This window comes from Larus michahellis, chromosome 8 (genome assembly GCF_964199755.1).
Source record: "Larus michahellis chromosome 8, bLarMic1.1, whole genome shotgun sequence".
Taxonomy (NCBI): domain Eukaryota; kingdom Metazoa; phylum Chordata; class Aves; order Charadriiformes; family Laridae; genus Larus; species Larus michahellis.
Window position 1 is genome coordinate 47,047,031 of NC_133903.1, and position 138,782 is coordinate 47,185,812.

Consider the following 138,782-nt stretch of genomic DNA (forward strand, 5'->3'; position numbering starts at 1 on the left):
ACATGGCACTCGTGGCTGACGCAATGGGGCCAATGGCAACTGTGGAAGTAGACCTGATTTCCATCCTTACGAATACAAAATACTGAATCACCCCTGATCCCTGCAAATATACTTCAAAACGGATTAGAAGAAACTGTGCATATTCGAGTTTCAACATTCCCCCCCCCATTTAACACTGTGCAAAAGTTATTTATTTAACTCTACATATATATTTAATACAATATGGGTCAATGAGATCAGTACTCCTCTAACCGCAGTCTGCTAACAGACAGCTGCTACAACAGTGAGACTATTTCCCCCTTTCCTTCCGACTTTTCGACTCTTAAAAGGAAAACCTTCTCACATCATACTGTTTTAACAGAACTTGAGTTCCTTTGTTTTGCCTTTATGTTCACATTTCCTGTATTTGTTCTAGGCTTAACAGCTGCTTTTCACACCAGGGTGTAATCCCGCACCTCGCGGGCCCATTTCTGATTTCTCAGCCATGCAAGTGTAGCACAGCTCCTGGAAGCCGTGGGTTTTTCTCACAGGTCTAACACTACTGAGCAAATAGAATTAGGCCAAGCACAATGAGGACCAAGCCCTTGCCCCACGGATCACACCAGCCACATGTGTCAGTCGGTTTTATACCCATTTTCATTTGCCCTATGAGTGCAAAACGAATCTGTGCAATGGCACATGAGAGTCAATTGTAGCAGCTGGGACCTCAGGTGCCCAAACCAAATACAGCGGCAAAACACAGTCTCCGCGAGACTGCTGAGGGTAACGGAGCCAAATACAAGGGACATAGGTTTTGTCTGCCCTGATCTGAAGGTCTGGGCAAAACAAAATTTCAAAGAATGCTTCAAGATGGCTTATTGACTCCAAGCGCATCATTCGCAGCAAATACATCACCTGTGATCAGCAAAGAGATCTCAGAGAGTGAGGGGCCAGAATCCCAACTCACTCACACCACTATAAAGCCAAGCTACCTTCACAGACGCCAATGGAACTACACTCTATTTACCTTGGCAGAGCCGGGGCCGGAGCCTGGACCAAGACCTCACAGGATCAGTCAGATTCCACTATGGGGAAACTTCAGACAGTCCCGCTTTGCTATCCCGCTGCTGTCAGTACTGCGAGGGTGTGCCAGGATTTATGAGCCTGAAAGTAGATCTATGCTTGTTTAAACCAGAACCGAGCCCTATCTAAAAAACAGGTCAGATGTGAAACACTTCAGCCAGGTTGTCCCTGTCACAGAAACAGAGATCAGAAATGCCACATCAGCCTCAAACATTGTAAGAGGAGAGCCCAGCGAGATCACAAAGGCAGAGGAAACAATCAGAGACTCTTCTCGCACAGGTTTTTCCACAGGCATGAGGCATCTGCCTATCGTTTGTACCTTTGAACTGATTTGCCTCATCGGGCATTTGGACTCAGCCCAGCACCAGGGGAAAGCTAGATGCACAAGGGGTGTGAGAATGACAGCTTTACAGCTACCAGATTAGAACTGCAAATTATCCCAAGAGGTAGGGCAAGTTTCTTTAAAAAGAAAAATTTCCATGTCCATATACCACTGAGGAATCCATTCCAGATTTTCACTAAGAGCAAAGGCTACGTCTTATTTTTCCTTTAACCTGGGGAAGTGGGAGAGAAGGGATACATGAGCAGATGTGGGTCACTTTGACATAGCAACTTGCATTAATTTTCTTCTCCTCTCACCCAATTTTGGTTTAAGTTTTGTAGTGTTTAATTTAATTGGAAAAGTGGCATCTAAAGAATTCTTTTCCTGAAGATTGCACTCTGGCTGATTAGAAAGTGCCTAGGATGTATCAGGGTCATTAGTGCAAAATAAGACATCTCACAGGCATGCCAGGCAACCAGACTACCCTTCCTGCGATGGCTGTCAGTGCTCCAGCCTTGTCATTTCTCTGCTTGCAAATTCATGACATTCAGAGAAATAATACTTCTAGTGTAAACATTAAACATCAACAAGCCTGGCACTACTGCCCAGGCTTTAGAGAAAAAAAAACACAACCCACTGGAACAGGAAATAAGCCCCAGGGTCAGAAACGGGTCTAGAGCATTCTCAGACCTGCATGACTGTCTGCTTCCTGTCCTGCACAATGGGTGCATTGCAAGGGAACCGCTTCCAGTAACAGGAACAAAAGTAACTTTCAAGGTTGCACACTGAACAATTACTTTGCCAATTGTTCTTTGATGCCAAGTGGTTCAGTTTGCCAAATTCAGCTCTTTTTCATTTTAGAAGCTTAAGGAATGGAAATAAGCTGCTTTGTATACTTTCCAGGGAGGGGATTTATTGGATGACTGCTACACTTGACGAAGCCCAGGACTACCCACTCCAGTATTTGACAGCAACCCTTGCCAAAGGATGGTACCAGACATCCAACAACTGAGATGTACAGCTCTCCTCCCTTCCTGTGTTTTGCATCATGTCCAAAATAACTACAAGGGAATTTAGATTATACCCATGTAAAATCTTGCTTGGCTGCAGCGGTGCGAGAGTTCAGAGCCTAGCTTGCAAAGAACAAATCAGAGATCTATAATTAGCATGCTCACTTCTATACAACTGGAAATGACTACACCTCATGAAAGAATTTGGTACAATAAGCCATCCAGAAGCATTCCATTGCACCTACCTCTTCTATCCCAAAATCAAGCATTACAAGAGTCTGTCATTGTTCAGCGAGAGAACTGCAACAGGTGAGTGCAAGCTTCATTCTAGTTTACATTCTGAAGCACAGGATCATTAAAAACTGAAAACAGAATTCGAGGCTGAGGAATGGGAGGAAAGGGGGGATGCAGAAAGAGGAGAGTGAGCAATTACATCAGATCAGACAAATTTAGTGTTTTGAAGCCACACTATGTTTAGCTTTTTCCTTTTATTTGTTTCAAGTTTTGGTGTAGAAAGTATGTGCGAATGCTAATGCAACCTTCCCCATAAGTGCTTGATCTAGCAACGAACAAAGTTTTGGTGCGTTCAATTTGGTTATAAATGTTTCCTTTAAGTGAAGACCTGTAGTGCCATTGAAACCAAAACTTTGTTACTGTTGGCAAAAAAATAAAGCAACTTTTCTTTACAAGCATTTTTCCATTTAAATAAAAACCTGAAGCTTTCCCATAATTCCTTTGGTCTTCTCTCACCAAATTCCATGCTACCTCAAGACAAGCCCTCTTTTGGAAGTTCGGCTGAATCGCAGTGAAGCTGCTAAAATTAACAGAGAAGAATTGCTGTGGTAGAGCTTCCCCCCTAGTTTCTTGGGAGTTTAAGACTGAAAGACATTACTGATGCCTCAAACAGAGGCTTCAAATTGTCTCTACATGAACAAGAGAAAACAAAATCCAATTAGAAGTTCCACTGAAGGTGCCTGGCAAAAAATTATCTCCAGAAAACGATGTTTTGCTTCCAGTATTTTTGTATGCATTGTGTTGAGTTTATTCCCCTCATAAGGAAACAAAAGTATCAGTGTAAAAGCACAGCTGAGCTTTTAAAGTAGCACCAGGACACCTACACCCAAGTTGTCGTCTTGTTGCTGCTAGGCCTCTTTTTGATTCACATTCACAGAATCACTTCTTGTGCAAAACAAGCAGTCTAAGGAGAAAGAATGCCCTCCAAGTTCTAATAAAAATTGTAGAAAAGAATCCAAGATAGCCAACACTTTCCTCCTCCCCAAAATTTATCTGCAGAGAGAGGGGGGCATCTGTGCGTAGACAGGATAGGCAAGCCTGACATTTAGGGAATCGTTGTGTTGGACAAGGGATGTCTGCTGGTAATGAAGAACCAAATCCTTAAGTGTGCTGTACAGGTTATATGGTTCTGCAAACCCGTAACCTCTTGGAGTGCTGTAGATCACACAGTGTTTCACTTCTCCATCAGCTCTGCAGGGAAAGAAACCAGGAGAGTTTAACATCAAAGGACAAACCCAAAGTGACAGTCTATTAACAATTAACTAATGCAGCAACCCTGCCAGTCACTAAATTACATAATGGAGGACCCAGCAGATGCAAGTTGAGGAGATTAATACAGCCTGTGAAGAAACAGTGCTTCAGGGCATGTGATTAAACACTCTTGCATAATAATCCACATAAGAGGCCTCTTCTATCCCAGCAGTACAATTCCCTCCTGCATTGTTCTCCAAGTGTTTCTTGGAGAAAAAAAAAAAAAGTCAAGAGCTTAACCAAGAAGATAAGCACCTGAAGTTAGCTTTGACTTTGCACTCAACTTATCCATCAAGCAAAGAAGCCAAAAACCAGAAATTCTTAGGACTTACAGAGTATTTCATGAAATGCAGCACTAACCTTCAGTGTGCATTTTTTAATGTTAAGCATGGCATTGGTTCAAGTTGGTTCATTATCTGAAGTCATAGCGACTGAGTCTCTAACTTGGCAAAGCAGTTAGTGCAACACAGTACTTCCACAGCTGCTAGAAAAACTTATCTGCCAGAAAGATCAAGTAATCCTTATTACAATCCAAGTCACATGTAGGAACAGGTTACGTGATGCCACCCCTTTGCTATCTTGTAGTATGATACCAACCAAGCAAAGTATCTGATAAACCCATCACTTCTGTAACTGTGACAAACAGGATCCTGAATATAGCAGATACTACAATCTTCGGTTACCTCAAGGTGATATACCTTCACATATTAATTTCTCGGACTTGCTTTCAGAAGCAATTAACTTCATGTGAAATAAATCACTGAAAGCCATTCTACACTCCCAAACAGGCTTGAAGGGTTTTTAGATAATGGAATGAAAGTATTTCTGACCTCCATTACACCAGCATAAAGCAAAGTGAAACACAAGAAATCAATGCAAGGCTGTGTGAATGTCATAAAAACTACTGCTCACAAATAATGTCTCCTCTGAAGCATCGCCATTATCTTAATCATACCAGAGAAAGCATGTAGAGTCGGCCATGTTTGAAAATGAGAATGGAAGGTGTTACAGCTTTCCAGCCCTGTTTTTCTTCTTCCCATGTGTTCCTTGGCAGGGAAGAATATGGGAGGAATTTGGCCTTAATTTACCTAGGACTGTAGACCTTCAAGTTGGGATACTTCAGAATTTTGTACTAGCTACTGCGGTGACTAAAGAGACTGCTGGGACTACAGTTATTATGTATTCAAAGCACATTTTTGCAACAAAGCTTTTACCATGTTAGTCCTCCTGCAAACATGCAACATGTTCCGATGGGTAGGCCTAGGCTAGGCCTCATTTTTGTTCTCCAAAATAGAGAGCTGTGGTAGAGATTTATGAATTGAGTAGTTAGAACAAAAAGGAAAATAGACTTACACCACAGAACAAGCATAGCATCCTTTCTTGCTACTCTCTCGAATTAAAAACGCTCCATCAGGTTTCCCACAGAGCAAGTCTTCTGCTTGGGTACGGTTGAGATCCCCAACAAACCAAGTTTTCTCATCATGATGTGGCAGGTTTTCATCTTCTTCATTCACAAAGTATGTGCTGAAAGAGAGGATAAACTTAGCTTAACCAGTCAGCGGTCAGTAAAGGAGTTAATAAGCAGAGTGATTTATTTTTGCCAAAATCATTCAAAGAAATACCAGAACACACCCAAACTAGGAGGTCAGGCTCCTAATGGATAGATATTAAAGACTTCAACTTAGAACTTAGTCGTTCCAACTCTGTTTAATCCTACATGTTTCAGCAGAGTTGCTGCCTCACATGACATAGAGCCCTCCTAGAGAATTTCTCCCTTTTTCTGCAGTCCTTCCTTTTTCTACAGTCCTTTACTGAGAAACTAGTATTTCACATTACCAACCCCCACAAGAGAAAACACTTATTAATGGCACACTTCTTAGTAAAATCATATGCATAATGACACTTACTCATCAATATTGTCATTTTTGATCCCCAGCCAGTCATTTATTCGCTTCTGTCTCACCCCTTTGTGATTGAGCCATCTGCCAAAAGAAGAGAGCATTAATACATTACTTCAGAGTACATGTACGGGTTTTACTTACGGAGCAAGCTGAAGCTCAGACAAAAGGTCCCACAAAGAAACAGTCTGGAGCTTAGTTTGCCCTCCAGTAGCAAAAGCCATAGATTCCATAAGAGCACTTCCTTGCATCATCTTCTGAGATGCCCCCTTTACTGGCCAACAGCAAATAGAAGCCATGAAGAAATCTCTTAAATGGAAAAAGAAGAGGGTACAGCTGAGGCAGAGGTACTGCCTCTGCACTGTGAAGGCCAGAAAGGAAACAGAATACAAATCGTCACAGCTGCCTGTGTCTTTTGGGACAACAAAACAGGTATTGCCACTAGCTTCTTCTAACCTCCTAACATCACCTTCTGAGACAGAACGTTTCCCTGTCTTCTGCCAAGTGCACTGAGCACAGCGCACGGACATTAGGATTTGGGTAACAGGGGTGTCAGTGAAATCAAGGGTGGGTATGAGCAACATCTGCTGCACCCACCACAGAGAGTACTAACCTCTGTTGTATCAGCAGGTACAGGTTTTGTTTACAACTCATTTATCTTAAATGTTGTATTTACAGGAGTTGCAGAATGTGCGCCTAGTTGTGGCAGGCTCTTTTAAGTCTGACAACAGTGTAATGAAGGAATGAAGACAGGAAAAGGCCAACCACTTACTCAGACATTCCATGCCAGAAACCTTAGCACTCACAGAACTTTGGTTATGAAAAGAAAATTAAATTCCCATTATCCAGATAGAAACAGCCATTAATCAGGTTCATCAGAGACACTACTCTGAGGTACAGGTCAGGCTTACTTACACAAGATACTGATCTCTGATTTTGCGGAGCTGAATTAGGTCAGGCTTGATACTATTCATTTTCTTATCAGTCTCCCTGTTGTCCAGAGCTTGTTTCTTCAAATCTTGTTCCAGGCGCATTTTACTATCATGGATCTCACCCAGGCGTGATTTTAATTTTTCATAGTTCATCATTATCCTGCAAACAAGCGTAATATTTGAGAGGTGAGGTCAAACCAGTCTAGAAGGACTGAACCTTACAGTAGCACTTTTATATAAGAGTATCACAAGAACTGCTGTAACAGCAGCTCCTCCCCTCCACTGCCTCATCTTAGCATGAAAATTACTGTAAGAGTGCCAGAAAAGACCTCTTGCCAAAAGACCTACCACCCTTTTGCATTGTTTGAACTTTCAGTTTACCTTAATATATTTCCTTCTGGCAGAGACGCAGGAACAAATTATCTCTAGGAGAGTAAGCTAGAACAGATTCCTTTTTGGTGTATCAATTATGCAATCCCACCATAGGTACCAGTACTAGCAAGATTTCAAATGCAGACTTCAATTACTGATCAAGAGCTATCAAGAAGTAATACTGCTTGTCTCTTCATTCAATATTCGTTTGCAGGTGTGGTACAATTCAGGAAAATAACATGTTTCCCCTGTTAATTGATCTTCAGTCAAAATGAAGCATCACAATCACAGTGCAATATTGTCACAGGTTAACTATTTTCAGTCTAAAAATCTCCTGGAGGTTACCCTACCAAGATTCATAAAACACTGTGCCAAGTTAGGTATTATACTTGACATTTCTTCAAAGGCCCAGATACAACTATTTCTGCTAGTATGTTCACAGAAGGGTAATTTCAAATGAGGCCCTTACCGAATTTCGGTTAGATGGCCACTATCCACTACCAAGAAGTGGCAATTAAATACTCATCTTCTTTGAAAGTGACTAAAACTGACTATGGACTATGAGATTTACCAGATCTATGCCCATTTTGCAGTTTACAAGTAAAGATTTTTCTGAATTATATTCTAAGCAAATGTAAATAGAAGTGGGATATAATTCCCGATTCTCACAACAGTATCTTGATTTACTAAAGTTAAGAGAGAGAATTAATCCAGAGATCTCCCACCTCTTCTGTCTACAATGCAATTCCCTGACAGAAGAGGGCTTTACCGACAGTTCCGACACCTTGAGGAAAGGTGTCAGAGTAATTACTGAGTTTACAAAGCGTTTCATAGGATGTAATATTATATAAAAAACATTTCACAGGAGTTTCAATGTGGACATCAGTTCTTCCTTGTAAGCAAAAATAACTTCAGAGCCTACCGTTCAATTTCTTTGTCATTCCCCTCCCTGCGAAATCGCTCAATGTATTCTTTGCTGTATCTTTCTTGCGAGTGGCACTGTTCCTCAAATATCTTAATAGTTTCATTAAATGCTTCGATTGCTGTCCTCTTCATCTGAATTTCCTATGTGAGGAAAGAGTCCTTCATAACTTGTTCATGATACAGATGACAATGCAAGACTCTACTATGTTCCCTAAATTGACTGAGAAGATGAACTTTTCTCCCCCCACAAGACAAAATGTGATTAATCAGTTTTAAATTTAGTCAAGCGTCTGAGTAGAGTCAGGGAAATCCAGGGAAGACTTAACTCCCTGTAAGTCTACCCTCCTCCCCACATGATGCTCTCTGTAGGCTGCAAACCCCTCAAATATTTTAGTCATATTTTCCATCTTAGTTTGCAGGAAGACTGCCAGTAAACCTCCTCCCCATATATAACTATTTTATTTTACAAGAAGCAGTCCAAATACTGTATTCACACTTCCTTAATGCATAATATCTGGTATCTGATTTGAACATGACATCATAAAAAACCTGGACAAACCCCTCTACAATTCTCACTGCAGCATACAGCAGCTGGAAATACTCAGCAGCCAAGAAAGAAGTCTGCAGTGCAAAGCTTGTAGGTGATGGCATTCTCCACTGCTCTACTGTATACTAGGAAGCTCAGCTCCTCTTTCTTCCTTGCCCCAGTCCGTATCTCTAGGACTATTAGCAACAAGTGACATTCAATGTTTCCATCAGCTTTGAAACCACCTTGCTCTATTCCACAATTTACTAAGCTTTTGCCTTGTATTTTCTGACCTTGGACTGCCTTTATTAGCCATAACAGGTTAAAATAATTTCTTTATTTTTTAAACAAGAAGGAACAGACTCTACAGACCGCTAAAGTAGAACCAACCTGTGATGTTCTGGTATATTCTTCATACAATTTGTCGTACTCTTTACTCTTTTCTTGATACTGAGCATGGTATTCTTGAAGCTTTTTTCCTACTGCATCTATATTATCTTCTTTCACCAACTGATCCTGTACATACAAAAAGCTATTAAGTCTTCAAGCAAAGCAGCTTTTCCTTAAGAGTATTCGTTCGTCCACTTATGCACATTTGCATTTTACAGCTATTAGCATCATTTTTATAATCAGGTTTCTACAGAACACAGACACTGTATCTAAATCCCCCTTCCTCCATGCAACAAGTTCCACAGCTTACAGACAGTAGGAACTGGAACTATGAGACACAAAGAACTATGCCAAAATACAGAGCTTCCAAAAAAACACACTACAGTTTACGTCTAGGATTGCTATCGTCTATTGGAGAAAGGAGGAAGTGAATTATTTGGAATCTGAAGTTAAAGATATGAGTATTTTTTTTTCCCCAAAAAAAGCTCTACAGTTCTTTTTCCCTAATGCAGGACAATGCATTGGGCGACTGAATAAAATTTTAAAAAATATTCTTGAAAAATTTAGATGGCAATGCACAGAGTGAGCAGCTGCAGTGCTCATATGCGCTTCAAGGGCAACACTGTCTAGAACAGTGCCCTGCGAGTCCACAGGAAAAAAAAAAAAAGGCTTCTCAGGCTCAAGTCTGCTGCATGTCAGGGTTTCACTTCTCTATTGGACTGCTCAGATGGAGACTGGAAACTTGATAAAATGAAGCAGGTTAAATGGCTAGATAATTTGGAAGCAAAGTGAGGTCAAATGTGAAAACTCACCTCTTTTTTTTTTTTAGTTTAAAAAAAAAAATAATCAGGCTTCACATAGAGAAAACAAAGTCATATACACATTTGCAATTTTTTTCTTGTCTGCACTAACATCTATTGGGGTCCGATGAGGATCTTACCTGCTGATACCGGGACACTGGATACATCAACTTCACATCAAGCTTGGGGTTATACTGAGCAAGAGACTCATTGCGGTAGTGGTTAATCAGTTCCACAACTGAATTAAATGTCAGTGGATCAGAAAAGCCATATTTTCCATCCCGATGATAGATCTTTATCAGTTTATTGTTGCCACCCTTCCTGTAAAGCAGTACAGGCATTTAGAAATTTTACCATTTACCTTCTATCCCTCTTCAACACTAAGGCTGTTAATAAAGACACCAGTGAAACTCCTGGGCAAGTGGCTTTGCCACTGTACACCTCCATAGTGATTCTTTACATACTAGCAGATATTGGTAGTTTAAGAGTCAACACACAGAGAATTACCGGCAGATATTATTTGAACAGGAGCAAAACCCAAAGTAAATCTCTTCTTATGTGTTCATTCTGGAGCCCACTTATGGTATATAAGACCTAGCTTTGCCAGAAGTTTTGCAAGGGAAAAGGAGGATGCTGAAGGCTGAATAAGGGAGCCATATGAAAACCCAAACCCACAATTTCCTGCAATTTGGGGTCACTAATAGTATACAACTGTATACATTTACACAGTGATTAAAAAGTCTGTTGAGTTATGGATGCTAATACAGGCTACACGAACCTAAACAAAACCCTTTGAGGATTACAAGATGGTTGTAAGTTTAGGACGCTACATTATCCAGATTTATACATTCTAGCGGTTTCCGCATACAGTGCTTATTGCTTCCTTTTTTTCCACCGACTGACTGTTTAGACAATATCCTGTCCTTCCTGCACTCTCCATTTTGGTTCCGAAAGACATCTGCATTCAGCAAAATTACCAAATCATGCCAAACTTTAGTGCACAAGCTGTGAACTTCAAGGCAGAAATCAAAGCAGAATTTAAACTATACCCTTGGGGTCAAACCTGCCATTAAGACAATGGAATTTCACGGCAAGATCAAATATCTACCATATCACAGAAACTCCCAAAGGTGTGCTACAGAGGCAGTGGCTTATCCACCTCGCCTGTTTGCCTCGAACAACCAATCTTGGGAGCCTGGCAGAGGCAAGCGGCTGGACAGGCTGGGCAAGGCACCAGCAGCTAGTCACATGAGGTCTGCTGCCTAACTGCAGTAGACGGGGCTGGGGCAGCTCTGGGAAGTCTGCCACTTGCAGACAATTTTAATGAAGAAAGGAACATGGCTCCAATTCAATATTTCCTAAACTTCAGATCAGAAAGCACAAGATACACTTTTTACAAAGACACCGTGTTCAATTCTCCAGAGCTGCACACTGACGAGATATTCAACACGCTCCCATTAATCAAAGCCCTAGTTTATAAATACCTTTTACCTTAGCAGTTCTGAAACTATGAAGCACTACGTCTCTCCTCCCCAAGTCCCATCTAATCTACACGGAGATCCTTAGAGCAGTGTTTAGTGAGGGACAGGATTCAATGCACAGAACAGAAACAACTATCAGACCTGGGTATTTATTTGCTCATTCTGTGATCTCCAGTACCTTTGGGAACATCTTTCAATTTAAGCCACATCAGCTTTACACAGCCACTGCTGTCACTGGTATAGCAAGTAGCAGCTCAGGGTTTTACAACTCCTCAATGCTTACCGTAATGTCAGAGTGTAGTCTCCCTGCATCTTGGTTGATGCATCACGCACCAGGAATGTTCCATCTGGCATGTCTCGTAATTTGTCATTTACTTCTTCCCTGAAGAATGCAAAGGAAGGCAAAATTAGAAGCATTAAGAACATGATCATCTTTGCCACAGGCATCAATACTGGAACCAGTAACACCAGCATGCATAAGGAGCATAATCTTCAAAATATAAGGCAATCTTCTTTCACACTCAGGCTGTCCAGTCTTTTAGGCCGTCTAAAGCAAGTCCGAACTTGTGCAGTTATACTAAAAAGTAGCAGCTGCAGTCAACTGCCACTTAGGAAGAAGTCTCTGTTTAAGCAACAGTAGTGTCTGTGTCTCAGAGTTCACAACCTTTCCCTGTAATCTGCTCAGGTTTTGAAGTCCACACTGGAAACAGGTGCCCTTTGAGAAGCCAGTCCTGACCTCTTAAGAAATGGTCTCTAGCATCATAGCTCAAAGGTGTCTAGAGTTTAGCACAGTTTTAGTCTCGAGAGACTCATTATTGGCTTAACTCTGATCTTATTTACAGCAGTTTTAAACCACCACAGCCTCACCAGCTTCAGTGCAACTTTTCCTTATTTACAACTGAAGCAAACGGATACTCAGTCCAGAGCTTTAAGTTAAATCAAGAAATCTTTTAGTGAAAGTGAGTACCTGTAAGCATTAAGAAAATTATTTCATCTAAAGAGTTAAGTGTCTTGCCAGGTTTGACCATTTCACCCAGATTCCATATCTTGCTTTGTAACAGCTCCCATACAGGTTCTTAGAAACACTAAGCAGTTTTTAATACAATCATTTGGAAACTAAAGTTTATCAGGTAGCCTCAACATTAGCTAAGTGTGGTAGGAAGCCTACTTGAATCTTACAGAGAAAAAAATCCACAGCAGCTTTTTTGTTCCAATACTAAGGAACAAAAGTATTCTTACAAAATAGCCTTAGTTTTGATTTAGCTGCCAGAAAGCCATTCTGTTAGTAAAACTGACTCCTATTAAGTATCATACGCATATCTACTTACTCCTCTCAGAACATTTTACAGATTGGACCCAGTTAACTCCAGTGGCCACCTCCTTTTTTAAATGGATAGGTATGATCTAAGGGCTTGGGTTTATGCCTGTAAATTGCACCCTGGAGCTCATGACAAAATTTTCAGCACAAATTCTTGACTGAAGAACATGGCTCCTGCCCTGACAGCCCAATGCAGTCTGTACCTGCTGCCTGTCAAATTAGAGTCATAAACAATTCCATCTCTACATGCGTGTATAGATCACATTTTAACCTAATAAAGCCACTCCAATGTAATTTGTACTGCATTAGCTCATGCCATCACGTGCACTGTTAATTGAGGAACAAATCCACAGTCAATAAACTGATACCAATATCGAGCAGTTTTAAACAAACCCTGCCTAGTGAGTTTTGTGATTGTGTTTTGCCACTCTGCTTCGATTTAGAATTAACAGAAAAATATCACTGCTGAGGCCCTTCAAAAGCAAGATCTGTGCGGGTTTGCTTTATAAAGATAAGGGTGGTACAATAAAGATATGAAAACGTTATTTCCCTTCTCAGAACTTCAATGAACTACTGTGGCAAACACACTCTTCTTTCCTCTATCTGACAAAGTGTTTCAAAGTTTTATGTGCACAAGTTTGAGCAATTCCTGATCACGCTCCCAGCATGCTCATGTTTCCCCTTACAGTTACAAATTCTAGACTCTTCAGAAGTGCCTTAAGAGGGAAAGATGACTGGACACTTCAGTTCTTTTATGCAATCAAGTATATAAAAACTGGCACTTAATTTTCTGAACCTAACCCAAGCCATCTATTTTCTCAAGCACATAGAAAAGGGTTTCCTTAAGAGGTAAAACTTAATTTATTTAGTATGTGTCTGTATCATTTGCTCAGCGTAGCTGGTGATGGTTAGCATTTGTAAGAGCTATTTTTATACCACCATGTAATAGAAATTAATACAGACGCAATTTTAACCAAACGTTAAAGAAACCAGAAATAAGAATGCAACTTCTTTTATTCTGAGCAAGGCTTGTACTGAAAGTTTGCTGAACAGCATGCATCCCAGCATTCTATGCTTACAAAACCTTTTTAGCTAGCATATTCAAAAGCACTTTTCTTTTGAACGAAATAATTTTCTCTTTTTTAAAGACTTTGTGTATCTGGAGAAATTTAGAAACCCAAAATAACTGTCACGAAAACCGGCAATATCTGCACCAGAACAATAACAACTTAAGCACAGGTCCTGAATCCAGTCAAATACTTTCATTTAGGTGCTTTGCCAACTATAGCCCTGAAGCGTTCCCCTCCTGTAAAATGCTGCCTGAAATAGGTGTGTTCTTTTTCTCTTGAATTTTAACAGGCTTATTCTATTCTATTTTTAACAACATTATTAATATATTCTAATTAAGGTATTTTAGTAATATTGCTTACCTTGAGATGTCCCCCCAGTACCACTCTGCTTCCTGCAGAGAGAAACTGGAATTGTCCTTTATTCCATTTGTATTGACTGGAGTCATTGGTTTGGGGGGCTTTGGAGGAAGAGCTGAAAACGAAGAACAGATTAGAGAAAGGTAAACAAGAGAAAATAATCACTGAACTGTTAATGAAATATGATATGAAAGAACAAGAGAAAGTGTGCATCTTGAACTTGGATTTCAAGCTCTCTCAAAATAAATGGAATTTGTAACTTAAAGAATTAAGTCAACAGCTGCACTATGATTCCAGATTTCCTAGTACTCAAACCAGACATGTTCGTGAGGGAGGGGAAAGGGAAAGAGGATGAGGAAACAAGAGCTTTTGTTAAAAGGAAGACTGGCTGAGGCATGACTACAAGGGCAATCGCTGCCTAAACCTCCAAACAAGTCACAAAGGTATATTGTGTTTGAAAGCCACAACCTGGAGAGCACTGAGAACCACTATGGAAACACTCCAGTTGCTCAGGTGTCACCAGTCCTTATGCCAACCCTTATGCCAAGAGCAAACGGATGGACTCTTCTTCAGAGGGAAAAACACTGTTAGTGAGAGAAGTGGTGGCTGGGCAATGGTATATCCATCATAGACGCAAGACGCATACTAAATTCGTCATTTAGGTTCCTGTTAGGAACAAAAGCTATGACACACTGAATACTACAGGACATGATATGGTAGAGGAAGGGGATGAAGGAAGGTGAAAGGGGACATTAGGTCATTATTGGTGTGCCTGCACCACTTTATATAGCCGAAGCGTTCGCCACAGTAAAGGGGATGCTTCAAGTCCCCAAATGACAAGCAGAACTGCACTCGTAATGACAAAATGACAAGCAGAACGTAGGCCTCATGCACATCTGCCCAGAATTCACCTATTCTGAATTCAAGACAAATGGGCTTTCACTTCTGTTTTCAAAATAAGTTACACAATGTAAGGGCATACAACGCACTGAAGCTCTTTATTTGATCAGTTTTTGCTCAAACGACTTTATCATGGTCTTGAATTTAAGTCCTGTATCAGGAGTAATTCAGCAGCCACAAGTCTGCTCATGTATTGGTAGAGACTTGCCTGTCAGCAGAACTGCATTACACTTTTTTTTTTTTTTTGGAGAAAGATGTCTTGAGTGCTCTCCCTTGCTTTGCAGAGGCTGAACGCTTCATCAAGAACACTACCACTGAAACTGAGCATTTTTCAGGCATTTCATGAGACAGAGTGTTTTACAGGGGCAGGTAACATTTGAATTCAGAGTAAGAAAGCAGCTACATGCATTGATTTGCTACTAGCACATTTTTAAGTGCGATCCAGAACATTTGTGCTCCCAGCCCTATGCCCTAGCCATCAGATTACACAAGCATCAGCAAGCAGACCTGACACACACTGACAACAGCCATCTTTCAGACGCACCCAATCCTGGTGTACAAGCAGAAATACAAATAAAGGGAGCAGAAAGAAGATTTGGATCTCTAGCTCCAGTGCAGAATGGTTTAACGCTGAGAGGTGTGCTACTTGGCACATCCAGCTGCTCACCTCCGAGCCACACCTCCCACATTAAAGAAGAGAAAACAGTGTTCCAACTGCAGTTCCAAATACCATTTCATGTTGAATATCCGACACAGTAACTTCACTGTTCTCAGACAAACCAGTAGAATCTTTAATCGAGCCAATCTAAACTAAATCTGAACCTTGACCCAGACGTTTGCACCCTGGGGTTGCTGACCAAACACCTGATTCAGATAGCAGCATTCATTCTGCGGGACTGAGCATTAAACCATAGCATACAGGTTCTATTTATGGGGTAAGCTGGGAACTTTCAGGTGCACACATATCTAGTGAGGCAATAACAGGTCTTGTTATAAAAGGAAGGTGAAAACCTTTGGATTCAGTGAAGTAGTTTCCTGGTTAGGAGGCTTCAGTTACTCCTAGCTCAACTACTACAGTTGTTTGCATAGCACCTAAGTATTTGTACAAAGCACCATTGAGAGTAAGACACAGTTCTAACCCTACTTTGCTTCAAGCTCCCAGCCCTATCCTACTTCTGCAGGGTCACAGGAGCATATATCCAGGCTACGTCTGTAGAATCAACGATAGTGACTGTGCCCTATGCTGTTACATCTCCACCATTCAAAGTTCCTGAATTAGAAAGTGTCTTCAGGTCTTCCCTCCTTCCCACCTCACATCTGGGCTGCGCTACCCTACACCCTCTAAGCCAGCGACAGGACAGACACAGCGGTTCTGAGTCGCATCAGTGTCTGCACATGGCAGTAAATCTGAGTTCAGAAAACCCATAGATGTTCTGATCTATTCTAGATTCTTTTGTAGCTTCTGTGTCACCAACAAGTGCATGAAGATTCATCTAAAAAAACCCCACACACTAGTGTCGAGCATTCTTAGAAAACTATACCAGCATCAGCAATTATTTCACTGGGTCTTGCAAGTTAAGGCTTGGACATATCAGAAACTTCAAGGTATTTTACAGTATAAAAGCCTGTTTTACACTGGTAACAGGGGCTTTCCAGAAGAGGCTTTCAAGTATTCTCTAGAGTACTTGAATACTTCTCTAGTCCTCCTTGAAAGATTAAGTCTTGCTCCTTTATATACTGTGGAATTATATAGCAGCTTTGTTAGGGCTCACTCCAAAGCACTGGGCACAGAGAAGCAAACTAACAAAGAGCAGAAAGGTACAGAACAGGAGTTTGCCATATGGACACAGAGCACTAGACATTACACCAAGTGTCCTTACTACAGGTGGGTTTTTTTCCTTCTCTCCCTTAATAGGTAGGTATCAGTTCTCACTATCAGGGGGTTGTCTGCACAACTTCATTCTGCATGAGAAAATTGGGAGGAAATTCTTCCAGGGAGAAGAATAAGGCTTGGACCAGTTCCTGTAAAACCTGACTCATGGAAGTGAGTCCGTTTCACAATAGACTTTTGAAAATGCTTTTTAATAGCTTGCACATTTTAAAAATACAAAAGTATTTTTAAGGGTGGATCCTGCTTCCAGAGAGCTACGGATCTAATTCTTTACTTTCAATACTTTGAACTCTGAGTCATAATAGATTTTCCCCTGTCTTGGATACAGAACCAGGCCCTCGCCATTGCTTTACCCAGTAGACTAACATGGCCATCCATTTCAGTGTTTCTTGGCTGCCGTCTCAACCTGATACGGCTGTAGTTAGTGCAAATGCAGAACTGAGCACAGAGGTAGTTTAAATGCCACAGCCCAGAACCTGTGATGGCACAAGAGGAACATTTTCTAATAGCATGGCAAGTCTACTATAACAGAGCAGCATCCACCTTACTGCTGTTCTCGTAACACTGACCCAATGGGTTACATCCTAAAAATAGTTTTTACTAGTACCTAGACAGTACTAACCACCCTGCTAAGCTACAAAGAGCCTTAAAGAGTCAACAGATTTGGATTTAATTTCAAAAAAATTCCAGTTTTGTATTCCTTACTTGATGAACATTAGAGAGCTAAAATCCTATAGTAAAGTAAAATAAGGCTGGCTTGAAGTTAACGAAAATGCTTTCAAGAGCAGCAGTTTCTTTCCATGTCACTGGGTCCAGTTCTGATCTAGCCCCAGGCACAATCTTACTTTATCTCAAAACAAGCTGTGATTGGAGTGAACGATCCTGATGGTTTCTTGCCTCCTTTTTCCTGGTAGAGAAAGAACATTGATCTCAAGTGATTAACAGCACAATGGATCTATCTGTTCTAATAAAGAACTTGCTGTTAGCATCAGATACACAAGCATCCTTCCCTTACCACATCTCTAGGACAGCTATACAGCACAGATCTTTCCAAAACCCAAAAGGCAACAGCTCAGCTGGACCCTTCCAGTCCCACATAATCACATTCCCAAGACCAGATTCAGCCTGGCACGGAGCAATGAGAGCGGACTGTCTCTCTCTCATGCACTCGCAGGCATCACTGTTTTTTCTTTCTTTAGCAACTCTAGTCCCCTCTCCCTAGCTTCCTCAAGCAGCCTAGGTTGTGCTAAATCCCAATCCCAGATCGGTGTCACTTAGAAGGGGGGAAATAAAAATGAGCTGGCGATGGAGCGCAGGCGGCAGCAGCCAATGCTGGCCGGGCCCGGGATCGGATGTTGCTGACGTCAGGGCACGAAGGCTGCCGTGCCGGCTCCAGCAGGTAGCTTCAGCTGAGCCGCTCGGCAGAGCCACAGCGCAGGTCCTTCGAGAGAAAAGCCTATTGATTGGGCTCTGCCAACGTAATGTTTTTGATGCTTTCTTGAATGCGTAGAATTGCTTTTTAAAATGGCTACTCAAGATTTTACCAACTTGATTCCCTGAAATTCAAACTACCTCCAACACCAAGACAACCAAGAAAGCTGGCAAGTGTCTGAAGTTTAGCACCATTGTATTTTTCTTTTTAAATTAAAGTCTCTTGTAGAAAACAGTAGACGATATTACTCCTGAATTTAATTTCAGCAAAGCACACCATGACTTCCATGAGATATGCACTTTTCCTAGTCAAGTTTTGAATCAAAAACTTCACAAGTTTACATGATCCACCAAGCTCTATGTGTGAGGATTTTCAATGGCAGTAATTCAGGAGGTGTGAAAAAAGAAGAATGTCTCCAAGTGCTACATCCCACATGACATCCAGTCGAGCAGCCCATTTCTTCTCTGGCTGCAGTATTTGCATACAAGATAAACCTACCAGTTAATTAAACTCTAATTTGCAGTTTCAAGGCAGATGCCACTTAGTCTAAGAATGGCTCCATAACTTATTTTTTCCAGCGTTTTCCAAGAGCTGCAGGCCAGATACTTGAAAGTACAGCAGGTTTAAATGCAGTATTAATTCTATCTTACTGTTACAAATAACCACAACTACCAAGTACTCTGATAGTCAATTTTAAGTCACTCGGCACTTCCATGAACTTGTTTACTAGCCTTCTTTCTGATACTCTCAATCTACTCTCCCTCCACATTGTGACAAGCAGAAAACAGATCAGAGGATTTCCGAGATAGTTACCCAGCTTCAAAAAAGCTGCCGTACAGCAGATACCCTACAAACTGTAATATAAAGCTCTAGGAAGTGTCATTACTATGGAAACATGCAAGTAATCCACTGTTAGGCCAGCTAACATTTTAATGACATAGTCCTTAAGGACAGAAGGGTTTTCTCTTTGGAGACATAGATGAATGAAAATGTAGGCTAGCTTTTTTAAAAAAATAGAAACTAAATAGAAAACTAAAAAACCTTCCCAATTTTTAACTGCTCTCTGTAGTCTTACTCAATTTCTCAAACACTTTTCTCAATTTCTTTAACACTTTTAAGGTAAAACCTCAAAATCTTTCCCTCCTTCAATAGTCCTGTCCTCAACTTGTCCCTGCTGCATGAGATCCCCTCAAGACACCCGGTAAAAAAAGCATATGCTGAATAAAAGTGCTTTTTGCACTCCATTTCCATGAAATTGCGTATGTGTGCAAGCCAGAGCAGTAAGGCACCATCCTTTTGCAGAGATTTTCCAGCTGACAAAGTGGAGGGTCATGCGCACCTGCTGACAGCAGTTCATTCCCCAACCCTGGCAGGTAAGTTATCTTGGCAGCTCCACATCTCAGCTCCTCAGTTCTCTTGCCAAGACCCCTTTCGCGAAGTACTGAGCACCGATGCCCTTCCTCAAAGGGCAGCTAACACGCACTGAGAACTCCTCAAGGGACAGAGAAGGAAGCTACTCGATCACATTATTGCTGGCCACAGAACCTCAGGCATGCTCACATTTTTGCTCTCCTCCCCCAAAGCAGGCGAGATGCCAAAGAGTAAGACATATTCAAAGAATTGAAGTCTTTCAATATCTCATTACAGAAAACAGCAGACAAGTTGGCAGAAAGCCAGGCAGGCTTCCAATGAAAACACTCCCATTATAGCTTTGCTTGTGTTTCTATGAACTTTCATAAAACCCAACACCTTTAAGAAATATTTCAGTTTTGATTAATTGGCTTTTTTGATAAAGATCTGTTTTGTTTGAAAACTCCCCATCTATTCAGTCCTCTCCCACACCTCCCAACCACTGTTTCACCTCCTACAGCCTGCCAGACTTCTGCTGCACTCTGTTCTTCACGGGCATCCATAGCTACTGCACAGGTTAAAAGATTATCTGCTCTGGGACACCTGCAGAATGGTGGACAACAGTGTGTGAAAAGGCTGGCTCAAATCCAGAATTCTTTTGGGCATTTCACAAGCACCCCTCACTACTTTGCAAGGCTTGTTATTGCATGAGCTGAAAAGGAAGATGCTCACTGTCAGATAAATGACACTGGGATCTTTGACTTCTGTATATAAAAATAACACAGCATCTCCTCTTCATTCCAGCCGTCGCATGAAGTTGCAAAGCCAAAACACCCCCAATTTATTTTCACTGCTCGGTGAAAAACAGTTTTACTTTCAGCACAGACCATAGTGTAACAGCTGCAAAGCTACAGCAGTGTCAGAGGTTCCACGATGAACAGGGGTGAGATGACTGTCCCAAAGTTAACATGAGGAGAAGAAAAAGGATAAGCCCTCTTATTATCTACTGAGCATAATTAGACACTGTGAATAAGCTTGATACATTGTAGAACTTTTGCCATGTTTCATCACTCACAAGATTGTCACTAGCCAACATCACATGCTCAGCTCACTTCAGGAAGGAATAGCTTTATCTCCCAGCCAGTAGGCCCAGGCTTTTACCAACTCTTTGGATGAAAGTCCATGGCAGGCATTTTATTGTTATGAAAATCTGAAATATTCAGTAAGAACAATTGTACTTTATAGTATCCAATGTCAGGTCTAGAAGACTATACAATAAAAGTAAATATATAATGCAAGGAGATTCTCCTTTTTGCTTATTAACTAAAGCAGTTCCTCATCTGCCTTCACAGAAGAAATACCACAGCACGTATTCTAACCCTCCACAGGTAGAGTCTTCAAACAGCTGTTAAAAAAACCCACTTTAGTCAATATATGGAAATAGAGTTTTGGATAAGAGCAAGGAAAACACAAAATTTAGCATAAGCACAGAGCTACAGTCATCAAGAACGAAGAACTAGCTTTTCATTGTGGAAGAGAGAGGATGAAGTCAGGCCTGAGCAGTGACACACTAAGGCTAGGAGACCTACCAAAGCAAAAAAAAGAGAGGCCATTTTAAATAAAAACAGCCCAGGGCTGTTTTCCCCAGATATTTCAAAGACTAACCATCCATTCAGGCATCAGGTACAAACCTCGTAGGAGAACCAACTCACAGAAATAATCAGCGCTACTGAGAAGTTTGCTGCACAAAAGCCTACTTAATAATAATACAGCTGTAAATACATGTGACTTGCTGCTCTAAGCAGCATTTTATTCCAGCTTACCACTGGCTCACATCTTTTGGAGCAGTATGTAAAATTGTTCCTCATACAGTACGTATCCTTGCGCGATCTCAAACTATTTTCTAGTTACCAAAGGAGAAATATTTCAACACCACCTAAATTGCAAACAGAGAGCCATCTAAATCAAGATCAAAAGGTGCATTTCAAATGAACACTCCAGAAGAAATTTGAAGGTAAAAAAGTATGCAGAGGAAAACTGTTGTGTCACGCATCATCTTCTCTAAGAAACTTGAACTTAAAGGAAGTTTCACTGAGGCAGAAGTCCCAACCCCTGCAGTCCTACGCAGTGCCCTCATCAGAAGCTGAGATTCAGAGCAGGCGTGGAGCAGTCTAGCCAGGCTCAGACTGAACGGCCATTGCTCATGCTGAGATCTCAAGGTGTAACAAAAGAAATGGATTCAAACTTCTCACTCAAGTACACTGTGATCTTCAAAATATTTTAATGAAATCCATTTCACAGCAGCAGTTTGACTTCTTTCACTGTCCCAAAACTTATCAGTGAGACTGTACTGTACCCTCAAATTGGAAAGGATCTTAAACATTGACCTCATTGATTCAAGCTTCCTTGTATCCCTCAAGAGACTACTTTTGAAGATAGGCAATGAATCAGAGTAAAGATGCCACAACCAGCAAAGACTTCTAACTTGACACTTGGTAGCAGTTCCTCGGAGTGCCAACAATCTAGATTCTTATAATGTCCCCAAGATGACTATACAGGGCAGTGTGGCATGAGTACTGACAGACCAGGAAATTTAATTGCAATGTACAAATTTGGGTTGTAACAGACAACAGAATTTACATACACAATATTGCCAGTGAACTTCTCACCCATCTCACCTCTAAAACATTTTCTGGGGGCAGAGGTTGAACTGTAAGCCCTACCGCCCACACTCAAAGAAAAACACACCCAAACAGTGGGCTGTGTTCCCTCATTGCGCCTTTTTTCTCTAGCTCCATCACAGCAGCTTTGGTTTTGGGATTTTTGAGGGAAGGGATGCAAGGAAGGAAATAAGGCCTCCAAATGAAAAGATGATCATGTGCAGCATCAGATTTTAGGGACTACACAAGCTGAAATTTAATATAAGGCTACAGAAAGCAAAAACCCTGAAAAACAGCTCCTGTGGATTTTTTTATCTCAGGAAAGTAACAGAGAGCAAGTAGTAGCTAATAGAAGGAAATAGGAAGTTTATATTTGGAAGCAGAAAACTGACCTGAAGTACAAGAGTCCCAAAGTGACACCAAACCAAAACTCAAGTTATCCTGTAGTGAAAGACAAACAAGATGAAGGGGACACAGGCTGGTTTTTTTTTTTTTATTTATTTGTCCAAACTCACACGTTTTTGTGCTGAGAAACTTGGAAGTTTTTCAAGCCTTTCCTAAATAACCATGCACCAGCTTCAGGGATATCTGATTTTAGAATAAGTAACATTCCTATGAACTATCATTAAAATAACATTTTTCCAGTTCACAAAAACTGGTAGAGAGTCTGAGTGAATGCTGGAAGCAGTCATAGGTTGAAGCAGTTGAAGTGTTTCATCTCCTTTTTCAAAGAGCACTGGATGGAAGGTAGCCATCTCGAGTGTGCCGCTGGACTCAAAGCCAGAGAAGAACCTGGATCCTGTTCAGCCACAGGAAAGCTTCAGAGCGCATTGTGCTTCGGCATCAGGATTCACCAGGCAACTGGTCGGTGTCCAGCAGGGCAGCTGGAGTCCTTTTTGGAAAGGACGACAACAGGCATCACTTGCACTTTGCTTCTTTTGAACTGTATGAATTCTTATAAAACTCCCTATACACTTTTCTTCAGAAAAACTAGAAGAACTTAAGGTACTGGAATATATTAATTGAAACATTGCAAAAACTTTGTCTATTGAGTGGAAGGCACAGCAAAGGTGAAGGACAATGAAAATATCTTCTAAAGAGGTAACATCCACTCACATTGTATGGGTACCCAGCACCAGCTCATATGCTGTAGTTTAGATTATGTGGAGAAGTGAATTCTTGCTTACTTAGCTATTGTGCAGATTTTTTTTAACCTGTCAGAATAAATGAGATAAAAAGCAGAAGAAAAAGAGAAAATCTGACTCATTTCCATAGGGGCATTTAGTACATGAGCAGAGACTCTTCTTTAAGCATTACTCAGCAACCTACTTTATGAAAACGAGTTTCCAAAAATCCAACTAGAACACACCTATTGCTTTAATGGGGCCAAAGTTTTACAGCAACCTGTTTCAACACAGTTAACAGTCTTTTTGACAATAAGAAAGCCTAAGCTTTAAAACATACAGGGAATGCTGATAAAAGTGTTCTTTATGCTGCTGTTTCCAGTGTTCTCTAGTTCTCTGCCCAAAAAGTGACTCACTAAACAACCAACATGAGATGATGTAAGGCACCCAACTGCTTTTAGTACTGGGCGCAGATGTGTATGACCAGCTATGCCTCTCTGTTCTCCCAAGCTGTAGAGCAAAGATAAGCCCGAATAGCTTCTTTCTGGAATAAGATACCACACAGGCAATGGCAAAGAGAGAAGTCAACTCTGCTGCTTAGGAAAACAATATTCCCCAAAGGAAAGTCCAAGAAGAGGCTTCTCCTTTTAAACAGGTGAAGTTGAAGGAAGCAACACAGTGATTAACTCCTGTCAGGTACAGGCATCACGCAATACACAAAACTGTTCAGAAATAACAATTGCAGAAATAACATTTGCTGCAGATTTTGCCTTCAAACACGTGGTAAAGAGCTTGGTTTCTTCTCAGAACTCCCATGGTTTGCATAAACCTACAGCTTTACGAAACACAGAGCTGAACAACTCCCTTCAGCAAGCTTTCCCTCCCCAACTATTTCTACATCATCTGAAAGCCTACTGATAAACAAAAATGTCAGCCTTTTAAAGCAGGCTCTCCCATCTCAAGCAAAACATCATTTCACTTCATATTAATGATGGTATTTTTTGTGTTCATGTATTTAATTGAAAGCTGATGAGTGATATTCTTTAACAGTTAGAGCCATCAAAATGAAAACTCAATGCAAGGAATGCAAAAGCAAGCCTGAAAATGCAATCAGAAATAAAAAATGGTTACAGCAATCATTGAATGAAAAGGCCAGTCGAGAAATCATGGTGAAACAGAAACAGAACCCGAGCATTTCATAGCACTGTCCTCACAGGAGCTGAGACTCCAATTCAAACAATTTTCCAGGATATGCAGAACACAAGTGACTGAGCCTTATTTATTCCCTGCTCTATCCCAAAACGGTCTGCACAAACTTCCCTTCTGTAATAAGGAAACTCTCAACCCCCAACATCCGCTTTTTTTGACTGTCAGCAAGACTTAAATTTGCAATGAAGACAGTTGCTGCTACAGTGCTGCTCTCTTTATTACATGCACTAGTAAAACTACTTTTTTTTTTTTTTTTTTTTTTTTTTTTTAAGATGTGTGAGAGCAGAACTTTTCTTTGATAAGCTTCTGGAGTCAGCTCAGATAAGCTGAAGGACAATACTGACGATGCTATTAAAATTTACATCTGTTCTCCCACTGGAAAACTAGTCAGGCATAGACATGCAGTGTTCACCTACATCTGGCTACTGCATACCACAAACCCCATTTGAGAAGCCACATTCAGTTTCCACTATAACATTGATAATGATACAGCACAACTGGTATCCGAGTAAACACTGACCTTGAGACCAGAACCCTATGTTTTCCAAATTACAATTATAGTATCACTCCCCAAAAACAAGGGTTGTCAAATTATATATGAGGAGAAAATAGAAACTATAATGAATAAATACGCTTTTCTCCTTGAATACTTGTCTCACTCATACAATGGCAGTGCTGCTTTTACAAAGTAGACTAAACTAAGCAGCCTATAGATTATTGCTGTCCCCCCCCTTCATTATTAAAAGATTTTGTAACAACAGCGTTGTTACAGCCAGTCTCAGCACACGAGGCAAGAAGAGTAATATTCTTGAAAAAGTTGGTTGGATCAAGTTATAAGTGTGGCTGGTCATATCTGGGTCTAACAAGCTTCAAAAAGGTAGCTTTCATATAGCTTTAGGACAGACACTTACTCTATTACCTGCTCATAAGCAGACAAAGCCCATTCTGCATTAGTAAGGCTACTTTATACTTGTGGTTTTCTTCGTAACCCACACAAATGAAACTAACCTCTAATTTGTAGTTGAGCCAAATATCTTTGCTGACATCTGTGTCTGAAATCCCAACGGAACATTCTTACTGATTTTCATCCAACTGTGACAAAATGTATTCAGTGATTACACATTTTATCATCAACACAACTGATAATATATCCCAGATCTACAGAGGGAAAGACATTACTTAGTCCTACTTACTAGAAGCAAGGTAATACATAGGTAGTTATGCTTTAGGTACTCTGGTAACTTTTGCAGTCAATTAAACATCCTCTGTTCAAAAACATAATTTACAGCAGTAACAACTTTTTGCAGACCTGAACAGATGTCGCTAAATAAAAACTAAATTCAATCCAGTAACCTATTTCCTTTTCTTTTCAGACAGCAAGAACAAACATGCGACTGAACTCCTAACAGCCAGTTTCCTAATGCCAGAACCAGCACATGATGCTGCTGTGGCCATAATACTCTAAATTAATCCTGATTAAAAAGTTTAGAAGCCACTATGTTAGCTATATGCAACTGATGGTTCCAGTTTTGTCTTTAGACACTGAAAGTTATTTAGTTGCACCTATCTATTTGCCACATATAGATCCAACCTCACCCCAGTGATACATTTTATTATGCCAAAAGTCATGCAAGCAGAAGGAAAAAGCATTAGGTAACAGCAGTCACCCTGCTGGGTGTCACCACTACTGCTCCTGTATTAGTTGTACTGCTGTAAGGCATGCCTTGCAAGGCTGGCAGAACTGAATCCCTAGTTCCACTGTTCTATTTAGGAAAACCGTCCCACTCCTATGTTTAGGATGGATTAAAAGCTAGCAGAAAGCTAGCAATCTCTTGTTGCCTGACCCTGCCTCTGATGGAGGTGGGAAAAAACCTCCTGTGTTGAGAGAGGCATCAACTTCATTATTATTTTTGAACTTTGGAGCAAGCCTTCTAGCAGAGAGGCTTCATGACCCGCTCTGAGCATCCATTTACACCTACAACCCTGGACAGAAAACACGAGCACGCTGATAAGCTGGTGCAGGTGCACTGAGGCCTGACAGAAGCTACGGCTGCGCTGCAGGCTGCCTGCCATCACAGGATTTTATTTTCTGCATTATTATTGGGCAACGCTAAGGTGGGTATTAAGACAGCCTGCCAAGATAAATTAAAGGTCTACTGGCCCTTAACAAGGAACAGTATCCCCACCCTTGACTTAGAGGTTACGGGTGACACTGCACATTATGTTCACCTTGCCTTTGTCTTCTGCCTGAAGTTTAGACGCACTAAAATGTAATCACGAGCAGTCATGCATGATTTGAGGCACTTGGCTCCCAGTATCGGTAGATGCCCGGTCCTGGAGCATAAAGACCAAACAGGGATCTCTTCACACAAGTTCTGTGAACAAAAGACCGTGCTGCCTCCTTTGGCAGCCGGGACACTTGCTGCATATTGTTAGTTTGTGCGCTGCTGAGAAAACATATTGCCACCATTCAGCGGCTCAGGAACTCCAGCCATCACGCGGGGGAATGCTATACTGAAAACCTTCACAAATTTTTGTTGGAAGCAGGCCAAATGGAGTTGTGGTTGTTACCGGGTGCAAATGCCGTGACTTTATCCCAAGGCATGCCGAGTGTTTAAGTCTTCCAAATAAATTCCTCCACACTCCCCTTAGGGATGACCTATCATCCCAGACCAGAAAATGCTTTCCCACCCCACCTCGGGAAGAGGGAAGAGCAGACCACCTCCACCACGCTCACTCTCCCTCCTTCCTCCTACAATTTAAAAGTTATAGTTCTATGAAATCAGGACATACACATGTGGATCATCCCATGCATCGTTTCCAGTTCTGGCTTTTCCAATTTAAAAATATGAAAGATAAATTTACTGAACACTTAAGAGATCAGCATCTAACATTAAGTCCTTTTGCTAACTGGTGTTTGGACCATGCAGAGCCTTGATCCCTGACAATAGGGCTTCAATGATGGAAATACTGGCATTATTAATGACAGAAGTGCTGCTTCTTAATGTAAACTTTGTAAAGCTGCATGGCTGAATTCCTGCAGAAATATTGCAAAGTTGTTTTCTGACCAGTTCAGTCAGGCCAGCCCCTTTTAGTAGCCTCCCCGCACTAAGCCATTCAAGGGGCTTTTATTTTTTTAAAATAAAAAAACCCCACACCAATTGTTTTAAGTCACCTGCAATGGAACTCGGGTTTTTGTTTGCTTGATACAAGCAAATACAAATACTAACCTCATGAACAGTTAATATCAAAAGCATTTACAAGAAAGATACCCTCTGAAATTCACAGAAGTGAGCAGATTTGACTGAACTTTATGCTTTCAGGAGTAACATCTAAAAATAGGTAGTGTCAGCTATGCAAGAATTTAATGAGTAGTGGCCAGTATTGTGCGTCTGAGAGATCTGTCCAATTTTTAAAGCATCAGAGTTACCACAGGAAATGAGTACAGGTCCTTGAGATCCAAAAATCTCAGGATGATCACCTCCTCCTCTTTTAATTAAAGTGCCACATACCTAAGGAGAGAAAAAAAGAGCTCACTGTGCTGAAACAAAGAGACTAAACCACACTTGGAGATGCAAGCCACGACTCAAGCAGAGATTGAAAAGCACATTTCGAAAGTCTAACAGTACGTGCCACACAGAAGATACTGCTTAGAAGCACTTATTTGCTATCAATTTCTGTGCAGACTAAGATTTTTGATGCATATTTTACTGTACCTTCTGGCTGTACAGATCAGAGACCTGAGAACATAAAGGCCCTTCAATTACCTCACTGCGCTCAGCCTCTTAAGACTCTTACAGGTATAGATACGGTTTCACCAGTACTCATTTATGCTTACTTTAATTCATTACCAAAGAAAGACTCAGCCTCTTCTCCCTGTAAGCCTTCCCTCACTCTTCAGGCACAAAAGAAAGTTTCTGTCCCATCTAAAAACTTCAGACAAGCAAAGGGACAACACATTTCTTCATTTTCAGCACCGGCATTCCATGGGAGGGAGAAAAAAGTTGCATCAAACCCTTTTGAACAAGATTATTAAGCGTTATCAAAGTAACAGTGCCTCCAGGGATGGGTTCCAGCCTGTTCCCAAGTATTATCCCCCAGCACCGAAATCCAGCGACAACACACACCTCGTCTGTCAATGCTGGAAAAGAGCTGGCGAAGAAAAGGATCTCGGAGACTGTAAAAGCGATTAAACTGGAACTGAATGGAGGTAGGTAAATCACTACCATCAAAGTGTTACAGGCACATAAAGGCATACAGGTGAAGAGGCTAATAAAAACGCTCCTCTAGAAGTGAATACAGACAAAATATATGGTTTTCAATAAAGGCTTAAAAAAAAAAAAGGAGACTCAGGAGAGGGGCTGTGCGCAGCTCTCCTCTTCCTGCCTCCTTCCACCCCCCAAAAAGGCACCATAAATTGCAGTTATCCTCCCAGCCCCCCAAAACACAGTATTAAAATACTTTTGCCCAAGAGACAGCAGGTTCAAGTCCCTGGAAAGTTTACTTAAAGCAAAGTTTAACTACAGATATTATTATTCCCCCCCCCCCCCAATTCCCCTCTGCAGATTCCTCCTCCTTTTTTTCAAACGGGGGAAAAAGTCTGCGAGGAGGGAGGGAGGACAGGCAAGGGGGGGAGAAGGCAGGAATGGAAGGCGGAGGGGTGCGCAGGCAGGCAGGCTTCGGGCTCCCTACCTGGAGGGTCCATTTCAATGTAAAATATCAGCTCAGTGGAATAGGGCATCATCACTTCCCTCCAGTCCGTGTCATCGCGGTCCATATCCCACACCGTGTTGTACATCGCGACAGAGGCAAAGTCCCGGCAGGTTTATAAATAAGAAATTGGCTTTCCCGGCTTTTAACGGCAGGGGGTGAGGAAAAAAGGGGGAGCGGGAGGAGGGGAAAAAAAGCCGAGAAGAATCCACCCCGCTCTAAAATAACAGTTCTAGCAAAAAAAGAAAAAAAAATTTAAAAAAATCGCAAAATTCAACTCAATTAAAAAAAATACGCACCACACGAGCCACCTCAGCAGCTGCCCTGCAGGAACTAAGATAGGTAGTTATATATATATATACACAATATATATATAGTGCTTCTTTTTGTTTAAAAAGACACCTTTCCACAGAAAAGCCAGTTTCCTGAATTCTCTCTAAAAATCGCCATTTTCGGGGTATTTTTAAAAACGCCGGGCTGAAAGCAAAACAAAACCCCACACACAAAAAAGCGGGGAGGTGGGAAGAAAGCGGATACAAAGAAGCGGGAGGGGGGAAGATTTCGGTCTCTGGATGAAATTCTTTCCGCCGGCGGAGGAGGAGAAAGGAGGAGGGGGGCGGCGGGCAACAATAACGGCGGGCGCGGAGCCCGAGCGGGGCGGGCAGCGCTGAGGGGGCCGGCTCGGCCCGCGGTCCCCCGCCGGTTCGGCTCGGTCGGGTTGGGCTCAGCGCTGGGCGGGCAACCCGCGGCGGCCTCGCCCGCCCTGCCCGGCTGTCAACCCCGCACGGCCAGTGTCGGCTCCGGCCGGTGTCAGCCCCGGGCTCTCTGCGGCGCCGCCGGCCCCGCTCGGTTTCATTTTAAGAGGCTCTGAGGGGCCTAACCGTCGCCAACCGCCTCTTGCCCGCGACGAGGCCACGCCCCCCCGGCGGGGCGGGGCTTCGCGCCGGCTTTTTAACCCCTTCCAGGAGGACGGCGTGGGGGGGAAGGGGGGGGGGGGGAGTGCGAGCGGGCGCTTCCACAAGGCAGAGGAGGGGGGTGAGCAAAAGAAAGAGAAGGGGGAAGCGCCCCTCTTCTTTCCAGAAGGAAAGCCTGGCACAAAATAAGATTTTATTTCCCGGCTTTGCTAACTTTTTCCTGTCTTCCTTTCGCCGCTTCGGCCGCTTGTCCCGACGGCTTTTCTCAGCGATCTCTTTCCTCCCCCCCTCCCCCCCCCCCCCGTTCTGAGGGGCGCAGGGGAGGTGGTAGGTCCCTCGGCTGGCCTGTCGCCAAGGGGCCGCTGCCGCTGAGCACGCGCAGGGGGGCGGGGGGCGCTGAGCCCCGTTGCCAGAGCTGCTGCCTTTGTCTGAGGGAGCAGCGACGGCCGGGATTGGCAGAGGGCTCCGGACGGCCCACCCAATCAGCTGGCGGCGAAGCCGGCCGGCTCGATGGCGATTGGCTGGGAGCCCCAGTTACCAAGCGGGACAAAGAAAGGCGAGCGCTGAGGCGGAGAGGGGGGACGGGGCTGAGGGGGATGGCGGGTACCCCTCGGCCCCGCACCCGGCCGGGGCAGCCCCCGGGCCGGGCCCAGCGCCCCACCCAAACGCTAGCGGTGGGGTGAACGGCGCCTGGCCGCACCAACGTAGGGTACACTCCATCCCGGGTCGGTGCCCCGCAGCGCCGGGCCTACCTGCTACCCTCCAGGCAGGGCCGGCACCCACTTTGGGGATGGGGTCTGTGGGAGAGGGCCGCGGACCAGGCCGTGGAGGCCATTTGCAGGTAGAGACGCTGTCCCCGTCCCCGGTTGGGGCCTGGGCTGGCTGACCCCACCGCACCACCCCCAGCTGCCTGCTCTGGTGCTGCTGCTGCTGCTAGAAACATGGACTCTCCTCCCCTGCCTTACTTCTGCAGGACCCTGGCAGCAGTCTGCTGTGTATCCCAAGTAATAACCTGAGCATTGTAACTGTCCACTAACTAGAGTGTGACCTCTGGGGAAGCCCAACACTCTAGCGACATAACCAGGGGAAAAAAGGTGAGGAAAAGGCACCAAACCAGATAGCTGCCTCCCACAAGCTTTGGGATAAATGGGCGCTGCAAATGCAGCCAAAACTGAACCTCAGCCTGCCTGCCAGCCACATCCCGATGGCCAGACCCTGCGTCCGCAGCCCACAAGCACCAGTGGGTGGCAGAAATGCAGCCAGCTCGGCAGTCAGCCTCTATCTTAGTGCAGCGAAGCATCCTTAAAGAAAGGCAAAATGACAGCTGTTGAGAAATTAAGGAAAAGTGCTTTCTGGAGACTTCTAACTAGTGTCACAGACACAAGGACAGACGAGCACCTTGATCCGCTGTGGAGATGTCAGGGAACGTTATAAAACCCAGCACTGAAGTCCGCTTTATTTGCACTTTAAAGTGCATGGAAGAATAAGTTATGAATAATTTCTCCTGCTCTAGCACTAGGTAGAAAGCTCCTGAAAACATACTCCTGGCTTAGGTGAACCGGAGGGTGGCTGCAACATTGAATAACTGAACGCCTGTACGCAGTGTAAGAGTATGTGGGAAGAGCTGGGCACAGAGGATCTGAAGTTTGCTGATGTATGACAACTTCCACAGCAAGCAGTTGAGAGCAGCGCTGCTCCAGTAACAGAGCTCCTTGAGGGACGGACAGCTGCGGAGGAGCACAGGGCTTTGATTCAAATAACTCAATGTAGATAAATTAATTTTATATCCCCATCCACAAACTCTGATTAATCCATGATAACCAGATAGGATTCCTTTTTCTAATTTTTAAATTAAATTTCTTGGGCTGATACTATATATCAGCTCGAGCTTGCTCAAAGTGAAATGCCTTCCTTGGAAGCACACCCATCTCCCCCAGTGAAATTGAAGTTGGTACCGTGGGTACAGACCATTGCTGCCCACTGACAGGGCAGAGGGCAGGGCTGCAGAGCAGCCCCACAAGCGTCGGGTGGTGGGTGCAGGTGGAGATGCGGATGCTGCTTTGCAGACCCCACGGAGCTGGGAAATGGGGCTGCTGTCCCTACTGCAGCCGCCAAACTTAGATTAGCAGCTCTGGCGGTGGGGGGAGGAGGAGGCAGGCTCGGGTTGAAATTCATTTTCCCCCTTCCTGCACCTCATTATAAGTTCCACCCACATAAGACCTAATTACTTGGCTTTTATGCTGGCAAAGTGGATTTCATCCTTGCTGTTTCCCATGGTGGTTGCCTTCATTTTCATGGCGGCACTGATGGTTACAGCTTATTGATGTTTTCACTTTAGTGATTTAAAGCAGAATACATTTTGTTATTAGCACTGGTTTCTCTCATTGCTGCTTTAATCAAAGATGCAATTTAAGGCAAAGGATTGTGCGTAATGGTAAACAGTAGGATAACGCCTTGAGAGAACAGAATATTAATGTGTTTTTATTTCTCAAAACTGTGCTTATGATATATCCAGGATTACTTGGCTCCCAACCTGCACGCATGGGGCGCTCCCTTTCCTACCACACTCCCTGTCTTGCAATAGGGGTGAGCGGTTGTGTGCATGTGCGTGCTGGGGGGCAGAAGGAGGCACATGTGCTGCCTTACACGCTGCAAAATACCCTCTGCCTGTGTGTCTCTCCTCCATGGGCACAAAGTCTGAGTGACAGTGTCACGGCAGTGCCCTTGCAGAAGAGAAACAAAACTGTGAGTGTGCCGAGTGCTCAGGGATGCTCAAGGTCTTGCTGAGCACTAGATCACCTCAAGTCAGGAAAAGCTACGTTCAAACGCTGAAATAAAATAACAATGATAATGACAATGCTTGACCAGGGGGCACAGTGCTTGAGAAAGGGTCCTGGTGCCCCACACTAAGCAGGAGAGGGACAGCCTCTGCTGTGAAGGGAGGCTGAAAAGCAAGGTGCGAGCACCGCGTCTGCTGCCTTCCCGATGTCCCTGCATCGACGACCGCGTGTTTGCTCGCTTTCGTTTCCTTGGATCTGACAATTTGCATTTCAAGGCAAGATTAAATATTGAAGTTTTGAGCGCTTCCATGTGCTTCAGGAGGAGCCGAACGGACCCGTGCTGGAACAGACTGAACACAGAAAAGCCATTTGTGCCAAACTGCTTGGTTTCCTCTTTGCCGAGCCATGATAATGTGATATCCGACAGCTGAATGTAGGCCACAACAGGCTTTTATAGTTGGAGGGGTGGAGGAGGGAGGGGGGCCGAATCCACAGTGCTGCCAGCCAAGTGCACTAAAATGATGAGAGATTTTTGGGGCAGGCTGGAGACTCCTGGCCACTCCTGTGATCCAAATATTAGCTTCACTGTTAGCACAAGCTCAGGGCCTGCTGGAGGGGAGCTTGTGGAAGGCAGAGCTGTGTTCACGTCAGAAAGGATGACTCCCTGGCCAGCAGTAAATGCTACATGAAATTACTGGCCTTGCGCTGCATGGACACTGGGATTTGTGGAATATCTGCCATAATTGGTGGCCAGCTTCCCATGGGGGTGGCTGCATCTTGCAAGTAACAGCACGAGAACAACCAGTCACAGCAGTTTGGTTTAGTTAACGAATTGTTCCTGCCTATTTCTCACCTCTTGGTGATGAGGAGACGAGGGAAGGCGGGAGGGTTAGTTGTCTTTGGCTCAGATGCTGCCTCTGGGGTCTCAGCGCTGCTCAGCACGCTGCAAGCTAAACCTGGGGCTTGCCGGCAGGAGAAGAGGTGGTGGGAAAGGCAGAGGTTCATCCTGTCTTCCTGAACCAGCGTGGTGCTGGCAGAACGGGGATGGTGCAAGCACCATCTCTCCCTTGAATTGTACGATCTGAGACCAGAAAATACTCCAGGACCATAAAGCATTTGCCACCAGATTAAGAGTGTTAACCCCTGCGAGGGTGAAATAGCAGCAGTTTCCCTCCGTGCATCCTCCTGCACCTTCATGTGAAATGTAATGGGTGCTTTTAACAAGGACTGTGCTGCCTCCTCTGTGCTTCAGAGTCATTTTATGTCCTAATAGGCTGCAAAACAGTCGCCTCGCTCCACCCCAGATGCAGCCGCATTTCTGTGGTGAAGAAAAACTCTGGCAAGTGTGCCGAAGTCGGGTGCTTTGGTTTGAAAATTATACATTGTGTTAAAAACCTGTATTAAAGAATAATATGCGGTCTGCAAAAACATTCAAATGAAACACTTGAATGTTAGGAAGCGTCTTATTTACAGCTGTCGGAGCAGCTTGTGCCCTCTTCCCTCCCGTGTCCACACAACAAGGAAAGAGGTCGAAATAGGGGCTCACGTACGTAAAGGTTATAGCACAATGCATGCACACAGAGTTGAGTTTGCGAGGAATCATACATTAGGCATTTCCTAACTTAAAAGCACTTGGCTTTGCATTGTAAACAACATTCTTTTAGCATAGGAAATAACATTTAAAAGAAAAAAAAAAAAGAATAAGATCTTTTAAATAAATGTCTACAGCGTAGGTTATTGCAGCTGGTTCTAACGTATTCCTCAGCAAGGTTTGGACTGGACTTTCCTCACTGCTCCAGAGGTTTCTGCCCCCAAAATCACCGGAGTAACGGTCGGGGTTGGAAGTGGAAAGCTGCTCTCCTGTGAGAGGTGTGTGCGGCTTTTGCAGCTGGGCAGCAAATGCCAACCCCATGCTCTGCCCACGGGTGTCCGGGGTGGACACCTCTGCACCAAAGGGTGCCTGGGGACGAGTGTGCGAGGGGCTGGGCACAGGGGGGGTGAGTGAAAGGACAAACTGCGCCGAGCTGTGCTGAATTGCTGCTTTGGCAGACAGCACCGGGCCAGCTCTTTAGAAAGTTCACGTTCAGTTATTGTTTTGACAGGCTGCCAAAATTTTCCTGAGGAATGCAGGCAGCAGAAGGGAAATGGCGATTTTCAAACTTTTTTTTTTTTTTTTTTTTTCTAATAACTCAGCCAAACCAGAATGGAATTTCATGGGAAAAGCGAAAGGTACATCTCTAGCCTTGGGGCATCGTCACTGCCAAATTTCAGAGGCTGGCTGCGAACAATGGAGGTGCCGGAGCATCCCCAAAGCAGTGCGCACTTGCACGCACTTGCGTGTGCGCTCACGCACGCTCACTCACACACACACTGGAAGCATCTTCTTTAACGGTGAGTGCTCCCACCCTACACCCAATGCCCCCAGAAGACTGACATTAAAAAAAAACAAACCAAAAAAAAAGAAGTATCCGTGATGTAAAAGCAGAAGGTGATGAAAGATTCGCAACTTGGCCTTGGGGGAACGCTTAGGTGCTCTCCCCACCCCAATCCCAGCTGTGCACGGTGCTTCCGAGACCCCCACAGCTTTGGGGGAGACCCCTTCTCCCCACACACTCTTCACCGTGTCAGTCCCAGAGCCACAGGGTATTTTTGCAGGTCTTCCTACCCCTCGGAAAGGCAGGAGGTTGCAAGCTCCCCTCCTCTTCCTCCTCCTCCATGGAGGCGGAGGAGCAGCCGGTGAGCTGGGCTCCCGCGCTGGGGCACCCCGGGGTCTGTGGGGCCGTGCACCAGGCTGGGGAGCTGCCAGTTACCTTATATTTTCCAGTACACTAATTTCTCTTGTCATCTTGCCAGTGACAAACAGAGAGAGTTAAACAGAGCAATCCATTAAAGAAGCAGCCTGACAGAGCGATTGTTAAGGGTTTCAGCGATCCCCATTTACACTGGCTTGAAAAAAAATTTCGCCTCGGGCAGCTCCAATTACAGAATTATCGGACCACACTCCAGTCCCTTTGTGCACTTCGCATCTCTGTCATCGTTCCAGGCCTCTCTCTGTTTAGTTGCTTGGAAATGGTGAGCAAAATGGAAGGAGACTTGTAACAAGTTCAGAGAGATTAGAGGGGAAAAATGAGAGAGAAGAAAGCTGCCTCCCTCCCTCCCCAATTCTAATGTCCTAAACCAGGACATTTTGGATATGTAACACTGTATAGGAATTTAAAATATTTTTCACTTCCTCTATTCGTTGCTTTAATGCACTGGAACCGCTTGCTCAGATATATACTTTTTTTTCCCAAGGAATGTACAATAACCACTCTGTAAATTCCTCAGGTCTGATTTTAAGAGGAACTGTAGAACTTTATTCATGGAGGAAAGGAATAATCCCAGTACCTTCCTGCAATAACTCTTTCTTTTTAATAAACGTGGCAGTGAATGTTTTGATCACAGCCAGTGATGCAAGCAGCAGGAAGAGGAAATCAACGGCACGTCTAGGAAAAACGAGGTCTTGTCCCTGCTCTGCTGCCGTCCCACTTGGTGACCTTCAGGCTGAATTGTCAGCACCGGTTTGAAGGTGGCACCATTCCCGGTAGGAGCAATTCTGGAGAAGCCCACATGAGTGGTCACTTTTGCAAATGCATAGCTTGAACTGTGTAGATTTGTTGTTAGGAAAAGAAAACCCCAACACAATAGTTTTCCTGCCCTAGGATGCAAAGCTGAAGGGTTCCCTAACCCTCCACCCGTGGCTGAGCCAGGCACTGTCACCCATGATGTAGCAACTACGTGATGTGGACGTCATTCCCCCAACCAAACGTGACCTCATCTATTTATCTTCCACCAAACTCGCCCATTCCTCACTACAAGAAAGACACTGAGGTCCTGGAGCGTGTCCAGAGAAGGGCAATGAAGCTGTTGAGGGGTCTGGAGAACAAGTCTTATGAGGAATGGCTGAGAGGGCTGGGGTTGTTCATCCTGGAGAAAAGGAGGCTTGAGGGGAGACCTTCTCGCTCTCTACAACTGCCTGAAAGGAGGGTGTAGAGAGGTGGGGGTCGGTCTCTTCTCCCAAGTAACAGGCAATAGGACAAGAGGAAATGGCCTCAAGTTGTGCCAGGGGAGGTTTAGATTGGATATTAGGAAAAATTTTTACACTGAGAAGGTTATCGAGCATTGGAATAGGCTGCCCAGGGAAGTGGTGGAGTCGTCATCCCTGGAGGTACTTAAAAGACGGGTAGACGTAGTGCTTAGCGATATGGTTTAGTGATGGGTTTTGTCAGTGTGAGGTTGATGGTTGGACTCGATGATCTGAAAGCTCCCTTCCAACCTAGACAGTTCTATCATTCTATGATTCCTGGCTTCCCGAACGATTTTATGGTCCCACAGCTAGTGTTATCCTAGTAGTAGTACCCTTGTATATCCATAGCACATTACCCCATGGTAAGAAAACACCCCCTTTTTATTGCGGCGGCGATTATCTACTTTCACAGGGAGGATGAGTGAGCAAAGCCATCCCTGTGAACTGCTGGGGCGAGGCTGAGATCAAGCTTCAGTGCTAACGCACAAGCGAATGCTGACTTCACTCTGTCCCTAAATGGAAGGAAGTTTCTTATGGCTGAGTCCCCGTTCATGCCACGGGACTCCTTTGTCCCCATCCCTTTCCCTGGCATGCGGTGGAGCTGATCCATCATCGCTCTTCTTGCTGCAACGCATCCGTACTCCAAACTCTGCCCAGCCGCAGTAACGGAGACTCCCACCCAAGGTTTTGGGTGGAGATCGAAAGCGGGAGAAAAAAACCCTCATAACAACCCAGGCAGCTCTCGAGGGTATTGGAAAGTCATCTCATTTCTTATTAATGGCTTAGGCCAAGAATTCAAACATCGGCAGCGTGTTGGCCAGGGTTGTTTTCCTTGCAGTTATCCACATGCAATTCATGCCTTGGAAAATGACCCATTTACCATCATGCATTGTTGCTTAGCTACACGCGCTTTCCCTCTAAGTTTTCCCAAATGGAAACATGGCTCTGTTTGCTTTGGAGATCATTTTCCCTGGCTTTCTTTGCTTTACAGTAAATAAGCGCAAGAAGAACGGCCTCTGAACGCTAAGTGGGGAAATAAAACAAACAGCGCTGTGTAGGGTAATCATTTAAAAACCAGCACGTGAAGCTGATGCCTTCCTCGTCCGGCCAAGGTGGTGGGCAGGGAGGGCTTGAGCGAAGGCAGCTGCAGATCAGCTTCTTTAAGACCTTTTTTTGTCTGTTCTTTGCATTAAGGTTCTTTCCCTGCTGAAGATTTCCAAACGCGAAGGGGGAATTCAGTTGAATAATGCTGGGTTCCCAACAGAAGAATATTAATTTCCTGGAGGACAGGTGGGACTTTAGGGCACCGAGAACTCACTCCATGTCTCTGCTGCCACTCATGTCCTGTGGAGTCCCAGGCATTCTCTAGAAACAGGCAGGAAACCACCTCCCTCGTCCCTGCAAACCACCGCATCGCTTTGCACCACCAGGTGGGACTTTATCACTGTCAAACCCCAAAATTTCACAGATTCACTAAGTCATGGCTGCAGTGGCACAGCTATCACAGAATCACAGAACTGTAGGGACTGGAAGGAACCTTTGGAGATCATCTAGTCCAACCCCCTGCCAAAGCAGGGTCACCTAGAGCAGGCTGAACAGGAACGCATCCAGGCGGGTTTTGAATGTCTCCAGAGAAGGAGACTCCATAACCTCCCTGGGCAGCCTGTTCCAGTGCTCTGGTGTCCTCAAAGTAAAGTTTTTCCTCATGTTGAGATGGAATTTCCTGTGTTCCAGCTTGTGCCTGTTGCCCCTTGTCCTGTTGCTGGGCACATGCTGGTAGATTAGCCGCCGCAGCATGAAGTCCAGCTTCCCAACACACCAGGCAAATCCTTTGGCTGTTTGCTGGAAGCCTGAGCCCATCAGTGCCTGCACAGCACAGATGTCCTCTAAACGTGCGACAAATCCCAAGCATTTGGAAGGCATCAGCCTTACTGCCCGTGCATAGAGGGACTGCGCAGCACGTGTGCGGCTGGTCCCCTGCCTCCCGGGAGCCTTGGTCTTGCAAAGCATGTGCCTTGGGGCTGAGCTGTGCCGGCATGGTGCTTGCGTCCAGGATTTCCAGATGTCCAGCGGTTCTTCTGTTCCTTGATGGTCAAACAAAACTTGCAACGTCTTCAGATTTTACTGGGGACAAAGCTTTCGGGTAAAAAAGCGGACGTAGAGACCAAAGTGGAAAAAATGTAGTTTCTTGGTGCCATGAATGCACATGGGACGCCAGCTCTTTGCAGAGCGTAGGGAGCACTGGGTGCCTGCAGCTTCCAGGAGGAGTGGCATGCCCTGAAGGCTGAGCTCTTGCCCTGCCTTCTGCTGACAAAGCATAAAATACGTATTGTCTCCGAAAAGAAAAGGGAGAGACAAAGTAAATAGTGTGATACTGATTATTGGGCCAACATACTGGTCTGAGGCTTAATACCACAGTTTCTAGGCCAAGAACCTGCCAGAAAGTGAAGAGGGGTATTGTACCTATGCAAAACCTGTCCCGTGGGTTAACACATCCCAAACACTGCGCGCTCTGTGAGAGCTGCCAGCACCTGAAGAAGCCGCCTTTACTGCCCCGCCGCTGGGAAGCTCTTATCTTGCTTTGACCAACCTTACACAATACAACTTTGTTGTAGGCAATACCTCCCAGATGAGTGGCCTCTTAAAAGTGCTTTGAGGAGTTAAATGAGAGAAAAGAGTAGGAAGGGGAGAGGCAAAGTTGTTGGATACCAAAACCACTAAATAGAGAGGTAGGAGCAATGTCAGACTGGAAGAAACAAATAGATGACCGGGCTACCTGCCACCAGAGGTTCCCTGAGACAGTGTCTCAGTCCCAAAGTGAGTACCCACTTCACTATCCCTTGTGTCCCTGCAGCAAGGATGGGGATGCTGTCGCCTGGGGATGCTGTACAGGTCTGTGGTGCTCCAGCTAACCTGCCCCCACCTCCACACACACCGAGCTCAGACACATCATCCTCATCCTCACAGCACGGCCCCATGGCCCTGGCTCCCCACAGTGTGTGGGTTTCAGCACAGGCATTTTGGGGAGCCTGGTGGGTGATGGGATCAGCCTTGTCTTTTCCTTCCCCTTTCCGTTGTGTTCTTGCAACTGAGGCCAAATTCTGCTTCTTGCGCTCCCTCTGGTCTCTGTGGTTGATGGGGAGATGCCAGGTCTCTCTTGCCCTGGGCAAAGGGGTGGAGACCTGCTCGTAGGAAGAGTCTCCCAGCCAGAGCCGCAGGCTCCTGCTGGGGCAGTGGCGGGGAACTGGGCATGGCTGGTGCAGAAGGCAACGGGAGGACCAGCACAGCCATGCTTGTGGGACCACCGAGCTGAGTGCCACCGTGCTGTCAGAGGGAAGGCAGCACAGATGTCCGAGAGCTGAATCTGTCACCCCAACTTATTGCAGGGTGAGCACCCGCCTTCCATCCTGGAGCTGAATCAGGCCAAGGGCAGTTATCATGAATGGAAATCCCTCTGGTTTTGTTGTCTTCAAAAGCCTGGAAGCACCTGCCTGTTGCTCGGAGAAGCGGAGGCAGGATAAGGGTCTGGCAGCACCTCTCCTTTGCCCCGCGTCCTTCCTGGGCACCCTTTGGGGCCCAGCCCCATCAGCACCCTGTGCCCCCCATGGTTGGTTTGGAGTTGGCCCTGTGAAAATCAAACATCAAAAAGGCTCTTTCAGATGGGGCTATTTCCACATCAAATGCCTACCTCCAGTCCTGAGCCATCGGGGAGAGAGCTCTTCATAAAAGGAGAGAGAAGATTAATGTTATTTGTCAAAAGTATAATGGGAGGTTTCCACTCCCCGAGCACTTCAGAGTTGGTTTTTGCACAAAGCCAGAATAATTCCGACCCCAAAGGAGATAGAAAACACATTAGATGGGGTTAAAAATGCCTGAAAAAATGGCTGGTCTGAATAGAAACGTTCATGTCGCCATCACTTTGGGGGCTGGAGGACACTGCTGCTGGGAAAGCCTGACTTTCCCATGGGGATGCGTATCCTCCATCCTCCCTTGGAGCAGCAGGGTTTTTCTGGACGCCTGCTCGAGCACAGGGAGCACAGGCAGGTGGGAAGAGCCAGAGATGGGCTTGTTGGGGTTGCAAACTGGTGGGAGGGGGAAGGAGAGGCCAAGGGTTCGAGAAGATGCTGGGAGCACCTTCTTGGGCAAGTGGGACAGGGGAAAGCCTGCTGCCAGGTACAACCCCCCTGTGGTTCCATGGAGAGAAAGGTGGCACGAATCTGGCCCAGTGACTAGCCAGCAGTGTGCCTGGACCACGGCATGGCTCTGCCTTGGAAAGGCACCTGCAACCTCAACATCTTCCTCTTAAAAACATGCCCCAGCATCACAGGGGAATCACATCCCAGCAGCCGTGACAGCAAGTTTCTGCTCCCTGAGCATGAGCCGCTGGGCCAGACGGGTGTATCAACAAATATTTGATCACTTCCACTGCAGGAACCAACTTGAAAAATACCTCCGATTCACAAGCTTGCAGCCTGCTTCTGAAAAAAACAGACCAGGAGCAAGCTGCCACCCTGGAAAATCCCTTGCCTGTGTCTGCCGTGCATCCTTTCCCGTGCCGGCAAGTGTTGGGCCAAATGGAGAAGACACCGTGGGGCTGACAGAGCTGCTCTGGGGCAACGTCCCAAAGCTGCCGGCTCCGGGGTGGCAGGGTCAGCGCCTGGGAGGTGATCTGTCCTTGGGCAACTTAGTGCCTTGCTTGTTTCCTGCTTCTTGGTTATTCAACACATGGGGCTGAATCTCTCACCAGTGTCTACCTTGCCTTCCTCTGGACTTGGGGTGCGAACGTGAAGTGAGGTGTGGGACAGTCCTTGCAGCCCCAACCCTCACAGGCACCAGTGACATGAGACCCTCAGTGGTTTTCGCTTAACAAGTGGGTAAGGGAGAGAAAAATGCAAAACATGATCCTGAGGACTTGGAGAAACTCTTCTGGTTGAGCCAAATCTTGCCTTTTCCCAATGGTTGGAGTTGCCCATCCATGAAGAGATGCTGGAGCGGGCATCTTCACCCCGTAAATCCCACTTAAGCCCTTAAAGAAATACTCGAGCGGTGCTTCAGGTTCATCTGCTGGGGCAAAGATTTCACGTTCACCCAAGAAAGCAGAAAAATCTGCTGGAGGTTGCAGCTGGAGGGCAGTGATGGGAGAAAGGCGCAGCAAGAGGGTGGCCAGGCAGCGGTTTGTGGGACCGTGCTGGCAACCACCGAGTGCCCCGGCATCCTTCCTCGATGGCTTTCCTGTGCACTCGGAGCCAAAGCAAGGCGGGGTGATGGCAGACACGGCTCCTCTCCCCGAGACATCGGCTGCCTCTGGGAAGTTGGGGGAAGCCCTGGGAAAGCGGCTTCATGCCGATGACGGAGGCTGACGTGCGGCGGGTCGGTGCTGGGAAAGCAAAGGGAGCTGGAAACGGGAGACGTCTGCGGCAGATGATTGTGCCAGTCGGATATGGCCGGTTTGCTGCCTGCGGGACTTCAAATGCGCTGCCCAAAACAACTTACTCAGATTTACTGTAAGCGGCAGCTGGGCCATCTATAGCTTGTGGTGAACATACCAGCCCTGCCTGCAGAAAGGGAGCCAAGCTGGCGCCCTGCCTGGCAGGCTGGAGGAGGGGAGCCGGGGAAGGGGTGTGCGTGCTCTGCGTCCCTGCCCACCTGCCCTGGCCCCCAGGAAAAGCGTTTCCCAGAGGTTGCTGCTGCTTTTTAGGGTGAAGGCATTGAAATTCGGTGGACTGCTTGCCAGGGAGGCAGGGGGTGAGGAATACGAGTGGCGAATGATGGGGTGGGTTCCTGGGAGTTTGTAACACACACACATTGCACACACGGCGGACCCTGCGCGCCCGCCTCCGCACTGGCTGGAACCTCCCCCAGCTGGGGCCAGTTCTCACCATTTCTGGGGTCCCCGTCACCCTCCGGATCCCATGGAGCTGCACCCACAGGTGCCAGCCCTGCCAGGGCTGGGCAGGGTAGCCAGGTGTACATGGTGGGGGGGGGTCCCCATGGGTGGGCACGGGATACCCCCCTCCTGCCTGCAAACCTGCTTCTCTCCATAGCCAGACCCTGCTTTTCACAGCCTGATGGAGCAGATCTACTTGCCACCTCATAGCCTTGAAATACAACTGTTTGCCCCCGGTTGGAGCCCCCCCATCTGCATGCTGGACCCTTTGTGGCACACTCACCTGGGACTGGGTGTGTGGGAGGAGGAGCTGGAGGGGGGATGCTGCAGCAGGGATGGGATGCTGTGGCATGGCCAAGGAGCTCATCATTAGGGATGGCTAGTTTTCCACTCACACCAGGGCTCGGTCACCATGAATTCAGCAAGGAAGGAAACCTAGCTGGCTCTTCTGACCTGCGGTCCAGCACTGGCCCCCCTTTCCCCTCCGGCTACCCCAGTGTGCAGTGCTGTTGGTTTCCAAGAGGAAATTCGGGAGGTTTTTTCCCCTGGGAGGAGGTTTCAGGGGAGCCAGCAGCTGGTAGGGATGGACAAGCACAGACAGAGTTTCTGATGTTCAGAGAGTGAGGGACCCACCGCTGCCCGTGGGCATCACTGCTCAGCCCTGTGCCACCGGCAGCTAACGAAGTGTGGCGGAGGCAGGAGCCCTGTGCTTTGGCTGGGAAGGCAACAGTCCCAATAGGATGTATCTTCACCCAAAAGCTTTGATGACCAAATCACGCTTTCTTGTTCTCCAGCAACAACACCCACCCTAGCATGGAGCTGGTTGCAGAACGTCCTCATGCACATGTGGAGCTCACCCTCCGCAGGAGCAAATGTAGGAGGTGGGCCTGAAACCTGCCTAGATGCCATCAAGGTGCTGGGGGGCACCTTTGATGTAGGATCTCAGGTGGTTTCTGGAAGCTGGCAGGTAGGAGGCTGGAACAAGCCACCGGAGGGGACACCTGCCTGCCACCCCAGCCCTACGCACACAGTCCCTGCTGGGATCCTGTGGCCAGAGCCGCCATTTGCCCCAAGACACAGGTCCCCGTGCCAAATTTGGAAACACGTGAGGTGGATTTTTCCCTTGCCAGGTGCTTTCTGCCACCCAGCATAACGCTCGACAGCGCTGCTGTGAGCATTAACCCCAGTTGGAGCGGCTACAGCTGCTGCCATGCCCAGGGGAGCCCCCAGCCCTGCACACTGGTTCCAGCGTGGTGGCACTGGAACGGTGGCTGTGATGGCAGAGGAAAGGCAGGGAAAACCCCAACTGTGGCAGAAACCGCTTGAGCAGCTCAGCAAAGGCATGCAGAGGCTGGGCCAGCAGCTGGCTCAGCCCTGGGGCACCCATGGCTGTGGCCGAGCTTGGAAACCCCCTGGCTCGCTCGGCTTCCGTCCTTTGTGGGGGAGCTGGGGCGGTGGTGGCGGTGCAGTGGTGGCGGCGCGGTGGCGGCGATGCGGTGGTGACGGTGCAGTGGCCACCCGTATCACCCTGGCCTGAGCTGCGCCGGGGGCTCGCATTCCCCCCTCCCCGTGCCCCGGGAGGTGCTGCCGGATGGAGGGGGACCGTGCGAGGTCTGGCGAGGGGACTCACTGTCCCCTCCCACGCAGCCCTGCCGGGAGGGAAATTTCCGATTCCCAGAAGTCAGGGGAGGTTTCAGCCCTGGCTCTGCGCCCTCGGCTCACGCTTCCTTCCTGCCTCAGCCTGCAGACTTCAGCGCTGGGGGTGATTTTTTTGCCTCTCCCCTCCCCGGCGTGGAGGCGAAGCATCCTGCCAGGGAATACTCCGCAAGGGCCAGATCCCGCTTGCAGGCGGCTGGGATGACAGTGCCCGCCAGCGAGCATCGGTGCCCCAGGGCTCTGAGGACCGATGGGCCTGATCCAGTGCAGGCGATGGAGGATGTGGCTTCTCTGGCAAGGGGTGGAGGAGTCAGGGGAGCCAAGGGACACTGGCCATGGGTATTGGGAGCGTGGCTGTATCCTGTAGCAGCCTCCCCCCACTGCCTGTCCCAGCCACCCAGCGCCGGCTGCGGATGTTTTCTGTTCTTGCAAGAAATCCAGCTGAAAACAAGAGGGGCTGCGCCTGCCAGGTGGCTCCTTCGGAGCTCTCGCTTCTGCTCTGTGTTTAAGCAGCAGTGATTTTTTTTTTTTTTGCTTGGAAATGTCCAAATTTTTGCTCTGCACAAGCTCTGGTTTTGAAGCCAACAGCACCGAGCTCCCAGGGACTGAGGGGTTCCCAACGCCTGATCTCCTCCCGCCCATCCTGCCTGCAGGACTGGCTTGACAGAGAAAAATTGAGTCTGGGGCTAAAACGTCCAGCCCAAACCTAATGTGCCTGGGAGGGGACAGAAGGCTGGCCCTGGTCCCCATGGCTCTCCAGCACCAGCTCAGGCTTAACTCTCTCCTCTGCAGGAAGAGTTCAAGCCTTCCAGTTAAATCTGGGAAGGAGTTAGCAAGTCTTTGTGGCAGGCGGATTAAAGGCAGAGGTAAATGCTCCTGCTAAGTGTAATCTGGCTGGTTAAAAGCTCAGCTCAGCTTCTATCCCAGCATTGTCTTTGCTTCTTATGAATATAGGAGACACTTCTGCAAACAGGGATTTTTTCTTTTGCCTATTTAGAGACCCAAGAGATTGGGGAGAGCCTGTCGCCCTCCTCCTCCTCCTCTCCCTGGGGTGTCATTAGGGTTTATTGCCACCTCGCCCGTGCCCTCTTCTCTCTGGGATGGGTTTGTCACTGGCAGTCTCTGATCCTGCAGGTGCAGCAGGAGGGGGATTACAGCTCGTGGGGCCACGGGTCAGGGCAGGTGAAAGCAGCAGAAGCTCCTGGCACTGGGGAAATGGGGGTGGGGGCAGAGCCAGGGCCCCCTTTCACCCTGCAAACCGGGGGTTCCTCCACTTGATGCCCTGTGGAGTTCCCTTGGATGGGATGGGGTAGGGGTTGGGGAGGACGGGGACTGGGAGGCTGGGGGCATATAGGAACCCAAATCAGAAATGAAATAAAAAAATCATAACTATATAAAAACAGGTAACAGTTATCCCATTCTCTCTAAAAATGCCGATTCTGGAGCTGTTGGCACTGGGGTGGATGCAGAAGGGTGGCAGCTCCTCCTGTGACCCTTCCTGCCCTGGCCATCCCACCTTGTGGCAGAGGCATCCCTGGGGGCCCTGTCCCCACTGTCCCCTGAAGGTGACAGAGGACTCCGTGGGCAAGGCTAGCCAGCACCCGCATACCAGCCCCAGGAGCTCATGGGTGCCCTGGAGAGGGTCCCTTGTCACCAGGGCTGGAGGGTGCGCAGATGACCTCTCCCCAGGGATTATGGCTGGAGTGGGGGGCTCTCATGAGGAGCATGAGGCAGGCAGGGATCAGGGGCTTACCGGGGATTAAGGTATTTTCTATGCATTTAAACTACTCATCACAAACCCGGAGCTATCTAGGAATGAGTGACGGTGCTCAGCACCCAGGGGACAGGGGAAGAGTTGGAGGAGAAGCTAATACCTGCCCCGGTCCCCAGCTGGCGGCTTGCAGGGAGCAGCGGGATGATGCTCACAGAGGCTTGGAAACCCCCAAAGCCCCAGGGATGGCCTGTGGGCCCCGATTCAGGGAGACGAGCACATCACACAACCCCAGTGAGATGCAATCTGGTGGAGGAGAGGTTGGGGGGCTCGAGGGGGACAGCAGCAAGTCCCAGGGGGACAGCAGGACTCCGTGCCCTCTCTGTGGCCAGGACAGAGTGGTCCCTCCTGGGAGGCATGAGGGCTGGGTGGCTGCAGGAGCTTGTTAACCTTAATCCTCCCTTGGATTAATGCTCCGGGGAGCTGGGGACAGTGGTTAAACCTGCAGGAGTGAGCCCTCGCGTTGAGCGCGGCACTGCAGCGGGGTCAGGGGGGGACAGAGGGCACAGTTTAAGGGCAAGGAGAGGGGCAGGCAGTCCTGTGGCCTAATCTGACATGTGGCCTCGGATTTTGTGGGCATGTTCCTGGGCCCTGCCCTCCCTGGGAGCAAAGGGATGGGCAGCGTGATGGCCAGCTCTCCATGCCGGGGTCATGTCCGGCAACGAGAAGCTGCTGCTGGGTCTGGCTCTGCAGGGCCACTGCGGGCTGAACCCCCGGGGATCAGAGCAGCCTGGAGGTGCCAGCCCAAGGTGGAAACCTCCTGCTCTTGGAAAGATGCTCTTTTGGGGGAATGCTTGCTTGGCATGAAGTCTCTGGGGTGAAATCCATCTCTTGGGCTGAACTTTCAGCCTGTCTCATTGGAGAAGTGCGAGGATGCTCAGGGATGCCCAGACAGACCATACTCCCACTCATGCTGACCCTAGACCCCCGCAGAGGATCCCCTAGCTCATGCCATTAGGAGCCACCGCTCTCTGCAGCCACCAGCCATACGGTGGGGCTTGCAAGCCCACGCAGGGGCAGAGCAGCCTGCCTGGCATCCCTGCAGATGGGGCCACTTGTCCTCAGAGCAGCCCTATCTCCCCCCGCAAAACAGGTACCAAGAGCCCCATGCGACCTGCTGTGTCACCCTGTCCCAGCCTGCTCAGGACCCTGTGCCAAGTCCCCAGCCCAGCCGAGCTGCAAATGCCACATGGATGTCCTTAGAGGAGGTTCCCATCCCTTGTCTGCGCGGGTGCAGCTGCCTCCTGGACATCCCCTGGTCTGAGCTGTTTTGCCCGGCAGCTGGCTTCGGCATGAAGGTGCCACTGAGTTACGCCAACGTCCCCTGGACCCTGAGCACCGGTTACACCTCCTTCACCCCTCCGAAGGCTTGGCCCCTCGTGGGAATTCTCTGCCCTGTGCCTAATCCAGCCCATGGCTCCATGCTTTGGGGCTGGCACCACCCAAACCTGCCGCCTGTCCCAGGGAGATGCCACAGGACATTGTCACCCATTCCAACGGGGTCAGTGTCACCTTGGGTGTCTCCTTGGTGGGGCAGGGATGGCTTTGCAGGGGCTGCGGGTTCCATGTGCCTGTCCCCTGAGGCAGCAAGGCGGAGTGGGATGTACCGTCCTAAGTGGCATCTTAACTAGATCTGATCCAGCCTTGCAAAGGCACAGCGCCTTCAATTCCCTTAGCACTCCAAATCTGCTACTGTGCATCTAAGCGGATTATTTTAAATACCCCATGATGGACTGCTCCTTTGTAATATAATCCAGCCTTGTGTGTCCCATTCCCCTCCTATTTGCTGTGATTTAGCTGCAGCTGTGACAGCTAGAAACCTCCCCAGCTCCCCCTGCTCCCTAGGAAACATCCCTTGTACCAGCCCCTTCCCCAAATCCTGCTCTGCCCTGTGCGGCCGGATCCTGGGGATGCTCCTGCTGCCTTCCATGCACCCTTAGCATGCAGCCTTTCGCCTCTTGGGGTGAACGGTGGTCGTGGGATGTGCTCCCCCAGAGCTGTTTCATCTGTACCCAGAGCTGAGCCCCTGCGCTGGCATCGCCCTCACCTGCCCCTCGGGGCCAGATCCTGCCTCGGCTGCTTTCACCCAGAGAGGGGCCATGCAGGAGTCCCTTTGGGTGGGTTTTACCAGTTTTCAGGCCTCTTGCTCAAGCTGACTGGCTCTGACACCTCAGCACTGCCACGGAGTCAGCCAAGCAAGAAAGCATCCTGTCTTGCACTCCCACTGGAGAGTGGAATTTGGGGAGAGCGGGAGCCAGCAGGGAGCCCACCCAGCCCCGCTCTCGGCAACGGCAAAGACGCCGCTGCTTTTCCAAGTGCTTCCCTTTGGGGCTTGTCTGATTAATGAGGGCTTGTTATTTCCAAACTGTTTGAAATCGTGTTTATTTTATCTGCCGCCGGATTCCTCTGACTCAGGGCTCATCGTTAACTGCCAAAGATGAGTGACAGATCCTGCTAATTACAGCTAATGATGGCCTTAAAGGATCTCTGCACGCGCACGTGTGTTTGTGTGCACACATGCCAAGGGCCATTTATAATTTAAAGTGGGGAGAGTCGTTAGCATAAACCGTGCCCGGATTAATTGCAGAGAGCGGCCTCTCTGGGGAGGATGCTCACCAAGAGGTTGTGGTTTCAAGCGCTGGATGCTGAGGACGGTACAGGCTGCCTGGGCAGCGGCCGGGTGTCAGACTTGGGGACGTCAAATCAAAGCCACCACCATAGGAAATGCTTGGCGCAGAGCCACCGAGTAGCCAGTGGGGACCAGGGGACCCCAATATGTGCCACAGGCACGACCGGCTCAGAGCCATGCCGGGCCATGGGAGCTGACATCCACCCCCTGGCAGAGCTCTGTGGGGTGTTTTCCAGCTGGGAGGAGCGCCGTGACCAAGAGATCCAGTTCTCCCCTAGCTTCCATGGGAACAGGCAGTGGGAGTACTGGCAGATGCTTTCTATGGCCTCCCTGAGGACAAAGTACCTGCAGGAGCATAACCTGTTACTAGACACTGGAGACTTCACCTGGGGGACTGGGTTAGCAGTGCCCCTGCCTTGGGGAGAGCTCTCCTCCCTTCAGACCCTGGGCGATCCAGTCCTGGTGTTGGCTTCTTTCCTTTTGCCTTTCTCCCCAGGAGGGAAAGAGGGAGGATGGAGAAGATGAGGCTTTCCTCACCCCTGGGCTGGAGGTCGTGGCATGAGAAGCAGCGGTTGCCTGGCTCACGGCCACCAGCCCGGTGAGGGGACGGGTGGGTGGCAGCTCAGGCAGAATGGGTGTATCCTGTGGAAGAGCTGACCAGGGGAGTTCCACAACCCGCACAGTGGGGTTTAGAATCATAGAATCGTTTAGTTTGGAAAAGATCTTTAAGATCATCGAGTCCAACCTAGCACTGCCAAGTCCACCACTCAACCGTGTACCTGACCCAGCTTTTCACTTGCCTGGGCTGACTTTCCCCCACCCCTGCAAAGAGGAAGCATGGGGACAGATCCGTGTGTCCCCCAGCTCCATCTCCTTGCCCTTTCCCTTCCTCGGGGGTCTGAGCGATACCCTCGTCCCTCTTCCAGCCCTACTGACGCAGGCGTGGAAGAGGCATCCAGAAGGAAACCAAAAGCTGTTCCAGATGGCCAAAGGCTCAGCAGAGCAGAACAGCTCTGCTCCCCAGCCCTTATCTTTCTGCAAACCAAATCCACCCTTCTTGGAAAAAAGTAATTCAAGCTCCTCGGTCTTCCTCGGAGCTGGTGAGCGGGAAGAGCAAAGCGCCAGCGCCGGCTCCCCGGGGAGGAGAAGCGCCATCCTGCAAAGTGCTTCTATATCGGTCTCCGCCATGAGAAGGTCTAAATTGGAAGTGATGGCAGCAGCAAGCGTCGGGAAGCCGAGATGGACTCTGGGGCCAGGGCGAAGGGATTTCAGGGGCTGGATGTGCTCGGCACGGAGGGACGCCTGCCAGCGCAGGACACTGCAGTTCTCATCCCACTAAAAGCTGGGAGGAAACAACTTGGACAAGGAGTTTTGGCTTCCTCGCTGAAAAGACCAGATTCAGGTCAAGCCTGATGGCTTGTGAATTTGTCGTGGATCTTTTGAATTGTTCTAGACCCCCAAACACTCAGGTTTCTCTTTCTGAAACACTCCAGATGTTTCAATTTAAGGCTCTTCCAGCAACAGCTGTCGGAGGCTGCGGAGCAGAGCTCCCCTCAGAAATGTGCAGCCACTCGACGGTTGCGACCACTCCTGAGATGGCCCAGCGAGGCTGGCAGCTTGGATTGGTGCTTTTTGCATTGCCAAAGCCCGGTCACTGTGGGTATCAGTCCTCCAAGCCCCATTCACACAGGGGTTCTAGGGGCTCATGCTCTCCTGACACCACTCTTCCCCCTGGTGTGGCTTCCTTTGCCATTGTTGGCCAACGGCACCTTGCAAAGCCTTCTCCAGGCCACCATCCCCATAGCAATAAATCCCAATGTAGCAGGGTGGGGAGGCGACAGGAGAGATGCTCTGGAGAAGATCCAGACTGGAAGTGGGAGGCACCAGCACTGGAGCGAGAGCAGTGCCAACCACGCTGAGTGCCTGCTTCAGCGGGATCGGCACCGTCTTACTGCGGACCCAGAGCTCTGATGGTGTTGGTGACCTCAAGGACATCAGTCTGGGCAGTCCATGTCTGTGGGACATGGAGATGCACAGGCCATGGGAAATGGGTGGCTTTAAGGCCCTGGGGTGACTTTGGGGTGTGCAGACCCGAACGGTCTCTCCCAAGCGCAGGTGAGATGCTTTTGCCCCTCTGCCATGGCCAGGGAGGGTCAGAGCCATCTGAGACATGGGGTGCGCGACAGGACAGGTCTGGGCACCATGCTGCAAGCTGGTGCACGGCGGCACGCTGAGCCCTCCCCAAATAACCCCTGTGATCGCCATCACCCAGCGAACGAGCCCAGTTGCAAAGAAAACAGGGAAGCAGCAGAAAAAATAAAGGCGCTGCCATGGCAGTGTGCACGCCAGGTTGGAAATTTGGGATGGTGCCCAAGCACAGCCCCGGATGCTCCTCCCGCCCCAGGGCACGAAGGGCCAACGCAGGATGGAGAAATTAGGGGTGGCAGAGGCCAGTGGGAGGGCACCCTGCCTACAGCACCGGGAACGGGCATCCGGAACTCGTGGGTCCTCCAGGTACTTGGGAAGAGCTGGGGATGCTCAGCAAAGATCCTGCAGCCATGACTGCGTGGTGTGAGGTCGAATGGTCTATCCCCAGCCCTGTGTCTCCTGGGGACAACGTGGCGCCTGGCTGCTCGGTAAGATGCCAGCCCCTGTGGGCACCGCAACTCCTTCACCACCTGCACCCCGCCTCAAATGCCAGAAGTACCCAAAAGATGGAGAAATCTGCTCTGCAACCGCAACGCATGGCTGCGAGCTCCCAGAGACTTCTTGTAGTCCCTGAGCCCTGGCCATGGGGCAGTAACTTTCAGCTGAAGGAAAGGATGAGTGGAGATGAACTGGGCAGGCTCAGCTTTGCTGGGAGAACTGGAAGGTTCTTGAGGCCAGGATAAGAGGCGATGCCAGTTCCTGGCTCCTAACCCTGTGCGTACCACTGCCAGAGATTGAGAACGCCAAACTCATTGCATCTCTGCCCTGGGCCTCTGGTTATCTCCAGCCTCAGCCGTCCTGGGGGCAGGAGCGGGTCATGGCTCGGCTTGGTGCCCCTGGCCCTGCCAGCGCAGGCAGGGTGTGGGTGGAGGTGTGGGTAGCGGCAGCGGTCCCTGCCCTATCTGGCAGCCTCTGGGATTAGCTGTGCGGCATCCGAGGGCTCTAGCAGTGGCTGGGTAGGAACAGATACACACAGATAAGGCGACCTGAACTCTGGGGACAGCGAGGCAGCTTCATTAACCCCCGCGCATCCAGGCGCTAATGAAGACTCTATCATCCCATGTCCCTCCCTGGCAGCTTGTGTGTGGCCGTCAGTCCTGGCTCAGGTGAGGACAAACGCCTCCACTTTCATGGGTGGCCCCTCTCTGCTGGAGCTGCTTGGGACACTGCTGGTATGGGGACCCAAACGGTGCAGGGTAACACAGCCTGCACGAGGACAGAGCTGGTGCAGGCATCCACAGCCAATGTGGGGCCCCGCAGCCAGTACAGAGAGCTGAGGATGGTGCAGGGACATGCAGCCAGGATGGAGACCGTCGACAGTACAGGGACAGGCAGCCACAGGGGGGACCCAGGTGGTACAGGGACGTGCAGCCAGGATGGGGACCCTGCCAGTCCATGGGCACGACGCAAGGGATGGAGACCCATGGACAGTGTGGGGACACACAGGTAGGACGGGGACCCAGCCAGCACGGGGACCCTGTAGAGCCCCGGGACAGAGTGATGCTGCAGGGCAGAGGATGACCAGCAGCATCGTCCACCTCTCTGATGGCCTGAGCCCCATCCCCACATCCCTCCCCAGGCTCCGGCTCTCTGGCTGCAGCACACAGGAGGGTCCAGCACCGTGAGGGCACGTCGAGGGAGAGAATCACCACCAGGTCCCTGCCTCCATCCCCATCGCTGGTGGGCCACGGGCTGCTCGGGGATGGGCACAGCACAGCACGGCCCTCCCCATCCCATTAGCTCCGGCATGAAAGTGCCCGCCGCGGCGGCAGCCGGCCTGGCCACCATCTCCGCTTCCAGGTAAACAGATGAGGCAAGCGACTTGCCTTCCCTCCCTGCCCAGCAGCCCCGGCCGCACAGACCCGCCATTCAGCCCCACCGCCCCGCACAAGCCCCCAGTGTTCGGGAAAGGGCTCGTCCTCCCCGGGGGGGCACCGGGGGGGGACACGCCACGGCCAGGCGGTTGACACCCGGCCAGGCTGGAGCAGGGCCAGCAGGCACAGAAAGAGCCGCTGTGTTTTGGCCGGCTCCCACCGTGCCGGGGCGGGGGCAGAAAGGGCCCCTTTGTGCGTGCGGGACCTGGGGGGTGCCCCCATGGCTCGGCTGCATCCGAGGTCCTGCAAGGCTGTGGCCGTGGTCACGGGTGGGTCCATGGGGAAGCCTGAAGGGGTGAGGGGGTCGGAGGTGGCAGGCAGTGGAGCTCAGGTGCTGCTGCTGCCTTGTGACCATCCGAAAGAGAGATTTGCACCCCCAGACTACGGGAGACAAAGGCAGTGGGGGGGGGATGTTGACCAGGGACATGCTCAAGCGATGGCAGAGGCCGGAGCAGGAGGCAGCTGTCCCTGAGTGTCACCCTACGAGCATCCTCTCCAGCCAGTGGGAAGCGTGGGCACAATCCCGGTGCATCCATCCCGCCTCCGCCGGCACAGACAGCAGGTCACCCACTGGAAGCATTATCCATCATCCACAAGCAGCCATCAGTGCCTTCGCTGGGGACAGCGTCCCCTCTTGCATGCCTGGCACCTTCCTCCCTGGCTGCTCCCCCAAAAAGGTGGCTTTCTTCCCCAAGGAGCGCAGGGAAAGCATTTTCCACCACGGCAGATGAAAATGGATTCACAATCCAATTTTACCCTAGTACCACTTCAGTGATTTTGATGGAGCTGCTCTGGATGGGTGCCGGTTTGAGCCAGAGGACAGCTGTTGCGGCTTCATAGACCAGGGGTTTCTTATCTGTGTCACCTTTGATTACTGTAATTGAAATCCTGCTCTGATCTGAGCCGTGCCCAAATGTTTCTGCTGCCTGTGCGGCTCTCGGCTCGAACAGCAAAATGACGTTAATAGATTTTAAAGCCAGGCAAGGCCTGTGAGAGCATTTCTGCCTGACCTCCCGGATAGCAGCCGACAGTCACCACTTACCCCGGTCCCGCGCTCGGCCGCTGGCACAGCCCTGCCATCCCCCCGTGATTCATTTTCCCTCCTGGAAGCACAAATCCTGCCTTTCTCCAGAGCTGTTCACGTGTGTGTGCCAGGCAGCCTGCCTCCTCCCACCCCTTCGGAGCAGAGCTGGCATGCTCTCAAGGGATGCAGGGTCCAGGGGTGCTGGTGGAATCACGGAGGGATCAGTTGCCCTTGAGCCCTCCTGCTCCAGCATGAAATTCCCTGTGGGCAGCATTGCCCTTTTCTGGCATCTCCTGACCGAACGGGCAGCGGGAAGACATGCTGCTGCCCATCCGCTGCCAGGCAGGCTGCAGGGGACAGAAATGCCACCGCACAGGAGAGGATGCTCCCGGCGTTGGTGCCAAGCTGGAAAACCGGCTGCGGCTGGCGGTGCGACCGGCGCTTTGTCACCCTCCCCATCATCTTTTGTGAAGCTGCCGGTGGTGTTTAGCTAGAGTCACTGCAGCAGAAAGAGCGACTCCAGCCCAGACAGCGTCTGAGGGCTGGAGCCGGGAGGACACGTGCGCTGGCACGCGTGCTCCTGCAGCTTGGCTGGGCAAGCAGCTGGCACGAGGAGTGAGCCAGCCCTGGACGGGCTGTGACACCAAAGCCGGTGGCTCCAGCCGGTTTGGGGAGGGATGGCTCAGCCAGCCTGGCCTCCAGGAGCTGCCCTCTGGAGCAGGCAGGGGAGTCCCAGGAGCCTCATCCGCAGAACGCTGCAAACCCCCAGGGCCAAATGCTAGACAACCTCCATGAACCCCTGGATTTTCCAGGCTGGCAGTTTTGGCAACCATGCAGCTAAGAACTGGTTGACAGGTGCTGACACAGCAGCCTGGGCTTGCACCAGTGAGGACTGGACGGAGCCATCCCAAAACTTCATACGCCGGCAAAAAGAAGAGAAAGCTGCCCAGATGGCAACCCCAGTGCCCCACCACCGGCACGCTCGGAGGCTCCCTCCCGATCCCGGCCGGCCGAGCGGCAGCATTTCCTCTCCGGCAGCGAAACCCCCGGCGAGTCATGGGCCGGCGGCACACACAATGCTTGGGGTTATCCAGGCCCTTATCTGCCCCGACCACGCGGAGCAGGGAGGAAAAGGGTTTCAATCCCAGCCGAGCTGTTTCCGTTGGGAGCCGTTCCCCCAGTCACAGGGGAGGGCTGGACCAGTCTCAACATCAGGACTGGTGGAGCAGGACTGTGGATGCCATGGGGAGAGAGGGACCATGGGCTTGTCACCCTGTATCCCCATGGCATTGCCAGCGTCCCTCCTCGTGCCAGGGAAGCTGCCGGTCTCAGAGCAATGCAGTTGTTCCCACCCCAGCTTTGCCCGGCAGCACTGTGCCGTGGCCACCTGCAGAGCCCACGGATGGGAAGGGGACAGAGCTGGTGACCCTCAGGGAAGGGGCTGCCACCGGGGCACACAGCGGATTTCTGGGCTGGCTGAAACATCCCCAGCTGGTGTTGCCGCTCCCTGTCCCAGGGAGGCATCCCTGGTGTGCCGGGAAAATGCCTGCCTGGAGCAGTATGGGCAACCTGAGAAACCCCACCAGGAAAGGCCACCTCTGCCAGCCAGGAGGGGAAAATGAGGCACAAGGCGATGCTGAGGGAGGCCTCCCTTCCCCTTGTCCCTAGGCTGCCGTGGGACATCCCTCCCAGGGCTGCCGCCGCCGCTTAAAGCCAGCTGGAGGAAGGGGACTGTGGCACCGGGTCACTCCTAATTCCTCAGCCCAAAATCAGGGGGTGGGGGTACCCCCTGGCCCCGACTCCTCCAAGCTCTCCCGTCAGCGAGCACGGGGATGCAGGGAGCCGGCAGAGGCACCGACAAAGGCTGGGCTTTGCCGCCATCCCCTCCCGCTCCATGATTAATTGAATACGGGCTAAAATTAGCTGCGGAGGCAGCGCCCCTGGGGTCTCCCGGCAGCATCCCGCTGCCCGCCTGCAAGTGGGTCAGGCAGCAGCTGTCTCCCAGCTGGGTGCCCTGGGTGCTTGGGGGACCCCTGTCCTCTGCTGCGGGTGGGAGCATCGCTCCCTGCGCCACGGCACGGCTCTGCACCTCTCGCCTTCCCGCTGATGCCCATCTCGGAGGCTTTTCCCTCCCCGGATTCACCGGGCTGGGCTGCATTACGGGCAGAGCAGCTGGGGAGGCTCAAGGCCGCCTTCTGGGATGGCAGGAGTGCGGATCCCTGTCATGTTCCTCCCCGTGCCTTCGGGGAATCTGTTATTTTTAACCACTCTCCCTATCTCATGTCACTAGTGAGGTTCTGGCGCTCTTTTCTCCCCCTGCTGCCCACCCCCCACCCCCCATCCTTCCCCAGTGTTAATTTGCTTTCTCTGTATTACTTGCAGATTAGAGGCGGCAGCACCAGGTGTCTCGGCACAGGGGACCACTCGGCCACAGCCTCTCCACGCCGCCCTCCACCCACGGTTTTTTGGGTTGGGTTTTTTCCTGGCTATTTTTAACCCCCATCATCAGTCCCAAGGGGATGAAACACCAAGGGATAACGTAAACCAGAGGCACCCTGCGGCAGGGTGCTCCCATACCGTCAGGGCAGCACCCGGACGTGGCCCCCAGCATCCCAGGCAGGTGGGGTCCCTCCTGGCAAGCCCTTTTCTCCTTCCTGATCCCGTCCCCCCCGCCCCCAATCCAAGTCTGCAACCTCCATCGTGACACGCGAGCCGGGGAGAGCGAGAGGACGGGCTTTTCCCTTGGATTCAGAAGAAAGCAAACAGGAAAAAAAGTTAATTAAAAACTTCAAAGGCAGATACTTCTAATTTGGTTTAACGCGGCAGCCCTGCTCGGTGGCGATGCTGTCACAGAGGTGCCTGCGTGAGGCTCAGGCTGGGAAGTGGCCAGGATGTCACATCATGAGATGCCACCCACCACCAGCACCACCACAGCCCCGTGGCCTCCATCCCTGCTGAGCGCTGGGATGTGGGGTGCCGTGGTGCTGGGCGCCTGGGGATCGCCACCCGCCAGGGACCAGATTTTGGAGCTTTTGGGAGAGTGACTCCATGGGGAGGCCGTGCCTCAGTTTCCCCGTGGCACGGGGCTGCCAAACCTGCTCTTTGGGAAGGCATTTTCAAGGCGCTCGGGCTGGATGCTGACCCCCACCTGCTGACATTATACCAGTGCCCCACGGAAAGTGGGGCAGGGCCGGGGGTCCCGGGGAAGCAGGGGGTGCCTCCCTCAGCAGGGTCCAGCAAAACAGTGGCCCCTGTTCTGGGGTGAGGAGGGGACCCTGGCACCGCTGGTCCTGTCCCCTCCAGCCACCGCTCTGAAGGAGGAAGGGGTTGTCTCCTGGACTGATTCTCACTCTTTTCCCCAAAAGGAGCCCAAATCCTCTCATTTTCTCCAGAAACCTATGCCACAGGATGGCGATGCTCCTGCCCCCAGTGCTCTGCTGCCTTTCACTGCCTCCCGCCCCCACTTTTGGGGGTGGGTTGTTTGGGTTTTTTTCGTTTTTTTTTTCCTTTTTTTTTTTCTTTTTTTTCTTTTTTTTTTTTCTTTTCTCAGAATTCTGAGCTGCATGGTGAGTAAAGGCATCCTGCTGTCTGAGGGCTAACGGCTTGCTGGAGAGATAATAAAGCAAAGGGGAGTAAATTAAAGTGGCTATAAATAGCACCAGGAGAGGAAAAGGAGATGAAGTCATCTTCCTTCAGCTGAGCTGGTATTTGCATCACTTCTTCCCTTTGCCTTTCCCTGCCCCCTCGCCCTGCTCGGGAAACGGCCCCCCCAGCCTCTGGGGTCCTGCTGTGGGCCCTGTGTGCCTCCCGCCGTGTCCCCGGGGGGCTGGGGAATGTCCCCATGCCCCTGGGCTGCGCTGGGGCTGGCTGTCCATCACTGGGGGCTTGCTGCAGAGCACGGTGAGGTAGCCTGGACGCGGCCGCCTGGCCCCAAGCTCCGTCACGGCTTTGCTACTGACCCATAGCATTGTCCTATGCAAACCAGTGCCTCCAGCACGACCCCACTGCTGCATCCCCCAGTCGCTGGGAAGAGCTTTCAGGAGCCATCACGGACCCATCCTGTGCTATTCCCCTTCGCAGCCCCTCCATGGGCGGCTGCAGGGAGCCCCCCGGAGCCGTGCCTGCAGGAAGGGATGCCACAAACTCAACAACAGCGAATCTGCCCAAGGAATCCCCTCTGGCAACCAGATTTCATAATTTACATTTTTATTCTTGACGATTTTCACATCCAAACGTCCACCACCAGCCCCAGGACAGATGGGAAACGAGGGACCCCAAAACCCTGCCGGACCCTGCCCGGGGTTGTCAGCCAGCTTCGGACCTCACCCGAGACATGACCCTCGCTGCCAAGGCGGTCACAGTCCCTGCAGCCCCCGAGCAGCCCCCAACCCCCCCCCCCCAGCTGCCCCCAAACCCCCCCACCCCCCGGCACGAGGTATATTTACGCCTGAGTCAGAATGAGGTCACACCGCGGTTTCCTCCGTGTCAGCTACCGACTCCTATTCCTGTGCTATGCGCACACACCCGCCGTGTTATTGCAGGGTATTTATAGCTATTTTACATGTATAATTATAACACCACAACTCCACACACGTACAGAAATAATCACGGTGCTGGGACGCGGGGGCAACGGGGGAGTGGGGCCAGGGCGATGGGAGCGGGGCCGGGGCAAGGACCCCACCACTAATAATAATTCTTTGCACTTTATATAGAGCCCCTTTCATCCGCAGCTCTCAAAAACGCTTTGCAGGCATTTAATTAAGCTTCCCAACATCCTAATGTGATGACAGGCAAGTAATAATATCCTCACTTTTAGGTACGAAGACAGGGGAAGTGGCAGGACTCGTCCGAAGTCCCGCAGCGAGGCAGCCCGTGGGGCAATGAGCCCACGTGCCCCGTGCCCTGCCCCACACTTGTGGGGTGCTCACCTCAGGACATGCCCATAGAGGAGGTTTTGACCCAGAAAGGGGATGAGGTCCCCAGAGTCCTGCCCAACCCCTCCGCTCAGTTTGGGGTGGGGGCGACCGGGGACAGAGCAGGGTCCGGGGATGGCCATGGAGGCACTGGGGACCACAGGGCTGCAGCTGGCCAACATCTGGATCAGCGGGTAGAAGAGCCGTACAGATCTCGACAAACTTGTGGGCGAGAGCTCGGGGGAGAGCAATAAATAAGATGACAGGTCTGAAAGGGCTGATTTACGAGGAATATTAAGAGTCGTAATCCTGCCTGGCCCAGCCACCCCCCAGGGAGGCAGGGTGATGACAAGGACCCAGATACATCAGAAGGAGAGAGGATTCGCTGGGGCCAACGCCAACATGTCTCCAAGCAGGAGGGTTGGAAGCAGTTGTGCCTCCCGGGCGTCTGGGCAGCTCGGTGGCAGGGGCACAGATGGATCTCGGTGTCTGCCTGGAGGTGGGATCCTGCAGGGATGGATCCCTGTGGTCCTCAAGGTCTGCGGTTGTGCTCTGCTGAGCGCCCTCCCTCCCACGTACATCCCTGCCTGGATGGACCACTTGCCTCCCATCCCTGGAGTGCTGCAGAGGGCACAAGGGGCATGTGCTTTGGTTTTGGACACCAATGGGACATGAGATGCCACCAAGCAAGAGGGACATGGCAGGAGAAGGTGGCCAGCAGAGGGCTGGGACTTCAACTACCAGAGACCAAAGAGGTGCTGGAGACAAACGCTGGCGTTGGTAATAAAAGGGGCAGAACCACAGCCCTGGGGGGTGAAGGCTGGGTGGGGTCATTAACATCTGCATAAAAACACGCCCCCAGCTCCTTTCCCACGCATGGGGAGGGAGGGGGACAAGTGCCCATCCTTGTCCCCGTCCTGGGGATGCCCCATGGGGGAAGCAGCAGTGCGCCCATGGACGCGATGTGACACTGCACACATGAGGACTAAACGCAAGTCAAAAATCATAAACCTGGATTCGATCCTGTAACAAGCACCATCCTGCCATTTATCCTGCCATTTTATGGTTGTGTTGGTATTTCCCCCCACCACCCCCGACTGCAGCCAGGTCCCTGCCCACCGAAACAAACCATGCAGCAGCCCCCGACTGAGAGCACCCACATCGACCAAGCCCCCAGAATGGGGGAGCGGGACCCGCTCGCACCACACCGGGACCAAAGAGCAGCAACACGGACATTAAGCAAGAAAACAGCAGTGAAACTCCCGAGGGGCCTCACAGAAATGCCCCAAAACCAGTCTCTCTGACGAGAAAGGAGGCGGGGGGGAAATGTGTGCCTGGCCGGGGAGCCAGCGCAGCCCAGACACCGCCACAGGGATGCGGGCACCTTCCCGTCACAACACCGGCCACCAAAACTGCTCCGTGACATGCTGCTATCGCCTCCCCGAAATTCACTCCTGCTGCCCCCCCTCCGCTGCCAGCTGGGTATCTCTTACCAGGGGCTGATGGTGCCTCCGCCGTCTCGCCGGCCACGATGAGGGACTCAAGGATCCTTGCGCGGAGCTCGGGGCTCGCCTCGGTGCTGCGGGGAGAAGGATAGGGATGTCCAGGAGGGTGCGGGCAGCTGAGCCCCCCCAGAAATCCTCATGCGCCCAGGACAGGAGCCAGCCACCCCAATGGATCCCTTGTAGGACTGGGGTGGTGTGGCGTATCCCAGTCCCGTGTGCAACATCACGCATGGTCACTGTGGGAATGGGTGTGATGTCAGAGCATCACAGTTGGGATGGGGGTTCCCAGCTCTGGCCTCCCCCTTCGGAAAACCCTTCGCTGGTGGGCTGCCATCCAGCAAAAACAGCTTGGTTGGAGGCCAATGTGCCTGTGCCTGGCTACGGGCATCCTTCTCTTGCTCACCCTGCCCCGTGCATGGCAGGGCCACCTCACCTGGCTGCCGTGGGGCGGAGAAGCAGGTCCCCGAAGAGCTCGCCAAGGAGCCGGGGCGAGAGGCGGCTCCTGCGGGTGCCCTGGCAGAGGTGGCAGAAGTGGCGGGTGAGCTGGCGCAGGAGCAGCGCCTGGGGCTGCGGCAGGGCTGGGGGGGCCAGCAGGGCTCTGGCTCGCTGGCCGCACTCCTCCAGGCCTGGGGTCTCTGCAGCAGAGGAGAAACAGGAGAAAAAGTCTCACTTCAGGAGGCTGGGGCATCCCCTTGTGTCTCATGGAGGCCTGGCACATACGACATGAGCTGTGGCACGTCTCTACTCCCCACGGAGCCCCCAAAAAACCCTGACCTCAACCTCTTCCCACAAAACCATGACTGTTGCTTTGCAGCCCATCCCTTCCCGCAGACGCGGTTATCCCAGGGAACACAGGGCATGAAGAGGAGATGCCCGGGGGGAGGCTGCCAGCCCCATTTACCCACTCACAGCACCCCAGGTCGGATTGTAGGGGGACTTCAGCACGTTCCACCCCATTGCACAGCCAGGGAGGGAGCATCGGAGGCTGAGCTGCTCACCTGGCAGGGGTTAAACACCCCCCGCTACCGCTCCAACGGAGAACTGCAAGACCCCTGCCCTGGTGCACAGCAAGGCCACAGAGAAGGCAGAGCAAAGGAGACGTGGGGAAACGGGCACCAGCTGGAAGATCTGCCAAATTTAAAGGGTCAGCCCTCCCCCACAGAAAAAGCAAGCTGGGAGGGAAAAGGTTTTTTAGGAGAAAAAAAGCTGCACCTGGGCTGAGAGCTACAGACATGGCTGTGGCAAAGCCCCTGAAATGCAGCAGCAGGGAGGGCTGATTGGGGGACAACTACCTCCAGCAATACTTGAAATGCCCGTGTGAATAAAAGCAGGCACCTAATGGCGTTGTACATCACGGAGGTGCTGCCAGAACCCCTGTCACGGATGACCTGAGCGGCCCACAGCCCCGCGGTGTTCCCACCAGCGTCCCCCCCATGTCCCCGGTGCCCTCTGACAGCCTTGGCCGGGGCTCCCCGGTCTTGTGAGCTGTGAGGTCAGCGTCCTGGGACTGTGGTCCTGTCCTGGGAACGGGAAACAGCCGCTCTCCAGCCATCCTCCATCCCTGTCTTGGCCCAGCTCTTTCATCTGCGGGGGACAGGGAGGTCCCCGGGGCGGTGTTGCTCTCAGCCGGCTTCAAAGTCCGGCTCGGCCGGGGGCTGACTCAGCTCCCCGCGGCTCTTTGCACCAGGGCTGAGGCTTGGCTGATGCCCAGCCAGCTCCAGGCATCCATCCTTGGGGCCGGGATGCGCCAGAGCCAGAGGGGTGGGGGGGGTCCCTCTGAAGCAGGTCTGCAACCCGGCTGGGATGGCGATGGGGTATTTGTGTGCCCCTCCACCGTGTCCAACAAGCTGCTCCCATGGGATGTTTGGCTTCGCTCCAAGCCTCCCGGACCCCAATCAGCTGCTTATTGCACCTTTTTTTGCACCCGGGGGATGCCGCAGGGGAAAGGTCCACAGCCAAAGGGGCAAAGTGGGGATGTTTATGACCTCCTTTTGCAGGTGGTCAGCTTGCCACTTTTCTAGCCCACAGCCTTGAGTGGGGTAGAAGGAACCTGCTTGCAGGGCAGACTGCCAAAAACCAGCACCATCTTCTGAAAGGCTTATGTTTTTTGTGGTTGTTTTTTTTTTTTTAAAGCCCCAGAGATAACCTCATCGGTTTCACCTCCGTTCCTGCCCCCTCCTCCTCCTCCTCCTCCTCCTCCTCCTCCTCCTCCTCCTCCTCCTCCTCCTCCTCCTCCTCCTCCTGCCCCCTTTGTGCCAGGAGCAGAGCCCTCTCTGGGGCAGGCTGCGGGGAAAGGCGCTTCCCTTTGAAGTTGCTTAACGAGGCAACCCAGCTAATTGCTTCCTAATTGCGTTTTTATCCTTGGAAAGGAGGCAGCCTTTGATTTCTCCTCTCTCTGACGGGTGAGGGGAAGGCAGCATCTCGGTGCCACCGGCCCCAGGGGTGTTTCTCCTGGCTGGCGTCTCTGCGCAGGGCAGGGAGGACGGGTGTGAGTTATCCCCCATCTTCTCTGCCTGTCCCTCTTGCCTTGCCGGAGGCCGTGAAGACCCCGTTGCCTTTTCCCACCAAGGCACGGTAGGAAAAAGCCACGCTGGTCTGGCCACCGGTGATCTTTTAGTGCCTCTTAAGGCAGCCAAGAGCATGATCCGCCCAAGGGCTAATCTGGCTTAGGACGGGGAGGTGATGCACAGGGATGGAGGACACTGCAGCGACCGGCAGCGAGACGAGAGCTGCTGCAAAAGAGGAAATCCTGATTTCAAAGGTGGCAAGGGGTTCAGGTCCTACCTAACACGGTGGGCAAGGGCTTCACGTGTGCCTGGTGATGCCCACGGGGCCTCGGGCTGGAAAGGGCTGAGCAGCTCTGCGAGAACTCATTTGAAATGGGTTTTGGTCCAGGCTCCCTGTTGGGAGGGACTGTGGACTCTGCTGACCTGGGTACGAGCCCTGCCCTGTTTATTTGGAAAAAAAAAAAAAATTTTTCAAATAAAACTAAAACCTTGATGGTCTCATACATTTGCACAAAGTCTGGAAAGCTTGCTGGGACCTAAAGGCACTTCCTAACGCCACTAAGCTGAAAAAGCGGAGAATTTTCTATGCCCATATAAAGCCAAGAGTTAACGAGATTACAGTGAAAAATTCCCAGGCAGCGGAGCCAAAATATTATAATAATGCTTTCTTCTGGGGCCAGCATCACCCAGCCTTGGCAGCCGCCCGTCCCAGTGGGCAGCACCTCCTCCTCCGGGCACTGCAGCGGGAGAGGACCATGCTGTGGCGGGGGTAAAGCTGCCCACCGGGTCTCCCCTCTCTTTCCTGGAGCATCTCCCAAAAGCTGCTGCGCCACTCCGGTACAAGAGATATTCCCAGTGGTCCTTCTCCGGGATCTGCCCTTAATGCAGCATCGGGCAGGGGATGGGGTCAGGAGCTGCCCTGGGGATGCTGAGGAGCCTTTCTAGCGGCTTCTCAAAGCTTCTCCAGCCCCACAAAGGTGTGGGGGGAGCCCGGCCGTGCTTACCTTGAGCCATGTGAACCAATTCGTTGTAGAGAGCTGGAGGGATCAGGGGCGACGGGAGCTCCTGGAGGTACCACTTCAGGGCCTCCGCCAGTGTCTGGGCATCGTACAGGTCCATGTCGATGGCCGAGGCGTCTGCAGGGAGAGACACAGCGGGAACCCTTACCCCGTGGTGCTGCCCCTCTGACATGGAGCTCAGAGCTCTTCCATCCCTGCCGGACTTCCTCTGGACATGGGTGCCGATTTCCTTGCCCGTGCCCCCATCTCCCAGGTATGGCAGCCCATGATTTCACTGCCAAGCCTCTCCCCAGCAAATATTCCTGTCCCGGTTTCCACTGACCCTGAGTTCCACGTGCCCATGGAAAGCACGAGGCAGCATCTCTGCCTCGTGTACACTACATCCAGGGGCTCTCGCTGTCCCACTGGGGTCCCACTGAAGGACAGCACCCATGGGATGGGCTGAGCAGCTGCCCCAGGCACCCTTGGGCCATCAAAGGCCAGGCACCTATGTGCCAATCCCAGCCCTGGAGGAACTGCTTGGAAAAATGCATCCATGGCATGGGGTTATGGTCCCCAGGCAACACACATTGCTGAAGGCCCATGTCACCCCCAGCATGCCCGAAACGCTGTGCCCTAGGGAAAGGGGTGAAGGATGCTCCACGGATGGGGCGAAGTGCCCAGGGGAGGCTGAGCCCACCCGTGCTGGGCTTGGGATGGGGACAGTGCTCCGAGCAGAAATGTCCCACGGTCCAGCAGGACCCCAAGGGTGGGTCATATCCGTCCAAGCCCTGCAGCTGGGCCAGCACGGGGACATTGCTTCACCGGGGTCCAGGGCAAAGAGCCCTTTTAGCATCCTTTGGTATTGCCTCATGCGTTTTTCTTGGAGGTCTCTCAGCCCAGCAGGGCCGGGAGGTGGCTGCCCGGAGGGTAACGGTCCCTTTTGCAAAGATCCAGAGGTTTCAAAATCCGCCTTTGATTCGAACTGGAGCCAAACGCAATGTTTTGAAATTCTCCTCATAGGAGAAGTCTTGGGGGGGAGGGAGATAATAGAAAAGCCCAAGATATTTGGGATCATTTGAAATGGTTTGTTTGTAGAAACTGAATTTCTCGCTTCTTCTAAATTCAACTAAATATTGAAAAAACAGCAAATTTTGCACTTTCTGAAAGATGACGTGTCAGGCCCCAAATGGCCTGGCGTGTTGTGATTGAGAAGATGATGGGCTTGCCCTGCTTTGAGCCCCCTTCCCCTCCCCTCTCCGCGGCTTTAACCCCAAATGCAGCTTTACCAAAATCGGTGCCATTTTGGGAGATGCTCCATCTCCCAGCCGCCCCGCATTTTCCAGTAGAAAATGCCTCGAGTCTCCAACCATTTCAGCTGGCTGCGTGTGGCCACATTCCCTTCTGGGGTGACAAGCCCAAAAAAGCAGAGAAAAGCTGTTTCCTAGGGCAAGGCTTCAGAGGTGCCCGGGCAGCGGAGCTGGGATGGGGAGCAGTTCCCTAACTCCTGGCAAAGGCTGGTTTTGGGCACCTTGACCTGGATGTCATCTCCTTGGAGTGTCCCCACCATGGACCAGGCAGCCTGGGAACCTTCCCGCTTCCCCCTCCGCCTGCCTGGGGACAAGAAGCCATAGCAGGTCCCTTATGGACAGTGCCTGGCATTTGGCTTGGAGACCAGAGAGAAAACAGATTGACCAATGCCCGGCGAAGCCTTTAACCCAGCCGTTGGAGACGCTACCTCATTTTCAGGAGCAAGCACCCGGCTGGCCGGGAACTGTGCCCAGGGGCAGCACGGGGACGGCTGGGAGAGATGGCACCGCGCCGGGACAGGCAGACATCCAGCATGGCCAAACACAACCCAGGGCAAAGGTGGGCGCTGCCTTTCTGGCACCCCTCCGATGTCACAGCATCACCCCATGGACCACTCTGCCCTCGGCATCCGTGAGGTGGGCAGGGCTGTGCCGGCTCTTGCCTGCTGCACCCTGGTCCCGCTCTGGTCCGTACTGATGCTCCCATCTCCCAGCCCCACTTCTGGACCTTCTCAGCCGGCCAAAAGGGTTATTTCTACTGGGGTTTGGTGGGGGATGACAGCCAGTTCCCCATTTTTGCTAGCAATTGCCCTGGAGAAGCAAGCTGGCAGGTTGCTCCAGCTGGGCAGGAGGAGGAGAGCCAGGTCAGGGATCATGCGAGAAGCTCCAACCCCAATTTTGGGCTGAAACCCCCATATTGCGTGGCTAAAACCCAGGGATGCTGCTGGGAGGGGTCTCGGGGTCTCATTGCTTGGGCTGTATTGCAGAGAGCTGCTCCCATCGGTGAGATGCCCTGGGCAAACTCCAAGCCCCTTCTCAGCCCCGGGGGGAGCCTGGCTGCTTTCCCCTGCCCGCCGCCGAGGTTTCTGCAGGGACCTGTCACTTGCCTTAAGGATGCTGGCACGGATTGGGAAGAGCAGCCGCAAGCTGTTTCTGCTCAGGGAAGGGGCCGCTGCCGGGCGCTGGCCCCAGGCGATCAGCCCCGGGCTCCACCGAGGCCTAATTAGCTCATTTGCATCGTTAGGCATGGGCTTGGGGGGGTGTTCAAAGGGAAGGCTCAGCCGGTTTCAAAGCAAAACTCAAAAACATCCTTACACCCTGAGAGAGGCGTGATGGGGAGACCGGGGGGGGGCGGGGGGGGATTTATACCCTGCTAACAGGGACTGATTGCTCATGGCACCATTCTCCTTGGCACGTTGGCTAGAAATAGCCCATTGCCCCCATCCTCCTGGAGACGCAGTGGCATCCTCCTGCCCCAGCTCCCTGTGGTGAGCTGGGCTCCCCGCTGGGCTGGGAGCACACCCGGGGGGTGCTCTGAACTGCTCCCCGGCACCGGCTGCGCCCCAGCAGCTCCGGGGATGCTCAGCCGGGGAAGGGTTAACCCTGGTGCCTTCCCAGCCAATTACTGCCGGGCCTGACCCCACGGGTGCTGCTCTCTCCTTATCAGAGGGAGATGATAACCAGCTATAAGAAGTTAATGATGCTGCAGGATGAGTCACAGCTCTCCCGCCACTCTCCAGATGTTCCCGTCCTTTCCCCAGGGGAATGATGGAGGGATTCCATCTGCCTGACACAAATAGAAGGAAATACCCCAAAACCCCAATCTCAACACCATGCCAACCCCCTCCAGCACACAACCTGCTTGCTGACCTGCCGGCAGAGCAAGCAAGTGGCCGGGGACCAGTGGAGAGCATCCCTTACCCATGGGGGCGGAAAAGCAGGAATAAATTTGGGGCCGGGGAAAGGGTGCGCGGGATGACCACCTGCTCAGAGGAAAAAGCAATGGGTGCTCCCAGCCTCCTCTCACCAGGATGCCGGACCCTGCATCCCAGCAGAGGCAGGGGGGTGCTGGGGCTTTGGGCTGAGTCAGGCTGGGCAGGAAACGCCGGGACCTCTCCCGGCAGCTGCAGCCATCCGGGGAGGTGTGAGTAAGCCCGGAGTTTCGGTAAACGTGGAGGATGTTTAGCCAAGAGGTGACAGGGAGGAGGTGGGGGGGTTTGTTTTGAAGGACAGGCTTGAGTGGGTCCCGGTAACTGGCTGTCCCCCGCACACGGACACAGGTGATGGCTGTGCCCCACGTCCTGGCCAGAGCGTGGGCGATAGGGTGCAGCAGGGACTCCTACGGGCTCAGCCGGACCACGGCTGCCAAGCACTGCCTCAGCGTGATGGCCTTGGTCCCCGTGGTAGAGGGGCACCCAAACCACCCATACCTGGGGCTGACTTAAATACTGACTTGGGATTTTCCCTACCCCTTCCAGACCTTTTAGGTTTAAGCATCAGCTGGCGCTGCAGGGACGACCTTGTCACACAGTCCTGGGGGCTATACCTTCCCATCCACACGGCTGCTGCCTGCACAGGGACCTGTACACCCCTGGGACCCAACCAGGTGTTTGAGGCTCCCAGGTATCCCACAGTGGGGGTTTACTGGGAAGCTGTGCCCGGAATCAGGGAAATATTTCCCCAGCTTTGATTCAGCATCATAGTAACGCCTCTCAGCCAGCCCGCTGGTGCCTTGTGCTGGGGACCTGGCACCTGCCAGGATACCCCCTGCCCATGCGTGGGAGCTCCTGGCAGCCCCAAACACCGTCCCTGATGGGTTTCACCCCGGCATAACCCTGGCTTGCACTCAGCCAGGGACCCCCTTTCAAGGGCACCCAGTGAAGCTGCCTTCCCCTGCCTCTGCTTCCCGAGGGCAGTTCCCCTCCTCAGTTTCCCCAGCAGCTATGGGAGGGGATGTCAAAAGCTCACCCCCAGTTCATCCCGGTGGGGCTGGCAGGGATGTCTGCGCCACTGCCGTTTATTTACCCTTCTTTCGTCACCACCAAATATAAAAGATGAGCTCATGCCTCTCGCCAGGCTCTGACGATGCGGGGTTTATTTCCACTGCAGGTATAAATAAAAAGCAGAGCGGCAGGCACCGGGACGCCTTGTGTTTGGGAATAAAGTCGTCGTGGTGAGGTTAATTGCTTGGCCAGGGGAAACCAGAGCCCTCCAACCCCCTCTGGCATCCCAGGGACAAGGACGGGGATGCGCTCCCTCCCTGGGCATCCACGCCGTGATGATGGGGGGCAGCAGTGTGAGCCCCCCCCCCGCCACCTCCTTCACTCCAGCCTGGTCCTTTCTGCCCAGCAGCAGCTCCCGTCAGCCCCGGTGAAGCCCCGGAGCCCACCATCGCCCGCTAATCCCCACCGAGGCCTGACCTAATTCCCGGGCACGTGAGCGAGTCTCCAGGCAGACGGCTCTGTGTCGGGACCGAGATCAAAGCGTGCAGGATGGCAGCGCAGGCACGGCACGCCTGGAGACACTGGCTCCAATCCGCCTCGCGCTGCCGCCGGATTCGCCCCAGCATCCCGGGATACAGGCAGCTCCTGCCTGGCCCTGACAACCGCGGAGGCTTTTCCCAGCACCGCCTGGGGAAGGCTCGTGGTGTTCGCCGCTCCCCGTGGACCCCGCAGCTCAGATTGGGGTATCCAAGATGTGTGAGGTTTCAGTGCTTTGCTGCCACCCTGGATGGGTTCAGCCCCATCCGAGCCATAGGGGACACCCAGGTTGCCACGGGGTGGGGGTGCCTGCGGCACCTCCGTGCCCCATCCCCCACCAGGGAGGAGGGATGAGGATGCAGAGCATCCTTACCCAGCAGTGGCACAGCACTGCCTGGCCACTAAATGCAGGACTTTGCAGCCATCCCCATGCTGAGTCTCCCCCAGCTCGGGTCCCTCAGCTCCGAAGGGCTCCAGCACCCACCAGCCCACCCACGGCTCTGCTGCCCCCGGCCAGAGAAGGTCCCAAGTTTCCAGGTTCAGTGGCAGCCATGAGGAGAAGGCTGCCCGGCACATCTCAGAGGGAGAGCGGTGCAGGCAGGACCCCGAGCAAGCGTGGGGTGAGAAGACATTGCCCCTGGGCACCAGAGGGTCTCCTACACTTCGTGTCCACAGGCACCGTGGACTTTCCAGGTGATTTGCCCCATCCCCTGTGCTCCAAACAGCCCCCGAGCCACACGCAGGGGACAGCAGGAGGGCTGGAAACCCTCGGGGTCAGCGCGTGGCCCCCGGCACGATGGGCACAGCGGTGCCCCCAGGCCATGAAGCAGCCCCACATCCAGCAGCTGGGCACTGCACGGAGCACTGGGGGCAGCGGGGGCGAGTGCTGCACCCTGCTGCAGCTGTTTAAAGCTCTACTTTCTTCTTCTTTTTCTGCCCATCACCCTTTCCCTGCAGCTGCAGCGGGGCTCCTGGCTGGCTCATCGCCTGCAGCCCTTGGGCGAGTCCCCCCGCTTCCCGGTGGGGCTGCAGCTTTTCATTAAGTCCCTTTTTGGTGCCGCCACGTGACACCGACTCCCGTGTTCAGCGGCGTTGCGTGGCCCTGCTCGCCTCTCGGGGCGTACGGGTCTGAATTAAACACCGAGTATCCTACAACCTTTAATTCTCTTCTGGAGCCAGCATAAGCCTGCTGTGAGCCCAACCACCCTTTGGTCCGTGCTCCACCCACCGGCCCTGGTGGCATCTCAGCCGGGTGGCCATGGGTGCTCGGTTCACTCCCCCCACCTTTATCGATGAGCCCTGTCTTTGCTTTCTCTTTTTTTTTTCCTCCCCTATAAATAATTTTTCTTACATCATTCAACACAGAAATATCAAGTTTGGTCCACAGGCTCTAGCCGGTGGTCAGATGCCACCTGCATCCTGCAGGATGTCACTAGGGCTGGGGAGGGGCACAGGGACAGCCCCATCCCAGGCTGTATAGCCACGTGGAGCCACGCTGCATCCAAATTCGCCATGCCTGATGCTGCCATGGCCCCATGAGGGTGGGAAACCTGGGAAAGCTTCATCCCGAAGCCTGGGTGGTGTTTGGCTTGGGGACTGCCCCGTCAGGCTCGGTCCCCCATGGGTAAGGGCTCTGAAAGGGCCAGGGATGGGGAAAGGGTTCGATCTGCACAACTCAGCCGGGTGCCTGAGCTGCCTGGCCCTGGGGGCATGATCCCCGTGGGCTTTGTGGGACAGCCAGGGCCACTCTGACCCACACGGCTCCTTGTCCACAAAGAAACCTCCTCCTTCTCCCCACTGAAAGCTCAGATGCTCTGTCAGTGTAGAAAAGTGTAGAAAACACCTTGTTTTTCCCAGCACGTTAAGATCTGGGGGTTAGAGAACCAACAACCGAACTTCTCCAGCTCCTGATCCTTTTTCCTTGCGCTCTCCAGCAGTTTTCCTGCCATCGCTGCCAAACACCAGCATGATTTGGGTATTCTCAGGGAAGCTGAAACCCCTGGTGGGAAAACCCCTCAATTTTCCCCCTAGCCGAGACGTGGTTCGGTTCCAACCACTTGCCAGCCCCAGCTCTGATTTCTCCCCGTTCCCCAAGATGGAGCTTGACTTTTGCAGGCGGGCTGCTGGCACAGGTGGGGTACTGGAGGGATGGACCATCAGGAGCACAAGAGGAGGAGAAACACGACCCTCGCGTCTGCCATCTCGCACAGGGGGCATGCAAACTCCCATTTTATGGCAGGGATGTTTTACCCCACCAAATGCAATGGAAGCTCCTGTATGGGAGCCGAAGCAGAGATGCCTTCCTGCCCTCCCCAGCCCAGTTTGTGCTCCTGCAGGGCCCTGAGGAACCACTGCTGGGTCTCCGATCCCAGGAGACTGCAGGAGGAGCAGGCTGCCAAGCCTGTGCCCTGCTGGGATGCTGGGCCCTGGCAGGAACATCATCCCCATCCTGTTTGCAGAGCATCTCTGTGGCAGGGCTGAGCATCAGCCCCTCCAGCTGAGAGCTAGCAAACATGATATGTCCTACCCCCTGCAACCAGCTCCAGCTTTGCCCAGCTCTGGTGTCGCTGAGCACACAGGGCAGCCCCTGAGTTGACAAATAGAAGAACTTATTCGGGTCCTACAGGAGATGGGGGGCTTGGGAGCACCGCGTCGCTCAGGGCTGTTGGGGATTTTTCAGGGCTTTCAAATGGTTTGAAAACCACGATGGCATTTCCCTGCCCGGCGCTGGGCCCTGCAGTGAGAGATGAAAACTCGAACAGAGGCAGCAGCTGCTCAGAACTCAATCCCGGGCTCAGAACTCAATCCAGAACTCAATCCCCAGGGGATTTTGCCCTTGGGCTGGGGGAGTCTCCCGAGGCTGGGCAGGATTTCGGTAGTGACTGGGAGCCCCGTGCCTGCTGGGGATGCTGCACCGGCTGCGCGGGGAGGATGGAGGACCCATAACTCCTGCATGCTCAGAAAGAAAAGCATCCTTCTCGTGCTGCTGTCGCTGCCCGTGCCCAGCCTGGGCATCAATGCCCAGGGCAGCCGGGGCCGTGGGGATTGATCTCCGGATGCCTTCACCTCCTCTGGACATCAGCCGGGAAATCTGGACTGGGGGACAAGGCCATGCAAAAGGGCACCCCGCTGCTCCTGCCTTCCCCGGGCTGCGTCAGCGGGAGGAGAGCAGGGTGGTGGGGGGCACTGCGTCCCCCCCACATCGCCCCAGGGGGATGCAGAGCCCTCCTCGGGCAGCGGGGCTGCAGCAGCGCCGGGACCCCCAGCGTCTCCTCTCCTGCATCCCATCCGTTCTCCGCAGCCCGGTCCCCCCCCCGCCCGGCGGGGACTCGGCTCCCGGTGCGCGGGGGAAGCGATGAGGTCATGTTGCTTAATATAGCAGATTTCATCACAGCCCTTCTCCCCAGCAACACGGCCCGGCTGCCGCCGGCTCCCGGCGCTGGCAGAGCCGCCGGTCCGCCCCCCCCCCCCTCCGCCCGGCGCCGTGCCGCAGGCCCCGGCCGGCAGCTCCCGGGATGCCCAGGGGCAGGCGGCGGGAGGCGGGGTGGGGGGGACGGCGGGGACGGGACACAGGACACGGTGCCAGACCCGGGCTGAGCGGGGCTGGGCCGTGCCTAGTGCCACAGTGCCGCCCGCTGGGCACCGCGGCCGAGAGGATGGAGATGCTTCCCCCCGACCCCCCCCCACTCCGAGATGCGAGCAGCACACTGGATCCATCACGGCCCCAACGCCCCCGTGCCATCCCAACCGTGAATTTAGGAGCAGGGGCGGGGAGATGGTTTTTTTCCCCTCCTCCCCAGCCTGCTCATGTGTGTCTCCCCCCCCCCGCCCCAAGTCCTGCAAAACGCTTCCCGTTCTCCTAAAACATGTGCTTTTTCTTCCACCTTTCTTTTTCCCTATTGCACCCACAAGAGGCTTTCTCCCTGCCCCGCTTCTCCAATAGAAGCCCTAGAGGTTTGCAAAATATAATATTTTTCTCCTTAAAAGAAATAGGGCTTCTAATGAAGAGCCCCAGCCTCGCACTGCATCCTTCTTAGCAGCGTCACACCAGGATATTGGGGGAGAGGAGGGGGGCTCGCATGCAGGCAGCGCCTTACAGAGCTCTAATTAGGGCCATAATGAGGTCGGAGCCGGTAACCCATCCCTGCTGTGCCTGGGTCACACCACTCACCTGGCAGCATCACCTCCACGGCCCCCTTCCCGCCCAGGGATACAGGGAGGGACGCGGCTCTGGGACTTACCCGCCAGAAGAGCCTGCTTCAGCTCAGCATCCCCCAGCACGCCGGGGCTGGATCTGTAGAGCACCTCGCTGTCCAGACCTGGGGGGCAGCCAGGAGAGAGGGGTCAGTCCTGAGCCCCAAATCCTCCCTCCAACATGACCACCAAGCTCCCTCGCCCTGCCCACACTGCACGGGTACCGGGGTGCGTGGGGAGAGGTTTGGCTCTAGTGATGCTCTTGGGGCATCTCCAAACATGGGCAGAGCGGGTGGTTTCACACGTGCACCCATGTACACCCTGCGGACGGACTCCATGGCTGCCCATACCTTGTTTTTCCAGCGCCTCGATGAGCCTGGCCACAGTCGGCAGTGCCTGCTCGGGGAGGGTGGGATGCTCGGCGAGCTCTGCCTGCCCGGGGAGCCCTGGAAAGACAGGGAGAAGGGGCTTGGAAATTCCTGCCTGTGGGAATTCCAACCTCTTTCCTCAGGCTGCCCTAGGACAGGATCAAGCTGCTGCTTTGGCACAGCCGCAGCCAACACTTCGGCTCTTACACATACAATTTTGGAGGAGAACTTCTCCCATATTTTATCCTCTTTTTTCAGGAAGAGTCACTGTTGGGGGCTCAGACACTTGCTCAGATGCAGGGAATTGCTCCGGCATGAGCCCTACCCGTGGGCAGCATCCTGCCCTGAGCGTGGAGCTCCTTCAGGCCGAAAACCCACCCCCACCTCTCCTCCCATGGCACTGAGAACTGCCCCCTCTCAGCACCCACAGCCCTTAGCAGCACCAGGCAGGAGCTGGGGGGGCAGATCTGTACCCGGCACGGACATGGCTCCCTGCAGCTCTCAGCCCCTTGGATTCTCTGGTGTCTACAACAGGGTTGAGCGCAAGCCCAAGGAGGACTCAGACATCCCCTTGGCTGATGCAGACCTCAGACCTCCACCAGCCCTTGAGGAGCCCTTCAGCCAAACATGGGTCAGGTTTTCCATGGCACAAATCCCCAGGTGCTGCTGGCTCCTGGGTTTTATACCAAGCGACACCTCACCTCAGACCCTGCCAGAGAGGAGCAAACCCCTTGGCAGGGGTGAGAGCAGCTCTCCTTACCCCAGGGCACACTCCCATCCATCCATCCATCCATCCATCCATCCATCCATCCATCCATCCATCCCTTCTTATCATCCCGGCTGATAAACCCCTCCACCTGTGCGGGTTATACCTGACAGAGACTCTGACAGTGTCGGGACTTCCCCTCCCACTCTTTGGTTAGTGGCCTTGAACCCCCCCAGGAAGGCAGCGGGCAGGGGCAGGGGACAGCCCAGGGCTGCCACCGGCCACAGGACATCAGAGCCATGTGTGTCCACCAGGCCACAGATAGCATCTGGAAAGGGTGGTGTGTCAAGAGCTCTTCTACCTGTTTTATGTTGTGAGCGGATCTGTTCTGGTGAAAATATTTAAAAAAAAAAATGATAGCAGATTAAATAAAGCCTGAGCGTGAATTTTCCCCTCATTGAGGTACGCTCCAGCCTGGCCAACTCCAGCATTAGAGTCATTCTGTCTTTGCTTTTTGCTGCCTGGCAGAAGGCAGGGAGCTCACGTGTGAAGCCAATGAACCCATAATGGTTTTAAGGAATGAAAAAGAGAAAAAAAAAAAGGGGGGGGGCTGTGGACAGGGCCACGCTGCCTTCGACCTTTTGCAAAAACACAACCTGGCTGCAACGGGTGGATCTGGGCTCTCATCTTTGCCGCGGTGATGCCCTGGTGCTCCCTGGATAGTGGGAAGGGATGCAAACCTCCCGCTCGTAGGTGGCTGATCCAGTCCCCAGGCACAGCTGCGACCCCCGAGCCTGGCAACAGGGTCCCCCCCACTGCCCGATGGGGACGAGTGGGCGCGTTGGGTAGGAACGGGGAAGATTTCATGGTTTAACGCAAAGCAGGTCGTTGGGAGCCCATGGAAAACGTCCCCACCACACGGGTGGTTCTTTAGTTAGGGAAAACTGGGGTTTGGCCTCCAAGGTGATGGGGAAAGGTGATGACAGCAAAAAATAACCATCTGTGTCTCCTTGCTGGAGACAGCAGGAATAGCCCCAAGCTCAGGGTTGGAGCTTTATCTCCTCAGGGTGCCAGGCTGGACCCCAGCATCCTGACGCACCGCTCGGCTCCGACCCCGGCAGAAGTGGAGGTGATGCCTTGCAGCGGTGATGCCTCCCAGGACAACCAGGCAGGGGCAAAACAGCCGCTGAGCTCCTGGGAAGTCCCCTGGGGACTCAGATCCACTGCAGAACCATTTTTAGGGTATTATTTAACTAAAAAAAAACCAACACCATTCCTCCCTGCAGAGCCAGCCCTGGTTCTGGGATATGGCTGGGAAATGCAATGTCTGTCTCCCATTCAGGGCTCCCTCCGGACCTTCACCCTGCTCAAGGTGAAGCCACCAGGGCTTAGCGGGCACCGAGGACACGCAGGGTGGTACGCCGCTGTCACAGAAAATCAGCATTTGGGCCAGCCAAAACAAATGTCCCTCAAAACCTCTGCTTGGGAAGGGAAACAGTACGGGAAGAATTTTCCAAAAAAAAAAGAAAAAAAAAAAAAAGTCCCTTCTCTTCCAAGAGAAGGTTGGAGATTTTTGCTCTACAGGAAATCCCACCAGCTGGGAGGTTTGGGTTTAAGCTGACATAAAATGGCACACGCCGCTCTGCTGCTGCAAGGAGACGTGGTTGTGGGCCACGAGTGTCCGCTGCCAAAGTGCCCGCGCACCCTGACATCGCCCCAGGCAAGGCACCCCACGGAGGGGCACCCCACGGCACAGCACCGGGGAGGCAGCACCCCGTGTCCCCCGGGACAGTGGGGCTGGACACAAGGCCATGGCCAGAGCGCGTCCTGCAGGTGGCAGCACCCTCCCCACTCTACCCCCAAAACCTGGTTTTAGTGGTGGGGTTTTTTTTCCCCATTAAAAAAAAATAAATCTAAATTTTATATATTGTTTTTGGATTTAATTTTTTATCCTCTCGCCCAAGCGCACGCGGGGCTGGGGATCCTGTGCTGAGCCCTTCCACATGGTCCAGGCTCTCCAGCCAGGCTGCCCTTCCTGCTGGGGACCTGCCTGGATCTGCGCGGCATCACCGTGTCCCCGTCACCTGCGGGCAGGGGTCCCCTGGGCACATCTGCCAGCCCCTCGGGGAGAAGCCGGTACGCCCCCTGTGCGGGGGTGATGGGCAGAAGCAAGAGGGAGGCTCCACACTCTCCCATCTCTAAAAATCCCAGTGAATGGGGCTGGAGAGAGCCCTGCGGTCTGCTCCTGTCTGACCCGAGCTGCCCGCACTACAGCACTGAGTTTGCTAGGGCTCTGCCCCCCAAACAGGCAGGGGCAGAGGGCTCCCTGCATACCAGTTATCTTGGCTGGGAAGGGGGCTCACCCCCCAAAAAGTGGTGCCCCCCCTCTCCTGCGATGGCAGAACACAGCTGCTCGCCGACCCGGGACTGCGTCTGCCTCAGCACACTTGGGGCATCGCTCAAGGAGAAGCAGCCCTGTTTCGGTGAGGGGGGTCCCAGCATCCCCGCCTCCCTGTTTGGGGGGGGCTGAGCAGCAGGATCCACATGGCAAATCCCATACATGGTGATGGATGGTGTCTGGGGAAGGAGCTGCCCCACTCCAGCCGAGTCCTGCCATGCTCAGCCCAGGAGTCGGGTGGCCCCCACCCTCTTAAGTCGGAGTGGTAAGGGTGCCTTGAACCGTATCTTGGAGGGGGGTGGACTCCTCGTCAGCAGGTGCCCCTCTAAACCCTGGGCCAAGGTACCCCACATGCCCAGCCAGCCTCTCCGGTTGCCACGTCTGCACCTTGGTCCCAAACCGAGTGAGAAGAGTGCCCAAGGTGCCATCCCGGCAGACGGGCAGGTTTTGGGCAGCTGCGGCTAAAGGTGGTGCCACTGTCCCCCCAGCCATGTCTCCTTCATCACCTCCTCCCGGAGGGTGCTCCTCCTTCACCGACGCATCCCGGAGAAGGGAAGCATCACGGCTTTAGTCGTGGTGGTTTGCCTGGCTGGAAGGGGTGGTGGTGGGGTTACTTTGCCATTTTTTTTTAGCTTGGGTACATTATGCAACTGCTGAGAAATCCCTCCCAGCCCCAGCGCACTTGGCCACGGTAAATGGTGAAGGCAGAGCTGCTCCACAAGCTCAGCAGATCCTGGCAGAGAAAGAAAACGAGGTCCCCACGCCAGGAAGGGCCCTGCCCAATATTGCCCCCAGCGCCATGCTGCAGCCCCCGGGGATGGAGGACTGCCCTGGGGACTGACCCCACCGTGTGCCCGGACTGTCCCCTTGTCCCAGCGTGCACAAAGTGACCGCACGGCTGGGAGCTGGCAGGGGGCCAGCGCTTGCCCAGGCACCCAGAGCAGCCAGAATCGGGTGCCGCAGCAGGGAGGGGAGAAGAGCAGTTGGAAGAAAAGGTCTCTGGGGACTGCCATGGGGCTTTCTGTTCCTCCCTGGGCGGGGAAAGAGCTTCATCTTTATCTTCTCCTGTGCTCTTACAGACATGGACCGCCTTGGCCATCCCACACCTGCACAGCAGCCAGCCCGGGATGCTGGAGAGGAGAAAGCCCTGCAGCGTGGTGGCCTCGGGGGGGACACCACCTTCCCCTCGTGTGGCTGCCTTGATGCACCAGGGCAAATAAATACCAGCTCCTCCTTCTGGGGCTGGATTCCCATCCCAAGAGTGGATCCCTGCAGAACCATCCCGAAAGCCAGCATCCACCCAGGCTCCACACCATCTTGCAGGGGACACGCACCCGCGGGCTCCCCCCTTCCCTCCTGCTCCCCCAGCACTCACCCCAGGGTGGGGGGGTCCCAGCGGGTGGCGGGGGCAACGGCCGTGGCCTGGCCTTGGTGGCGGCGGCGACGATGCGTGTGGGACCCAGGTACTCCACGTAGGTGCCGGGGAAGTCGCCGCGCTCCTTGGTGCGCTCGTTGAGGCCGTGGAGCCAACCCTGGGGGCTGCGCTCGTCACCCTCCTTGTAGTCGGGGCTGCTGAGCAGCCCGGCCCTGCTGACCGTCAGCACGTCCCCAGGGCACAGCGCCAGGTCCTCCTCCCGGTCCTTCTGGTACTCGTAGAGAGCCCGGTACTGCAGCCCGTCCGAGGAGGCCATGGTGATGGCGTGGAGGGGGAGTCACGCTGCCCCAATCCAGCCGGGCATCGGGGGCCCGGGGTGGTATGACCGGGCTGGGGCAAGGCGTCGGGGATGGGAGCGCTCCCGTCCCTGCGCACACGGGGAAAAAAAAATATCTCAGTGTTGGAAAATCTCCGCGTTGGAGAGGAGCTCCTGACCCTTCCAGCCCCAAAATCACTGTGGAGCCACACCAGTGCCTGCAGCTCAGCAGGGTTAGCTCAGGTGTGGGTAGGGAGACTTTTCATCACCGGGGCAAACGGAGGGGAGCAAATTAGGTTAATTGAGGTGCTGGGTACAAACGTGCCGTCCTCTTCTCAGCCTGGTCTCATCCGCATGGCGCTGGGGACCTCCCTCTCTCTGCCGGAGAGAAAGGCAGCGCGTTAGCGATCAAACCGCTGTGTTAGCCCCAATTCCAGTGCCCCGTCCCCTGTCTCAGCCACCGGACACTGGGGAGAGCCCAGCGGCTCGCTCAGCTACGGCTTCCCGGGGAGCTCCCACCAGCAGGGCTCGGCCTCTGAACACAGGGAAAGTACCGGCAAAGAGTCTGGAAAGTAGGGCAAGAGATCACGCCACGGGCTTTTTAAAATAGACATATGTGCTGCGAAACCTCCCGCCGCACGCAGCTCCCCTCCGGCAGCTCCAGCCTGGCATCGCTGCACGGAGCTGGCGGAGGAAGATGTAGGATTTTTTGGGGTGGTTTTGGGGTTGGGTTTGTTTGTTTTGGTTTTTTTTTTTTTTTTTTTGTCTCTCTCTTTTTTTTTCTTTTTGGTACATTTTTACATATTCCTCCTAGCGACACATCTTCACCGGGGAAAAAAGCCGTGCTGCTGCCGACCGCCTGCCCGCCCCCCCCCCCCCACCTCCTTCCAGCTTCCCGCAGCATCCCGCGGAAGAGGGATGGAGGGATGGACGGATGGAGGGAGGGATGGATGGATGGTGAGCAGCCGCGGGGCTGTCCGTCGATCTGTCCATCCCTACGTCTGTCCGTCCATCCACCTGCCGCCCGGAGCCCTCCCGCTGCTTCACCCCCCCGCCCCGGTCCCCCCCCTCAAGCCTTACCGGGAGCGGCGGGGTCCGCCGGCGGGAGCGGAGAACGGGAGCGGAGCGGAGCCGGCCCGGCCGCCCCGGCTCCGCTCCGGCGGTGATGTCAGCGTCCCTCCTCCTCCTCCCCGGTAGCCGGGCGGCCCCCCCCGCCGCAGCGCGGCGGGGGGGGCCGCCCGGCTACCGGGGAGGAGGAGGAGGTAGATGATTTCATCCCCAGATGCAGCATCTCTGCTCCAAAATTGCCTCCTCTGCGGGATGAAGACCTCCCATCTGTGGGTCTCCATCCATCCTTCGGGATGCTAAAGGACAGGGGAGGACCAGCACCCCGAGGACCAGCACCCCATGGAGCACCCCCCGCCCCACCATGCCAGCACCCCATCCCTTATCCAGGGTAGAAAACAGGCACAGGACAGGCAGGAGCTGCCATGGAGAATCCCAGCACCAGGATGCTCCGGTTCCTCACTCTCTTCCTGAGCGTTTACCCCAAAACGTTCTCCAGGCCCCTGGGGTAAGGGCTGGGCTGTGCGCCTCCCCATAAAACAGCACAGGGTGATGCTGCCAGAGCTCCCGCACGCGGCAAGGCTCGTTAAAAATTAACGAGGCAGCAGTTAAAATATAATGGGGCAGAAGTTGGAGGTGGCTGGCGGGGCTCATAGGGAGAGGGCCAAGCCCGGCCACAGCGGGGACAGCGCAATCACATGCAAGAAGAGCATCAGTTCTCAGCTCACGTCCAGCCAGGGGACACCTGTGCTGGAGGTGCCTCTGCCCCAAGGTTCTTCTTGTCTCCGTGAGTCTCAACAGAGCCAGTTACGCCGGGACATGGACGAGCTGTCCCCATATTTGATTGTTCATGAGATGCAAAGAGGCTCATATGATGTTCCCAGAGGCTTGTTTTTTTGTGGCTTTTTTTTTTTTTTAAAACCCTCACTTCTCACGCTGACTTCTCCAAACTGTCAGCTGCTCCTTGCCTTTGCCTCAGGTTGGGCATCCTAAAAATAGATGGTTCCTAAAACACGATCTCTGGGAAATGCGCTCTGGCTGAATCCAGGCCAGCGCTGGAGCAGTGCAGGGGTGGCACGAAGTCCAAGGGGGCACCCCAGGAGCTGGGCAATGGCTGGGAAAACTGTGGAAACTGAGGCACAGAGGCCAGCAGAGCAACGCAGGAGATGTACGGCCCTTGTCATCCATAACTTCAGAACCACCCCCCCCTCCTTTCCCTGCAGTGCATGGCCTGACTGTGCAAGGCAGTGGCCTCCTCGGGGGATTTCACCCCAGCTGCATCGCCCTGGGCAACAAGCAGTCCCTGCTGCCCCGCTCCCCAGCCCAGATCCAGCCCAGCTGCTGGCTTTCAGGGACTAAAAGGGCTTTTTCTTTCCCTTGTCCCATTTCTGCCACCACAGCTGCCAGGACAGAGTCAGAGTTGGCTGCAAACAGCCAGATGCTGCCCTCCCCTGAGTTGTGCTTCCTTGCCTAGGGCTGCCCCAGACACATCCCCTGTGTCCTGCTGCAGACGAAGGGGTTCTGCTGAGTGCCTAAAGCCCTGCTTGGTCCCCCCAGCCTGTCCCCATGGGGGCTGTGGAGCCAAACAGGACTGGGCACGGTGCTCCAGGGGCTGCCTGGGGAAAGGCGAGGAGGTGTTTTCCTCCTGGAAGAGGATTGGAGCTGGGGAGGCTGGTGGGTTACATCGCCGTCTGATATTACAACCCTGCCTAGCTTAGGGTCAACCCTACCAGGAATTAGCACAGTCCCTGGCATGACACCCACCATCTCCCCTTCCCAGGCTGATGGGCGCGATCCCTTCTTCCCAGCAGGAAGCATCTTCCCCTTCTGATGTACCTGAGGGTTGCCAAACCCAAAGGCACCATCTGCTGGAGCCAAGTCCCATTTCTCCCTGCTCCCCAGATGGGACTGAGCATCATCCCAGCCCCCGCCCCAGGACGGCCAGCTCCTGTCCCAGGGCCCCTCCTCATTTCTTGCCTCCAGACATCCCCCAGCCCTCAAAGCACCCCTTAATCCCACGCCGGCTGCGCTGCAGCAGGATCATTCCCAAAATCCCCCCCACCCTAGGCTGCCCCTCACCCTGTGTCACCCCTACACTGTTAATTTAAACCCCCACCTCACTCCAGCCCAGGGGTGGGTGCATCCCCCGGGGTGGGCAGAGACACCCCTCCTCCCCCCAGGGAGCACCCTGTGAAGAAGCAAAAGGTGCTTCAGGCCTTCACTGCTGTTTATTGAGCGAGCAGAGGAGCTGCCTGTCAGGCCCTGATGAGCCACAGAGCTTTCCTCGTTTGCTTAATGAGCAGCACTGGTTACAATGAGAGCTTTGCCTTTGACTTGACTGCCCTTTGCTTTTCTGCAGGGTGTGCAGGAGGAGGCATCCTTACGCCCCGCAAGCCCCCCGTACAGCCCAGGATGGGGCTATGGGGGGGGATCCCCCCCATGTCTCCTTGCGGGGATCCCCATGCCCTGCTGCAAGACCCTCTCCTCTCCCTCTCCAACAACCCTCAGTGGGAGAATCTCCAGGGGATGCTTGGCAGGCCCCCGCCTCATCTGCCCATCCCAGCTTTCCCAAAGGGTCAGGGGTGGCCCCGCTGGTCCCCTTTTGCTTTGGGGGCTGCCCGGCACCATCCCACCCAACCCCAAGATGTGCCGGCCATGCTTCCCGGCAGCGGCTGGAGGAAGATGGCCACACATCTGTGAATAAATAGAGCATAAATAGAGTTTTTAACATGCCCGGCTGGAGTAAGCGGGGCTGCGAAACCGGGCTGAGTCCTTCCCAGCTGGAGAAATCTGAGAGTAACGATGTTTGATTTCCACTCTGATTTCGGAGTCAGTTTTTTTGGTTTCCTCTCTGTTTCCCCCCTTCAGAGCGGGACAGGCTTTGCTTTCTCTTCTCTTTAGGAGGAGAAAAACTGTCTCTCTCTTGGTTTTCTCCTAGAATGCCCAGGAGTGAGCTCTGGCCTCTGTGGGTTTTGGTTTAGGAAGAGACAAGTGCTCTTGCCAATACCCCCCCAGGCACTTGGCACCAGCACGCCCCGGCACCGAGTCCCGAGCTGGGCCAGCTCCACGCTCCGACCCGTGGTGGGAGAAAGCTCCATCGACCAGGCAGATCCCGCCATCCTCGGGATGACAGCAAGAAGACGGTGACGGCTTCTCCGTGTGGCTCTCGCCTGCAGCATCCCCCAGAGCATCAGCCCTTGGGCACGGGGTTGTCCTGACGCGACCCAGCGGTGCAGCCCTCTGCATCCCCGAACCCACCCAGCTGGGCTTGGCAGCAGCTGGTGCCTCTACACGGACCCTGCTAATTAATTTGGGAGGGATTTACCGGCCTGGACACATGTGAGAAAAAAGAAAATGTTATCAGGAGGGGCGCAGGCAGGCGGCCAGCAGCAGGGCAGGCACGGGGGGGCCTCGCTGCGGGGGGTGACAATGCATGGTCAGACTGATACACAGGCAGGGAGATGTCATCAAGCCCCTCTCTAATTATTAAACTATTAATATTTATTATTTTATTAACACACAGCTGGAAACAGCATGATGATAAAAATCAGCTCTGTAAGGCGCGGGGTCAGATCCTCACCCCGAGGGACTCACACCGGGGGGATGCACCGCTGGGACACGCTCGCAGCCCCCATTTATCGCCCCCGTATTTACACCCCGGGCTCCGCATGGCGCAGGTCATGGCACCAGATGGGGCAGCTCCAGTTTTTGGGACTCAAGTGGTGTTTTTGCACACAGACACAGAAACGGGGAGGATTCCCCCGAAGCAGGAGCTGCAGCCGTGGGGAAATCAGTGTGGTCCCACTGCCCGGTCCCTCCCAGGGTGGGGGAATTGGTGATTTCCTCAGTTCTCTGGCCAAAACGCTTCGAGTCTTTTCAAAGCTGAGAACTGAAATATTTCATTTTCAAGATGTCAGAAACTTTCGTCTCCTGCAGATTTTTATTTCTCCCCAGCAGGAAGAGGGAAGTGATGAATTCAGCAGAAATTTGTAACATCTGGTCACTTCCGAATCCGAAGCCAGGTTCATCTCTGGCACACTGATGGATGGACACCGTCCACCCCTCGCCAGGCAACTGGATGCTGGACAGACAGCTGGACAGATGCTGCCAGGCCAAAACACGCACGCGAAAGCCCTTTGCAAGGGACTATGCTGAAATCCCATCAATCCCGGGCTGTGAGCCCCACTGGTCCCCGTGGCTGGCCCTGCTCGGAGCTTGTTACCTAATGCTTTACCAGGAGGGAAGCTAAGGCATGGGGGGGGGACACACATACACACGTCCCCCGTGCCCAGCTGAGTCCCTGTGGACGGCATTGAGCCAAGCGAGCCCAGCTCAGCACCTGCCTGGCCCCTCTGGCAGATTGCTCAGGCTCGTTAGCAATTACTAATTCATGCAGGGGGCTGAGCAGGCTCCAGCAAGCCCTGCTGGCGGGAGGGCTGCCGGGGGTGCCCTGTGCCCTGCTGGGGGCGAGATGCCAGTTTAGGTTCCCCCCCCCGACGTACTCCCAAGCAGATGCTTCGTTCGCATCACAGGCTAATTTGCCTATAGAGAGGAACGGATGGCTGCCCCGAAATGCCTCCTTGGAGCCCCCAGCAGCTGCCTGCGCCGCCTTGCTGGAGCCCCGGGTAGGGGGGTCCCGATGCAAGGGAAGGAGGGATGGGGAAGGCTGTGTCCATGGTGAGCCCGGCCATTAACCGGAGGATGCCCAGGATCATCAGCAGGGTGGGAATTCAACACTTGAACACTCAAAATACATATACAGGCTGGAAGAGGCATGAGGCTGGGAGCTGCTTTGGGGAAAAGCCCAGGGAGGGGTGCTCAGTTCCGACACCACGGTCGGATCCTGCCACCAGACGTGTGCCTGGCTCCTGCGCTCCCACAGGCACGGGCCAGCGGCCAGGCTGGGGACAGAGGACCTCGGGGGTGACCGCTTATGGCCACTTCCCTGCTCTCAGCCTCCCGGAGCCAGGTCGCTGGGGAGGTGGAGCCATGGTACCCACATCCCGGTGAGATGCATCCCTGCGCTCCAGGGAAGGGGATGCTCGGGGTCCAACCAGGCTGCGTGTGGGGATGGGGACAGTGGGGAGGTGTTGGGGCCCTGTCGAGCAGGAGGATCACGGGAATGTCACCAGGCTCGTCCTGCTGCGGTCAGGCCAGGGCTTCCTGGAGAGCCAGAAAATCCAGCCCCGGCTCCCTAATGGGGCTCGGATGGGCGATGCTGGGGAGCAGCCAAACCCCAGGCTGCGGCACCGGGTGCTGGGGAGGTCAGTGGAGCATGCCATGGCTCACCCTTTGGTTTTCCCAGTGGCTGGGAACGATTGGGAATGAGAGCGAGTATTTACGTATTCGCCAAAACTATTTTCAGGGTGGAGGGGTTGCGTGCAGTGAATAGGGTCAGGCTGGGTTGGGGCAACTTTTGGGACAGGGTCAATATGATGGGGGGTCTTCATCTGCATTTAGGGGGTAGCGGTCCCCCTTTGGGAGAGGGATGAAGGCTCAGTCCCTCACTGTTGGTGTCACTCCGCTGGACAAGCAGCTGCTGCAGGGAAGGGATGAGGCTGCAGGCAGTGAGGGGGAAAGGGTTAAAATACCCCCCAGGCTCCAGCGCAGGTTGCATTAATAGCCAGGTAGCCAGGGTGCCGGGCAGGGTTGAAGGCTTCCCCCAAATGCCACTGGGCTTTAGCTGGAGCCCAGCGGGGCTGACTTCATCCTGCTGAAGTGTGTCATTATGGCCAGGCAGGGAATTTGCTGTGGGGATTTGGGATGGCGGATGGGGAATCCCGGCACGGCTCAGAGCGTGACAAGCACCCAGAGCCTGCGTTTGCTGTCTGCTGTCGCAGGACAAGGGCTCCCCGGCCTCCTGCATCTCTCCTGGGTTTGATGACAAGCTAAAAGGACACACTGTGCGTCTTGGGGAGGGGACCAAGCCCCTGCCCCAAAGGTGTGCTGCATGGGCAAGGACCACCCCCATGGTCAGGCCTGGGGACGTAGCATCCCTCCACCAGGCTCTCTTTGGCTCCCCAACTCCGGGGGAACCAGCCTTGTTTCAAAGCATCTTTCCAAAGAAAATCACTTTTGGCAGCCCCTAGGCAATGCCAGGTCTCTGCTGACCTGCTCCAGCGCTGGCATCTGTTTTAGCTGTCACCGTCCCCTCCTGCCGTTACCCTGCTGTGTCGCCACCAGTGAAAATCTGCCTCCCTGCGCAACGGTTAGGGGCAGCCCCTGCAGCTTTGGCTTTTCCTCTGCAAATTGCCTCGCATTTTGCCCCATTGCCATGCCCTCCTCTGTCTGCTTCTGTTTTGGCCCAGGAGGTGGGAGATTTGGGGTTTGGAGAGACCCCTGCCCGACAGTCCCGAGCGGTGGGTCCAGCAGTGCACCCGCAGCATCAGCCCGGGAAGTCGGGGTGACTCAACCATGGTCATGCCGGGAGTGGGTGGCAGCGCAGGGTCGTGACCCATGGGGCTGTCCATAGCTGGAAAACCCCAAGCACGGCACCTAGCACTGCTGGAGGAGGGCAGCAGCGGGGTGGGACCCCTGTGACTGCTGCCGCATCTGCCACGGGGTGAAGCCCCCCAGGACAGACACCCTGGCCCTCCAATGCCTCCATCCTGGAGGTCCCAGCTGGGGACGGGTGGGGACATGCGCATGTGGGCTCCTCAAGGGCTGTCAGCTCACAGCAGCGGTGGAACGGGGACATCGTATCCCCCACACACGCCAAGAGGCCGCGGCGATGGGCGCGGGCAGCAGCCGGGCGAGCTACCCGCCTTCCCCGGGGCGGGCGGCTCCGGCGGCAGAGGGCAGCAAGCCACCAGGCACCCGGGGACACGCGTGGCTTCGCCATCCCCAGGGGGTGGCCCCGGCGGGGGCCGGGCCGGGCCGGGCCGCGGGGGGGGGTGCTGCGGCGGCGGGGGCGGCCCCGGGACCGCACCCGCTTAAAGGGCGGCGGCGGCGGGGTGGGGGCGGCAGTGCTGTCGGGGCGGGTTAGGTCGGGGTTTTGGGACCTGCTCTCCACTCAGGTAGGCTGGGCTCGGCGGTTTCGGGGAGTGGACCCCCCTGGGTTCCCCACCCCCCGCCCATGGGGAGCCCCCAGGCTCCGCTTGGCGGGGGGGGGCGCTAAGCCCCGATCGCAGGGGGGCAGCGGCTGTACCGGGGTTGGGACTCCCCCTGATAACCTCTCTCGGCTCTCCCCAGGCGCAAAGATGGGGTGCTTCACCTTTATCAAGGTCATGATGATCCTCTTCAACCTGGCCATATTTGTAAGTGCGCCCCGGGGGTTGTCTCTGCCTGGGGGCGGGGAGCCTGGCAGCCTCCCTGGCTGCCCCAGGAAACCGGGATGAGGGGCTGGGGTCTGCGGGAGCAGCTCCTGGGGAGCACCCTGAGGTGGGCCTGGGGGGGGGAGGTGGGGTGAAGCCTGCCTGTGTGGGCTCTCCTGCCCCTCCACACCCCCTTCTGCGGGGGACGGAGAGGGTGATGTGGGCAGTTGGGTGCTGGTGGGTGACTCGTGCTCCTGGGACCTGGTGGGGTGCGAGATCTGGTCGCTGGCCCCAAGCTGAGGACTTAACCCCTGGGCTTGCAGAGGTCTCTCGCTCTCCAGCTCTGCCCAAAGCCCAGGGGACTGTGCTTGGCTCTGGGGGCAGTGGCTGTTGCGTCAGCCACCCGTGTCCTTCCCTGTGCTGAAGCTCTGGTGGGGGGTGCTGGGTGCCCCAGTGCAGGGGGGCTTTCTGGGGAGGCCCCATCTCTGTAGGGGAGCAACCTGTGTGCGTGGCAGCGACCTGTGGTCTTGCCTGTTGGTGATCTCCAGAGCACACGCAGCCTCTTCTCCCGCCCAGGGCAAAGGGTAGTGGAGCTCCTGAGAACAACCTTGGCTCTGCGGGAGCAATGGGGCCACCTGAAAGGGGGTGTGGTGGGCTTCCTGGCTTGCTGCTGGCGCTGAAACTCCTTGGGCCGTGGAAAGGGAGCAGCTGTGATGCTGCAGCCAGGGATGTGCTGGCGGTGGGGTGTGTTTTGGGGTAGTGACCCAACTGTCTACCCCAAGCCTGCGGTGGCAACACCCTGAGCTGCCCTCAGTGGTCACAAAGTCTTGCTTCGGTACGGTGAAAACTTGCATAGGGAAGAAATACCTGTGCCAGGACCTTCCCCGAATCCCAGATCTCTTCCTGCTCAGGAGCTGACTTTTATCTCTCCTCCCAGCTCAGTGGCGGGACCCTCCTGGGAGTTGGCATCTGGGTCGCAGTGGATGACCAGTCATTTGTGGACATATTTGGAGGGCTCTCCTCTACCGTCGTTCAGGTTGTGTATGTGGGCTACTTCCTCATTGTCATTGGTGCCATTCTGCTGGTGATCGGCTTCCTTGGGTGCTATGGTGCCCAGAAGGACAGCAAGTGTCTCCTGATGATGGTATGGACCTGACGTCTCCTTATCAAGCCTCATTTGAACTGGGTTTCTGGTGAGGGAGGTCTGAGGGATAGATTTCTCTGTGGAGGTGTCCTCCTTGGATGTTCCCATGTGGTGGAATGCTGGGTGGACCTTGGAAAGGCCATGCTGGACCCAACGTCTGCCCTGAGCAAGGGTGAAGGGAAGCAGAAACTGGTGCTGAGCAGAGGTCTCTCTTGGACCACGTCTGGAGAGATCAGCCCCATTCAGACAGAGGGTGGGAGAACCCCAAGGTTGGACTGCTTCTGCCTTGGAGCAGAGCTGAAAGCAGTGAGACAGGGCTTGAGCCCTGAGGGAGGGCCCTGCTGGCCCTTGGGAAGCAGATGGGTTCCTGGGGGGTCCTGTGGACTCTGGCTGGTGTTTTGACCTCCCTGCCTTTGCTGTGTCCTAGTTCTTCTCGGTGGTGCTGATCATCTTCATAGCTGAAATTGCTGCTGCCGTGGTGGCTCTGGTCTACACAGGTCTTGTGAGTAGCATATCTGACTCTTGGGTTGGGCTAATCTGGGACCTGGCCTACCCCTTGGGAAAACACGAGACTTTGGGTGGCTGGCGGTGCTGCCCATGGGTGGGGAAGCTGAGAGGTGGGCACTGCTGCAGGAGGAAGGGATGCTGGTCCCTGCTGGCACCAGCTATGTGGGCAGGCTGGGGTGCCCTGGCTGGGGTGAGGGTGGTGGGAACAGGGATTCCCATTGCCCTAAAGAAATGAGGGTTTGGTGTGAGTTTTGCCTGCTTCTTTCTTTCAAACCTCTTCGTCCAGTGCCAGCCTAGGCTCGACACCTCTCCACCTCTGATGGTAGGAACCACATGGGAGAGGAAGTCCCTAATGCTTCATGCTGAGCAAACTCAACCCCTTATTAGGCACCTGAGAAACCACCTGGAGAGAAAGGTCACTTTGCCTCATTAGGCACTGGAGAAGTCAACTGCAGGGCAAACGTCATTCCTGGCTCACTCAGTTACGCTGCTTATCAGATGATTCACTGGTCATAAGTGCCTCGGTGCCGTAAAGCACTGGTTAGTGGGGAAGAGGCCAAGCTGTCCTTGGGCCAAAGGGACATGGTGTGATGTGCTCCTGGCCATGCTGGGTCTGATTGGTCTCCTCTCTATAGGCTGAGACCAGTATGGGGACTTCTGGCTCTGTGGTGCTCCCCAGGGCCTTCTCTGATGGTGTTTCTCTACCCCTTCTTCCAGGCAGAGACGCTGCTGTCAGCCGTGGTGACGCCTCTCCTGAAGGAGAAGTATGGGACAGATGACAGCTTCACGCACGTCTGGAATGCCACCATGAAGGAGGTGCATTGAGCCCTGGGGCCCCCATCTATGTGTCAGGATGCTCCCAGCACAGGCTTGGTGGTGCACACCTGGGTGGGCCACTGGGATGGGAATGGGGACACCACTGCAATCCTGGATGTGCTGAGCTGTCACCACCCCATCAGCTTCCCAGGTGCCTGGGACCTACTTACTTGGGACCTAGTGGTCCCATTGCTGGGGTGAGCGCTGTACATGCTGGAGTCTGGGGCAAAACACTGGTCCCAAGAAGGCCCTTGAGCACTTCCTCCAGAGCTAGGTTGAGCTGGGTGCTCCCTCCATGGGACAGCAGGGTCCGTGTCTGATCCAGGAGGAAGTCCTGCAGGATGATCTCCCCATCCTTTCCTCTCTTTCCCTCTTAGATCAAATGCTGTGGCCTGAATAACTACACAGACTTCACCAACTCAACCTGGTATGAGCATCACAAAGTCTACCCGGATGCCTGCTGTGATTTCAAGCAGCCCTGCAATGACATGCTTGCCGCAAAAACCAATGTCACGGTACGGACGCACCAGCCTTCTGACAGAGCCTGGCTTGGGGTGTGCCCTGGCACGAGGAGGGAGACCTGTCCTGTAGCTCCAGCCCCAGCTCTGGATGTAGCAGTCCCATGGGCTTTAAGTCCTGTGGTGGCCTTGGCTTGTGGAGACAAGCAAAGCTGCTGCCATTGCTCTGGTCCTAAAGTGAGCTGTGCAGAAGGGTCCATGACTGGAGCTGAGCATGAACCCAGGCACCACTTCGTCTTTTTGGGCTATTTCCCTGCCTCTTCCCCCTCCTCTCCCCCCCCCACCCCCCGATTCTGTGTTTTGGCCTGAGAAGTGGCTGAGTTGCCCCCTGAAGCCTCCAGACCTTCTCCATGGCTGTGTAGCTCTGGGCTGGAGAACCCCTTTCCAGGGATGCTGAGCCCCCCGGTGGTTAGGGAATTGCTACCCCTTGCTCATCCTCACCCGCGTGGTTGCCTCCTACAGGGTTGTTTCCATCAGATCTTGACAGAAATCAAGACTAACGCAGGTGTGGTGGGTGGCGTGGCAGCCGGCATCGCTGCCTTGGAGGTGAGTGCCTCAGCATAGCTCTGCTGCCTCCTCTTGTACCTGGAGGCGAGCGGTGGGGCTGGGACCAGCCTGGGTGGCCGAGGGGCTGCAGGGGGCTGGTACAGCACCACGGACCACCATCTGCCCTAGATGTGGCTACTGAGCCTTCTTCCCTGGGCACACACAGCTCTTCCTCCTTGTGTGCGCTGGGGATGGATGCTATGGGCTGTGACCCAAACCTGTGCTGGGGGGGAACGCTTGGGGGGGGGCTGACTTGCCTCTTGCCACCCCCAGGTCGCGGCCATGGTGGTTTCCATGTACCTGTATTGCCATCTGGATCAGAAATGACCCCGTGAGGCAAGAGGATGATCTTCCCCCCTCACCTTGCCAGGGTGCGCCCCTGGCGTGCCGTGTTCTTCGGGGGTGGTGGGGGGACAGGACACCATCGTTCCCTGGGCCTGACGCTGTCCTGCGCACTGTGATTTATAGCTGTGTTTTGATCTACTGAGCTGGGATCCGTAGAGTTTGTGTGTGTATTTTTGTACCAATATGACATACTCAGTCTGTACATAGAGATTTGGGGGCTTTTTTTTTTTTTTTTAGAAGTGGGGTCGGGGGGAAGCTGCTTGGCCTGTTTGGCTGATGTCAGCAGGAGATAAAGCGGCACAGGCGCCGATCAGGGCTGCTGATCCGGCAGCGGCACAGCGATGCCTTGATAAACCCTTGCAGGCTGCTGTGTTTCTCCCACGCTGTGCCCATGGTGTCCCTCTGCGGGGGCTGGCAGGGCCAGGGGCTGGCACTGGGGCTGGCCCGTGTCCCCCCACCCCGCCTCCCCCAGCATCACTCCAGTGAACTGGGGCTGGTGCCCAGCTAAGGCGTTGTAGGTGGTAACTACGTCCTCAAACGGGGATGTATCTACCCCCCTCAACTCATTTTCTGCCGGCCCTGACCGTGTCACCGTGTTGTCCCCTAAGAGGCGCTGACTGGTCTCTGCCCTGGCATGAAGCACAGCCCTGTCAGTCCCTGGCCCTGCGGTGGCCAGGGTTGCCCCCCACCCCCTGCCATTTCTTGGCTGAGCCCCTCTCCGTGCTGTAAAGAAAAACAAATAAATTTTTCACCTTGGATACTAATTATTTTCTGGAATCGCGCTCAGTGCTACCTTCAATAGCCTTCCGCTGGGGAGGGGGAGCGCAGCAGGGTGGGGGGCTGCCTTGCCTTGCCCCCTGCCCCATGAGCCCCATGGAGGCAGCGCAGCCCTGCCTGCAGCTTGCCTGCCCTCCCTCCCTCCTCTGTGGCTCCTCACCTGCTCGGCTGAGCTTGGAAACAAGCAGCCCAGTGTTTGCATAACAGCTGGGGAGCGGCGGGGGCTACCATTAGCCTGGCGAAACCTGCCCTGCCCTCCGCAGCAACCGCCGCTCGCTCAGCAACACCGCTTCGCCCCGGACTCGGCAACAGCTTGGCTTGAAGGGCAGGGCTGGCTCTGGGGGGGGGGGTTGTATCCATGTCCCTATCAGCCCCTGGAACCCCAAATGGGGTGTTTGGGTGGGGTGGGGGTCCTGCCACCCCCATCTCTGAGCATCCCCATCACCCGTGTCATGCACCCACGGTCCCTGTGTGCGTGAGGATGGTGGGGGGCCATGGGTGGGCTGGGAGGGGGAGGGTTTCCAGCCACCCTCTTTCCCCAGCATCGCTCCCTCCCTGCCTTTGGCACCAGCCCACCTTGAGCATCCACTAGCCGTGCCTCAGTCTCCCCATTTCAAAAGCGAGGCCAAGGTGGGTGGTTTTGGGAAGGGGGTGTGTGTGTGTGTGTGTTCTCCAGGGCTGCTTCAGCCCATTTTTAGCATGAGGCTCCCCACCTCCCTGTTTGTGGGGCAGCGCACGAGGGCTGTGGGGCGGTGGCGGCGGCGGTGAAAGACGGGGCGATTAGCAGTGGGGCAGGAGGCCAGTGGGCAAACAGCCTCCCTGCGTGCCGCCTTGCTCCGTCCCCACCGCAGCTCCCCTTTATCAGCTCCTGCACCCGGTACGGGGCTGCACCGGGGCACCACCGCAGCCCCTCGGCGTCCGGCATCCCGCCGGCACCAGGCAGCACCCAGCGCGGTGGCAGAGGCAGCCGGGTGGCAGTGGGATGGGTGCAGGGACCTGCTGCCCATCCTGGGTGACTCAGCCCCGGGGATGTGGGCTCTGGCCCTGCCCCATGGCGAGGCGTGGGGGACGCTGCCAGAAAACAGCCCCTTCTTCCTCCTCCTCCTCCTCCTTCTCCTCACTAGAGGGGTGAATGTCCTGGTTCCACCATAAACTGGTGACCTCATGGGTGACGTCAGGGATTTTATTTCTCTTTTACCTCTTGGAGCGCTTGGGAACCGCCTAGACCCTGGTGCTGCCCAAAGCCCTTTCCGGAGGTGTCGTGGTGCCCGGGAGCTGTGCCGGTGCCAAATGGCACTGAGAACTCCCCGTTGGCACCAAGCTGGCCACTGCTGGGCACGCCTGGCCTGTCCGTGTCCCCCTCTGCTCCCTCCTTTCAGTGCTGCTTTGCAAAGCCGGCTCCTTTTGCCATCATCCCCACGGGATGAAGGCTCCTGGCTTCACACCTCTTCCCTGCCGCGGGGTTTCTCAGGGACAGGGCAGGCAATTTCTGTGGCCCCCGAGTTTTGGCAATGACTCTGCAACCATCGGCTTGGTCCCTCCCTTCTGCCTGCTGGGGAAACTCGAAGGACCAGTTCCTCCTCCCGGATTCGATTTCTCCCCATCGTCCTTCCCGGCTCTTGGCTCCCCTGGCAGCTGAAGGGCAGCAGTGGGATGGGGCTGGGGGGGCGGGGGGGGGGGTAAGCCAGGCTGGTGCAGCCTCCTCGCTGCTCCCGCTGTGCCCCTGCCCTCCCCTCCCCACTGCCTGGGCACTGCTGGAGCTTTTGGGCTCCCTGGAGGAGCCCCCATCCCAGCTGGTCCCCCACTAGCCCCGGGACACAACCCAGCTCACCACCCATCCCCACCAAAGCCCAAGTAGGTGCCACCGGGCGCCTCTGCACCTTGTAACCCTTAGACTTGCCTGATTCCCCCTGGTAGCACCCCAAAAACTGACAGTTGTGCCATCAGAGCATGAGGCCAAAAAGTCCCCGGGGGCACGTGGTAGCCAACAGAAACTTCCTTATTGCCCCCGGGGAAGGCGTTCTTGAGCTCGAGGTGCCCCAGCAGCTGATGGGGTGTGTGCGCCAGGGTTCCTCTTTTCCACCCGTGACACAGGGTGGGGGAGAGCAGGAGGGTAAAGTCTCCCTGGCAGGGACTGTGGGCAGTGCCACCTGCCTGAGCCCGGGTCACTGCTCTCTCCGGCCACCCACCCCGCAGTGCCCCCTGGCCATGGCTTGTGCCGCCCCCCCGTGGGCAATCATCCCCATGTGGGTGCCGACCAGCCCATGCTGGGGCTAGGCAAAAACCCCTGGGATGGGCAGAGCCGGTGGGAGCGGACTTTGCTCTTCTCCTGGGGCGGGGTTTGCCCCTCTCCTGGCTGGGGAGCTGATGAGGATGGCAGGGGGAGAGACCTGGTCGTGCTGGGGGGACGCTGGGCAGCAGAGCTGGGGTCACCATCAGGGCCAGGCTCAGCAAACGGTCCCCAAGCTCCGGGGTTTGCTCTGTGCAGGGAAACAGGGGTGCACCAGACCCCCCCCCACCTGCCTGGAGCCCCCGGGAACAGCGTGGCATCTCCCACCTCATCCTGTCTGCTGGGGCCACTCATCCCGATGTGATGGGAACCTGCCCGATGTCGCTGTATTTCCCCCTCTTGCAACAGCCTTGGACCTTCTCCCCGTGGGAAACAGCCACTTCGGGAGCCCGCACAGGGAATTTCCCCCTGCTTCGGGGAGCGGGATGGCTCGAGGCTGAGCAATAAGGAGGGGGCCGGTGTGTGGGCTGCACACTGGGCTGGGTGGGCTGGATCTGGACCCCCCCCCCCCCCCCCCCCCGCCGCCGGCAGCCCCCTATGGGGCAGCATCCCCGTGGGCACAGGGTGGGGAAAATGGGGGGGGGGGGGCTGGAGCCATATGGGGAAGGCAGATACCTGAAGAGCTGCCTTTCACATCGCGCACCATCCCCCCACCCCCGCCACCCCCCAGCATCTTCATGGGGTGGTTCTGCACCCCTTGCCCTGCCATGATGGGTGGCACGCACAGGCCAAAGTCACAGCACTTTGAAGGGCTTATTCGTCACCGGCATCACCTGCCTTGGGGCACAAGGGGCAAAACCCCGGGTGGCAGAGGGCTGCATGCTGGCAGGGCACCGGCAGCGTCAGGGCTTTACGAAACGAGCCGCCCCCTCCCTCCTGGGAATTAGCTTTGGTGTGGGACAGGGGCGTCGTGAGCAGGAGGAGGAATGTGCAGCTGTCGGGGTTTGTGATGATGAAGGGAGGGAACGAGAAGCAAAAACAAACAAACTCATCCGGCATCGGCTGCCCGAGGAGTGCCCATTGTGGGGGATTTCCCCCCCGCCCGCCCTAACAGCCTGGCCGGGAGGTTCTTGGATCCGGTTCCTGGATCCTCTTCGAAGGGCATGGGCTGGCCCGAGGGAAGACGTGAGGCAATGCACCCTTTCCTCCACACCGCCTTCCTCCCTGGCTCCTCTTCCCCTCTTCCTCCTCCCTGCCCCAGAAATAAACAACCCTGGATGCCCACCCAGCCCCAAGGATGCTTTCTGGGCAGCTCCATGCCCCAGTTATTTGTCAGGATATCAGGAGGTGACGGAAGGGCTGTTCAAAAGGGAGCAGGCAGCAGCTGACATTGAACTTGAGCTGTTAATCATTAACGTCGCGCCGGGCAGGACACGGTGTAATAACTATCACAGCAACAATCCTGGCTACCCAGGTGAAGATTAATTCGCCGCCGGGCTTTGCTGGGTGCAGGCGCAGGAGACGCCGCAGGGGACGGGGATGGGCTGGGTGCAGAGACCAGACCCCCAGCAGCTGGGACCAAGGGGACAAGCCAAGCCAAGCCCCTTCCTGGGGGCAGTTTGGGCACCTCGGCTTTGCAGGGCTCTTTATAAAGCAGAGGGAGCTGATAGTTGGGCATCAGCTCCCTGAGCTGGGATGCAGGTGGCTTGGGTGCAGCCACCTCCCTCGCACGCAGGGACGGGGACGGGGCCAGCACAGCCCGGGCAGTGGCATCCCTGCAGCGCTGAGATCCCTCCATCCGAGGGGAACGCGTCTGTTATCCTGAAGGACGCCCGCTGGACGGTGCAGTGTGGGGCACAGAGGGACCGATGCGCCACGGGAAGGGTCAGCCTGGACTTCATCTCCCACATCCCAGCCCCATCACGCGAGCATGGGGACCTCCCCACTGCCCTGGCACCGAGATTCCCTGCCAAACAAACAAAACCCATAAAAATAAACCACCACCAGAAATTATGCAAATTTCCCTTCCCCCCGCCCCCAAGCTCCGTAAAGGTCAAGTTTCATGCCGAGGCTGTTTTGTTTTTGTTTAATTATCAGCCAGCTCCTGGGACACAGAGCAGCCCGGACAGGTTCTCCTTGGTATGGCTGCACAAAGCCAGGGAGGCCGGGCTGCTGAGGAGGGGGGGAGCTGTGCAGGGCCACCAGGAACCAGCAACTTGGGCAGCATGTGCTAAAGCTGGTGCCACATGGGGCCGAGCCGTGGGAGCCAGTGGGTCGGGCTTCCCAGGGAGGGCAGGTGATGGACAAGCCTGGACACCGAGGGATGCTCCAGCACCTGCGGGATGAGCCGGGAGATGAGCAGGACCCCGAGAAAGGGCAGGATGGGGAGTGATCCAGCTCCTCTAACGAGCTCCCCGGGACTGAGCCCCTCTGGGCAACGAACCTTGGCATCACCATCACGCAGGGGCGATGAGCTAAAGATCTCCATCAGCCTGGCACAGGCTCCCCTTCAAGGAGGTTCACCTGTTTTTAGCATCGTCCCACCATTTCAGGAGATGCTCCTATAAACGTGGCGGTTTAACACCGGCTCCTCGAGGAAGGCACGACGTAGTGGGTTTCAAACCTGAGCCCACATCACCCTGCAGGGCTCTGCCCATGGGCACCAGTCCCGGTGGCCGGATCCTCCCCTCGCCCGCAGCATCCTGGCAGGGGCTCAGCGCCGCAGGGTTTGGCCTCGGCAGGAGGCGGATGCGGACAGGGAGGTTGCCAGGAGGTGACAGCCCGCTCCGTCACCGCCAAGCAAAGCCCCTGGGCGAAAAGCTTAGCAAAAAGCTCTGGCGAGGGGGTGACATCCCCCGAAAGCTGTGCCTGGTCCCAGGGAGGGGGTGGCAGCCACCGAGGAGGAAGCCCAGCCTGGCTGCAGGGCTCAGGCAGGGGGGCAGGAGGCAGCCCATGCAGGATGCAGCCCGTGGCTGGTCCCTGCCGGTGGCCAACGCTCTCCCATTGCGGTTTTGTTTGGGTCCTGCAGTCTCTGCCCCAGAAACTAGTGCTATCCCAACCCTCCCAGGGCTCCCTGCTCCACGGGGGCAGAGATCTGGAGAGGGCTCTTGGGCTTCCTGCAAAAGTCACACACACAGGGCTGACCCGGGGCTCTGCAGTTATTTTTTCCTCATGGCAGAACCAAGCTTGGCCTCGCTTGGCTTTGCATCGCCCCTGTCCGCACCCACCCCCCTGGGGAGGAGCAAGGTGGTTTTGGAGAAGGAGGTCCCTCCTGCAGCCCCTGCTTTTGCTTTGCCATCTCCAGCCACAACCAGCTCAGGAGCAGTGGGAAGTGGGGGGCTGGCACTGGTGTGGCACGACATGAATTGTCAGGTCTCAGCTCCAGCTGTAGCTGGTTGATGCCAGGGGCCCCGACCCCTCCAGCTACAATATCCCTTCTGCTGTGACCTTGGGCAGGGGGGTCCTCGTTCCAAGACCCCATTTCCCTCAAAGGAAAACCCAAATCCACCAGAGAGGCCAGAAATGCAGCCCAGCCCCACGGGGCTCAGACCGATGGAGGGTGGGGCGCAAGTCCTGTGGCTGGCAGCTTGTTATCCCCCACCTTAGGACAAGTAGCCCCTTCACCCTACTGACCCCCAAGGGGAGATCAAGCCAGGAGCTGAGGGTCATGAGTTTGCATTTCTCCGGGAACAGCAGCGGGAGGTGCCGGGGGGAACACAGGGGCTGGTTACACCAAGCAAGAGTTCCCAGGCAGCTGGTCAAGAGTTTCCGTCAGTTGCTGAACTGAAGATAAGAGTCATAAAAACTTGAGGAGGAAAACAGCTTGTAAACTTGTACCAGCCGCTCTGGCATCGTACGGCACAGCACAGCTTGGAGGACCTCTGCTGGCACAGGAGCCACAGGGCAGGGGCCTGGGGCCACTGTTAGCCCACGGCTAGCCCTGCGTTGCACAGGGCAGAAACAGGACAGGGGTCTGTCCTGTCCAGGCAGGTGGCCCTGGGCCGTGCACAAAGCCAGCCATGAAACACACGAGGCTCAACAGCTTTGCAGTGTTTACTCTTGAAAAAATAATTCGATTCAGAAAGCTGCAAGCCCTGGGGATGCCCACGCACCTGGCCCTATGCTGGCCACCGCACCAGAGCCTTGCTGGAGAAACAGGGAGGGAGGGAGAACAGCACCCAGTGGGCCCATCGTAGTGTGTGGAGAGAGGGGAGCTTGAAGCCCACCAGGCAAGTCCTGCTGCCGCGGAGAGCAGGGAGCCACGGCCCCCTGGCCACCGCTGGGCAGGTAGCAGAGAGGAGAACTCACCTTTAGCCATTCCCTATCCTTAGGCCCACCTTCCCCAGCCCCAAGAGGGATTAGGAAGAAGCCAAGCCTGAGCCATGCCAGAGAAGAAGAGAAAGGGGGGGGTGGTGGTGCATTTAGTTTCAGGGAGAAGGGAAATAGGGCCTTGGGAATAGAAATGCCAAGGAAAGGGCATCATGGTGGAGAGCCATGGAAGTTTTTCCAAAGCAGGGTATGGGGAGGGAGCTGCTTTCCCCAGGAAGAAGCTGCATCCCTTTTCCCATCACGCTGAAAGAACCTGCTTTACCCCGAGGGCCAGTGCAGAGGCCACCCCTCCCCACTGGCTGCCAGAGCAGGGTCCCAGCAAAGGGCAGCACTGGGGGTGGCAGAGGAGGGCAGGGCTGAACCCAAGCCCACTACCACAGTCTCAGGGGTGCCACCCTGCACCCCCTTGTTCCCCTCCTGTATCCATCCCATCCCTGCTGCTGGGACAGGCATGCAAGGGACCATGAGGGTCAGAGTCCCTGCAGTCACGCAAGAGATGTGCCCACAGAGGGCTCATTTTGGCCAAAGAGTAGATCTCCCAGGCTCACAATTATTCCTATGCTGGGCAAGGGAGGAAGGAGAGGAACAGAGGATGGAGCCAGGGGGACAAGCCTCCCGACGACTGCCCCCATGCAGGCTGGGGGCTGCCAGCTCTTTACGCTGCTTTCCTGCTCTCCTCCCCTTCCCACAAGCAATAAATAAATAAATTAGTATAGTGTAGACCCCGACGCTCAGTTCACAGTGAGAAAACGAAGGGGAAGAGCCCCGGCAACCACAGGAAAAGGGCTGAGCAGCAACTCCTCTTGCCAAGGGCAAGCCACGGGGTAGCATCCCTGCCCAAGGCTAGGGGACCTGGGCAGAGAACAGAGCTCTTGCTGCATGGATAAGGAGGTGCACTGAGCAAGGGGTCCAGGATCATCCCCAGTGGGGTGGAGGACATTAGTACCAAGTGGCTGGGGGTGAAAGGGGATGCTGGGGTCTTTCCTAAGGCACAGGAGGGGGGGGATAAGGACCCCCCCTCCCTCTCCATGAGGGGTGTACCACAGCAGGAGAACCCATCCCACCTCTGCTCACAGCTTCCCTGCTAGTAACGTACCACAGTAAGGGTGGGGATTCAGGAGAACAAACCCTCTCTGCCTTCAGCAAGATCTGGGGGTACCTGGCCAGGGAGGAGGGAGAGACAGGATACAGTACCACAGGCAAGGACCACACCAGAGCTCAGCATCTCTCGCTGCAGCAGATCCCAGTCCATCTTGTCCCTGCAGCCACAGGGATGTCCGCTTGCTGCTCCCATCACACTCTGCAAGGCACTTTCACCCCCCCTCCCACGACTCGTGGGGCAGAGCTGCTTCCCACAGAGAAGGTGGGTGAGGAGGGCTTGAGCCGCAGCGCGCACAGCGCGGTCCACTTCCATCTATAGTCATCTCCAGCTCCCAGAACTGCAGAGAAAGGAAAGGGACATCTGACTGCCCTCATGCTGGGTATGGGGTATCCCCTATGTGTCCACAGCAAGTTCAGCTCCTCTTCAGTATTCCCTTTTGCCTATGAACTGGGCTGCACCACTCGCTGCAACCCAAGAAGCGAAGCCGGCGTGTGGGAAGATGTCCAACCCAGTATACAGTCATCAAGGTGCATCCATTGTGCAGGAGACAGAAGACATGCTGGAAGATCCCCTCTTCACCACTGGGCATGGAGCCAGCCAGGCAAGAATTAATAAATAACACCCAGCTGGTAGGCTGCAGCCCTTGCACGTGAGCATGCTGCCTTCTCAGGACTTGGGGGCCAAAAAGGGAAGCAGAGGTGTCTCTCGAGGCCACCTCTAGCCCCCAGCTGAGCATCTCCTTCCTCCAGCCTTGCCCAGCCAGGGGGCAATGGGAGCAGCGTTAGTAAAGAGTCTGTGTTAAAAAAAAAAAAAAAAAAAGTTTGTGGGATGGGGGGGATGGCATATCTACAGGGAAGTACCCTGTCCAGTGAGAGGGAGACCACAATAGGGGGCTGGAGGGAGCCCGAGGTCTCATTTTGCAGCCTGAAATGGGAGTCTGTGTCCAGTCACCAGCCTCCAAGAGCTGCTGCCACCTCTGTCTCTGCACCGTGGAGGTCTCCGTCTTCTCCCGGTCCCCCTTGTTTCCCAGCTGCCAGTCTCATGTCTGTTCTGCTGCAGCAACTGCTGGCACTGCCACTGCCCCGTCCTCCTTGGCAGGGGGCTCCATATAGATTGGTGTCACCGATGAGGGCTTCTTGGACCTGCAGGTGAGGAGGCTGGATGGGAGCAGGCAGGGGTGGTGGTTTCCCTCAGGATCCCAACAGCCCTGCCTTCCTCCCTGCTGTGATCTTCCCACTGGGACATCCTCCAGCCCTGGGCACGTGTCCTGTCCCTGCTCCCACCACAATGATTGCTGAGAAGATGGGTGGTATGCCCCAGGATTGGGCTGGGATAGAAGTGGAGGATGCAGTGCCCTGGGCAGGGGACAGTGCCATGAGGATGGGGGGAGATTACTCAGGTTGTCATGCCCCTGATACTCACGAGTAGGGGGAGGCAGGGACCCCCACCACGAGGAAGTGGTTCTTCTTGCGGAAAAGCCGCCACAGCCCCTTGTGATTCCCACGGACATCCAGGTCCCAGATGTGGAGGCACTAGGATGGTAAGGAGGGAGGAAGAGGCATTAGAGCCTAGGGATAGACACCAGGGCCAGGTGTCCCCTGGCAAGGGAAGAGCCACCACTCCTGTCCTCATCAAGACACAGCAGAGAAGCTGGCACCTTGATCAGGGCAGCACAGGGCAGCACCCCTCCAGCCACCATCAGAGAGACAAGAGGGGGAACCTGTTCCCATTCCTGCTCAGGACAGGGGGGTGACCATCACCTCCAGAGAAGTGATGGAATCATTCAGACAAGCTCAGGCCCTGGGCTCCCACGCAGGGAGGTCATAAGACTTATCTCCACCAAGACAAGCATCTGCCCTGGATGATCCAGTGCCTTCTGTAAACATCAAAACCTTAAATAACACTCACAGGCAGCAAGAATCTATTTGCTGAGCTGTGTCCAAGGCCATGGGCAAACCCAAGAACAATGGGCAGATGTTTCCCAGAGATGTCAAGATCAGTGCAGGGGTAAGGACAGGCCATGTCAGGAGCCTCACCTTGGCAAGCTGCGTCCAGGTGGTGAAATCTGCTTCCTGCTCCATCCTGATGAACATGACATAGACCCTGCCCTCAGTGTCGGGCACAAAGGAGTCCTCACAGGGGTTCTTGCTGTGGTCCAAGACCTCAGCTTCACTGTGGAAACAGAAAGCAGGTGAGAGGGATCTCACCTCCTCCCTGTTCCCACTGCAGGGTACTTCATACAGGTAAGCCCTGGCTGGGGCTGCCAGGGCCACCCCCACTCTTTCTTCTGTCCTGTTTGGTTCACTCAGTGTGCCCCGAGGTGTCCCAACCTCCCTGCAGGCACTCACCCCAGGAGCCGATGAATTTCAGTCTCGTAGGCATCCTTCCTCAAGCTGTTGGAGGAGAGAGCACAGAGATCAGGGCAGAGTCAGACAGTCTGAGAAGCAGGGATCATCCCAAGATGATCCACACTTAAGACTGCCCCAGTGTAATACAAGACGGCAGGTTGGAGTCAATGAATGGAGAGCAGGGACTGCCACATATCCTGGAGGATGTGTCAGCAAAAACATGACCCTTCAACACATCCACGAGGAGCATGGGGTAGCTGAACTCAACCTCACAAAAACCACCACAAGGATTCCCCAGAGGAGGCCAAGCGTGCTGGGGCTGGAAGTTATGGCTGCTGTTACAGAAGGAAGGGAAGTGTCCCCAGCACAACAGGACAAGGGTAAGGTCAAGCAGCTGTTTCATCCAGATCTCCTGGTGACCAGCACTCACCTCTCCACATTTTTAAGCTGGACATTTGGAACTGTGTTGAACTTGTGCTTCTTGAAATAGGCTTCCTAGAAGGAAGAGAGAGGAGGGGAGGAAAACAGGATTCAGTAAGGAGTCAGCAGCACCTGGAGGTCACCTCAAGCATCCCCAGCTACCCGGAAAGGTGGCTGTCAGAGCTCAGCACCAGGACAGGGCATGGGGGCTGAGGGAGGTCACTCACATGAAAGTAGCCGTTCATGTTGAGCCCCACGATGCCAAAGTGGTAGGAGCGCGAGACATCAGGGATGATGCACTCCCGGCCTTTCCGCTGCTCGGGCATCCGCATCCACATGTCCCAGTCCCAGAGCTGTGGAGGGGATACTGCCACTCACACTCAAGTCTGGGGACATCATTTGGTAGAGTGGCGGTCCAGAGACCCTTCTGGCTGCCCACATCAGCTCTAGCCCCTTTAGCTCCAGCCTGCCTGGGCTGTTCCAGCCAGCCCTGTGGCTGGTAACATGGTCCTCAAGTTACTGTCTGTCCCAAATCCTTTCTGCTTGGGCAGCCTTTCCAGTAGAAGGTCAGAGAGAACCAGGGCCCCTCCAAGAGCTGTACCCACAGGGACCAAGTGATGATCAGGGACTGATGATGGGCAGAGATGGGGGTACAGGGTCCCTCTATGGTACTCACTTTCTCAGGGGTTGGCCACTTTGGCTCCAGCTCATCCTTGTACAGGCTCTTCCGGAGCACCCAGCCCAGGCCTGGCATGGTCTCCACGCGGTACAGGAGCGAGGGGTCCTCAGCCGTGTGCTCATAGCCCTGCGATGTTATGGGGAGCATTCAGCACCCTGAATACACCCTTACCCTGCCAAAATAGGAGGCATCCTGCTCCATGGAGACCTCCAGCACAGGGAGCAGGGGACAGCCACTGGGAAGCAGACAGCAAGGACAGGATGGGGATTTGCAGTGGCACCTCTGAAAAGTCTAGGGCTGGGGAGATGGACCCACCTAGAATGATGGTGGGGATGACATCCTGCTTTACAGACAGAACTCGGACCTCAGCCTGACTTGGGAACAACACAGGACAGAGGTGTCCCTGCTCCCCCATCTTCCCCGACTTACCTGATCGTTCCAAGCTGAGATGCAGTACAGGCTCTCATCCTCCTCCAGAAGGTGTATCGACTGGCTCAGAAAGCTGAGGAAAGAGTTTCCTGGTTCCTGGTCAAACATCCTTCCCCAAGTCAAACCAAACCAAATTCTCCACCAAAGGACAAGGCACCCACAACCGCTGGGACTGTTTAAGCTATCTCTTGGGCTGAGATGGCTGACATTATTCTGAGATCAGGGAAAGAACACCCAAACAAGCTAAGCTGCATCTCACCGTGGGGTGGGGGGATGACAATATTGTCTCCTGTTCCAGGGTTTCTCCTCCTTAAGAAAAAACAGGAGCCCTGTTAGACACTGTCCCTGTCCTCTTGTTATGTGGCAGCCTCAACCATGTGTGTACAGAATGGATCAGCAGCCCCAAAAAGCAAACCAGGAAGAGATCCCAGACTCTAAAGATACCCTGCATTGAGGGCCAGGACAGTGGATTCAAGAACTGACCTCTCTGCAGGCAGAGCTGTTACAGCTGTTGCCTGGTCACTGCTCAGCCTCAGATAGGCGAGCTACAGCATGGCAGGGATCTGGCCTCTCCTGAGCAGACAGAGAGCTCCTAAGGAAACATCCCACCCAAACAGGAGCTCAGAGACCCACCGCTTTACCTGAAGAAGTCAACAGAAATGTCAAGATCTTCCTCCAGAACCACAGCAAATTTAGCATCCTGCAGGGCAAGGAGAGACGTCAGAAAGATGAAGAACAGAACAGAGCAGAGACACTAAGCAGTGTCCCCTGCCTGTGCTGTTCCCTACCCCATGGGGCTGATTCCAGCTCCTGTGAGGTGGGGGTCACAGATACCGCTCTCCCAGGGAAACCCTGCACTGTCTTGCTCCCACAAGTGAGCAGCTAGACAGGGCCCGGGCAGAGGTCTCACTCACCGGGAACAGGTTGAAGGTTGCAGTCAGACTGGCTTTGTAGTGCTACAAGAAAAGGCAGATCATTGCCTGTGTTAGCATCAAACCCCGGCCCACAGGGAAGGGTAGCCTGGCACAGATGCGGGGCTAAGCCTGCCCTCCTTGAATACTGTCCCAGGAAATAACTCCCCCAGGACTTGTGAAAGGTCTCTCACCTGGGAAACTCTAGCATTTTTAATGCTGATAGGAGTGTGCTGGATTCCTGAGAGACCAAACAGTTCCACGACATCCATCGGCTCCTGCAGCAGGAAGGTACACAGCCCGTCAATGCGTGGGTATAGATACATTCTCCCCACCCTCTAAGCAGTGCCAGCTCCCTGGGACACCAAGAATAGGCCTGTGGGACCTCCTATGTGTGGTTGTCCTCCTGCGGGCAAGAGGGGCTCCAAATAATGCTGTGCCAAAGACCCCACAGCAAGGAACTCACCAAACCCTCTTAGCCCTTAAATATCACCATAAATTTCTGTTAGCCCTACTAGTTTGCAGATTCAAAGTTGTATCCAAGAATACCTGAGAAGCCCAAATCCCTGGTCCCCCACGGACAGTGCAGAAAGAAGACAGGTATAGCCAGGAACACTGTCCATCCCACTTGCTAGCCACAAATGAGAGAAGGAGCTCCCATTGCACCAACCGTTACCCCTTTCCCTGGTATCCACCATGGCAGCAGGAGCGTTCAGGCTGCCCCCTCGTAGCTGAGGGATGCTGCTCCAGTTGCCATGGCAATGGATGCTGCTATCTTTAAGCACTCTGTTATGCTGCAGTAAGAGCCTGCATAAACACACCAGCTCCCCCAGCCCCACAACCTGGCAGTGGTGGGAGAAGTCTGAAAGGGAACAAGCCTGTTCCCTTCCCAGCCTCCACAAGGCAACCAGACAAAACGTCACAGGCTGCTGCAGAGATGAGGGCTGGAAACCTGCTGAGACCTACTAGGATGCGAAAGGCCTGTAGCAGTGCACATCCTGCTGCCAGACAGCCAGGGCTTGCAGAGGGATCTTCCAGGGCTTTGTAAGGTTGAGCTGACAGGAAGATCTTTGCTCTCTAAAGGACCAGCTCTCCTCTACCTGTCTGCAGCTTCCACGAGCCTTGTGAAAACAGATTGTTATGGGTCTCTTCATCTCTTACTGAGAGTGTAGTTGGACAGGCACAGCTGGACTGGTTCGTTCTGCTTCATGTGAGGGAGCTGGACAGGCAGTGTTACACCCAGGCTGGCGACACTCATCAAACAAGAAACAGGGCGGGGGAGAGCCCAGCATGACCACTTCTTTCCTGCACACCAGCCTCTCTCTGACATGGAGATGCAAAATTTGGGCTTTGGGAAAAGCCAAGGCAGCTTTATCCGCACCCATGGCTTGGCTAAGCTGACTGACTTTGTGTAGGAGCGGGTGAGGAGCAGTGTGATCCACAGCAGGAGGAAGGTGAAGGCGTTCATAGCCTGCCACCCACCAAGGACTGGGCCAGCACCACCTACTCTCTCTTGGGGGACCAAGGACCTGGCTACAGGGACCTCTGGGAGTGCTCTTACCTCATAGTACCCGTCGATGAAGACTGTGATCATCTGCGGATTGACGCCCTGAGCTGACAGCAAGGAGCGCAGCATCCTAGGGAGAGATCGAGGGGCCTGAGCCCATAGCCCCAGTGGGCCCAGGCCACTCAGCAGAAGGGTAGGGATCCCTTGGGGTGGGGAAAAGGGCACGCAGTAAGCGAACAGGACCCACTGTCCTTGGGCTCTTCCCTTTCCCATGGCCAAGGACCCTGGGATCTGTCCAAGCAGGTTCTGCCTGTGTTGCTCACACAGCCCCAGGAGGCGGCTGTATCCTGCCGGCAGGATGAAGGGGAGGGCTTGGGCCATGCCTGGTCTTGTGGCACAGAGCAGAGAAGCCCCGTCCCCTGGAAATGCTTACCTGTACAGGTAGTTGGGGCGGTTCCCTGCAATAACAGCTACAGGCACATCGAAGACTTTATTGTCTTTGAGCTGGAGAAGAAAAATGTGTGTAAGCGAGTGGGATTGGGGGAGGCCATGCCACTGAAAGCAGGATCCAAGGGACAGGGATCAGCCCCGCTGCTAAACAGCAGAGCTGCACAGTCCTACACCTTGGCTCAGGACCACAACAGCCAACCAGGACTCCACTCAGCACCGTTGGAAACCCTGCCAGCTTCCCTCCTTCATTCCACTTCAGACCCAGCTCCCAAATCCCAACTTGCAACCATCTGGAGATCTTTGTCCAAACCCTTCAGCACTGTGCCAAGGACATCCAGATACCATCCTGAGCCAAGGACTGATCCCAAAGGCCATCATAGCTGCTCTGTCTTCAAATGTACAGGCTGTGCTGCTCACACTGAGGTCCCTAGAGCCATGGTAACCTGGCAGCTCAGGGCAGATGTAGGGCAAGGGAACTCCCCTTACCTCGCATGACCTGACCACGTGTATTCTCCTTACCTTTGCTGGGGCTAAGAGCTTGCAGGGGGGCAGTTTTCACCTGTCCTTAAGTACCAGGTACTTAAGGACAGGGCTCTGCATTTGAGCTGCAAACACACCTGGTCCAGCCCAGCCCACCCTCCTGGAGCCCTCCCTGAATACTCTTCCCCTGCACTCACGGGATCAGGGTTGAACTCAATGGGTGTGGGGTCTTTGCAGCTGCAGACGCTACCATAACCTTCTACTTTGCTGCAGAACCTCTTCCGGCGACGGTTCAGCTCTGTGTCAGGCCAATGACACTCAGCATCTGGAGGCACCAAGGAGAAAAAACAGACTGCTCATCCCCCATGGCCTTACCTCATGTGCTCCAGGCTGCACTGCCACACAGATGGCTCTCCCTGGGCTCAGCCATCACCAAGACACTCCTTATTACTATGGGCAAACAGGATATAGCCACAGCAGTCATTCATCATATGGCCCCATCATATGGCCTCTCTGAGCAGCAATGGGCCACGTTCAAGGACAACAGTCAGAAAAGACCAGACCAGGCCTGGTTTGGAGAGGTGACAGATGGCGAGACCATGTCCCCACTTCCCCATCCTCATCTTTCTCAACAATCATGCCTAGGATTGCCATGAAAGCAGGAAGAAAGGAAGCTGGCCCAGTTTTAAAAGTTACCATCCCCATCCCAAATGGCCTTAAATCCATCCTGGGATATTGCTAACACACGCACAGCTTTGACTCAAAACCACCAAGAGCAGCAGGCAGACATCTCCCAGAGATACCTGGCACTGCAAGAGAAGAGTGTACTTCTTACCTTCCATAGATGTCAGATGAACTTCTGTCTTCAGCAGCACAGGGTCACCCCATGTCGAGAGGGCCGGCGACTTGGCATGTTTCTCCCCATATACTTCCCCTGGAGCAGGGACACAGGGTCAGGACTATCTGGAAACACCCAGCCCCATTGTGTGAAGGCACAACCAGGGGCTGTAGCTCAGGCTGGCAGCTTGGCACCTTCTCCCATCAGCCTCTGGCAAGCAGCTGAAGGGACATGCTTTGCCTCCATCCCCTCCCTCACCCCCAGGAACAGAGCTGCCGCTCCCTGTGACTTGTTTCCTGCCCACACAGTGTATTGGGGATGGGCTGGATTTGTCTTCACCTGGCTTCTGCCCAAAAAAAGGAGACATGAACCCTCTCCTGGCCTCTGCTACACTCACCTCCCTTCTTCCCCACAAATGTCCACATATCTCTCCAGCTCAGGAATGGTGCAACTTGGCTCCCCAGGCTTTTCAGGACATTCTTCGCTGTGTCTTTGAGGTGAAAGGAACCTTCATCCTGGAACAAAACACAACCCTGCAGCTGAGGTCTGTCTCCTGATGCCGGCAAGGAGTCTCACGTTCAATACCAAAGAGGTACAGGGCCCACTCCTACCCTTGAACCAGATGAACCAGAAGCCTGCAAGAGCAGGTTCCTAAGGTCACTGTGCCACTAAATGCCCCAGTGGCTTCCTCGTGACCCACAGGGAGGTCAGAGAACTCATAGACTCCTGTTTCCTTGAGACCAAATTGTTCTAAAGCAGGGCATGTGTTCACACAGCTAAACTCAAAAGCAGCACAGTGCTGCTCACACAGCAGCCCAGAGCCAGCACAGTCCACGGTGCCCTGCGCCAAAGCCTGGAACTGGAACCACCACATCTTTATATTTCCTCATGTCCAGTCCCCATCTAACCTCTTGTTTATTGCTGCGGGCTCTGACATATCTGCTTTTAGCTCTCCTGCCTTTCTGGGCACACAGCAGTATCTGTAGTAACAAGGGTGAGCATGAGGACAAGGGAGGTGATCCAGCCAGGGGGGCATAGACCAGTGGGGATGTCACATTTAGCCCTGGGAATGCCTGATGACATTCAGGAAACAATTTCCCAGATGAGCTTCAGGGCATCCTGACTCAAGATGACTTTTTCTTTTGACAATTAGGTCACATACCTTAATGGTGAAGATCAGGATACGGCCCCGGGCAACCATGTTGAGGAAAAGTACCATGGCTTCATCTTCATGGGGAGAATAGGTGTCAAAGACCCTCTTGGCCATCACGTGACCCTGTTGGTATTCAAACACCGGATGTGTCTTAAGTGCTATAGAGCCAGGACATGCAGAATTATGGAAGTCTGTCCTGGGAGCTTCAGTCCCTGAGCAACACAATGAGTTATTTTTCTGGTATGTCAGGGAGTTAGTCCCCAGGCAAATTCAGCCATTGGGCCTTCACGCACGACAAGTGCACTCAGGTCCATGGGACAGTGTTACCCAACCTCACAACTCCTCTCCTGCCTACTCCCCAAGGACAGCTAGGCAAGCACAAGACAAGCACTGCAGGGACCCTCTGGGTGACCACCTTGTGCTCTGGAAACTACAGGCAAAAAAGCATTTGGGGACTTCTCTCCTGGCTGCCCTTTGCCTCACACCCCCAACAGTTAAAGGACAAAAGCAAGGACAAACACTGCACAATAAGACAAATGCAGACATGCAAGGATGCTTTACCGTAGCTTGATTTAAGACGATGACATGGATCCCTCTTCCCTGCTCCCGAGCCTCATCTTCCAGGACCTACAAGTGAAGAAGCAATGAGAAGCATATGCCAAGACCTCTTACTCCCTGCACATTCAGCACAGCAGAGCCCCCAGGCAAGGGGCAAGTCTCTCTCCTGTGACATTTTGGCTTTGCTCCAGGCAGCGATGGATGCCAGAGTAGAAGACAAAGTGGGACAACACCTCCACAGTCCTGGAGGCAGGAGGGGGATCCACTCCTGACCTTCTTGCCAGCCACAGAAACACTCTCACCACCCGCTGCTTGCGGTTTTGCTCATTTAGCTCCACCCATCCTCTGCTCACAGGAACAGCCAGAACCCGTCACTTACTGTCGTCCCATCCACAGCTACGTAGACCTTCGACCGGCTGGAGTACACCTCGACATCCAAGACCTTCTTGTTGCTGACAGGGTGCCTAGGGACCTCCACATTCAGCAACTCGTCATCTACAGGGGAGAAATGCCCAGTCTCAACCAGGCAAAGCACCTCTGGTGTGTTCTTGCTTGGCACTAGCCCAGCCAAGCCTCCAGGAGGTCCTGCCCACCAGGTATCCCAGACCAGCAAGCCATGGGTCAGAATCTATGGGGACGACAGGTAAGGGAAATCCAAAACAGCGGCAGGTCAGGCCCCAGCTATCCCCACACAGACCTCTGCAGACAAACGTGCTGAAGACTTGAGTAGACACAAAAGGAATGGGAAGAGCCTTTTCTATTCACTTTTATTAAACCCACAGGCACAGACCTGTCTTTTGTGCTGTGACTGGTCACAAGTTTGCCCTGACTTAAAGAAATTACTTCCCTCCCTCCGGTTTCCTTGCTTTCAAAGAAAAGCAAGATGCTGCCCCTCACCGTAGTCTTGTGCAGACTCCTCTTCCTCCTCATAAGCAGCTCTCCTGGTGTCCAAGATCAGCTTGATGTTCACGATTACAGTCACAAGCAGGAAGAGGACAGCACCCGTCTGCAATGCAGGATGCTTTGTGTTACCAACTTCTAAGTAACAACCCCAAGATCAGGCCACCTCCTTGGCATATGCTGCAGGGCACCCCAAGGAGATTGTGCAAGGAATCATAAGCATCTGCCATTTCCCCTGTTTTCTTCTGGGAAAAGGCAAAGACGAAGAAATACAGGTGACCGGGTTTTCGGGTGACATGCTTTCATTAGCTGGAGAGCACTGAACTCTTGATACATGAGAATTAATCCACTTCCAATGTGTCGCTGCTTCCAGATTGGCGAGCAGATTGCTGCTAAAATATTGTGTCAAGGTTGAGGGTCTCTGCATGCAAAGCGTTTTGTAACTCAGAGTTACAGCTCCCATGGTAAATTTAACTTCTGCCTCTCCCGCAGCATCACTACTCTTGTCTCTCCCTCTGCAACCAGAGGACGTATCCAGGGTGTTCGGAGGGAAAGGAGATGCCACGTGACTAAGGCAAGGCAAAGGCAAGAAGGTAAGTTCTGACTTCAATAAACCGCACTGCACCACAGGCTGCAGAGAACTGCCCACAGCCTTACTGTCTGCAGCAAACCAAGGCAACCCACATGGATGCTGATGCAGAGAGTTATGGGAAGGTCCTGGGGCTACAGACCAGTTCATGGGAACCCCCAACACGAGCATCGCCATTTCCCGTGGCCCTGTTGCTCCCAGAGCAAGGGGAGGGAGAAAAGACTACAACATTTCTACAACCACCTCTATTTATTAAAACGCATCTTGTTTTTCTCTTCCATGATTTCAGTCTTTTCCCTAGTATTTGAACCCAGCGTAAAGTAGAAACTACTCCATGCTAAAAGGACCTCTTCTGAGACAGGAAAACTTGGGCCACCAACACGCCATGTTGGGAAATGATCCACCTCCAGGTGTAAGCTGCAAGAGTACATCTGGCCACAGCCGAAAGGATGATCTTAGAGCTACAGTGCTGGCTAGGGATGCTGGTCAGTCCTGGATAGGCCGGGAAGCAGCCCCACAGCCCAGGCGGCCAGAGCAAATGAGGCACCATAAGCAGGACTAGCAACGGAGTCTAGCAAAACTGACTCAGTCAGAGCTGCTGACAGAGGCCCAGCCACTGTAGACCTGGCTACACCATAGTTTCAGCTCTAGTTTACATATTTTAAGCTCAATTTTCGTCTGTATTATAAGCCACAGCAGTGCCATGAAAGAAGGAGATGACAGCAGATAGGCTCTAGCCCCAGTGCTATGAGCAATGCCTGCCTGAATGACCAGGCCTGTTCCCAAGCCCCGAGCACCCCAGTGGATGCAAGACTGAGCAGCCTCCTTCTCCAGGGAGCCCTCGTGAGCCTTCATTCTCCCAGGCACACACAAAACCCTCCCCTGCGCCCTCCCACAGAAACCAACTGCCAGATTTCACTGAGCTTTGCTCATCTCAGGAACGGCCCCTCTTCTGCCACTTGCTGCCATGGGACAAACCCTCCCTGTCCTTACGCTCCCAGACACCCCCTAGGACGCTGGCTCTGCTGAGGATTAGCTTTTTTACAGCACAAGCAACCAGGCCCGCAGCTTTCCAGACGCCAGCTGCCTCTGGGGCACGAGATCCCATTACTCAGCCCTATTTTCTCTGTCCACCTGTTGTACCAGGTTTAGTTTCCAAACCTAACGGGATGGGGTGGTTTCCCCCTGCAGGCTGAGCACTGCTGGACTTGGCACAGTCCAGAACCACGAAGGGAGAAACTGCTCAGGTTTCTAGCTGAAAGCCTCCCAAGGATGCCTGGATAATTGTATCTCCTGCCATAGCCACCCAACAGGTCCATTCGCAGCTGGAAGGAGCTGCTAGACATGGCAGATCGTTCCACACATGGGCACAAAGCCACTGGATATAGCTTTTTGGGGGACAAGTTATGCTTCCTCAGCATGTTAGGTCATCCAGGACTGCCAGCAGGCGCACCTCCACCCATGCAGCTGCTCCATAAGCTTGTAAACCCTATAGATTATCCTCCCTAATCCACCACAGGCTGGTGGGTTACGCACCTGGCACAGCTTTCGCAGCGTGCGCTGGTTCATCAGCTTGTACTTCCAGGCGAGGTACCAGCTGCGCTTCTTGTGGGGCTTGATGGCAGGGTTGAGCTTCCACTCGTCCATAGTCACAGGGGCTGGCGCAGGGGCAGCCGCGTTGGACAGGGGTCAGGACGCGCTCTGCTCCGCTCTCGTGTCCATCGGGGCTCCCTGCCAGGACAGGAGAGGCGCAGGGTGAGGGAGGCAAACGGGTTCAAACCCTGTCCCCAGCAGAAACAGGGCCTGGCACAAGCAGTGGCCATGAGTGGCACTCGAAAGTCCCATGAAGCCTCCCCACTTGCAGCACCCTCAGCCAGCGATCCATGAAGTCAGGTTTTGCTGGAGGACTGCAAGTGGGGCGATGGGAAGCCCTTGAACCCATGGGGCAGCAAGGACCTCTGCTCCAGACCACCCCCTCAGCAAGGCTGCCGTAGTGCACTGGGCCCACTCCCACCCTCTGGAAATACAAAGTGGCCAAGAGGCCTGTAGTAGTCCCCAGACTGGCAGGTGTTATGGCAGTGCCATCACTAACCACGCAGGCCTGCAGGGTCTCTGGTGTGGAGAGGCACCCTCCCCACTGCAGCAGCAGGGCTGCGAAGCAGCACCACCCCCACTAAGAGGGGTACAGCCAGTCTAGATATGGAGGCCAGAGCTGGGCCACAGACCTGCTGGAGATCCTGGGGCAGAGGGGCTGTGCCCAAGCAAGGCCAAGCTCCCCACACAACCCACCGGGCCTGGGGCGGGAGGTGGAGGCTCGGCAGAGCCAGGGGCCTGGCTGGAGCACAGGGACCCCCCAGCGTGGCCAGGTAGGGTGGGGAGCACCGGTTACGGGGTGGGGAGGAAGACTTGGGGGGAACCAGAGCCCTCAGGGGAAGGGCAAAGGGACGCCGGAGCGAGGAGGTGGGGTATCGCAGAGGGACCCAGGCTCTCGGAAGAGGAGGGAAGGGGACAAGGCTGCCGGGAGGGGTCGCGAAAAGCGGTGGGGAGGGAGACCCAGGCGTTCGAGGACGGAGCCGGCGAGGAGCAGCGGCCCCCACGGAGCCGCGCCGGGGGTGGGGGAGGGGGGGGAAAGCACGCCCTTCGGGATAGCGGCCCGGAGGGTGAGCGCCGGCCGCGCTACTCACGGTCCGCGCGGGGAGGCTGAGGTGAGGCGAAGCGGAGCCGAGCAGGACTGGGCAGCGCCGGGGCAAGGCCCGGCTCGGCACTGCCGCCGCCGCCCCGTGAAGCCTCAGCGCCAGCGGGGCCGCGCCGCTTCCGGCGCCGCAGCGACGCCTCGGGGGCGGGGCCACCTCTAGCCCCGCCCCCTTCCCCGCGCGCCGCTCTGCGCTGCCCGGAGGACCTCGCTGGTGCGGGCAGGTGGAGGCGGGTGGGCGTGGCCAGAGGGGGCGTGGCCGGCGGGAGGGGCGTGGCCGGGGCTCGGGGCCGGGGTGACAGCGCGGCCGCCGCCGCCCCACCCGCATGGAGGGCGGTGGGGAGGCGCTGCCCGCCGACCTGCGGGAGCTGGCCACCAAGGTGGGACGGCGGCCGCCCGCCGGGCTGCTGCGGGGGCTGCGGGCCGAGACCGCCCCCGCACCGCCGGCACCGCCGGCGCCCCCGGCTGCACCCGCCCGCGGCGCCCGACCGCCCCTCGCCGACCGCCTCCGGGCGCTCCGCCTCGAGCTGGTGAGTCCCGCCGCATCGGGGGCACTGCCTGACACCCCCCCCGGTAACTACCTGCCCCCCCCCCCCAGTAACTGCCTGCCACCACCCCATCCCCCCTCTCCCGTAAATGCCTGCCACCCCCCCGGTAACTGCCTGATCCCCCGGGGTAACTGCCCCACCCCGGGATAACTGCATCCCCCGCGGGTAATTGCCTGCCTGCCACCCCCCCGGTTACAGCCTGCCCCCCCCGGCATAAATGCCCCTTCCCGGGATAACTGCATCCCACCCCCAGTAACTGCCTGCCACCCCCAGGGTAACAGTCTGCCCCCCCCAGGGGATAAATGCCCCTCCCTGCGATAACTGCCTAACTGCACCCCCACCCAGGATAACTGCATCCCCTCCCGCCGGTAACCGCCTGCCACCCCTCCGTGGTGGAACAGCCCCCTAATAGTGCCCCGTGCTCTGCCTGCATTTTGGGGACACCCCTCCCACCCCTTTTGCTCTTTCCTATATAGGTTAACACCTCCCCCGCCCCCGGCCTTTCTCTGCCCTCCGACCCATGCAGCATCTTCCCCCCCCGCGGGGGTCCCACGGACCCCTCTGCCCACCTCTGTCCTGCCCCCCACACCCCAGGCACCCCCCGGCGCTGGGTCCGATGGGGACCGGGGTGTCCCGAGGATCAGGATTTAGGGCAGGGACCTTCGCCAAGGGCACGGTGATGGCCCCCCGCCCCCCCCCGGGTGTCAGTCCCTGGGTGACAAGGCACAAGCATTGCCGGGAGCTTTCCCGGGGTTTGCTTCCTGCTGGAGCTTCTCCGGTGGCTAGTAAAGGGTTGAGCTTGGTTGGCAGCCGTTCCTGGGGACCGTGGGAGTGCCGGTGGCAGCTTCCTCGCCTCCCTCTTTTCGTGGAGGGAGCAAATACCGGCGATGCCTGCGCCTCCGGGAAACGTGGCGAGATTGGGCAATGGGTTCAAGTGCTGCTGGGGGAAGGGACCCTCCCACGCACATACAATCGAGCAGGAGGGAATGAGCATCGTTTCCATAGGGAAACGGGCTAAATACGCCTGCATCCCTGCCTGCCACCCGCGGGGCTGCGGGACACAGCCAGCCTGAGCCCTCTGCACCCGTGCTTTGCCCGGTTCAATATTCCCCATTGGTGTAAAAGCTTTCGTCCTTCCGCCGCGCTGGCTTCCAGGCTGCACTCTGACCGGAGGAGAAAGGTCTGCGGCGCCCTGGGTTCCTTGGAGGAGGAGGAGGAGGAGGAGGAAGAGGAAGCAGCCGTGGGGTTTGCCCTGCCCAGGTGCAGGCAGGGTCAGATCACAGGCTGCAAGGCCTGGCTTTGGCCACACATTATTAATCTCGGCTCGGAAAGGTTTTTTCCTTTCTCAACCCAGGCTCTTCTCACCGGCCGGTGAAGAATCAGGGACATCTCACACCTGGGGATGGCACCTGGGTGCCCAAAACCCAGCACGGGGCTCCCCCCATCTCCCCATCCCCATGAACAAGAACCAAAATTCCCCTCCCGGCAGCAGAGACCCGCAAAACCCAATGCTCGGAGGAGAAGCTGGCCTGGGAGTGGGCGGTGGCAGGAGAAGACAGCAAATTCCCACTCTTGCCTCCTCCTCCGAGAAGAATGTTTTATCCCTGGGGCTCGGTGTCTTGAAGGGGGAAGGTGCCTGCACGTTAGCTGTGTGCTGGGGAGGGAAGTGGGACCGTATCCCCCTTGGGGAGATGCTCTCCCCGCCTCTGCCTGCCCCTGGGGAGCATGGGGAGAGGTGTCACGGTCCCCCCAGCCCCGCTGGCCCCCCGCTTTGAAAGGGGGGGACACAACATTTATGGATGTGGAAAAGGATGGTGTTGAGGGATGCACATGGGGAAACTGAGGCACGGAGCAGTGCAGGGTGTCACATCCCAGAGCAGGGATCCAGGTGGGTCTCCTCCATCCCTGGCCACGCACTCAGGACCGCAGTTTCCCTCCTCCCCTCCGGTTGCTGCTGCCGCCCTGGGTCCGGATGCCGGTGGGGCACCGTGTGAGGAGCACTGGGCAGGCTTTGGGATGGGTACAGGGTCGGTGCAGTGCAACCATTACTGCATCTGGAGGAATATGGAGGAACACAGAGAGTGGCTGAACCTCGGTCTCCTCCGTGCTAACCTCCCCTTGCTGGAGAAGGGGTTTCTTTGGGCGCAACGGGGGGGGGCGGTGTGTGTGTGTGTGTCAGACTGGCCTGAAAAAGTAGCAAACTGACGTCAAACTCTTTCCAGCAAACAATATGGAAAGCAGGGAGTGTTTTCCCACCCTCTGCTCCCGGCGTGGCTCCCCTGGCATCTCTGACAGCCACAGTTGCACCAAGCAGAGAAAAATGGGGAACACCCCCACCAGGGGTTCCCAGCCTTCCTCCTCCTGCGCCTTCTCCCTGCCAAGGCCAGTTGCTTTAGCAGCGCCTGCAGAAAAGGCCATTGTAGGCAGTTTTTGAAATAACTTGCCTAGAAAGGAAGTTTCTGCACTTCGAAGCTGGCTCTGGCCCCAATCCGGGCACATCGCTGCTATTTTTTATTTAAATACAGCTTGAGGAGCATGGGGAGGGGATGGGGGTTGGTGTCGGGTCTCTACAAATCTTTGCCCGCCCCCCCCCCCTTTTTTTTTTTTGTGCGTGTCCTCTGGACTGAGAGGCATCACGTGCCGAAACCCTGGCTGGAGTTTTTCCCAGGCTCCTTCCTCGGATGCTTTTGTTGCTGCGCGCTCGCCGTGGGACCGGAGACGGGGGTCTCGAGGGAACAGCGGGTCACCCGTGGGCGGGCGGGTGACTTGGAGGGCACCGGATGCTGGGGACCGGGCACTGGGCTTAGAAACAATCCTGGGGGACTGCGTGGATCTCTGTCACAGCTTGCTGGTGCTGGGGACAGGCTGTTGTTTGTGAACGAGTCCGTGGGCATCCGCAGCTCCCAGGCTGCCTGTACCTGTCCCGCAATGGATTTCTCTCCCTCTCCCCCCGAGCCTCCACCGCCTTATTCCCTTTCCTGGCAAAATATTTGTGTCCTATGCAGGGGAAATCCAGTGGCTTTCGGCAGCCAGTATCGCACAGACAGGAATGTCTTGGCACGCGGGGCTTTCCGTTAGGAAAACAGATGTTTCTGCAGCAACCGAAAGCAAAGAGCTTCCCCCCGGCTTGGAGGGGCAGGAGTCAGCGAGGCGAGCGGTGTGATCAGCAATGTCTGCACCCCCCCCCCCGGCCCCGTCCTCCCCCGTTTTGGGAGTGATTTGGGTCTCAGGCTGCAATTCCTGCTGTGTCACATTATCGGCAGGATCAGACCCTAGAAGTAAATGCAGGAAGGGTCCTGGCCGAAGGAGGTGCTGATGGTCCAGCCAGACCCTTGCCCTGCCTGGTCCCTCCTGCCCTGCCAGCTTCCTCCCAGGGTTTGGGGGATGCTCTGGGCTCTGATCTGCACCCAGTGCCTCCAGTTTCTTGCTTACCCCACAGGAGACAGCGACATAAGTGTCACGGATTTATTTCCCTGAGGGGGTTGGTGGCCAGTGGGTGCCATAAGTTGTTCGGTTCCCGATGGCCGTGTGCCCAAGTCTTGGTCAGGGTTCCCTGGGATGGTTCCCTGCGGGGTGTTGCCCCATGCCGTGCTCTTCATCAAACAGCTTCACAGAATCACAGAATGTTTGGGGCTGGAAGGGACCTCTGGAGATCATCTAGTCCAACCCCCCTGCCAGAGCAGGGTCACCCAGAGCAGGTTACACAGGAACGTGTCCAGGCGGGTTTTGAATGTCTCCAGAGACGGAGACTCCACCACCTCTCTGGGCAGCCTGTCCCAGGGCTCTGCCACCCTCAAAGTAAAGAAGTTCCTCCTCATGTTTAGGTGGAACTTCCTATGCTCAAGTCTGTGCCCATTACCTCTTGTCCTGTCTCTGGGCACCACTGAAAAGAGCCTGGCCCCATCCTCCTGACACCCACCCTTTAAGTATTTATAAGTGTTGATAAGGTCCCCCCTCAGCCATCTTTTTTCCAGACTGAAGAGACCCAAGTCCCTCAGCCTTTCTTCATAAGAGAAGTGTTCCAATCCCCTAATCATCTTCATAAGCTTGGGAGACCTGTGGCCACCATGGTGACACCTCTGCCGCGGTGTGCTGGGACTCAGGTCCCTCGGCCATCAGGGTCACCTTGGTTCCCCCCCAAAACCCCATGTTCTCTGTCTCCCTGCCAGGCTTATCTGCGAGCGGTCGACGTGAAGATCCTGCAGCAGCTGGTGGTGGTGAACGAGGGCATCGAGGCAGTGAAGTGGCTGCTGGAGGAGAGGAGCACGCTGACCAGCCGCTGCAGCAGCCTGGCCAGCAGCCAGTACAGCCTGGTGGAGAGCCAGGCGACCTCGCGGCGGGGCAGCTGGGACAGCCTGCAGGACCCCAACGACAGGCTGGACAGCATCTCCGTCGGTAGCTACCTGGACACCTTGGCCGATGACATGGATGAGTATTCCCAAAACGCCGCTGAAACCACTGCCGTATCCACACCGGGCAGAGCCCTGGTCAGGGCGGAGCAGGATTGGGTCAGGATTGACCCCGAGAGGGGTCTTGCAAAGCAAGAGAAGGGCAAAGCGGAGCACGAGTGGCCCCACGTGGACCTCTCCCCACCCGGGCTGCCCCAGGATCACCGGTTTGCTAAGGAGCCCCAGGTGGCCAACGGGTATTTGGGCCAGCAGCCCTCCTCTCTGGAACCAGGCAGAGACACCAAATTGCCATCGGGGGCTGGGGAGAGGCCAGGGAAGGGGAACCCAGGTGGGAAGGCTCGGAAAGCCGAGGCTGACTTCGAGAACTGCAAACTCAACAGCAAAGTGCACCTGGAGTACGATGCCCACTGGCGCTGGCTCCAGTCTCAGGATGATGTGACGTTCTTGTAGCCTGCGGCTTCACCTTCCCAGTCCAGCTCTCCCAACTGCCTGCTCTGCTTCACTTGTCTCCATTGGGAGAGCTGGGGTGGCTGGAGCGGGGGGGACAGGTTGGCTTGGTGGTGTTGCACGGTTCCTCTGACCGCCCCCGTCACTGTTTGGTGATGCAGCCCTAAGGGACGGGGTGCCAGCCCTGTGGCAAATTTCTGGGAGAGGCGGGATGGGGTGGGTCCCCGTAAATGTAATCCTTTGCTCTGGGGTGGTGCTTGCAGGTGGCTGGTCACTCCTCTGTCGTCCTTGGTGTTGGTGGTGGGGAAAGGTTGGTGGGGAAAGCTGGGTCAGTGGGACTCCTGGGACCTCTGCCCTCTAATCCTCAGCCTCCCGTCTGCAAAAACTGGGCAACCGTCCCCCAAACTGGCTACCCAGAGAGGACAGGAGATGCTCTCGTGCATCCACAGCTCGGTGGCACCAGCATGCTCAGTGCAAGGTGCGGGGCAGGACCATCATCAGGGCTTCCCTGTTGGATGTGCTCATTTCCATCATCGTCTTCAAGGCCAGTGTCCATCCAGGGTAGAGCTGACCTGGGGCACTGTGGGTTTGGCCGCAGCACGTGGTGGATCCTGAAAACCCCCTACCCTGTGGGTGAAGCCCTGCCTGGTTTAAACATCTCTGCGAAGCCGATCTGAAGTGTGATCGTTGTATCTGCTCCCGTTGGGCTGGGGAGCCTTCGTCTGTGCCCTGCGGAGGAAGGATGATGGTGCAGACTTCCCTTCCTGATGTGATTACGTGAGAAGGGCAAAGCACTGGGTGGGAGATGGAGATCCAGTTCTCCCAGTTTCTGGACCGTCTTTCCACCTCGGGACCAGATCCTGCAGAAACCGCGGGACGTGGCAGCGTACGGGCAGCCTGGCAGAGCCCGTGGGGCTCAGACTCAGAAAGGCTCGTGCTTTTCCTTGACGCAGTGTGATGGGGGTCATGGCCGGGATTCTCCATCTGTGTGATGAATGGCGCCAGGTCTCTGCCCCCTACCAGCAACCAGAAACATGAGGCTCCTCTGCTGGGGTGGATTTGCAGCAACCCTGCCCTGGAGACATCTTCTCTGTCCTTTTAGCCTTGGCTTCTGCCTGTGCCTTCTCCTGTCCACCCACCATGCCTCCCAGCACCCCCCTCACTGGCTTGTAGAGCATGGCTTGCAGCTGGAGCTGTGCGCGAGCTTGGGCAGGACCTGCTGCCTTCGCCAGATGATGCAGGGAAGGACCTCAGCATCCTGCAGCCCCCTGCTTCAAGGAGAGGGGCTCTTCCACGCGCGTGGACAAACGTGGAGGGTCCTGGCTTCACAACCCATGGGTATGTCTGTCCCTGGCCAGGTGTTGTGACGGCTTTGCTCTCACCACAGTGCTGTCAGTCCCCTGCCTGTGTGGTTTGCAGCCTGGCTCTTTCCTTGCTGGCGTGGTGGGAATTGGGACAATGTCTCCTGATGTCCATGGGAAGCCAAGAGAGAGGGAAGACGTGGCTGTGACTCTTTCTACATGGGAGACGTGAGCTGGCTGTGGTTAGGAAGGTGGCTGGGTGCACGATGGGTTCAGCTTTGTGTCTCTGAAGCGGCACCTTCAGTGGAAACTACGCTCCGTGCTGAGAGCCCCAAGCATCCTCCCTTCCCCTGCAGATCCTCAGTGCTTCCCTGGATGGACACGGAGAGCAGGACAACATCCAGAATTCCCAGAGACGGCACCTGCTGAGGACCTGGGGGAATCCCAGCAAACTGGGACCGGATTGCCCTACGTGAGCATCCCATCTCCCTGCCCCGGGGCAGCCATGCTTGGCTTGCTGTTGCCTTGCGAGCGGCTTGTGGCAACCTGCATAGCTCTGCCGCTGCTGCTGAGCCACCACGTCCCCCGAGGCTGGCTGTCCCCCGCATTTCTTCTAGCCCTGCATGTGATGAATCAGCTGAGGGGTCCTGGGAGGAGACAGGGTAAGTCCTCCAGCGCTGTTAAAATCATTCTCAACAAAAAAATAGCTGGCTTAATAAATGGTAGCATTTCTCCCAGGCCACGCTGTTGGTGCTTTGCTGAGCTTAGAGGGGTTTCTAGGGGAAGGGGAGATGCTACGGACTGAAACATCCTGGAGCCGCTGGCAGCTCTGCAGGCATGGCAGATTTAGCCCCAGTCCTAAAACAGGCACAGACCATGTGTCTGGGCATCTGTCCCTTCTCACACCAGGATGGTCACACCTAAAGCCATTCTTCCTGAAGCAGCTGGGTACCAGAGCATGTCTGCTGGGAGCAAGGGTGCTGGTAGGACTGGATCTCCTGCAGATGAGGCATGTTGAGCTCAACTGAACTAGGTCTCCAGCTACAGATGGCAGCTTCGTCCTTCCTGCCCCAAATTTCCAGGGGAGGTCTCGCTAGGATGTGTTTGCCATCCCCGTTAGCCGTGCTGGGGTCTCCATTTGCTTCCCTTGTTCTGCCTCCTCCACCCAGGACGTGCAGGGGGGAGTCTGGGTGCAGGGCAGAGACTTCTCCAGCCCAGCTCGGGGTGGGAGCAGCCACAGCTCTGATTTCAGGCTGTTGGGATTTGCTCATGGGTGGGTCCCTTTAAAACCACTGGAGCCACTGCTCATGCAAACATCAGCCTTTCCAAAGCAAACGCAAGCGGCTTATCCAGCCCTGCCATCCCGGCCTCAGCATCCGCTCAGGCTCCTGGCTTTCAAACCCTGCGCTCTTGCAGATGGAGCAGTGGATGCTGGAGCCAGCAGGACTCGGCAGGATTTCCCCGTTTTCTGCGGGGCTGGGATAAAAAATAAAGTGAACAAAACCTTAGAAACAAAATGCCCAGCCCATTCCCCTTCCAAACCCAGACCCTGGTGGCCGGATGGCTCAGTATCCCTGCAAATAAGCCTTTGCTGGGGCTCCCCTGTGTGTGGACTCTTCAGCCTAACTTCCAGGAGCATAACTTGTCCATAGTCCCAAAATCTGGGTATCCTCCAAATCCCAGCCCTTGGAGCTGGAGGGGTGGGTGAGACACCACAGTTTTCCTGCCATCCTCTGCCCTGTCTCTGGGCTGCCCAGATGAGGAGTCACCCATGCCTGGGCTTTACTGGGGCCTGTGCAGCACCAACGTGTCCCACACCTGCCCTGGGGACCTCCGTCCTGCTGAAAGGTGGGTGCAGAGCACCCATGGGTGGGAAAGAGCCCGCAGTGCGGACCTGCAACCTCTCCGCTCGCCGCTGCCTGGGAGGAGCCGTCTGCCTGGCGCTGCCTGCTGCTGCCCTTGGGCTGTTCTTGGGCTGTTCCGTGCTGGTATCGGGTAAGAAAACAAGCAGGTAAAGCAGGCAGGATCCCAGCCGGTGCCAGAAAACACCCACCTCTGTTACAATAAAAACACCAGCAAGCCAAATTCTTCTTTTTTTTTTTTTTTTTCTTTTTTTTTTAAGATATACACAGAGATTAGACTGTCTTAACGAGGCAGTAAAACACTTTAATAGCTCCCCTTGCTAGTTATTAAAAAGTCCCCTGGGCTTTCCCCTCCCTGTGTGCAGTTCGGCTCTGAAAGGGCCTGTCCCCTGAGCGCTGCAGCCGTTTAAGCAATCTATGTTAGTTCCTGCGGGCAGGCAGCGTGAAAATAACCTTTTCCCTGGGCCAGGGGAGAGCCTGGTCCCCACGGTCGGAGGGGAGGTGACACCCAGCCCCTCTGCCAACCACCGTAGCCTTTGGTCTGGCAGCCCCATGGCCCCACGCAACCCCGTGGGGTGCATTGCCTTGGGGTGCCTCACGGAGTGGGTGCAGGGGATGCGTGGGTGCAAGGGCAGCCTGTGGGGCCGGATCCTGGCACCCCCATGCATGCTCCCTCTCGTCCCTTGTACCATTCCCTGTGCATCGCTCAGGGACCAGGTGCTGGGAAAAAAACCTCTGTGTGCCAGAGCTGCTTGGGGGTGCTCTAAAATGCACCCTTTGGGTCGTGCACAAGCACCGGTTTGTCTCAAGGCTTGTCTCAGACCCACCCCCCGCCATGGCCCTGCCTCTGCCACCCGCTGCTCAGAGATGAAAAGATAAAAAAGGCCCAGACAAAGCAAGTCTATCCCGGGGCTGATGGTGTGTCCCTGCCCACCGGTTCCCCCAAGGTGAGCACGTGCTTCTTTGCAGGGTGACCTGCCTGAAGATCAAAGCCCTTGAGAGAAAGTTTTCAGCCGGAGCGGTGCAATGAAGTGACCCAGTGACACCAGTGACAGTGGGGGGGTGTCCCCCAGACCACCCCAGCCCCTGGGGAGTGGTGGGCCCGTGCACCCCAAGGTTCTTCGTAAGACTTGCCAGGGAACAGTGCTGTGAGCAGAGCCCTGGGCTTGTGCTGCCTGACCCGTTGCAGGCACCATGGGGCAGGAGAGGGCAACAAATGGGGCAGGAAGGGCTGGTCATGCCCCCAAGCCCTGCTCTCAGCCCCGCTGTGTTTTGGCATCGGGGATGGTCGCCTGGGCAAGGCTGAAGTGTTGGTGCTGGTCAGAGGAAAGGGGTGATCCCCAGGCAGAGCCCCGTGATGCCAAAACCACCTCCATGGTGGCATTCAGTCTCGGTGCCAGGGGAACCGGCACCCAGCCTGGCCCCATCGTGCAGCTCTTCTCTGGCCAGCACCTCTCCCCCAGCCTGCTCCCCATGCCCTGCCCAGGACCCCCCAGTGTCGGGTTAAACCAGCCCAGTAGAGGGTTCCTGTGTCCTGAGTTTCCAGCTTTTCCTTCCAACTGCGCCGGGGTTACAGGTCTCCAAAGGTAGGAACCTCCTACAGGTTTTGTGCAAAGAGGCAGTGGAAGAGAAGGGAGAGATGTCCCCCAGTGACCGTCTTCTAAGGAAAGGGCTTGCAGCGTGTGCTCAACCTCTATTACACACTGGAGAAGCCACACCAGGCAGGGGATGCTCTGATTGCCCAGGGCGGCTCAGGCACCAAGCAGGAGTCTCATGGTCACCTCCCACTCCCTCCCCACCTGTGGGACCCCCCTGAGCTCCCCCCCACACCCTGCCCCGAGTCTGTCTCTCGGTGCCAGCGGCTGAGTGACCGGGAGGCTGGTGAACACACGGGGACAAAGCTGGAGCGCGAGCCAGGAGCAAGCTGAGCCTTTGGGAAAGGCCTCCCTGGGCTGTTCCCTGCCTGGGCTGGCAGCCGGCCAGGCCTTTGCTTTGGAGACTAATCCTCCGGCTTTAGAGCTTCCCGGCGCTCCTTGGGAGTGAAAAACAAGCGTGACTGCTTGGGGCCTCGTGGGGGTGTGGGCATGGGTGGGTGAGGACGGGCTTGGGGACGTTGGGCACCAAGAAGGAGCGGTGGCACAGCTCTCCCCTTCCTCCTCCCTGGGTGGTGGGCGCCCACCCTGGCCCATCAGGGTCCCAGAGGTGCCACCTTCTCCTTCCCACCTGTGTGACCATCACTTGGTATGAGTCCCCCCCCCCGGCTTCCCAGGCAGGGCTGCGACCTGGGGACGCCCTCGCTCAATGCCACCCCAGGGGTGACACTAAAAGCTCCGTGTGCCCAGGAGACGTGTGTGCTCCTGCTGCTGCCTCCTGCCCGCCAGCCCTGCTCTGGTCCCCGGTGGGGAAGGGAAGAAAAATCTGAATTGCTCTTCTGAGAAATTAATCTGCTTTCACCGTTTTAGCGCAGCCTGACCTAGAAGAACCCCCCCGTTGTGGTTTTTCTTCCCCGCCGTGGGATGTTTAGAGGGAAAATGACAGCAAATGTGTTGCAAAGAGGCGGTGGGAGCCAGGGGCCGTCCCTGCAGCGGGGGGAAAGTGGTGCAGGCAGGGTCTGAACGGCTTTAGGCAGGATTTCCCCTGCTGCCCTCTCCAGCGAATCCCCCTGCTCCTGGGGGGCTGGAGAAAATTGCATCTGCCATGGGCAGTAAAAACAGGAACACTGAAAGGTTAAAAGAGGTGTTGGGTTCCCCCCAGCAGGGTATAGAGTCAGGGGGTCTTTTGGCTGGAGAGAAGTAAAAGCCGAGCTGTTTAAGTGAGAGGTGGCACGGCAGCGGGGAGGGCAGCAGGGGCTGGCGGGGGGTGGGGAGGTAGGGACACTGCCTGGCCAGGGCTGATGGCCCCATGCTGCACGGCCACCTCTCAGGGGGATGTTGGGGTATGTCCCCTTTGGGGACACCCGTGGGAAAGGATGGGGAGCAGGACCAGAGCGGGATGTCCTCCATGGATGGCTGTGGGCCTGGGGGGACACCAGTATTGGGCCTGGGTGGGGGGACAGTACTGGCCACCAGGACGGGGATGGGAGGTGGAATATACTTCTCCCGGGCACCTGCTCCCACCCCTCCACCCCTCCTGATGCTCCATTTCACATCCCTTCTCTCTAGTCCCCTCCATCCCCATGATGACACCTGGATGGCCCAAATGCCATCCCTGGCTTCGCAGGTGCAGCCCAGGTAAGCGAAACCAGCCACCCCAGCACCAAAATGACCCTGATAAAACACCCAGGTCTTGGGCTTACGTCCAGGTATGGGGCTTTGTCAGCCTTTAAGGCTCACCAGCTGCCCTGCAAAGGGCTCTGCTCCTGCACTGCAGGGCCAGGAGCGCTCTGCCCCTTCCCCACTCCCTCCCTGCCTCAGTTTCCCTCTTGACAAAGGCAGGGGGAATTAGGAAGGAAAGAAACCCCCAGCCTCCCCCAGCTCCTCCTGCTCTCGGGGGCTTTCTCAAGGCCGTGCCATGGGGCTGGTTCCAGCTCCACAATTCTCAGAGCAAAGTGGAGAGGCCAGGCAGCTGCTCCAGTGCTTGTCCATGCGTCTCTGTACATCTTCTGTCTGTCCGTCCCCGGCAGAGTGCTGCGACTGGGAGAAGGATGCAACGCTTGTGGCCTTCCAATGCCTTCTGCAAAGGGATTTTGAGGCCAGAACCAGCTCCTGCCGGGATCTGTGCCCTGGGAGAGAGGCGATGCTGGGAACCGAAGGGGTCTGAGGCAGTTTTTGGGCAGCTGCCCCCATTTCAGAGGCTCAGCCCGGGGCCTCGGGGCAGGAGGGCGCAGGCGGTATGAGCAGCGGGGATTATGGCTGCTATAAAAAGCACCAGCATCTCTCCCCCCTGCTCCCTAAGGCGCTTAGGGGAGGAAAGAGGGACTTAAAGAGCAACCTCCTGCACTGAAGAGGTGCAGGGACTGGAGCAGCCGGAGCAGCCCAGCACCCTCATCAGCCCCCTTCTCTCTCAGCATCCCCCAAAACCTCCCCCAGGTAAAGCAACCCCAGGCACCTCTTCCCGTGGACTTTCTCCCTGGGCTCCTGGTGTTGGATGGCCAGAACCTCGTCTTCCGCTCGGAGGATGTGGGGGACAAGGAAAGGGCTGGGGGTACAGCCCAGCCCCAAGTGGGGGTCCTGGTGGGTGAGAAGAGCAGGTGAGGTTGCTGCCCTGTTTGTACCAGCCCCCAAGCAGCTTTCCCCACCCCAAATTAGGGGGAAGAGGAGGAAGGCAGATGCCAGACGATGGCAGTGACACAAGGATGGGGCCATGCGAAGGAAGGTGGTGTGGGAAACTGCTGTCCTCTGCTGTGGCAGGTTCCAGTGGGGTCAGTAGAAAAAGCAGCTGCAGCTGTGGGGTCCTGCACAGCTCCATTGCCAGCCTGGTTCCTGGCATTGACCAGGCGTGACCTGGTGGCTCAGGGAGATGGTTCCTCCACATGCTCACCTCTGTAATGTTACCCAAGGGCTGGGTTGGTCCGTGGGCTGGACGCAGCACCAGGACCCCTCCTGGCATCACTGCAAAGGAGGGGCTTCAAAGAGGGGGGGTCCTGGCTCCAGGAGGCCAGGGAGGGGAGCGGGTCGAGGGCATTTATAGAATCATAGAACAGTTCGGGTTGGAAGGGACCTTAAAGACCATCCAGTTCCAACCCCCTGCCCTGGGCAGGGACACCTCCCACTAGACCAGGCTGCTCAAAGCCCCATCCAGCCTGGCCTTGAAAACTTCCAGGGATGGGGCATCCACAACCTCCCTGGGCAACCTGTTCCAGTGCCTCACCACCCTCACAGTGAAGAATTTATTCCTAATATCCAATCTAAATCTACCCCCCTTCAGTACAAAACCGTTACCCCTCATCCTACCATTACACTCCTTGATAAAGCGTCCCTCCCCATCCTTCCTGTAGGCCCCCTTTAGGTACTGGAAGGCTGTATTCCTTGACTGCTCCTTCCCAGCCTTGAGCAGTCCAGTGGGATGCGGAGCAGGCGGCCACAGGAGGGAGCTTGGCTCCTTCCTTCTCCTCCTGCCTGGAGGATGGTGGCCTGGGGTGGGTGACAGACACGCTGGCCCTGGCTGCTTGGTGCAGGAGCAGCTCCCCATGATCAAACCACAGCATGTGGGACCCGTGATGTCTTGGGAAGGGAGCAAGAACCCATCTGGAGCTGAGGTGGCTGCCACCTTGGGTGGTGGTGGGTCCCCAATGCAGAAGAGCCACCGCGGCTGTTGCCTGCAGCCACGGGGGGACCAGTTGTGCCTGGTGAGTGGCATGTCCCCATGGCAGGGACCAGTCCCTTTGAGAGCAATGTCTGTGCCGGACACATGGTCTCACCGTGCCCCCCAACAGTGGCCAGGGGGACCTGGGTGACCCCAATGCCCAGCCTCTAGATGTTGAAAGGGTAGGGGAGTAAGGAAACCAGTCCCCACAACCCGTACAATCTCCCACCCCCCAGGAATCTGGACCTTCCCAGTTTCCCCAGCCCACAGCCAGCTCCGGCACTGCAGCCCTGCTCCCAGGGGTTGACAGACCCGGGATCACTGCCCAGCATCCCCCCATGCTGCCATGGCATCGCTGCCCAGCTTCCTTCGGCAGCCCCAGCGCAGGAGCTGACTGGCAGCTGCCAGAGCAGCCGCGTTACAAACACAGGGCCAAAAAAAAGGAAGAAAACTGATGGTGGCGGCAATGACGCACCTGATTGGAAATGGTTAACTACTGGGGGCAGGCTTGTGGCGCTGCTACCGCCTTTGCTTGTTGCAAAGCTGACAAAGCCCCAGCATGGGACCACTGGTAATGGCTCTCATTAAAAGCCATCAGAGCAGGAGGTTGAAACCACATCCATTTTCCCTAACCGCTTTCAGAAGGGGAAAATGACGCTCTGGTCCCTGTTATTAGGGGTACCCTGGGTACCTCAGGCTGGAAAAGGCAGGGCTTTTTTCCCTGAATGCAGAGGCAGAAGTCCTGATCACTTGCCTTTTCCTGGGATCGGGTCACTGGGCCATCAGTATAGCCTTTTTTTTAAGTTCAGGAAAAATGTGGAGATCAAAGGGATCTTCGTAAGGAAGAGGTACCGGGACCAAGGAACGAGCTTGATCCCCGTGCCTCCGCTCTGGTACACAGAGAAATGATGGATGCTGGTTTAGAACCCCAAGTGGGGAAAGAGCTGGCCTTAAAATACCGGTGAAACCATCAGGATGCTCCTTTTCCCACTTGGTTTGGGAACTCGCCCCCCATCTTGGCTGCTGCTGGTTTCCCCTGAGCCCCTTAAAAAGTGGGGAGCGGGGAGCTGCCTGGAGTTAGCAACGTGAAAGGATGCCTTTGGGCAGAGAGAAGTGGCAGGAAGAGAAAAGGGCAGTTTTGGGTGGTGGTGCCCAGTCGGGGAAGAGAAAGGCACCCAGGGAGGTGAGGGAGGTCGCCCTGCTCCATCAGTGCATGCACATGTGGCTGACCCCAGCACAGAGCCAGCACCCCTCATGGTGGCAGCTGGTTTGGGGGAAACGACGGGGATGGCCATGCTGGGATGAGTCTGAGGGATGCAGCCATATAGGGGCTATTTTCCCCCACGAAGAGCTGGGGTTTCCTGCAGGTCCCTGCCCTCCCCTCCAGAATTCCTCGCAGAATGGGGATGTGCCGTGTCCCAACATCCTCCTGGTCAGGGGATGCTGGACTCAACCAGAGCTGGTGGTGGAGGGAAGGTGGTGGTCCTGGCCTGGCCATGGGGATGGGGGGGGAAGGGTCCCTGGGGAGGGGGGGCTGTCACCCCGCTGCCCCAGAGCCACGGGACACACCTGCTGAAATGGGCCGTGAGCTGCAGCTGCAAAACTAAGGGCGGGGGGAGTGATGGCCTGGGCAGGTCATCAACGTACCAGTCTGGATTTGGCCCCTGCTGACCTTTCAGTGCCTTTCCGCAGCCCCTGTCTCCCTGCTGCATCCTGGGTCTGTCCCCAGGAACACAGACACCCCCATTCCTCAAGCAGCCTCCTCATGTCCTTTGCCCTTTTCACCACTGCATCCCCAGGACTGCTGCACACCGAAGGACCTCCTGGCTCCTCTCTGACTCATTTCTCTTGAGTGCTTTTTTGGTGGGTGTATTTTGCATTTGCTTTTTTTTTTTTTGCTATTCACAGGGAAGAAAGGGAGGTCACAAACCCATGGACAGATGTCAGGGCAGGACTGATGAGCCCAGGAGAAGGGGCGATGCTGCCCACCCTGACAAAGTCCTTAGAGGTTGCCAAAACCGGGGCGAGGAGGGCTTTGCTCTGTGGTGCCGGCTCTGCCCATCCCTTCCTCTTGCTGCCCGGTCCTGCTGCATCGTCCTGCCGTGCCATCCCGCTGCTCCATCCCTCTGCTCCATCCCGCTGCTCCATCCTGCCTGGCCCGGCTACCATGCCGGTCACGTCTGCTGCGGCAGGTAGCAGGTCTCGCCAATGGCAATGACCACGTCCTGGGACTGACGGTCACGGCATCGCGGCACCTGAGGCATTTCACTCATCTCGTTGACGCTGTTGCTGATGCAGTTGACATCGCTCTTGTTGCTGTTGTCATCCGGGTTGGGGCCGAAGATCCAGTCTGGAGGAGGAAAAAGCACAAAACGAGCCCCTGGTTACCTCTGTCTGGCCCCAGAGTCAAAGCTGGCTGGCAAATCACTGCCCCCCACTCTGGGTGTTCACCTCCAGGAGGGTCTCTCGCCCACCCCTACCCCTCCAGCTCCCTCCAGTCCCCTGGTATTGGGTTCTCTGCTCTTCCCAGCTCTGGGTTGGTTTTCAGGCTGCTGGTTTCTGGAATCCCTCCCATCTTTGGCAAATGAAATCACCCTGCTAATCCCCAAAATGAAAATGCAGTGCCTCTGAAGCAGAGTGTGCATCTGGGCACACATGTCTGACACACATCATGGGAAAGCAATGGATTTCCTACAGTGGGTTTTTGCTGTAGGAAATGGAGGGGGTAATTAAATAACTGTGTGACATCAAAACAGGGCTGGTGGCATGGCCGAGGACATGGCTTACCCACCACGGGACTGTATCACAGCCACGCTAGGGCTTCAAACCCTCTGTGGACAGCTTCAGGGCTGTGCTTCTGGCAGGCCACCGGAGCTCCAGGACGTGGCTCTGAGCTGATCTGGCCACTCTCACAACCATGGGGGCGACCGATCCCTCTCCAAAATACAGCGGTCGCCGCTGGATGGTGGCGGGACCGACATGTCCCCTGCGGCACAAGGGGCTGCGGCTCAGAGGAAGCAGATGCTGCCACTTCCCAAATACGTATTTTTTTTTCCAAATTTGGCTGTTGGCATCGTGAGAGGCCATGCCCACGTGTGATGGGGAGGCACCAGCAATGGGGAAACCCAAACTGGGGAAATGCAGGCGAAGGGAGAGATGGGGCCAGGCAGGACCTGGCAGTGGTGGGCAGCGGAGCACCAGGACCCCTCTTCTTCAGCCCTGCTCCCAAAACAAAGCAGAGACGGCTATCAGGAGGCAGACAAAAGGACCAGCCTGGTTTAGTTGTTTCTGAGGGACCCTGCTTGTTGCTCTTGAGATTGCTCTCGAGAAATAACATTTCCTTCCCTTGTGGCACGGGGTATTTCAGAGCCTTTTCTGTTCCCATGGGATATTTCAATCGCAGCCTTTCGGTGGGGGAGGCAGGCTGCCTGGCAGAGCAGGGACAGGGAAACGCAATCACAGCAAAGGGTTGACTTTTTCATGGGCTGCCGAGAAGAAGTTTTGCAGCAAAACCAAGACAAATGGTGACAAATGCCAGGGTGGGATCCCAGGGATGAAAGGAGATGAAGGTCTCATTTCTTGGGTCACCAATGGTGAGAAGGAGAGAAGGGAAAGACCTGCAGTCCTCCCTGTGCTCAATGTGTGTACTGTAGGTTGAATTTTGGGGCTTTTTCAAAAGGCCCAAAGCTTTTTCTTCTTTTTTGAAGAAAACCCAGAAGTTTTGTCATTTTTGCAATGCCATATGTGACTTTCTTCTCCAGACTAAAGCCATTTGGCCATGCCATCCTCAAGGGTGTGGGGCACGGCTTTTGGAGTGATGCTCATGCTGTGGGGTCAGGGTGGGTGTCCACCCATCCACGGGGGCTGGAGAGGGAGCAGAAGGGCTTGTGGCCCGCTGCCTGGCATGGGCTGGCTGGACATACGTGCAAGCTCCAAGAAGAAGAGAGCCCCCACCATGCTGGATGCAGGCGGCATGTCCAGAGAGTGACTGCTTTTCCTTATTTTTCCTTTTTTGTTCACCTCCATCACTACACCAGCCCGGTCTGCCAGTTGTGTGATGGGAAGGGCAGGAAAAGAACTACCACAGTTCCCATGACTACCACGGTGCTGGCAAGAGTGATTAGGAAACTCAGAAAAGATGTAGCCCAAAGGCTTTTGGGGAGCCCCAGGTTTACCCCCAGTCCCAACTGGGGCATTTAGCTTTCACTTGCAGGGCCAACAGCCCCCATCAGAGCCTGGGCTCCCCATCACAACCCTTCCCCGAGGAAATCAGCCAAGTTCAGGAGGCTCATTTAGGTCTTTTTTCCTCTATAGCCTCCATTTTGCCTGGATTTACTGGATTTAGACCAAAGCCAAACACTCCACCAGCTGCTTCCCAGCCTGGCCCCGCAGCCTGGATCCCCCTCTCCTGCTTCCAAGACCTCTCAGGCTTGTGCCAGCCCCACGCAGCTGCTTGGCATGAGGAGGATCCGGAAGGCAATAACAAGATTGCCTCCTACAAATACTATTAAAGGTCTCGTCTTGTTTTCCTTGACGTCAGTGGTAAAACTCCAGTGGGAGCAGGGGCTGGTCTGGCAGGGAAGAAGGGGAATAACCTGTAGAAAAAGAGGTGACAAGTCCCTAAATATCCTGGGAGTCATTGGGTGAGTGTTGCAAAAGGAAGCAAAGACCATGGCTTTGCCTGTCTGTGAGCAAGTAGAGGTGGCATTTAGTGGCCAAGCAATGAGCCCTTGGGGACCTTTGCAGGCAGCAGAAGAAGGAAGAGCTGGGCACGGCACCCTGATAAAGGCAGAAACACAGAGGATGGGTGTTTCGGGAGGGTGCCGGGAGGGCTCAGCAAAAGCCATTTCCGTGTGAAAAGAGTGACGGTGCATCGTCACCACAGGGGACGTGGCTGCCGGGGTGCCCGGGGAAGGTGGCTTGCGTGAGGCTGCCGCCGTCTAATTCCTGGGTAAATGCGGGCTGGATTGTACACGCTAATCTGAACCGCTGCTTCCCTGGGAATTATTTCTGGAGCCTGCTGGATCTAATTACCCGGTAATCTGCAGGAAGATGTAATTAGGCTGTCATTAGAGGGTATTTACTGCGATGCCTTTATGATTTGACTGTGTAAGTAAGGAGTGAAGTAATTACACAATTACACGTTATTTGTGGCCATTTATGGTCTGTAACTTCAGCATGTTGCCATGTGCGGAAGAGGGGAGCGAGGCCCTGTGGAGCTGGTGGAGGATCTCCTGCCAGCAGGACCCCGGAGAAACAACCATAAAAATGTCAGCGCCCTCGTCTCCCCCGCCAGCCACCGCCGGCCAGCTCTGTCCCAGCCACGCGTGCTCCTCCCCAGCTTCTCCCTCCAGCTCCTCCCCAGCTTGCTCAGCCTGTGTGGGAGAAACTGGGGTCCCCTGGGGTCCCCTGTGGGATGTCTGGGGAGTGACGAGGGGGAGGAGAGAGGAGACCCGCACGTCTTTGGCCCCAGTGGGGTTAAACCTTGCCCTGATGCGGAAGGACCTTTGCAGGGGATGGGATGCAGAACCTCACGTCATGCACAAGCACGCGTTAGAAACCTCGGATAATGGACCCTGCGGGGGGTTGTAATCAGGTGATGGAGGGTGGTGAGGTGGCAGGAGCTGAGGGATGGTGGTGGCCAACTAAAGGTGGCTGAAGCCCTGAGCATCACGACAGGTATTTCTCTCTCCATCCCTTGCACCTGGCAGGGGGTCTGCATGAGCAACAGAAAATGGACACGATTGGCACCGAGAGGAAAATGAAATCCTCTTCTAGAGCAAAGTCCACATTAAGGTTCACACATGCTCTAGCTAGAAGGCAAGAGAAGTCAGCCTGAACCGGGAGACCCAACAGACCCGGTGCACCCAAGGGCAGAGCTGGGGCGAGCAGGGGTCCCACAGTGCGCTCCTGGGGCGGTGAGACCCCTGGACCCAGGACAGTCACACCTGGGAGGTGAGGAAATGCATTGCCTGCCCCTGCCCAGCCTCTGGAAGGAGCTTGTAACACACGCTGCAAAATCAGGACACGCACATGGGCATGTATGTGAATGCCTCGGATAAAAGGGAAGGACAAAGTGACTTTCTCAGCCAGGTTGGGGGAGCAGCATCTAACCCAGAGACACTTCTCCCCGCTCGCCTGGGGCTGCCGAGGCTCAGTGTGTCTGCTGAGGTCTCGCAGGGTGAAAGGCGAGGTGGAAAGTGCTGAGATGGGGTGAGATCGATATGGAGTGATTGATCCAAAGCAGCTGGGGAGAGGAGATAGGGTAGACCGGGTAAATCAGGAGCTGCGGAATAGCATCTCTCCCTAAATAGCAGACTGATGTGGCACAAAGTGTCTCTGCAACTCCCTGCTCTGCCTGAGTCTTCGACAGCATCCCTGGAAGCAGGACCCGTGGGATGTGCTGATCCGAGGGGGCAGAAGAATACTGTTCTGGGCTGCCCAGATTTCACAGCATGTATTACCCCTCCTCATACTGGCAGCTTGAGGGATCGATCTCTCTCAGAAACACCTTACAGTGCAGGCAGCGGGGAGCATCCTCCTGCTGCGTGTGTGCCCAGGGGCACGGGGATGCTCTATGCCCGCTCTCATCCTGGTGGGTTGTCCAGGTCCCCTGCATTCATCGGTGACAGAGCAGGTTGTCCATGGGGCACTCCAGCCACTGGAAAAGAGATGTCCCTGCCAGAAGAGCAGAGGGAGGCGGGAGAAAGGGCTGAAATGTAAATGCAACCAGGTGAGTGAGACATTCACACTCCCTGCAGAGATGGAAACAAGCAACGGAAGGGGAAACAGGTTAGATGAACAATCAAACTCGTGCTCTAGCTTTACTTGCTTTAAATGGAGCTGGGTGTGAAAACAGCTGCTAAAAAAGCCCTTTTCCCAGCAGCAGGAGCAGAAGACCTCTTTGAAACAGGTCCTGACCCAGAGATCACCTCGTATGATGCAGCAAGGCGGGATGAGCTCCGGCCAAAGCATTCCCAACAGACAGGAGTTCAAGGGTATCCCTCATGAGCTTTACACAGTGCAGCAGTCGCAGCTGGACACTGTATCTGTCTCCCTTGCGGGATGGACTCTGCTTATTCAATAGCAAAATCAGCAGACAGCTCCCAGGTTTGTTCTGCTGGAAAATCTCTGTCTGCCTCTGCCAGTAGTAATTTGTTAGCAAGAAGTCCCCCTTTCCCCCCAGATTCACATCTTTCTAAATGAACTTGCTGTCAGAGTCTGTTCTTCCTTCCTGTTTTGCAGAAATTTCTCAGGTTACCTGTGCTGGCCGAGTCAAAACTGCCCTGCAGCCTGAGCAACACGGACACACTGCTTTGATGATGGATAGGTAAGGACACTGTGCCTCTGCAGAGCTGTCACCGGCATAAAGGTGACATGGTGGGGAAAGGGGGTGACATGGTAAAGGCATCCAATTAATCATGATATTCTCTTAAAAGTAGCTTCTCCGCACCAGTATCAGCCTGGGCCAAGCCTGCATTTGATCCCAGTCCCATCCACTGGGCAGCATTGCTGCTCTGGAGAGCGGGTCTCCGAGAGGATGACTCAGGTGTGGTACGTGGGAGGCAGGGATGCTCCTGGCGGTGCTTAGCTGCTTTCCACATCTTTTAGCTTTAGGCATTCACCATGGAGGCGAAGCAAAGATGGTGAGAGGGTGAGGAGTCCTGCTCCATCCCAGCTCAAGGGAGACGAGCACTTGCAGAGGAGTAGAAAGGCATGGTCCTCGCCCCAGGGACTTGATGCAGCCCATCACTGGACCATGCGATGGCAGGAATGGAAACGCCACTGTGGGATGGTGTATCCTCGAGGCCAGCCTCGGTTGATCCCCGGCAGCGCATGCCGGGAGCCCTCTCACTGCTTGGGATTTGTGCTTCAAAGGTTTGGCCGTGAAACCGTCCTGGAGTGGGGCCACCTCTGCCTGCTTCTCTCAGGGCCAGACCACTGTGGCCGTTTGTCCAGCCGACAGCCACAGCCCCAGTGATGCGGGGATGGGAGTGGGAATTAGCCCGGTGAAAGCCACCCTACTACAGCTGCTGCTAGACATCAGCACGGGTAAACCAGCAGCTAAGGAACCCCTAATGTACCCCCATGCACCAAAAGGGAAACTGAGGCAGGGGGGTTAGTGTCAGAGGTGGGTTAGCACCGAGACAGGGAAACAGAAGGGAACCTCGCACAGTCTCTTCTTTTCCCGTAACTTTGGCAGGCAAATGAATCATCCTCAAAACAGAGCCCAAAAAGAAGACATAAGTCCTCTCTGACGGACCCGAGACGCTATCTGCAGTCCCTGCCACGGGCTGAATTTTCCTAAGAGCCCTGCGGTTCTGCGTGGGAGCAATTAAAAGCAGATCCCGAGTCCCTGCAGGATCACCCAGCAGCTATTTTCAGCAATGCTACATTCACGCACAGTTTCTTTGTTCAAGGAGACCGTTTCCCAAAGAAGCCTGAAATGTGGCGGGCGGAGATAAGGCTGAAAAATAAGAAAACAGCTGGTGGGTCAAAAGGGCAAAGAAAAGAAAGATCCCGCTCCAAGACTGGCTTAGGGTTCTGAGCGCTCCCGAAGCCACTGACCAGCACAGTCCCAGCAGCGTTGGTGATCCTGCCCTGCTTCACCCCAGCAGGGCATCTGCCTTGGGCCCATTCCCAAAGGAAAAGTTTCCTCAAGGTCTCCTCTGGAGATTTGCAACTCAGAGGAGACCTGGGCTGAGCTGGGTGATGCTGGCAAAGGTCTCCCCCCAAAGCATCAGCTCCCACGCAGACCAACAGACCCTTCCCGTGTCGTTCCTGTGCAGGCAGCGAGATGCTTTCCTGGGGACCACACGCGCGCGGTCTCCATGGCAACAGCTTTGTTTCCAGCCAAACTTTTTTTCCCCCTTTTTTTTCTCCTTTTTTTTTTGTGCGTTTAAATAAGGGCGATATTCAGTGAACTTCTGGGGACGGAGGAGGGAGGGCGGGCTGATTCCCAAGGATTGCAGTAATTAGGCGCTTCGTAGGTTGGCGACAGGCTTGTCATTTGCCAAGCCGGCACTTCGCCGCAGCGCCGTCTCCGGCAGCTCTCCAGCGCTCCCGAGTTAAGCCGCTTTCTAAATGCTTCGACCCAATTTGTCTTAACTGGTAGCCGTGTCTGAGCCGCGCTCACGCAGGAGCCATCCTTCCGCCATGGGGGGCTGGCAATCGTCCCCCGGCGGAGATGCCCGATGAGTTTTGGGAAAGACGCAAACGGGAGACTTTGACAGCTCAGAGAGAGCTGGAGACAAATCAAGGTATTTTGGGCTCTTCTCAGCCAGCTCGCTCCAGGAAGAGCTGAACACAGGCTGTTTCAGAGCCCATTTATCCATATCCATGTGCTCTGGGGGATGAGGAAAGATGGGATCTGCACCCCGGCTGAGGGGAACTCTGCCTTTCCCCTCTCCAACAATACATCTTTCCCTCTCCTCTGACGCAGCCTCCCATTTTCCGCTTCTTCCCACCCCACTGGGCATCACAGCAACGTTCATCTCCCCTCGGGGATGCCTGGACAAGCTCTAATTGAATTTTTAAGAAGTGGCTGTGAGAGAGGTGTCGGTGTCTCAAATATCCGTTTGGATTTCACAGGGGAAGAGCTCGCCAGCGTCCCGAGAGCCCCTCTGCCATCCCATCACAGTCCCCGTGAGCGCACGGGGCTGGGTGATGCTTTGACTCCCCCCAGCCATGTCCTACAAGCTGTTATTGAGGAGTCCAAATCATTCTTGGTGTCTCCGAGTGACTGTTTAAAGTAGTGATTAACTATTCGCACTTTAATCTCCCCGAAACAGGCTCCAGCCCTTTGGCATCTTATTTCCATCTCTCTCTCTCTCCTTCTAAATATGATTAGCACAGAAACGCTGATAGTGGAGCTGCTGCCGAGTATATAAATCCAGGCATTGTGTTAAAGCAGCTAATAGACCAGCTTCTTATTTACTATCCCTCACTCCCTCTGTCCTGTCCCTGAAGTCATTTTATGCAAACTCATTCAAATGAAACCTTCTCTTTAAAGGCTGCTGCTTGGCAAGTGTTAACGAACACAGTCTCATCCACTCTCCTCCAAGGACTGGCTCATTTTAAGTGTATAAATGGTGTGAAGATGGGCCCAGAGTGCTAAATAGGATGAGCCGGAGGCAGCCTTCGGCACCGAGGGGTGCTGCTGGAGTTTGGGAAATGCCTTCTCTTCTCTGTCTGGATGGGGCAGAAGCTGACATCTGGATTTCTGACCCTAACTCGGAGAGATGTCACCTCCAGCCGGGGCAGGGAGGATGCTCTGCCCTCAGTGAGGGTGTTCAGCTGGGAAAGGGCTTCTTCCAAAGTGGCAGGGAGCGGGCAGACCCTGGGGCTGTCCCTGCGCCTGTCCAGCCCTGGGATGGCCGAGGCGCTGTGAAAAGCTGTGGAAGTCCCTTTGCAAAGGGCTTTATGAGGGAAGGGGCACCCCCCTGACCCCATCCCACCCAGAGGCAAATGCAAAAGGTGCCCAAGGTCACAAGGGAGCAACGGTGCTGAGCTGGAAATAGCACGGAGAGGGCACGGGTATCTCCGACCGCGGCTTCAGCCTCTCTCCCTGCCCGGGGGGAAGGGGGGGGGGCACAGCATTTATGTGGATTTTTGACCCCGCTTTGCATTACCCACCCAAGGGGTGGTTTTGAGCACCCACATCCATGCTCTCCTGCATCAGGGATCCCAGCAATTGGGGCAGGGGTGTCTGCTCCATGGGCGAACGGCATCTGGACTGGCTTCCGCCTCCGGGAAGGTATTTTCTAACCTGCTGTGATCCGGTCCTTTGAGCATCTCAGGGCAGGAGCGTGTATATTTTTAGGTGCTGTCCCTGCTGCCTACCTTTGTTGGGAAGGCACCGCTAAATCAGACGAACGGCAGAGCCAGGAGACGCTACAGCCCCAGCAAGCTGCTGATTAAGTGTTATATTTAACACTTTAAGACAGTATCCGTTCCCTTCCAGCTGGGGTGAAGAAAGACTCCTCGGTGGCAGCAGCTTCCTGCCGCTTTCCTGGCTGAGCCTCACGAGTGACCCACAGCACTGCTCCCTGCCAGGAGGTTCAACCTTCCTTGTCCCAAATACCTCCTCCCCAAATGCCCGTGTCCCAGATCTACCGGCCCCTGCCCCATCGTGACACCCTGCCCCAGGGACTTGGCTTGCCCTCCCATCAGCAAGGCATGGGTGCTGCCCGCCCCATGGCCACCGGTCGGAGTTTTTGGCCGGTGCGGATCATCCCCTGCATCCCAGGAGCAGGGAAATAAAGGGGAATCAGGAACGAGCACGTGGATTCCGCTCCAGATGAATGTGATCTCCCTCCCACTGCAGAGATGGAGCCTGCAGGGCTTCATCTCTGGCTGGGGGGCAGGCTCAAAGCAAGAGATGTGCAACGGGATTTCAGTTCCGCTCCCCTGCAGAAGATATTTCTCCCCAGAGCTTTTGGGGGTGTATGCGCATCTGCAGGAGCTAGGAGCTTAAAACCCACTGTGGATTCCTCTTGGACCCCTGTCCGAGCTGGAAAACTGCCTGCAGCAGGGCCCCGTCCCTCAAAGAACATGGCGAGGTGGCTGTTGGGGTGTGGGGGCCAAAAGTACCGAGGATTCAGAAGGGAATTCGGCACATTTGCGCTCGCCGGCACCGCCAGCGTTACAAATTATGGGGCAAACAGTAAAAGTATCACTGAGGGCTTGCTGTAAGCAGCCAAGAGCCTCTGCCTGCCCCTCTGCCTGCCCGTGGAGGCCGCAGCCAGCAGAGCGTTTGCACTCTCGTCCCTGATGACGAGGGACCGTGTTCATCAACAGAATGAAACGAAGGAGCCGGGAAGCCAATTCTCATAAAAATGCACGGTCTTCAGGCTATCACCTTATGGATTTGTTGCAGCAGCCTCAGAGGCTGTGCTTGGTGCTGTACAAGGGAGGCAGACTGCTGACCTGTGTTTCCTAGGAGTTTGTGGATTCACTGGTGTCTGATAAGGGGTTAAGCTTTTCTTTCACAATGCCCGACTGGGTTGTTATCCTGCGCTCAAGTATCTGTTGCCGTGAAACTTTTCATTTTGGAGACCTCTAATCCAAGTTCCGTTGAAACTGGCCGACGGATTTTACAATCGTTCGGCAGCACAGACGTACGCACATACACATTTATACACGCACACACATGCACAAGTATAATTTCTTTAGGAAAAAGGCTAAAGCCAAGGATTTTCTCTGGGAAGCTGATCGTCATACAG

At 54.6% G+C, this 138,782-nt stretch overlaps 5 protein-coding genes across 7 annotated transcripts in view; 2 read left to right on the plus strand and 3 right to left on the minus strand.

Annotated features, from left to right (window-relative positions):
- Positions 1-2,845: 2,845 nt before the first annotated feature.
- On the minus strand, positions 2,846-79,379 carry PIK3R3 (phosphoinositide-3-kinase regulatory subunit 3). Of its 2 annotated transcripts, XM_074599279.1 has the most exons (16): positions 79,242-79,379; positions 77,846-78,539; positions 73,349-73,444; positions 73,046-73,123; positions 64,022-64,153; positions 60,944-61,145; positions 60,499-60,584; positions 14,011-14,122; positions 11,546-11,644; positions 9,922-10,102; positions 8,982-9,107; positions 8,064-8,206; positions 6,753-6,929; positions 5,847-5,921; positions 5,293-5,463; positions 2,846-3,879 (listed from the first exon to the last, which is right to left on the minus strand). In XM_074599279.1, the coding sequence occupies exons 2-16, from the start codon at positions 78,159-78,161 to the stop codon at positions 3,678-3,680; spliced, it is 2,196 nt and encodes a 731-aa protein (XP_074455380.1). In that variant the 5' UTR covers positions 78,162-78,539; positions 79,242-79,379; the 3' UTR covers positions 2,846-3,677. The 2 variants fall into 2 exon arrangements, with proteins under 2 accessions (XP_074455380.1, XP_074455381.1); XM_074599280.1 differs by lacking the exons at positions 60,499-60,584; positions 60,944-61,145; positions 64,022-64,153; ... (2 more) ...; positions 77,846-78,539; positions 79,242-79,379 and adding an exon at positions 29,266-30,115.
- A 6,774-nt stretch (positions 79,380-86,153) lies between these two features.
- TSPAN1 (tetraspanin 1) lies at positions 86,154-91,117 on the plus strand. Its single transcript, XM_074597589.1, has 8 exons — positions 86,154-86,242; positions 86,418-86,482; positions 87,417-87,623; positions 88,051-88,125; positions 88,848-88,946; positions 89,324-89,461; positions 89,927-90,010; positions 90,284-91,117. The coding sequence occupies exons 2-8, from the start codon at positions 86,426-86,428 to the stop codon at positions 90,335-90,337; spliced, it is 714 nt and encodes a 237-aa protein (XP_074453690.1). The 5' UTR covers positions 86,154-86,242; positions 86,418-86,425; the 3' UTR covers positions 90,338-91,117.
- A 6,280-nt stretch (positions 91,118-97,397) lies between these two features.
- On the minus strand, positions 97,398-112,926 carry POMGNT1 (protein O-linked mannose N-acetylglucosaminyltransferase 1 (beta 1,2-)). The gene is made up of 22 exons (XM_074597355.1): positions 112,740-112,926; positions 111,592-111,786; positions 109,464-109,572; positions 108,946-109,061; positions 108,570-108,635; positions 108,018-108,131; positions 107,253-107,370; positions 106,853-106,951; positions 106,215-106,342; positions 105,521-105,591; positions 105,142-105,217; positions 103,775-103,858; positions 103,584-103,625; positions 103,311-103,369; positions 102,670-102,742; positions 102,238-102,366; positions 101,789-101,914; positions 101,572-101,636; positions 101,142-101,186; positions 100,830-100,965; positions 100,216-100,325; positions 97,398-99,935 (listed from the first exon to the last, which is right to left on the minus strand). Exons 2-22 carry the CDS (start codon positions 111,700-111,702, stop codon positions 99,833-99,835), a joined length of 1,980 nt encoding a protein of 659 aa, XP_074453456.1. The 5' UTR covers positions 111,703-111,786; positions 112,740-112,926; the 3' UTR covers positions 97,398-99,832.
- Positions 112,927-113,002: 76 nt separating this feature from the next.
- On the plus strand, positions 113,003-120,185 carry LURAP1 (leucine rich adaptor protein 1). The gene is made up of 2 exons (XM_074597356.1): positions 113,003-113,277; positions 117,465-120,185. The coding sequence occupies exons 1-2, from the start codon at positions 113,074-113,076 to the stop codon at positions 118,152-118,154; spliced, it is 894 nt and encodes a 297-aa protein (XP_074453457.1). The 5' UTR covers positions 113,003-113,073; the 3' UTR covers positions 118,155-120,185.
- Positions 120,186-128,387: 8,202 nt separating this feature from the next.
- The window catches only part of SMIM44 (small integral membrane protein 44), a 12,462-nt gene continuing 2,067 nt past the window's right edge, over positions 128,388-138,782 (minus strand). The window contains exon 3 of one of the 2 annotated variants that reach the window (XM_074597531.1): positions 128,388-128,908. In XM_074597531.1, coding sequence (XP_074453632.1) covers positions 128,733-128,908 — 176 coding nt within the window. In that variant the 3' untranslated portion in view covers positions 128,388-128,732. The remainder of the gene's footprint in view (positions 128,909-138,782) is intronic. The other variant, XM_074597532.1, reaches the window with a different exon arrangement.

Bases quoted from the DNA above. Each gene is read 5' to 3' on its own strand.
- PIK3R3 (XM_074599279.1), bottom strand. From the start codon at position 78,161: ATGGCCTCCTCGGACGGGCTGCAGTACCGGGCTCTCTACGAGTACCAG. The intron at 73,124-73,348 runs GTATGGGCAGCC...GCTGCCCCCCAG, and splicing joins CGAGGCGCTGGAAAAACAAG to GTCTGGACAGCGAGGTGCTC. The intron at 14,123-60,498 runs GTAAGAGATACC...CTTCGTTTTCAG, and splicing joins GGAGGCACCATCAGCCCCTG to CTCTTCCTCCAAAGCCCCCC.
- TSPAN1 (XM_074597589.1), top strand. From the start codon at position 86,426: ATGGGGTGCTTCACCTTTATCAAGGTCATGATGATCCTCTTCAACCTG. The intron at 88,126-88,847 runs GTGAGTAGCATA...CCCTTCTTCCAG, and splicing joins CTCTGGTCTACACAGGTCTT to GCAGAGACGCTGCTGTCAGC. The intron at 88,947-89,323 runs GTGCATTGAGCC...TTTCCCTCTTAG, and splicing joins GGAATGCCACCATGAAGGAG to ATCAAATGCTGTGGCCTGAA.
- POMGNT1 (XM_074597355.1), bottom strand. From the start codon at position 111,702: ATGGACGAGTGGAAGCTCAACCCTGCCATCAAGCCCCACAAGAAGCGC. The intron at 108,636-108,945 runs GTAAGTGACGGG...CTTCACTTGTAG, and splicing joins TAGCTGTGGATGGGACGACA to GTCCTGGAAGATGAGGCTCG. The intron at 108,132-108,569 runs GTAAAGCATCCT...GAATACCAACAG, and splicing joins TCGTCTTAAATCAAGCTACG to GGTCACGTGATGGCCAAGAG.
- LURAP1 (XM_074597356.1), top strand. From the start codon at position 113,074: ATGGAGGGCGGTGGGGAGGCGCTGCCCGCCGACCTGCGGGAGCTGGCC. The intron at 113,278-117,464 runs GTGAGTCCCGCC...TCTCCCTGCCAG, and splicing joins GGGCGCTCCGCCTCGAGCTG to GCTTATCTGCGAGCGGTCGA.